General features: G+C 37.3%; 1 protein-coding gene, 1 long non-coding RNA gene and 1 pseudogene across 9 annotated transcripts; 2 read left to right on the forward strand and 1 right to left on the reverse strand.

The window, feature by feature from the left end:
* Window positions 1–12,566: 12,566 nt before the first annotated feature.
* LOC101714814 (G kinase-anchoring protein 1) lies at window positions 12,567–75,095 on the reverse strand. Of its 8 annotated transcripts, none has more exons than XM_087204761.1 (14): window positions 74,720–75,083; window positions 74,309–74,434; window positions 70,789–70,845; window positions 67,970–68,228; window positions 65,181–65,324; window positions 55,160–55,237; window positions 52,726–52,849; window positions 47,305–47,327; window positions 32,320–32,473; window positions 26,074–26,171; window positions 21,763–21,826; window positions 19,274–19,344; window positions 15,357–15,434; window positions 12,567–12,880 (listed from the first exon to the last, which is right to left on the reverse strand). In XM_087204761.1, the coding sequence occupies exons 4-14, from the start codon at window positions 68,183–68,185 to the stop codon at window positions 12,833–12,835; spliced, it is 1,098 nt and encodes a 365-aa protein (XP_087060887.1). In that variant the 5' UTR covers window positions 68,186–68,228; window positions 70,789–70,845; window positions 74,309–74,434; window positions 74,720–75,083; the 3' UTR covers window positions 12,567–12,832. The 8 variants fall into 8 exon arrangements, with proteins under 8 accessions (XP_087060887.1, XP_012934168.1, XP_012934169.1 ...); XM_013078714.3 differs by having other exon boundaries at window positions 26,074–26,175; window positions 32,324–32,473; window positions 74,369–74,434; window positions 74,720–75,082; XM_013078715.3 differs by having other exon boundaries at window positions 26,074–26,175; window positions 32,324–32,473; window positions 74,720–75,082.
* On the forward strand, window positions 32,469–38,066 carry LOC110345372 (small nuclear ribonucleoprotein G pseudogene; annotated as a pseudogene).
* Window positions 75,096–108,612: 33,517 nt separating the features above from the next.
* On the forward strand, window positions 108,613–112,726 carry LOC147829694 (uncharacterized). Its single transcript, XR_015448773.1, has 3 exons — window positions 108,613–108,713; window positions 110,113–110,193; window positions 112,369–112,726. It is a non-coding gene; the product is annotated as an uncharacterized LOC147829694 (long non-coding RNA).
* Window positions 112,727–120,701: the final 7,975 nt, after the last annotated feature.

A 120,701-nucleotide genomic window follows, 5' to 3' on the forward strand; every position in this document is an offset into this window, starting at 1 on the left:
CTATTTCTTTTGTGTTTTCCATTTTATTAGAGTACAGGTTCTCGAAGTAGGTATTGATCATCCTCTGGATTTCTGGTGGATCTGTTGTGACTTCACCTTTTCATTCCTAATTGCATGGATTTGAGCCTTTTATTTCCTTTTTTTGATAAAGTTGGCTAAGGGTTTATCAATTGTATTTGTTCTTTCAGAAAACCAACTCTTCGATTTGTTGATTCATTTTTTTCTATCCTTCTTAGTCTCCATTACATTGATTTCTGCTCTGCTCTTTATAATTTCCTCTCTTGCATGAGCTTTGGGTTTGTGTTTGTCTTCTTTTTCTTGGAGATTGAAGCTCAGCATTAGGTTATTTGAGCTCACTCTTTTTTCCTAGTATGGGCATTCACTGCTATGAATTTTCCTCATAGAACTGTTCTCATTGTGTCCCATGGATTCCTGTATGTTGTATTGGCATTATCATTTAATTGTAGAAACTGAAAAATTTTTACTTTTTCTGTGACTCATTGGTTTTTCAGGAGAGTGTTATTCAATTTCCATGTGTTTGTGGAGTTCTTGCAGTTTCTTATGCTACTGATCTCCAACTTAATTGCACTATGGTCTGATAACATACAGGGGATAACTTCAATTCCTTTGCATTTACTTAAACATGTTCTATGAGATAGCATGTGGTCCATTTTGGAGAATGACCTATGTGTAGCTGAAAAGAATGTATATTCTGATTTTCTGGGGTGGAACACTCTGTAGACATTAAGTCCATTTGTTCAAAAGTTTAGTTCAGTTCTATTATTTCTGTTGATTTTTTTGTCTAGATGATCTATTTGTGACATGGGGTATTGAGGTCCCCCACTATAATTGTATTAGTGCTTTTTTTTTTCATGTCCATTACTATTTCCTTTGTATAGTTGGGGGCATTAGTATTTGGTAAACGTTTATGATTGTCATCTCTTCCTGTTGGATTGTTCCCTTTACAAGGATGTAGTGACCTTCTTTGTCTCTCTTAGTTTTGGTTTGAAATCTATTTTGTCTGCAAATAAGGTAGTTACCCCTGCATTTTTCTGGGTTCCTCTCACATGGAGAACTGTTTTTCATCCTTTTACTTTGTCTATGGATTTCTTTTTGAATTGTGTTTCTTGTATACAGCATATTGTTGGATTTTGCTTCTTAATCCATTAAGCTGGTCTATTTGTTTTGATTGGTGAGTTGAGGCCATTAACATTGATGGTTATAACTGATATGTATTGACTTATCCTTGTCATGTTATTTTCCTGTTGTTGGCTTTTATCCCCCCCCCCCCCCTTAATTTCTTGCCTTGCCTGATGGCTTTGCTCTTTGGGCCTCGTGGAGTTGTGACCTTCATTGTCTTTTTTCTAGGATATTGTTTAGAATTGTTTGGAGTGCTAGTTTGGTACTCATGAAGTTTCACAGGTGTTCTTTGTCATGAAAGTATTTTATTTCCTCATCAATTTTGAAAGATAGTTTTGCAGGATATAAAAAGGGAGAGAGATGAAGATCAAGTGAGGGTGGGGGAGAGAGAAAAGAAGAAAGGAAAATAAAAATAAAAATAAGAAAAAAACTTTGAAAAAAATAATAAAGAAAAATAAAGGGCCCCCTTCAGGGCATGTCTCTGCTGTCATAATATACAATATGGGGAGCAGTGTGCAGATCTAAGTCAATTAGTCTCAGCAAGCCAGCTGCAGTCCACTGAGATTTAGGCTGATTTCTGGCTGCAAGGCCCATGCTGAGCTCCTGCTGGATTGAACTCTGCAAGGTTCTACCGCGGGTTCAATCTACCCTGCCCCCAAAGCTAGTCCAGGTTCTGATGGGAGGTGCTGATCCCTCCAACTTACCAACTAAGGTGGTCTGGTGTGCCTTTATTACAGAGATCTTTTTTCTTTTTCTTTTTCTTTTTTTTAACAGATTTTCTTCATTTTCCCAGTGGGCTTCACTTTTCACTGAGGAGCCTCAGAGAGGCCCTCTCTCTGTTCTTTACTTCTGCTCTATCTTCTGGAGCTCATAATCATGGACTTTATCCCCCCCATCCCTGGGCGCCTTTGTAATGCGGCATGCTCTGGGGGCATGCTCCCGGGGTATGCTCCAGGGGCGGTATCCCACCTTATTTTGAATTAACTGAATCTCTGCTATGATTCCACTTCATTTTTTAAAATTTTAGTGGTCACTTTGGGGTTTATAGTAATATATAGATCTTTAACTTGTCATAGTCCACCTTCAAGAAATTTTATATTTTTGGGTCTAGAAGAATTTTATAATAGTTATGTTTCTTCACTGAGCTGACTTTTGTGTTGTTGCCATACCCTTCAAATTACAAATGTTATAAACTGCACACAGTACGTTATTTGAAAAAGTGCATTTTTATAGATTTAACAAGAAAAAAATTGAATGTTTACATATGTGATTTATTACCTGTGTTCCCTACTTCTTCTTCCTGATCCACATTTCATCTCTTGTCATTTCTGTCCAAGGACTTCAGCAGTTTTTGTAGTGTATGTCTTGTGGTGATGAATCCTTTGTCTTTTACCTGTCTGAAAAATCCCTACTTTTGCCTTCATTTTCAAAGAATTTTAAAGTTATACAATGCTCAGTTTAAAACTGTTCTCCATTCCTGATGTGAGATGCTTTTTTCATAGTCTACCCCATGTCATGTTAACCATGTAGTTTTCCAGTCTGCCTGGTGGGAAGCGATGCTACTTCCAAACCTATGTGATACCTAATATTATTATTGCTGACCCTTTGGGGAGACTCCTTTCCTTGCCTGATATAGTTTCCTCACATGCACGCACCAGAACTTTCTGAATAATCAAGGTAGAGACCCTAAGATACATGGAGTGCTCTCTGTGTGTTGCTCTCTACTCACTTTGCCCTGTGAACTTTATCAGATGTGGCTCATTAACACATGGAGCACGGCAAGCTCTGCCTGGGTTTCTCGTCTCTGCACTGTGGCCTAGAAGCTCTGACCAGGCAATAAGATGAGGCAAGAGCAGGACTCATCTTGTGTGTTTCCTCTCAGGGATCGCTGTCCTTTGCTGCCTGATGGCCAGTGTTTTACAGACTGCTGTTTCAAACATCTTGTCCATTGTTTGGTTGTCTCATGTGGGTAGAGCAGAGCCCTTGGTGGCCTTGAATATCATTTTAATGAAGTGCTGAATACAGGAGGGATGAGTGAAAAAAGTAAAAAGAAATGTGTAAACATCTCTTGAGAAGTTTTGCTGTTAAAAAAAGATTTATAGCTAGAAGAGAATATGGTTTGAAAGATTTTGTTTTTCTCTTTAAATGAAACAAAGTAGACACATTAGATACTGATGAGAATGATCTAGCTGAAGAAAGACAGGGGTGAACAGAAGAAAGTGTTGAAGGATTGAAGCCTTTGTGAAGACAATGGCTGAGACACAGATAACTACGTAGTAAAGAAATCTGGCAGATACTACCTTAAACCAGTAATCAAGGCTAACAATGCCATGAGTAACACATATTGGTATCATGTACCTCCTCATATGATAAACCAAAAAGGCCACAGTATCAACTCTGTGATATTCTTGCTAAAAATGAATACTGTCAATCTAAAATCATAATAATACTTTATATGAATTTAAGAGCATTATACATAATAACAGCATGTACTCTTCACAAGGGTCAAATTCATGAAAGACAAAGCCTGAAAGAGCACATGACCACTAAATGCTATGCAGAACACTGGACTGGATCCTGTCCAGTTTTAGTTCATGGTATTGTTAATTTCTAATGATTATAATAATTATTTGGTATGATAGCTATATAAGATGTTTACAGGAGAGAAGCTGGGTGAGATATAATGAAACAGAACACTAGTTTGGTAAATTTATTTGTAAGTCTAAAATTACTTAAAAATTAAAAGTTAACAAAAGGTCATAGTAGATTTAGAGGTCTCTATGGAATTAAAGAAATAATGCTGCAGAGTACTACCAAAAGGCCTAAAAAGACAGGTGTTATTCCAAAAGTGGGTGCTTAATGTTAAGCTTTTGGGGATGCTACTGAATATAAGTTGGTATAGGGTATGACTACAAGAATATGTGAAGCAGAACGGAGGGAAGAAGATACTTGAAGGTAAAGTCTGAAAAAGAGGCCACCAACTCAATAATGAAAGACAACCCAATCAAAAATGGTCAAAGGATTTGACTAGATATTTCCCCTGGAGGACATTAGAATGAGCAGTGAGTATATTAAAAGATACCCAACATCATTAATCACTAGGGCAATGAAAATCAAAATCCCATAATACCACTTCATACCCTCTATGGTGGCTACAAGAGACATGATAATAAGTATTGGTGAAGAGGTGGAAACCTCATGTATTGTTGGAAGGAATATAAAATGGTGGGGCTGCTCGGAAAACAGTTTTAGAAATACCTCAAAAAGTTAAATAGTCTGGGTGTGTAGCTCAGTAGTAGAGCACTTGCTTAGCCTAGGTGAGGTCCTTAAATCCCCCAGCAACACCTTCCAAAAAAAAGTTAAACATAATTACCATATGGACCAGCATTCAAGAGAACCAATGGTAGAAGTCCACAGAAAAAGCTGTATTTGAATGTTCCTAGCAGCATTATTCATAATAGCTAAAAAATGTATTCCAGGAATAAAGAACTGATACATGCTGTAACATGGATAAGCCTTGGAAAGATTGTGCTGAACAAAGGAGACCAGTAAAATCTTTGAAAAGGCCTCATATTACATGATCCCATTTATATTAAATATCTAGAATAGGTAAATCCACAGAGACAGAAAGCAGATTAGTGGTTGCCAGGAACTGGGAGGGCAGAATGTGGAGTGACTGATATAGAGATTCTTTTGGGGTGATGAAAATGTTCTGATGTTAGTAGTCATGGGTGCATAACCTTGAGTATACTGAGACCACAGAATACACTTTGTAAGGGTATATTTTATAGTCTATGGATTTTTTTTGTAGTATCGCAGATCGAACTCAGGACCTTGCGCTTGTGAGGCAGGAGGTGGCACCACTGAGCTAAATCCCCAGTCCCGTCTATGAATTTTATATCAATAAAGCTGTATTTATAAAGACCCCAGGGAAATGGATGTCTCTATGTGGATGTTCGAGTTACTGAGAAGGAGGGAAGAAACAATGACAAGGAATCTACTGTTCTTTCAAAGCATGAGAGCAACTTAGGCAGGTATTGGCAGATGGCTGTAACGAGGAGAGCTAGGCTAGTGGTACCAGAGCTCAGCTATGGCAAGTTTCAAAAGAGCTGTGGCTTATAAAAGGAAAAAATTGCCTGGGCAGCAGTGAACGGCAGTAAAGTCACTTCCAGGAAATGTGTGAAAAAGTACCTGCCATTTGAGAGCACGTCAAGGGCACCTGTGTTTTAATAACCAGATTACCAATAATAAATTTATGGCAGAATAAAGATTATATATCACATCAGCTTATATCACAGTTTTATAGAAGGAAAACAGGTTTTTATCCACATTTCAAAGATAAAAATGATATATGCTATAATGAGCCAATATAATCTTTGTTAGTCCATGTTTGCAGTACATCACATTCACCGTGGGGAGTTGGTACAGGTACAAAACACATCCTAATTCTTTTTACTTCCCCTTCTTCTCCTTCCCTCTCCCTTCCTCCATCTCTTGGTCCCCTAATATAATCTTATTCTTTTTTTTCCCCCACAGGACTGGGGATTGAACCCAGGAACACTGCCACTAAGCTACATCCCCAGCCCTTTATTTTTTATTTTGAAATAGGACCTCACTGTGTTGCCTAGTAGTTCAGACTCTGGCAGCAGCTAGAGTTACAACCAATATAGTCCTGTTCCATGTAGACATACAAGATGGAACTGAAAAATAGGGTGAATGTTTAAAAATTTTATTATAGTAAAAGACAAACTGCCATTAATCCCCCTTGCTTTGAACACACTTATTCCATCATTCATGCTACTTTCTGAGAGTTATAGAAGTCCTCTTTTGCGTCTTTATGAGATGTTGATAAAAAATTTGGTGAATGTTATGTGGCATCAAATAGAAAAGCAGCATTTAAAAACATTACAATATGTCCTTATCCACTGGATCTAATACCATGTGACTCTTCTCCAAAGTCAAAATAATCATGAAAAGTAAACGTTTTGAATCGATTCAGGATACTGAGACAGCCACAACAGCATGACTAATGATTCTCATGAAAGAAGACTTCCAGAACTACTTCAGAAAGTGGCAAGGATGATGGGATAAGTGTGTTCAAAGTGAGGAGTGTTTTGGGGTTTTTTTTGTGGAGTTTTTTTGGTACTGGGGATCAAACTCAGTAGTTTGCACTTGTGAGGCAGGTGATGGCACCACTGAGCTAAATCCTGGGCCTGAGGAGGAGTGTTTTAAGGGGTGATCAGAGACAGTATATCTCATACTGCGTAGGGAGACAATGTATCTTTCATTGTAATACAATTTTTAAAAAATTAAACATTCACCCTGTTTTTTGATCATACTGCAAAGGTCTCTTTTGAATGTATTCTGCTAGACTCTCAGTTACTTTGTTAAAATATTCATTTACAAAACTATCATGAATACCATGTATAAATAAAGTAAAATTTCAGCTGGTAAAAGAATCTAGGATTCAAAACTTCTAAACTCAATCGATAAAAACACTGGGTAGGCTTTATATAATTTTATATAGCCATATTCAAGATTTTTATCTTGACATTTTGCTTCATTGGTAGCCCTTTGGTTTGGCCTTTGTCCTAAAGCTACTAATTATTCTGCAACTCTTTCTGGGAAAGACTAGTACTTTGAGTTTTACTTTTGAATCCAGCAATTCCTGACTCCAATTTTTCAAAAACAAGTTTTGTTACTTCATCTTTCCTATATCTTATATTAGCAGTTAAAGAAATCAACTGTAAATTTCTGTATTCCATCTGAAAACCTTTCCAGTCATATCTTCATAGTTTCATTTTCTATGCTATTACAGGCAACAATGTTGTCAAACTTTCTCTCAATCTCTTGAGCTTCCAATAACATTTTTCTCCCTTTCTTTCAATGTTACCAAAAGACTTAAGTTCCTCCTGCCACCTGCCTGAATAAGCTTTGTTGGACATTTCTTCCTTCTCCTTGCCCTGGGTGACAAAAACCAATTATCATTAGCTTTGGGGTTTTCATTATAGCACCACCTTTTTCCAGGTAACAATTTTTGCTTTGGTTATTTGTTGCTGTATAACAAACTACTCCCAAATTTAGTAGCTGAAAATGCTGTTGTCTAAGTGTTGTTTTTTCCAAATTCCTATGGTGAAAACCAATCATCAGTGTGATGGTTTAGGTGGTAGGGTTTTGGGAGGTGAGTAGGTCGTGCAGCACAGCCCTCACAAATGGTCTTCAGATCCTTACAGAAGAGGTCCCAGACAGACGCTTTGACCCTTCCATCACATGAGGACACGACTAGATGGCATGAACCAGAAAGCAGGTCCTCACACAACCCTAAATCTGCCATGCCTTACTCTTGGACTTCTTGGTCTCCATAGCTGTGTGAAATAAACTTGTCTATAAGCTCCCCAGTTGATGGTATTTTGTTATAGTAGACTGAAAGGACTAAAGTGCTAGAGCAGTTCTTACTGGGGATCTTATATGTAGCTGCAGCCAGAATGCAGCTGAGGTCGAGGTCATAGGAAGCCTTGACTGAGACAGATATCCAAGATGGCACACTTACGTGGATTATAGTTCCTGCTAATGACTAAGCTGAGGTCATTAAACCAGGGACCTATACTTCTCAAGGTACTTATCTGTGGTAGTTAGCCTTCCTGAGGAAGCATTCCAAGAGGGTAGAAGTGACAGCTGCCAGTCTCTTGGGGCCCAGGTTTAGAAAGTGTCATTTTTGCTGTATTCTACTGGCCAAAACTGTCACAGAGGCCACCCAGATTCAAGAGAAACAGAGACAGACCCCACTTCTTGAAAGAGTGTCAAAGAATTCATGGTCAAATTACAGGAAAGGGCAGTTAAAAATATTTGTAATGGAGTTTACATAAACTCACATACTCTACTAATGATGTAAATTTGTCCTGAGTCTGTGCATGTCATTCTTCTGTCTTGACTCTTAGCTCAATGGCTTTCAGCCTGACTGGCTAGTTTTTAAAATCATCTAGAAACCTGGTTCACTATGATATTCCAAAATCTTTTGTTTGCTACCATACATCCATAAAATGTGGTTATTACAACATTTGGAAATAAGAAAATAACTGAATCTAAAAAATATTAGCAAAAATACTTGCTATGAAATAAGCCTAGATCTTATCAGCACTATGGTTTGCTGTGTCACCGAAAGGTTCTTCTGCTGCAAGCCTGGTCCCCAACATGGTTATGCTGAGGCGATGCAAGCTTTACGAGGTGAGGCCTAGAGGGAAGGATTAATGTTAAAAAAGTGAGCCTGGCAGCCCCTCAAATCTCTCTTGCTTCCAGTCTCACCATGTCGTGATGCAGCAGAGAGCCCTCTCCAGGACTCTGGCGCTATGCTCTTGCATGTACAGAACTGTGGGCTACATAAGCCTTTCCTTATAAAGTAGTGAGCCTCTGCTGTTACATCAGGGCAACAAAATAGACTAGAGAGTGATATGACTAGTATCGTCCTTTCTAGAAGCCAAAAGGCTTTATTATATAAACTATTTGTTAGTATTTGTATTATCATTGAGTATACAAAACAAATATTATGTTTGGTAAGATTAAAGTTACTGGCTCAAGATAAGCTACAGTGTTGAAGAATAATATCTAGCTGTCAGTTATTTTGCTCCAATAATAGCTGCTTTAATGATAGGGCTTAAATCAGTTTTTTCAAAATGTTGACCCTGTCTCTAAAATCAAACTTTAGTACTATAAGCTGGTGAGGAGACCTCAACTAATATAAAAATAGAAACAATGAATTTTGCTTCTCCTTTTCAAGGGATATGACAGACTGGCTTATTCAGACTAATTCCTGTTTGAAAAGCTGAAGTGCTGGAAGGATTTTTAAAAGCATCAAAGACTGGATGAAAGAGGTGGTCATCAAGTTATGGACTCAAAGAAAATGAGAAAAAGAAACAGAAACAGAGAAAGTTGTCAGAATGGGATTAAAAACAAAAAGCTGTATTATGCCTTTTATAAGAGATCCATTAAAGGGCCGGGGATTTAGCTCAGTGGGTCCGCTGCCTGCCTTGCAAGCACAAGGTCCTGAGTTTGATCCCTGGTACCAAAAAAAAAAAAAAGAGAGAGAGAGAGAGATCCATTAAAAAGTATAAGAACACAAGCCAGGCATGATGGTTCATGCCTATAATCTCACCACTCTGAGAGGCTGAGGCAGGAGAATCAAATTGTGCCCAGGATAGGCAACAGAACAATTTAGGGACACCTTGTCTCAAAATGAAAAAAGGGCTGAGGATGCAGTTCAGTGCAAAAGCTCTGAATACAACTCCTAGTACAAAGAGAAAGAAAAGGTATGTGTGTGGGGGGGAGGAAAACACAGAAAGACTGACAATAAAAGGATGATACCAAATATACCACAAAAACACTAAGTTCAAGGAAGTTTGCACAGCTATGATATTGGATGGAGTAAGGCTTTTAAAGTAAGAAACATACTAGTGAGTCCCTTCAAAGAAATAAAATTTATCTTTCAACATAAAGACAATTTTAAATTTATATATACCTCAAAAACAGACTGACAGTAGACAAATCCACAATCACTGAGATTTTAACATATCTTTCTAAGTAAATGATAGAACAGAAGACAGAAAATCATTAAAGATATATTAGACTTGAAGAAACTTGATCTAATCAAACATATACAGAATACTGCGTTCCATAACTGTACAACACATGTTTTTCAATCCTACACAAAACATTTACTGTGTAGATCACAAATTGGTCCATAAAGCATATCTCAACAGATTTCAAAGAACTGAAATCACAAAGCATGTTTACTAATCCTAATCTACTATATTCAGTTGGAGCTCAAATATATATCAATTAAAATTGTTCTAAAAACTAATTTTATTTAAGATGGTAGAATCTGTATATATCTTTTTTGAGGTATTGGGAAGTAAATTATCTATTCCCAAACAAATTTATAAAGAAAGCAAATTGTATATAATGACAAAAAATCTGTAAAATAATTCACATCTTAGTTTATATGATTTCAAAAAAGTTCATTTTGAACAGTTGTCACCAGAACTCTAAAACATGATTAATGATAGTAAAAGTTCTAAAGTTCTAAAGTTTAAGCAACAGGAAATAAAACAATTGAAACTCTAAGCAAGTTTTCTTGTAGCCACTATCTTACCTACTTCAGTTAAAGGATTCTGGATTAAAAAATAAAACTTCTATCCCCAAGACAAGTCCCATAATAATTAACATTTAATCAGTTGAACATGTAAGTAAACAAGTTGGTGCAGTGTACTTCATAACAGCAAATTACTTAACATAAATCCAACCAAAAGTAGTTTTCTTATATTTTATTGCAAAAAAACAAACCCAGTATGTTAGATAAAATTTTAAGGAGAAAACTTAAATTGACCCATAATTTCTCCCACCCAACCCAAGCAGTTTGATTTCAGAATTAACCACTTTCCAGTTTGTCCAGGTGCAGATGTATTTTTTCACATAGCTGCAATCACTGTATACAAGTTTGTACTTTTTAAACTTGGTTCAGCATACTCCATGTTTTCATTCATTTTAATTACACCTTTTCTGGAGTATACATAATACTACTTCCCACTGAAGTATTTTATTAACCATTCAAGTTAGACATTGGGGTTATTTCCAAGGTTTGGTAATTTGTTACTACTGGCTGAAATTAAAGCACAAGGCCTGTAATAGCACTTGGTAACAACACCAGCAGTGGGTGTTGACTTTTCTAAAAAAGGGAGAAACACTTTAAATTCAATCTAAGAACTTACCCCAGAAAAATTCCTCATGATTTACAGAATCTGGAGAATCTCAGGATTTTTTTCTTACTACAGTGGATGGTAATAGCTACACATCATGAAAATATACTAATGTGTATGTCATAAAATAATTTTATATTTCTTTTCAAAATCCCCATGTTCTGTTTAAACATTCTTAAAATTATCATATTCAAAGGGCCATAATTTCATGAACAGAGAGCAACTTAATTTAGTATTAAACTATGAGTTAGAGGTGGTTAAAAAGCAACCCAATTATATGATGGCAAGTAAACAACTAACTGGTGGGCTTTGAAGTCAATCCTTTATTTCCCTCTTCCAGTCTCTATGTTTTCTTAACTGTTTCCTGTTGTTTGTGAGTATTTTAAAGGTCTATTCTGTTCTACATAAAAATCAACCAAACCTCACTCATTCTGTAGCTCCTTTCAGGGAACCTCAAGATCCCTCTTCCCCTTTTTAGTACTGGGGATGGAATCCAGAGCCTCACACATGCAGGCAAGTACCCTACCACTGAGCTCCAGCCTCAGATTCTTTCTTAAACTGCCAAGTCTTAAAGAATTGTAACTTTTCCTCAATATCTTGCTCTGTGCCACTGAACAAGCCATTCTGAATGCCATCAGTGTTCTGCACCTGTTAAATCCAAGTCATGTTTGTAACCTCAGACCACCATACAACCTTCACAACCTTGCCTCCCACATTTCTGACCACCCTGTGTGTGTGTGTGTGTGTTGTGTTCTGCTTACAAAGTCTGTCCTCAGCAATACTTCTCTTCAAATACTTATCCTTGAGTATGTCAATTATTCATACAGTAACTACAGATGGATCCAAAATCCTTAATTCCTTTAGCTTCTCCTCAAAGGTCTGGATCTCTATTTCCACTCTACTTTTAGATTCTCTAAAAGAAAATCCAACTTAATATGTCAAAAGTCAGTTCTATCCATCTCCCCTACATTAATTCACCCATCATGGAAGAAGACAGACATATAAACAATGATGATAATTTTACAATCTCTTAAATTTTTTTTCTCCAAATATGGTCAACAAGTAAAATCTTTCATAAAATGGTGGTTTTGGAGGCCAAGACCAGTATCTGTGTGTTCATCTTTGTTATTACACAAAGAAAACCTTTCTTTTAATGAATCATAACTGTATTTTAGTGAATATACTAAAAAAACTAAGTCTCATAAGCAACAAGTTATTCTAGTACTTGACTACACTAATGAAAAATCTCTCATTCATTCCTTCTCATACATCAGCACTCTTCCTATTCTAAGTGCGTCAAGTTACTGTCCTCAGGGCAGATTGTTCTTTAAACAAATCTTTCAGACCAGATTTCATTCCTTCTGCCTGTAATGCTTTTCAACAAATTTCCAAAAGTACTTTGTAAAAAATATCTGTTTCTAAACAATATAATACACATGATAATTAGTTTTTTCTCTTGTTTTACTTTACCCTCTTCTATCTTCAATTTTCCCTAAGCATAAGCAGCTACCTGAGGATATCAACCACATTTCACTCATCTGTCCTGTAAGGCATAGTGCACAGAAAATGCTAAATATTCGCTGAACTGAGAGAATCCAATTAATTGACTGAGCTATAAAGCAAAAAATAATGTTTTCACATTGTTTATGGAACTTTAAAAAAAATCAAACACTGGACAAATAGTAAAGTAAATTTATTGAATGATGAAAAACTAAAGTGACAAGAAGTATGGATAGTAAACAATAATCATTAAGTTCTACTGGAATTCTAATTTTTTCTTTTCACTTTTAAGCCAAAAAACATAAATTTATAGACTATTAGCTAGTTGCTTGTTGTTCCTTCAACAAAACTGCATAGTCTAGCAGCTGCACAACATTAAATATCTACATTTTTGAAAAGCCCTGAAAGTTTAATTTTTGTGCTGACTTCAAAGGCTAATGTAATCACCTGCACTGGTCAGATTCAGAGTTTCTTTTTCCTTTTCTGCCACCCTGTAAAGAAAAACAGAGCAAAGTACTTAGGAAACACCATTTTGGGGCCATTTTAATTTAAAGAATATGAAACCAAAGGCATTTTGTAATATGAAAATGAAGCATTTTTTTCTTGAATTCATTATAAATTTGAGTGCACATACAACTAAATTATTCTTATATGGTTATGTTAATAAATGTTAAAAATGTTTTAGAAAACAGTTTTAATAGTTCTACATAAATTTGTCTAGTCTTAATTTGTAAGATCATAAATATCTTAATTTTTAGAACTCATTTTGACTGCCCCAGAGCAAAAAATATAGTTTTTGATCACTATCAAAATAAACCATACATTTAATTTGTTCCATATGAATAGCAAACTTAGGAATTCAGTTCACTACTTTCTGGGTACTTCATAATTCAAGTTCTGTCTAGTATTGTTCATATTAAACAGTGCTAGAAATTTGATTTTGTTCATCAGTAGAATGGAAAGTAGGTTATACTTTTCATACTGTTTTCCTGCATATATAAATCTGTACTTAATGGTTACATATGAAACACCATTTATAGTATTTGACATGAATCAAGAAAAAAGGAAGGTAGCTTAAAAAACAAAAACGTTACATGTATTATTTATAACATAACATTTTCTGCTTTAATTTAAAAAGCAAATACTGTAGTAATTTGGAAAAGATAAAGCTACAAAGAAGAAAATAAAAATCATTCATAACTACATATTCTATCCCTCAATTTAACCATAAGTAATGATTTGATAGATTTATCTACTAGTAGTTGGGAGCTGCTTGTCTGTGGAAATACATTTATAAAAGCGGTGGTCATACCAGGGGCATATCAAGCCCAGACTCATTTGTAACTGATGGCATTCATCTTTATTTCTTTCACCTTTCTCCTACCTATAGTGTCTCTCTTGGGGTCAAAACATTTTTACATCTAAAAAGTAAAAACATCCCAAGTGTAAGAATGTTATTCTTTGTTCCTGATAACAAAAATTCTGCAAAGATTTATTCATAGAAAAATAGGGTTTTGTTTGGGATAAAGGTTTTGTTTGGGACATGAGATATGTAATGACATGGTTTGTTTTTTTGTTTTTTTTAAAAAAGAATTATTTCCTGTTAGCAGAAGATAAAAATGAATTTGGAAAAAAATTTTAACACATTCACAACGGAGCCGTAAATTCCTACGTCTCACTGCTGGGTAGTTTGTGCCGCTGGTGGTACATGCATGACTGTCCCACTTGGCAACCACCAATGGGACTGTTCCCTGCCACCCAATGAATGGGACAGTTATGCATGTACCATCAGTGGTTAAAGATAGAAGGAATGTGTTAAAGTAGGTAACCGATATTTATAGCCACCAGTGTTATGAAGCTTAAAATTTTTACCATGCTTCTCAATGAGATTTTTAAAAAGAACCCCAAAAAAGAAGCATAAAGAACCTTTCCAAAGCTTCCACACAAAGGGAACTCTCCCTCTCCAATTGATTCACAAAGCTAGTGGCATAGAGCTTTTTTGACTATGGTTTCACATTAATTAATGTATTTCATGATTTGGACACATATATCTTTACATACAAATATATTTGTGTATGCACACACAAACACATATTAAAACAAAGTACTTTTTTTAGTGCTTTATTCAGAAAAAATGCTGAATTTGATCTTGTAAATGCAGAAAAAAATGACAGAATTAGAAAATAATTTTATTTACTTTTTTATATTGGGGATTAAACCCAGGGCCTTTTTGCTCAGCTACATTTGAGCCCTTTTTATCTTTTATTTTGAAACAGATTCTTGCTAAGTTGCCTAGGTTGGGCTAGAATATGCAATCCTGTTACCTTAGCTTCCCAGCGTGCTAGGATTATAGGCATGTGACACCATGCCCAGGTAAAACCATTATTTTGCAATCCCTAAAATAATACCTAATACAAATAGTATCTAATACAAATAATAATATCTAATACAACTATCATCAATGGGTAAAATCACTAGGTGAAAGGGATACTCACATAATATGAAAGCATCACCCACATGTTACTTATTAAATATAAAGGGGAGGGGCTGGGGATTTAGCTCAGTGGCAGCATGCCTGCCTTGCAAGCACAAGGTTTTGAGCTCGAAAAAAAAAAAGATATCTTTACAGGGAGATATCTAGGAGACATCACTGTTCTAAGGCATCAAACTTATGATGTAATGGGACAAATGGCATTATGTGCCTTCCCTCAATATGTTTCAATGGCATGTATACCACATCTGCTGTGTAGTTCTAAGGATTTTCCAAAATTATTTTAGTATTGCTGTATGCACCAATATCAAGACTAATCTTTTTCTAAAATGTAAATTTTATGACCAACAACAAAATTATTAATATATTTGGTGGATAAATTTTGGCGTAAGAATGACAGTCCATTTATTCTCACATAGTATGTACTCAAAATGTACTGTTTGTGATGAAAACTCTTTAAAATGGTAAGAGCATACCTGGTACTTGGCTAATTCTGCTTGTAATACTTTCACTTTAGATCTTTCTTGTTCTAATGCAGCATGAAGTGAAGTTACCTAAAACCAAATATTCAATAAGAAAACAATTTTATAAGTATAGTTTTTTTTTTGCAATATAGTAACTCTTAACACTTATTCACAATGATAAAATGTGACAGATAAACTAGTATCTGAGGAGAAATCGTCCCTATAATTTCTATTAGCTATATACTAAAGATAGCTAAGATGAGCTCATTGTAATAAGAGAAAACAGAATAACTGAAGGAGAAAAAATCAAGTCTTATAACAGGGTAAGTTCTGTCTGCTCTTTCTCTATGTTTATAGTCCATCTAAAATACCACTGTATCTTCCTCCATTTTTCAGGATATATCTATCTTCCTTGGTTCAAGTTTAAATAGAATCTTCACTTATTTGCTATTGCACAATAATACAATTTCTATCACCATCTTGCAACGTTGATGCACTGTGTTTCTACTACATTAAATTTACTAACTTAAAGCTAAGAATAGCTTAAGAAAGCGTGTCCAATGCAACCAAGCAGGCCCAGGCTGGAGGCAAGCCCCCTTGCCCCATGCTAGGGCACAACCATCCATGTCCTCCCTTTTGCTTTTCCTTGCCATGAGGCAGCAGAGGCAAGGACTAACTCACATACCTAATCCTGGATGAGGACAAAGTCCAGGGAGAGAAGGGAGCAACCAGAGCCCACCTATCTCAACCATAAGCCCAAAGTCCATTTGGACCGCTGCCCTGCAGTCTATATCCGGCAGAGACAAGAGGGTTGATTGCATTTCCTGTCTACAAAGGGAGCAAGGAATGTGGTTTAGATGGTAGCCACATTCTGGGGTGAATGAACAGAGGGGCCTCTGGTATGGGAAAGGCATCTCAAAAACCCACAAGTCTTACGCTGCTTGGAGAAACTGCGACAGGCAGGATTTCAAGAATGCCAATCTTGGAAAGATGCCACTTATTCGAGAAACACCAGAATCTTTTCTTTGAAGTAGTCTTCTTTTGATTTATGTTTATGCTAATGGGCTGTTACTATTTTTAACATTTTCCATCATCGAGTTCTTTGGAGGTTTGAAGTTTTTACTCCCCTTTTTTTTCCTTTCAGTTTCTTTTCTCTTTTCCCCTTTCAAATTTCCCTTTCTTATCTTTCATTTCCTATATTTTTGTTTATCCTTTTTCTTCTTTGTTCTTTCTTGTCACTGTGCTCTAACACTATCAGTTTCCTTTTACTTCTCAACAGGACTGCCTATCTCACTTTTCTCTCCTCTCATTTTTAAACTATGGCAATGGCACCCCAATTTAGCTGGTCATAAGAATCAACTAGTAATCTTTAAAAAATTCTGATGTCTAGGCTTTGTTCTAAACCTATTTAATTGGATTTTAATCTGCAATCAAAAAGTTTCCCCACAATTTTGATGATCAGCCAAGTTGGGAGTTGCCTGTCTGTGGAAGTACATTTTTAAAAGTCATATTACAAAGCTATAGTAATAAAAACAGCATGATACTGGCCTAAGAATGGACATGAGGATCAATGGAACAGAATAGAGGATGCAGAAACAACCCCAAGCATATGCACCTATTGATCTTTGACAAAGGGACCAAAAACTTCTGCTGGAGGAAAGATAGTCTCTTTAATAAATGGTGCTGGGAAAACTGGCTATCCACATATAGAAGATTGAATCTAGATCCATATTTCTTACCATGTAGTAAACTAAAATCAAAATGGATCAAAGAAGCAAATGTTCAAGCAGAAACAACCTGCTAGAAGAGAAAATAGGTGAAATTCTTGAAGTCATAGGTGTAGGCAAGGACTTCCTGAACAGAAACCTAGTTGCACAGGAAATAGTAGACATTCCTAGTTTGATCAAGTTATGTTCCTGTGACTAGGTCTTTAAGTGAACTGGCGGCTAAATGAAGAACTGTATATAGTATGTACATTACAATATTCAGAACAAAGAAATAGTCAAAGCAACTTGATGACTTTGCTTTTGTTTACATAACTCTTAATTGCAGTACTGTAACATTTAACAACATAAATCTACAGTACTGGATAGTACAATCATGAAAAATTACAGTACTCTATAAGGTGTACTGTATAAAAAAAGACACCGAGGCTCTATAAACAAATGTACAGAACTATACAAAACAAAAAAAGATGGGTCATAAGTCCAAACAGCATGCCTTGGTTATAAGTCCAAAGAGTTGTTACACAGGTAGTTCATGAAATGAGGAATATCTGTACTGAGAATCAACAAATGGGATCATATCAAATTAAAAAGCTTCTGCACAACAAAAGAAACAACCAACAGAGTGAAAAGACAACCTACAGAATGTGAAAAATTGCCCCCAGCTATTCCTCAGACAGAGGTCTAATATCCAGAATATATAAAGAACTCAAAGAAAATTAGATCTCCCCAAATAAAATATCCAGTCAAAAAAATGGGCAAGTGAAATGAATAGACACTTCATAGAAGTACAAATGGCCAGTTAATACATGAAGTAATGCTTACCATTGCTGGCCATTAGAGAAGTGCAAATTAAAAGAACACTAAGAGTCCATTTTACCCCAGAAGAATGAACATCATCAAGAAATCAAGTAATTACAAATGCTGGTGAGGCTGCAGTGAAAAATGAACTTTTCTACACTGTTGCTGGGAATGTAAACTAGTACAATCACTGTGGAATTCAGCATGGAGATTCCTCAAAAAACTAAAAATAGAAATTCTATTTGACCCAGCTATTTTCTTTCTTTTTTTTTTTTTTTTTGCTTAAATTCTTTTATTGGTACATTTTAGGTATACAATACATTTCCATTTATCATTGGGTGCTTGTACCTGAACATGATGTATCTTGGTTCTTATTTTTTTCCCCATTACCTGTGTGCCCTTCACCCGCTCCACCCTTCCCTATTTACATACACTTTGTTTCCTTTTTTTTTTTCTTTTCTCATAATTTTTCCTTTCCATTCTTTCCTTTCCCCATCTCCTCCCACCACCCTACCCCTTTGGATCTTTTCCTATTTCAAAGTATCAATTATTAGTTATTAATCCTTTTAATCCTTATTTACATTCTCAGTTTCTCACACTAGAGAAAAATATTCAGTATTTACACATGTGCGTCCTATTTATTTCACTTAAGAGTATGACCTCAATATGCATCCATTTAGCTATAAATGACTCTAGTTTCTCATTCTTTATGGCTGAGTAGTACTCCATTTTATAAAAAAGCCACATCTTCTTTATCCAGTTTCCAGTTGATGGGCACTTGGGCTGTTTCCAAGCTTTAGCTATTACAAACTGTGCCGCTATAAACATGGGTGCACATATATCTCTGTGGCATGATTCTTTTGACCTAGCTATTAGGTATCTTCTTGAAAGAATCAGAAACATCATTATTACAGTGATATATGCATACACATGTTTATAACAGCACAATTCATAATAGCTAAATCTTGGAAATAGCCTATATGCCAAGCAACAGATGAATGGATAGAAAAAATGAGATAATTACACACAATAGAGTATTACTCTGCCATAAAGAAGTGTAAAGTTGAGCCATCTGTAGGATAATGGATGCACCTTGAGACTCTAATGTTAAATGAGACAAAGGAGTTTAAATATCACATGGTTTCTCTCATATGAGAGCAAAATAAATAAATAAATGAAGAGCAAAATAAAAAGTGAATAAGAAGAAGTAAGGAGACACAGTAGATTTTTCAAAATGCGAAGGGCACCAAGAGACAGAGAAAAGGGGGATAGAGGGGAGGAAAAGGGGATGAAAAACGTAATTTAAATGTGTTATGTATATAAGGAAGGCAAACATGCACTGCAAACATATACTAATACAAATTTAAAAAGGAAACTTGTCATGTGCGTTCTATAGTTCATTACCTGTATAGTTAGCTCATTCTTGATACTTTGTGATTCATCAACTTGCAGAAGTATTTCTGCTTTATCTTTCACTGATAAAAAGGAAAAACAGAATGTGTAGGTCTTATTTTTCACCAGTAAATTCTGATCATTATCACCACCAGCATTTTCTATGAGAATTTTAAAATATCCTGCAGTGTTAAAATATTAATTGCACAGATATAATGAACGTGCAATTTTTCAATCTACATTAACTAGGAAAAGTATACAAGAAAAGTTAAAATTTCACACAGAAAAAGACTTTAAATACTTCGACTAATTTTAAAGTAAGATTTTAAAGAGTACAGAATACTTTTTTTGTTGTTAAACTGTTGAAGTAAGCATACTAAAAAGGCTAATGAAATTATTATTCTCTGACTTTTAATACCAATAAAGCACTGTCTGATGAATGTAGTTCTTCATATCATAACTGAGTATATAACATTTGTGGTCTTTTACAGCTATTCATTTCCCTCCTTTGGAAAGCAAGAGCCCTTTATTTTGGCCCCTATGTTTCCTAAACTTTAGAAATCTTCACAAAGCTAATACATGAAACTAACTCCTCACTTTGAAAACAAGCAAGGGAGAGACTGAAGAGGCAAAATTATAATAAAGTTAGCAAAGGAGAGAATGTTCAAAACACATAAAAGTGGTGCTATCACCCTATCAACTCAGAATATTTCATTTATTCATCATCTTGAACATTACTTGTGATAAGAATATTCAAAATCCTCTCTTTAAGATACTTTTAATTTTATAATACTAGTATTGTTTACTATAATCATCCTTGTGTGTAAAAAAACCCCACAAAAAATAGAACTTATTCTTATTTGGCTGTGACCCTGTACCCTTCTCATCTTTATTTAATGAGTCACTAATAGTTTTTGACAGCTGTGTATTTAACACCATTTTTCTCATGTCTTGTGGCTTTAACTGTGTGACTTTGCAAAGGTAGAGTTTGGGGGAACACATGTTACATTGCAACAGAATTAACTATACTTACATTTAAAGTGCTGGAGTGTTATAGAAATTTTCATGTAATGGTTCTACACAAAACTCTTCTAGTTAGATACAGCGTGGCCAATTGACACATAGTGAATTTGAATTTATTTTTTGTTCAATTGGACACAACTTCTGCTTTTTATTGATGTTGTTTTTGTTTTATTTTGGTGCTAGGATTGAAACCAGGATCTTAAAGATTATATTGTTTTGACAACTGTTGCTTTGTGAACTAATTTAAATTTCAGTTAGTTCTACTACCAATACCTTCACATCTGACAAAAAACTTTGATATCTTATTTTCTTATTCTTCACTGTGGGATTCACAATTTTATAATTTTTTTTTTTTTTTTTTTGGTACTGGGGATTGAACTCGGGTCCTTGTGCTTGCGCAGCAGGTGGTGAAACCACTGAGCTAAATCACCGGCCCTAGAGATTCACAATTTTTAAAGTGCTATACAATACTCAAAGGTACTAGGATTTCCTTACCATTTGTTAAGAAATAAAACTGTAATATTTAATATGTCTGTTCAGGAAATTTTCTTTTATTCACAACTTTTTGTTGTTTTTTGGGGGGGAGAGACAGGGTCTTGCTATGCAGTTCAGGCTGGCCTTGAATTCACTATGTAGCCCAGGATGGCCTTGAACTCCTGGTGATCTTCCTACCTCAGCTTCCCAAGTGTTAGGATTACAGGCATGTGCCACCACACCCAATATTTTTTTCTCATTTATTCACATCTTAATCAACATCTCTTTTGTGATTTTCCTTGCATAAATTTCATATTAAAATTGACACATATTGGGCCGGGGATTTAGCTCAGTGGTTTCGCTGCCTGCTGTGCAAGAGCAAGGACCTGAGTTTGATCCCTAGTCCCCCCCCCACCAAAAAAATTAACACCTATTGTCTTCCCTGTTATGAATGAAGTATTTTCCCAGAACCTTCAAAATAAATCTCATTAGGTACATATTCAGGAATGCACCAATTGGCAGGTTTTCATATGGCACCAACTTTACTAACCATTTGTTGTTTTACTAATCATTTGTTGGACCGATTTTCTTGGCTTCTTGTTGGTGACCTCCTGGCAAAAATTTAGAGTCACAGCAAAAGTGAGAAGAGCAATTGGAGAGGGAGAAGATAGGAAGGAAATAACAAGAAAAACCTAAAGTAATCATAGGCTACCTCCTCCACTAAATAAAAGCCAGAACCTAAGCAAATATTTCAATTGCTTTTCCTCTAAATATAGTCCGGTAATTTACAAGAACTGAAATTTCAAGCGTTTATCCTACCAGAATAGTTGAAAATATATAAAATTAAAGTGAAGTGTAACATAATATTTTCAGCCACTACCCAGATTATATCACTCTGGAAAAACCTTTTTATTTTGTTGCATTGATAAATCATGGATCATGAACAATTATTTTCAGATATTAAGATAAACGTCAATCCTAAAAACACACAGATGAACACTTACTTTCACCTTCCTGAAGCATTTTCAGTAACTGTGCATTTCTTGCCTTTACTTCTTTATACTTTGCCTAACAGTCAAAGAAAAAAGATTTAATTTTTAAAAAGTAAATGATATAATAAATGATCAATATCAATTTATGGATCCATCAATTCTAGGCTTGCTCAAATGAATAAATTACTTTTGGAAGAAACAGAATGGGGGAAATGTAACTGGAATTATCTATTACTTAAATCTGACATCATAGTAGCAAAGAATATTATAGGTGATCAAAAATTAAAGGGTAAAAATAAAGTCAGGATAATACTTAATTTTCCTACACAGTCTTCCTCTTTTACTCCTCAAATAAACCCTTAGCAAATTTAAAATAATTTAGATTCAAACCTAAAGAAAAATGACTGATAGTTCTGCGTCAGTATTGTTCATTAATATACTAGAACTTTCCATCTGTTCTGAATCTGCTACTGCCCTACGTGGCTACTGAACATGAGAAATGTAGCTAGTGTGATTGAGAAAATGAACAGGAGCAGGGATCTACTAGGGATTGAATTCAGTGGTAAGCACTCTACCACTGAGCTACATTCTCAGACCAAGAAAATGAATTTTAAATTTTATTTAACCCTAATTTAAATTTTAAGACACTTGTAGTGTTTTTTGGATTTCTTTCTTTTTTTGCAGTACTGGGGATTGAACCCAAGACCTTTGCACTAAACTATATCCCCAGCCTTTTTTATTTTTGAGACAGGGTCTTGTTAGGTTGCTAAACTGTCCAGGCTGGTCTCAAACTTGCCATCTTTCCTGCCTCAGCTGCCCAGAACGTTGGGATTACAGGCATGTGCCACCACACCTGGCTAGGTTATTAAAGTTTACAGTGTAGTTTTATACTTCCCCAGTTAAGGTTTCACTAATTCCATTATTTTGCCAACTAACCAACTATTGTTATAGTAATTTGGGACTGACATGAATTAGTAATTTACTGAAATATCTTTAAAGTTTCTTTTTCCAAATGGCAGTTTCTTCTTACACAATATAAATGGTAACAATTACACATTTATGAATGAGAGGAATAGTGCTCCCACATTATCATGAATAGTCTAAACAATTTTTTGCCTACACTACCTTTATTCAACATATCTTGCAACAATCTCTGAATCACTGATAGTTAATAAATTAGTACATTAGATAAAACCATACTTTATTATAGAAAAATAAAAGCCTAAAGAAAACACATCAGTGTAACAAACTTGTTATTTCTTCTTTCAACATGTACAAAGATATGTACACAAGTTCCCAGATTTAAAAATTTTTTTTGTGGTATTGGGATTGAATCCAGGGCCTTATGGATGTGAGCTTAGCGCTGTATTACTGGGCTATGCCCAGTTAATAAATTTAATTTTTTTTTCTGTGCTGGGGATTAAACTCAAGGCCTTATGCATGCTAGGCAAATGCTCTACCACTGAGCTATATTCCAGCTACTAAAGGTATTTCAAGTACTATAAAGATAGCTTTTGCCATGCAGTGCTCTATCCATTAAACTGCTGATGATAAATTAATAATGTTTATGGAGTAATATTGCCCTCAATACAGTGAATCAAAGTAAGCACCACAGTAAGTCTAAGAAGAGTGGGACTTTTTTTCTCCCTATGGTCCTGGGGATCAAATTTGGAGTACTCTACAACTGAACTATACCCCTATCTCTTATTACTTTTTATTTTGAGAGAGGGTCTCATTAAGTTGCCCAGCTGGGACTCAAACTTGTGATCCTCCCTACCTCAGCCTCCCAAGTGCTGGGTTCATAGGCCTGCACCATGGCTCCTACCCAGGTAGGCCTTCTGAGAAGCTTAAAAATGATCAAGAAGGGATGGAAGTGTTGGCATATGCCTGTTGTCCCAGCTACTAGAAAGATTAAGGCCAGAGGATCGCTTGAGCCTGTGAATTCAAGGCCAGCCTAGGCATATCAGAAAAAAAAAAAAAAAAAAAGAAGGAAGACAAGTCAGATGGAAACAAATTTATGAGAGGAAAAACATACATTTAACTGCAACTATATTCACTATGAACATGAAACTACACTACTATGAAACTTCCAGTGTCAGAGCTGCAATCTATGCTAATGCTCACCAAACTCTTTGTAGCTCAAGCCTTTTGTCCAAGGTCTAGGTCAATATACATGCAGGCACCTCTTATGAAAGTCTTAGGGTCTAAAATCAGCTCATAAAGCAAACGTGCAAACTTACCTCTGACAATACCCTAAACTACTTATAAAAAATAGCATATACAGTTTTGTATATACAATCCTAAATAGTAAATGTATCTACAAAAACAGAAATATATGAAATACTAGTAACAAGTAGTTTATAACAAACAGCACATATGAAATATACAGTGCCATTACGGGTATTTTGGATTTCATGAAAAAGAGACCATATAAAGTTAAATGTGGATATGTTGTGATTCCACTGTGTCCAACTGTATCCTAAGAATGTATGTTTGCAAGTACCACAGCCACTTAAAATTCAACATGTCCAAAATGAAATTTGTGAGTTCTAGTCTTCAAACCAGTTCAACTTAGTATTTATTCTTTGTTTTACTGGACTATCTTCACTCAGATCTCAGCCATAGGCATTATCAGCCCATAAAACAATTCTCATGTCACCTCACTGCTAAAAATGTTTACTAGTCTCTGTTTAAAATCCAAATGCTTTCTACTTCTTATCCCAAGGAAGATCTCTAATTTTACCTTTTATGGACAGGTTCCCATTTCTCTAAATGTCAGCTAGAATATACTTCTTACCATTCTCATGCCTTTGTACATGCTGTTCTCCCTACCTGGAAAAAATCATTTTTTCTGTGAAATCTTCACCAGTTTTCAGTGGCAGCAGTTTATTTATTCCTTTCTCTGTCCTTCAGGAATACTCTGCCAAATCTCAATTTTAATTCCTACACTGTATTGTAATTATTTTTATAATTTTAATTCCTACATTGTATTTAATTATTTACATGTTTATCTCATCTATATCTCACCTTTGCGTTCCCTGTGTGCAAAAATGAAGGAAAAATAGAAATTAAAAGCTAAAGAAGATGGATACAAGCAGGATTTGGCAGGTAAGGTTATTTTTGTTTTTTTTTTTGGTATCGGGGATCGAACTCAGGACCTTGCACTTGCAAGAGGCAGGCAGTGGCACCACTGAGCTAGATCCCCAGCCTAGAAGGTAAGATTTTTAAAGGCATGTATAGAGGAGGAAGAGGCATTTAAGAACAATCAGGGCTGGAACTTGATTTACTTTTTTCACTTTTACACATTCAGGGCCCAGAAAAGCACCTAGTATACTACGAGCATTCAGTCAGTAATTGCTCCATAAATTAATTATTAGCAAAAAATAATATTTGAGATGTATAAGAGATTTTTCTAAAACCTAAAGGAAGAAATAATAGAATAATAGATTTGTAGTTAAAAATACAGTAAATTATATACATAACAAGTGGTAGTGGGGATGTGGAGAAATTGGAACCCTTGTGTACTGCTGCTGAGAATATAAAATGTACAGCTGCTCTGGAAAAGTTTGGTAGCTCTTCAAGGAGTTAAACAGAATATCACATGATCCAATCATTTACTTTTAAGTATATGCCCCAAGAATTGAAAGCAAGGACTCAAATACTTGTACACTAATTAACAAAATGTGGTATATACATACAGTAGAATATATTGACCTATAAAAAGGACTAAAATTGATATATACTACAATATGGATGGATGACCCTCAAAAACATGAAGTTAAGTGAAACAAGCTAGGCCCAAAAGGACAGATGGTATATGATTTTACCAATATGAGTTACCTAGAATAGGCAGATTCATGATGACAGATTACAAGGGCTAGGGAGTTGTTTAGTGGATACAGAGTTTTTGTTTGGAATGATAAAAGTTCTGGAAATAGTGGTGATGGCACATATTATTGTTAAGATATTTAAGTTACTGAATTATACACTTAAATGCTTATGTTTTATATATAGTTTATGACAATAAAAATTATATTATTCAGAGGGCCAGGAATTTAGCTCAGTGGTGCCACGCCTGCCTTGCAAGCGCAAAGTCCTGAGTTTGATCCCCGGTACCACAAAACAACAACAACAACAACTACAACAACAAAAAACCCCAAACAAACCAAAAATTATATTACTCAGATTTAAAATCAACCAGTTAAAATTACCCAAGTAGTTATTTCTATCAACTGACTATTAAACACACTTACATATAATAAAAACAGAAAATGTGCAAGTTTATGGAGTTATCTCCCTTTATAAGAGTAAGTGGATACACACCTCCCATTGAGTGATCACATTTTTCAGCTTCTGGATTTCCGCATCTTTCCTTTCAAGTTCCAACTTTAGTCTTTCAATTCTTCCATCTTTAAGAACCACTTCCTGAAAAAAACAAAAACACTATTTTAGGATTCAGATTGTTCTGTCAATACTGGTTTATACCATATTCCTTTGTGAAAAGTTTAGGAGAAAAATCTGATTTAAATTAGTTTTTCTAGGCAACCATAAACTACTGACTATACTTCCACTTTGGCTCAATTACACGAGTTTAATTATGTATAGTGTAAGCAAATAAGATTTTTATGATTAATCTCAAACTATAAACACACACTAGAACAATACTAGAATTCTGAAATATTTCTATCCTGAAATAAGCATATTAAAAGTACTCCGTGAGACACTGTTGTTTGGAGTTTGTCTAGAAAATTGCTGTCATCTTGCACCATACCCCCAAATAAATAAATTTAAATGTAAAAAGTCACCCCAAGGACCGGAGATGTATCTCAGTGACAGAGCACTTGCCTAGCATGACTGAGGCCCTATGTTTCATTCCCAGTACTGCACATACACACACACAAACATATACACAAAATCATACTTTTGATGAGTACAAATCGGTTCTATTTACCTAAAGAAGAATGTGGCAATATATTCCACAACCACTCACTGAATATCTAGTTGCTAGGTGAAGACATTTGTAGATTCTTGCCCTCATGGGACTTGTGTAGCAGAAGAGACAGATGTTACATAAACGCTGCAAGAAACCAGGGTTTGAGCTATGAGGAAAAAAAGAAGCTGGTGGTCTGGCGTATAACAAGGAGGAAGATGATACAAGGTGACTTTGCAAAAAGTGGTAGAAACCCGATCTTGGAAAGCTTTGTAAGCCATAAGAACAGTCTGAATATTATTCTGAGTAAAACAAAAAAGTGAAGGATTTTGAACAGGTCTGTTACACTTTCTTACATCAGGCTTATGTTTGCAAAGAACTCCCTTAGAGGCATGGAAAATGGATTGGAGTTGGAATGTGACAGGTAAACACCCTTTAATTCTCACTGCAAGCCCCAGTCAGACAAGATTATGCCTTATATGAATGGAGAGAAGTATATCTGAAAAATAATTTGGAGGCAGGATCAACAGCATTTGGACGTAAGGTTGAATGTAGTGGGTGAGGAAGAAAGACATTCCAATCCAAGTTTCTAGTTTAAAGAATAAGGTGAGTAGATCAAAATAAGAAGTATACTACTACTATGTTCAGGAATCTCACGTTAGAAATTTACCTCAAATAAGACTAGTGGGAATGGAAAGAAAGAACATGTTTACTGTGGGATTTATCACACAAAAAAACCCCATCAATTTAAATCCCTATCAGTAGGACATAGGCTAAATATAGATAGTAAATTCACAAAACTGAAAACTCTAGTCAATAAACTGACACAGAACTGTAAAATATATTCATATATTCAAAAAGTTACAATATATACAAAGAAAAATTCTGGAAGGATATATACCAACATTTTAATTATAACTAAGCTTTGTTTTAAATTTTCCTTTTATTAAAACTGTCTTATACTGAGTGTATAATAATAATATGATTCTACTTTTGAAAAAAACTGATACCATATATGGTAAATAGATTTTTAAATCTCCTGGGCATGGGCCGGGGATTTAGCCCAGTGGTTCCACCGCCTGCCTCGCAAGTGCAAGGTCCCAAGTTTGATTCCTGGTACAAAAAAAAAAATCTCCTGGGTGTGGTGACATAGGCCTGTTATCCCAGCACTCAGGAGGCTGAGGCAGGAGGATCACTGAGCACTGGAGGCCAGCCTGGGCTATGTAGCAAGACCCTAACTCAAACAAAAATCTAGATGAATATGACTATGTATTTAAATAGGGAAATCTGAAACAAAGGGAGGAAACAAAGAATGATAGATTTGTCTTTTTTTTTTTTTTTTTGGTACCAGGGATCGAACTCGGGTCCTTATGTTTGCGCAGCAGGTGGTGAAACCACTGAGCTAAATCCCTGGCCCAAGAATGATAGATAGATTTGTCTTGATAAAAAAAAATCTTTAAAAATCATATAACAAAAATCAGAAGGTAAACAAAGGGCTGGGCACTTAGCTCAGTGGTTCCACCGACTGCTTTGCAAGTGCAGGGTCCTGAGTTCAATCCCCGGCATCAAAAAAAAAAAGAACCAGAAGATAAATGAAAACTGGTAAAACTGGTTGTAATTAGTATAAGACATATAAACAATAAACATGAAAAACTGAGATTTCACTAGTAGGCAATGTTTTATCAATTGGTATGTTTAAAAAATTTTTTCTCAGTGTGGCTTCAGTATAGGCAATTTCCCTATAAATGGAATTATTTAATGTACAAAATTAAAAGTTGGATGTGGCAATGCATGCCTATAATTCCAGCATTCTGGGGGACTAAGGCAGGAGGATTACAAGTTTGAGCTCAGGGCAATTTAGTGATGTAGGGAGACTGTCTCGAAATTCCTTTTTTTTTTTGCACAAAATCCTGAGGCTGTAGCTCAGTGACAAGGCCCTGCATACCACAATCCTCAGTACCATACCCACACCCACACACACACCCACCCACCCACCCACACACACTCTTAATGACCTGAAATCTTTATATCTTCATTTAATTGAAAAAGTAATCCTATCAACTGTTTACATATAGAGAAAATGATATAAGAGAAAATAATATTATACATAGAAAAGTGGAACCACATCAAAAATACCAGTTTCCTCTAGGTGAATGAAATAAAGGTCTTTTTTCTCCACTACATCAGTAAATTGGGTATGATAATGATATCCACCAACTTTGTGGTTAACTGTGAGAATAAAATGATATACTTAGTACAATGCCTGGTACACACATAGTATTTATATGCATATATATATATAAATAGATATCAGATATTTTTGCCTCTACCATTTCTTCATTTTACTCAGTTCATAAACTATCTACAATAAACACACTTTTTAAAACTCAGTCATACTAATGTACACTTTTTCAATGAAGTCTTATATTTTAATAAATAGATTAAAAAATTATCTTATACATAAAATATACTAAAATGATGAGAGAATGTATAAGATAGAATCTATGTGCACAAGGACTTGCAATCCATTAAGAATGGTAAGAGGGCGGGGATTTAGTTCAGTGGTTCTGTCACCTGCCTCACAAGCGCAAGAACCCAAGTTCGATCCCCAGTACCACACACACAAAAAAATAAAGAATAAGAAAAACTGCTGTGTAAATATGCTGTAGGAAAAACAAAACACTATAGGGTATTTTAAAAAAATGTGGCAAGATCATATCCAGGTTTTTTGTTTTTAGTGTCTGGGGCTGGACTCAAGCCATGAAGAGAAAGCTTCAGGGAGGAATACATGCCATACATATACATATATATATATTGTATATGTATACAGAGACACACACAGGAAAAAATTTCATAAAATACAAGTTTCATTTTGACATACTTCCTTGCCCACACATCCCATTCTTTGTTGGTACTGGCTACTGAATCCAGGCCTTTTTTTCTATTTTTTTTATTTTGAGACAGGCTCTCACTAAGTTGCCCAGGCTGGGCTTGAATTTGCAATTTTCTTGTCTATATATCCCTGAATAATATATTAAAATTTCAAATTTTGAAATCATCAATTACGCTCATCATCTTCTACTTTAAAAACTAATGCTAAACTGTCTTCTAAAATGGTTATATAAATTTACATCCCACTACCAGTATGTTACTACTGTACTATTTCCTTTAAATGAACATCCACAGTCTGCACCTTTCTCCAATTTTTCCTAGACACTGTAGTGAAATTATTACTACATAAATTCTGCTCTGCTAAAAAAAAACCTTCAAAAATTCTTTATTGTCGGGGCCAGGGATTTAGCTCAGTGGTTCCGGTGCCTGCCCTGCAAGTGCAAGGTCCTGAGTTCGATCCCCGGTACCAAAAAAAAAAAAATTCTTTATTGTCTACTGACTTATGAACCAGGCTTCTAACTCCTCCACAATCTCTTCCAATCTACTCATCAAACTTATATTACATTCCTCTATGAACGTTCTGTTTTAGTTAAACTGGTTTATATTTCACTGTCTTTATACTTTTATTCTAGGCATTTTAATTTCTTCTTCCTCATCTCTATTTTCTTCTCACAAAGCCATCTCTTTATTTCCACTCCTGTGAATTATCTTTTGGACTTACCATTTTTTATCTGTATAAGAATAATTATCTTTTAAGTTCATATTGTATACAACATGATCTGTAAACATTTTAAATCATAATTTTTAACTTTCCTAATAATAACACAGGGCAGGCAAGTAAATGAATTCCAATGAAACAGTGTAAACTGTATAATAATAAACATTATTATATTTATTTGACTTCTGTTATCTACTATACCACAGTATTACTTTGGTTTTACTACAAATTAGTATCATTTAATCATTTAGTTTATATACCTAACTATTCTACAAAGGGAGTGAGGCACTTAAGTATTTGCTGATATACTTTCTTTCTAAAGATGATCTGAGATGGCTTAAATGTAAGAGGTTATGGACTACCAAGGAGAAAATCATAATCAATAAAATATGCTAAGTATAAATGTTAGCATATAGCTTGGACAGTACATCAAATTTGGCTGTTAAGACAGAAAAACATTAAATTTAATTCAATGCCAGAAAGTTAGAAACTCACAAGGACCTCAAGGCACACAAAGATTTCTTATTACTATGCGGAAAACAGATTTTCATATGAAAGTGTTACTCATAAACCAGTCAACTGCTGCATTAGAATGAAAAGTTCTGAAGGGTTTGACTTCTCTTGTGTACCATACAATAGCAAACAGTAAATATTTCATTTGTTGAATGTCTATAAATTATCAATTTTAGTAAACAAAGAGATAATGCCCACTAAAGTGGATGTTTAATTGGTAGAATTACTGAATTTATTAGTCCTCTTGGTAAATGAAAAGGCAATGTCCACTGAAGACAGTAAAAAGATGGGAATCAGACTTTTAGAATTTGGAGTAGCAATAGGAGAAATTTTCCAAAGTCAAAAGAGATAAAATAAAGGAGTGTTAAGTAGAAATGAGGACATGGCAAAATTGCACAGTGCTGATTATGTGATTAGAACATTAGCACTGCATTAGGAAGTATTTTCTAGGGCCAGGGATTTAGCTCAGTGATTGCACCACCTGCCTCACAAGCACAAGGTCCTGAGTTTGATCCCTGGTACAAAAAAAGAGAAGTATTTTCTAGCTATACATGTTGGTTTAGGAATTACATTCAAATAAAGAAAATACACAGACTGTTGGAATCAATGAGCATAATGTAAACTTTTTCATTAATGGGCTAACTAGTAAATATTCTGGGACTAGTAGAGTCTCTGGCACATGTTATCTTTTCTTTCTTAAAAATACTATTTTAAAATTGTAAAGACCAAATGTAAATACCACTCTTTGCTTGTGAGATTTAGAAGAAAAAAAAGAGAGACCACTGACCAGGATAAAATTCTATCTTAGAAAAAAATTGTAAAACCTAAATCCAATCCACTTCTCTAATCATGTCATCCTACACTCAACTCTAATCACTTGCAGAAGTTTTCAGTTTCCTGAATATTCAGCCTTTTATAACTCAAGGTCTCTGTTTCTGCAGTTGCCTTAGGTTAGTCTTTCTCTATTTCTCAGTTTATTCTTCACTCAAAGTCCATCCCAGATGGGATTTTGGGTTTTTTGGTAGTTCTGGGGACCACACTCAGTACTCTACACAAGCAGTCTGACACTGAGATACATCCCAAGCCCTCAAATGTCATTTTTTAATATACCCATTACAATTCACCCAGAGATCAGTATCACCTTTTCTATTCAAAGCCTCTCTTCTGTTGTTCATATCTCCCTTAGAAGTCTTCGTCCTGCTGAATATTATGATAATGCCTTTACAGGTTTCTCTCTTTGTATCCCCCATGATTCTGAATGTCTAAGAGAAGACAAGTCTTACCCATCTTGGCATTCCCTCTACTCCACACCAATGCCAAACAATGCATAAAAACAGCACATGCTCCATAAACATTCCTCAGCGAGTGAACGATACACTTAACATTTTTTTAATGTAAGTATCTCTGCAGGATAATGACTAAAATCCTAAAACTGTTACTTTATACAATCATAATTGCTTTTTTAAAAGATTTCAATTTAACTTCACTATAATTTTAAGACATTTTTCTATTTTACATGCCTTGTGTTCATGAGCTGTACAGTTATCTGTTCCATTATATTCTGTAAGCTGTTCTCTTCTTTTCTCTCTAATAAGAATTTTATGAACATCATCTTCCAATCTATTGAAGAATCCTCCATCATGTGATAAAGTCTGAGAAGAACTCAATTCCTGTCAAAAATGAATTATGATTATCATTCAACATAAAAATGTATGAATTTATCAAACCTAGTCAGTCACTAGGACAGAGAATAAAAGAAATACAATAGCTAAGAAACCAACACTCAACCTTTCTCTGTCTCTAAAAGATAAACAGCAGAAGACACAAATACAAATGTTCTTTTCTTTATATATTCTAGTTGAGCACTGCTTGATTTTTAAACTTTTGTCATTCATATATAATTCACTCAATGTGCACAAGCCAATAGTTTTTGTACATATTTAGTTGTACATTCATCACCACAATCAATTTAATGTTTTTATCACTCCAAAAAGAAACCCTACCCTCATTAGCAATCACTTCCCATTTCCCCCTAACACTTCCTCCAGTCCCAGGCAACACTAATCTATTTTCTGTTTCTATAAATTTGTTTATTGGGGACACTTCATACAAGTGGAATTTTTTACAAGCTTCTGTGACTTAGCCAAGTATTTTCAAGGTTCATCCATGCTATGGCATGTACCAGTACTTCATTATTTTTTACTGCTATGTAGTATCTCATTCTGTATTTCTACATTGCTCCATCACTGCTCATTTGTTATCACTAGTCAACACATGGACATTTATGTTGTTTCTACTCTTTGGTTATTATGAATAATACTGCTATGAACAGTGATGCATAAGATTTTGTGTGGACATATTTTCAATTCTGATGGATATAAATTTAAGAGTACAATTGCTGGGTGATATGGTAACTTTAATTTTTTTGAGATATTGCCAAATAGCTTTCCAAAAATTCTTACCATTTTACAATCCCATCAGCAGCACGAGTGTTCCAATTTCTCTATATTCTCACTGACACTACAGCCAACCTCATGGGTATGAAATATCTCATTGTGGTTCTGAGTGGCATTTCTCTGACAGCCAATAGTTGTGTCCTTTTATGTGTTTTACTTGTGTATCTTTTTAGAGAAATGTCTACATAAATTCTTTTTTAAGGTAATGGGGAGTAAGCCCATGGCCTCACACATGCTAGGCAAGTACTTCAAAACTGAGCTATATCCCCAGCCCTTTTTTATTTTGAGAAAGGGTTTCACTAAGTTGCCTAGGCTGATCTTGAATTTGTGATCTTCCTGAATGGCTGAGATTACAGGCACGCAACACCATGCCAGGCTTTGTTCAATTTTTAATTGGGTTACATGTATTTTTACTTTTGAGTTATAAGAATTCTTTATGTACTCTAACCATGTATGGCCTGCAAGTATTTTCTATTTGTGAGTTGTTTTGAAAAAATTTCATGGTGTCCTTTACATCATAAAAGTTTGTAATTTGGATTTAGTCCAATTTATCCAAGAAACCACTGCTTAACTCAAGGTCACAAAAATTCACTCCTACATATTCTTCTGAGGGTTTCACAGCATTAGTTATTTTAATATACCTCTCAACCTAACACACACACACACACGCACCCCTGGAGACCCAGGGCCTCATATGTGCTAAGCACTCTCTAACACTGAGCTAAGGGCTGCGCCCAAGCTCCACTGAGACAAGGGTTGCCCTGACTGGTCTCTAATTCCCTGGCTCAAGCAATCCTACCTCAGCCTCCTGAGTAGTTGGGACTACAGGAACATGGCACCATGCTTTGCTTTAGGTCTTGTATTTAGTTCTGGGATCCACTTAAGAGTTAATATTATTTATGTATGGTGTGGAAGAGTTCAACTTGATTCTTTGCATGTAGATATTCAGCATTATTTGAGAAAATTTATTTTTCTCCATTGAATTGTCTTGGCACCCTTGTCCAAAATGAACTGAACATAAATATCAGGGTTTGTTTCGGGACGTTTAATTCTATCAAACCATATGCATTCTTCTGCCAGTACCACACTGTCTTGATTACTATAGCTTTGTACTGCTCAATCTTTCGCATTCCATTTTTTTTGGGAGGGGGTGGGTACCAGGGATTCAATTCAGGACCTTGTGCTTGCCAGGCAAGCGCTGTGCCACTGAGCTGCCTCCTCGGCCCTGCATTCCATTTAAAAGTAATTTTACATCAATTCTACACAGAATAGAATATTTTAAAGAAATACAATTTATCACTAATGCTATAAAACTAGACATTTTATACATTCTCCAGTAAAAGCAGAATTTCTCCTCCAAATTCCTATTATGAACACAGAGATTGCACAAAATGTTCCTCTCATTTTCACTGGTTTCACCTGTTTCCCACATTCTTAGGCTATAATACTCAAAATTTTACCTAATTTTTTTTTTTTTGAGGCAAAGTCTTGCTTTGTAGTTCAGGCTGGCTTTGAACTTACTACGTAGCCCAGACTAGCCCCAAACTTGCAACAATCTCCTTCCTCGGCCTCCTGAGTGCTGGGATTACAAGTATATGCTAACATGTCTGGCTGCCATTTCAACTGTATTTTTGAAAAATTGATACCACAGTTCCATGACTGTTTATCCTTTTCCCTTCGTATTATCTTAGAAATTAAAGTGTTTGAAAGAAAATTTTACTTGTATATCAGTGTTTAATATTCAAATGACATTAAAAATGTTTGTTCCAAAGCACTTAAACATTATTCGAATCTCATCAGCATTATTTGAATCTCATAAATACCACGAAAAGCAGACAAAGCAAGTTATTTCCTCACCAGGAATGCCCATTAGTCACGGCTAAATGGCCTATCTGTAAAGTCTACTGATTCACAAAACACTCCCAGTACATTCTGGTAAGCTTTCATTTTAAAGCACTGAAGACGAAATGCTTAAAAGACTGCTGAACTTCTGTCAGAGGACTAGCATGTTGTTGGCAACTAGTCAGCCTCTAGATTTCATGTCATTGCAATTCCACTGGGCATGGTGATACATGCCAATAATCCTAGCACTCTGGGAGTCTGAAGGGGGAGGATCACAGGTTCAAGTCTAGCCTGGGCAACTTGGTAAAACTCTGTCTCAATTTTTTTTTAAGCTGGGGGTGTAGGAGCTGGGAATGTAGTTTTGTGGGAAGGCCCTGGGTTCAAGTCCCAGTACCACCCCAAAAATAAAACAAAACAAGCCATTTCCCAAGTGTCCCTATATTTTGACAGCAGCTCCCATTACCAGTACGCCTATCCCAAAAGGCACCCTATCTCAAGTACTGTGTGTGTGAGTGTGTTACTAAGGGTTAAACGTGGGGATGGTCTACCACATCTAGCCCTTTTTGAGACAGAGTTGCCCAGGCCGGCCTTGAACTTGTGATCTTCCTGCCTCAGCTTCCTCAGCAGCTGGGATTACAGGCATGTGCTACCACGCTCAGGTTCTTGAGTATTTGTGAATGAGACACAAAATACCTTGTTAGCCTACAGATGAAAATATTCCAACTGTTCCTTGATAAGCTACGGGGTGAAGCCAAAATAACAGCTACAGCTCACCCCACACCTCGGGAGAAAAGTGTGGTGAATTTAACAACACAGATTCTTTAGTAAGCTCAGCCCATTCAATTTCAATTTAATTCAAATTCAGATTGTACAATGTGTACAGTAAGTAGGACAGTACAGTGACTGTGATGTATGGACATAGATCAATGAACAGAACTGAGAATCTAGCACAGAAACCTTCATATTTAGGGTCAATTTACTTTTTAAAAAGGGGTTGAGGCATTTCATTGAAGAAATAAAAAAGTGTTTTCTATGAATGGTTCTGGAAGAATGGGATATGCACAGCCAATGCAATGCATACCATATACAAAAATAACTCGAAAAATGGATCACAGACTTTACGTGAAGAGATAAAACTAGCTAGGTATAGAGGAACACAACTATAATCTCAGTACACTGGGAGGCTGAGGCAGGGGGACTCCAAATTTGAGCCCAGCCCAGACAACTTACTGACTTATGGAGACCATGTCTCAAAATGAAAAAAAAAAAAAACAACGAAACATTTAAAAAGGCTGGGGATATAGCTCAGTCTGAAGGCCTGGATTCAACTCTTGGTACTGAAACAACAACAACAACAATAACAAAAATTAAACCTAAAACTATAATGCCTCTAGAATAATCATGAACTTCAGAAAGGCAATGAGTTACTAAATGAACATGGAAAGTACAATTCATTAAAAAACTGAAAAATCAAAATTTTAAACTTTTGTGCTTTAAAAGGCATTAAAAAATATACAGGCAAAGCACAACCTGGAAGAAAATAACTGGAAATCACAATAAGAAGATAATAGACCTAAAATGGGCACAAGATAGTTACCAAAGCTCTAAAATGTCTGATTAGTACATGAAAAGATGGTCATCAAGAAAATGCAAATTAAAATTACAATGATGTATACTGCACCCTCACTAGAATGGCTATAGTAGAAGTATCAAATGTTGGCAAGGATGTATAGAAACTGGCAGGAAAGATAAATGGTGCTGCTGAAAGGAATAATAAATGGCACATGGACCGGGGATTTAGCTCAGTGGTTTCGCTGCCTGCTGCAAAGCACAAGGACCCTAGTTTGATCCGCGGTACCAAAAAAAAAAAAGGCACAGCCACTTTGAAAACAACTTGACAGACACTTAAAAAGTTAAGTGTACCATACAAGAAAGCAACTTCACTCCTAGGTATCCACCTAAGAGAAATTAAACATATAGCCACATGAAGACACACCAAATGCTCACTAATAGCAAACCCATCAACCGGAGAATAAATATTTGTATAATGGAACACTATTTAGCAATAAAGATGAACTACTGATACATGCTACAACATGGATAAACCTCAGAAACACTATCACAAATGAAAGAAGTCAACCCAAGAGACTACATATTGTATGAATCCATTTATAACAAGTTCCTAGAAAAGGTAAATCTGTAAAGATTAGAAAATAGAACACTTGTTGCCAGATGTTGAAGGTGAGGGTAGGGATTCAGAGCTATGAGGGAACTTTGGGGGATTATGAAAATGTTCTAGAACAAGACTATGGTAATGGCTATACAATTCTTTATATTATAAATGGAGCTAGAGGTGTAGCTCAGTGGTAGAGTGCTGGCCAAGTGTGTGTGAGACCCTGGGTTTGATTCCCAACACCACAAAAATATGTATAAAAACAAAAAAATGAATATACACACAGTGTACACACATGCAATGGTGAATTTTATGATATGCAAGATATGTAACTCAATAAAACTACTTTAAAAAAATACACCCATGACTTTACCAATCCTCTTAAAAACTACAACAAAGATGAGTAAGGCTCACCCTCCCGAGCTGAAAACATTTATGGACAAGAAATTATCACTGAAATTAAATGGTGGCAGACATGTCCAAGGAATATTGTGAGGGTTTGATCCCTTTATGAATCTTGTGATAGATGAATGTGTGGAGATGGCAACTAGTGGACGGCAGAACAATATTGGAACGGTGGTAATGCGAGGAAATAGTATCATGCTGGAAGCCTTGGAATGAGTTTAAAAAACTGTTCAGTTGAGAAATCCATGCCCCTCTTCAAAGTGCTAGTTTCACTATGACCGAAAATTGTGTCATATACATTTTCATATTAAATTTTTTAAACAAACTTTTGTAATAGTAAAAAACCTCCAACAAAGAATCAGAAGTCCAAATTTAGTTTATCACTTCCATTTTTATAGATATATCACTGAACAATATAACTTCATTTTCCTTTTTAGCTTTTTATTATAAAGTTATGCATTCATATACTTTATACCTAGACTTACTAATTGTTAAGGTTTTTTCTATATTTATCCATCCGCATTTTTTCCTTAGACATCATGACATTTCATCTCAAATTCTTTTCCATACAGCTATAAAAATATTTTCCAATTTAATATTATCATACCTAACAAAAATTATATTCCTTAATATCATCCTACACATAGTTCATATTTAAAATATCTTCAATGGTAACAAAATATCTTTTATTACTAATTAGGGTCTGCATGTTCCATTTGGTCATCTCTTTAATCTCCTTTAATCTAGGTCACTCCCTCTTCTCACAGCTAACTCTTCTTCTCAGGAATGCTTTATTCTTGAAGAGACCAGGCCACTTGTACTACAAAGTACCTCTCTTCTATATAAGCCTGATTGCTTCTTTTACATGAACTTGTAATTCTAAACCTGTACCTCCTGCAACATAGAAATTAGATTTTAAGGCCTGATCACAGGTGTGCACCACCATATCCCCCTTCCTATGTACTTTTATAACATTTATAATAGAGGCACAAAGTAGGTCTCATTTCCTCTGCCAGTGCAAGCACTGTGTGTTTTTATTGGTTTTTTTTTTTTTTGGCGGGGGGGGGGGGGTTGGTACCAGGGATCGAACTCAGGTCCTTGTGCTTGCGCAGCAGGCGGCGAAACCACTGAGTTAAATCCTCAGCCCAGCACTGTGTTTTTTATGGGGCTCTGCATTAAAAAGAATTCTGAGGCTATATCCTTGCTTGGCAAGAAAAACATGCCACTATCAATTATGTATGCCATTTGTAAAGGTGGAATTAAGTTGTTGATGTACAGAAGAGTTTTTGTTTTGTTTTGCCAATACTAAGGACTGCATTTAGGACCTTGTCATGCTAGGCAAATGCTCTGCCACTGAGCCACACCCTTATTACGCTGTTAAAATTTTATTTTGGGATAGATTCTTGATAAGTTGCCTGGGTAGCCCTGAACTTGCAATCCTTCTGCCACAGCTTCCTGAGTAGTTGGGATTACAGTTGTGTGCCATGAAGCCAGGATCAGAAGAGTGCGTAATTATTGTGTTTGTTCTATTTCATGAATCAAAGTTTTTTTCTCAGTAGATTATGAGTTCTGTAAGAGTAGCCCATGTGTAACAAAGTACTAATTACATAGTAGAGTGCTTGTAAATGATTATTTCAAGTTAAGTTTAAGATAAGTCTATCAGGGCTTACTCTAGGGAAGAGAAGAACACAGACTTACCCCATATTTAATATCATCTTTAATATCTGATTTGAAGAATACCATTATTTAGATTTCCTCTTGGAATTACTTAAAAATACTCAAGTGGTAAAAAAAAAAGAAAAATAACAGTCCATTTTAGGATCATGTATCACAGTATATTAAGGGATGTTAAAATTGGAAAATTGGAAAATTATCCTGTAAGAGGTAACATGGAGCCCTCGGAAAAATGAAAATATTATAATGAAAGAAACTTTTTCCTTTTTTTGGTACCAGGGATTGAACTCAGGACCTTGTGCTTGCTAGGCAGGTGGCTGTACCACTGAGCTAAATGCTGGCCTGAAAGAAATTTTTTACCAAGTTAATCTGTAATGTTCAGTGAAAATCCTAAAGGGTTTTGTTCAAAACTCAACAAGTCACTAATATGGAAGCACGAAGGCCAAAAAAACCCTGTGAACATCTAAAGAAGCTGCATAAATAATACAGCATCATTCACCAAAAGTCCCTGTATATATGGACAATTTTGAGCTATTTTGGGCCCACAGGTCAGTTTATTCCTGTGTCAATTCTCACACAGCATATCTTACATACGAAAAAGCAAGGGAGAACTGTCATATTAGCTGTATTTGGAAAAAATAAAATTGTATTTCTATCTTTGATTACAAAATAAAATCAATTCCACATATACAAGGCAAACTTTATGGTGGGTGTGGTGGCACACATCTGTAATCCCAGCATGCAGGAGGCTAAGGCAGGAGGATTGCCATGAGTTCAAGATCAGCCTGAACTACACAGTGAGACTCTGTATCAAAAAAAAAAAAATCCCAAAAATCAAAAACTAAAAAGAAAACTTTATAATTTTAGAACTGGAAATATAGGTAAGATATAGGAGGAGACTGAACAGAAGTACTAACCATACTATAATGACTATATGACAAAGGTTGGTATTCAAAATTATAATTTATTTTCCACAAAGTATTAAAAAGGGTATAAAAGGAAACAAAATCCAACAATATGGAGCATATAAAAAATTTAATAAAAAAAGAAATACATAGATTTAAAATCAAAAAATAGAAAACAATATTCTATGCAATGGGTACCCTAAACTAAGCAGGATGAGCTATCCTAATTTTAGACAAAGTGGATTTCAAGCCAAAACTGATCCGAAGAGACAAAGAAGAACATGACATATTGGCTAAAAAAACAATTTAACAGAAAGAGATAGTAAAAATAAACATATATGCTCCAAATACTGACATGCTCAACTTCACAAAACAAACATTAATGAACATAAAAAATACCAACACAATTATAATGCGGAACCTCAATACTCCGTCACAATAGATTAACTGGAAAAAAAAAATTAAAGTTAAAACAAACCTTTAAGCAATAAACTTAATCGACATCTACAGAGTGTTTCACTCAACAACAGAATACATATTCTTCTCAGCAGCACATGTTTTCTCTAAAACAGATCTCTACAGCATGTTTAAGTAAATGCAAAAGAACTGAAATTATCCCATGGATATTACTCAATATCAAAGTGCAATGAAACTATAAATCAATGGTCAAAGAAACTACAGAAATTATGTAAACACATGGAAATTAAATAATGCAATCTGGAATAATCAATGAGACACAGAAGAAATCAAGGAACAAATTAGACAGTTCCCCAAATCAAAAGACAATCCGATACAAAATACCAAAACCTATAGGACACAATGAAAGAGAAAGTTTATAGATGTGGATGCCTACATCAGAAAAAGAGAGCAAGCCAAAATAAATAACCTAATGATGCACCTCAAGGTCTTAGAAAAACAAAGAAAGTCCAAATCCAAAGCTAGTAGGAGGAAAGAAATTATAAAGAACAGAGCAGAAATTAATGAAATTGAGATTGAAAACAATACAATGACTCAGAGATGGTTCTTTGGAAAAATACACAAAATAGACAAACCCCTAGCCAATCTTACAAAAAAAAAGGAATGAAAAATCAGTACAACTGGAAATGAAAAGGTGAAATTACAACACACTCTGCTTAAAACCAAATTATTAGTAACTACTTTAAGGACCTATACTTTAATAAAATGGAAAATTCAGAAAAAAACTGATAGATTCCTAAATAGATATGAACTACCAAAGTTGACCCATGAATAGACAAAAACCCTGAATAATCCAGTATCAGGCAATGAGATTGAAGAAATAATTTAAAAACTACCATGTGAGGAAAGCCCAGGTCTCCATGGATTTCCTGCTGAATTCTACAAAAACTTTAGGGAAGATTTAATGTCAGTATTCTTCAAATTCTTTAATAAAATCAAAAGGAAAGGAGTACTCTCAAATTCATTCCTGTAAGCGATCATTATTTTGATTCCAAAACCAGAAAAGGGCACAATCAAAAAAGATAACTACAGGTCAATCTCTACAATGAACACAGATGTAAAAGATACTAGCTAACAAAATATCAAAAAGATCATACATAAGTAGGCTTCATCCCAGGGATGCAAGGATGGTTCAACACATGCAAATCAGTAAATATATCACATAAACATAAGGAAGAAGAAAAATCACCTGTCATCTTAATAGATGTAGAAAAAGCCTTTGAAAAAATCCAACATCCATTCATGATTTTAAAAAAAACCCTGAAAAAAATAGGTATAGAAAGATCTTATCTCATCCCAATAAAAGCCATTTATAGAAAACCAAAAGCCATCACCATATTAAATGGGGAAAAGCTAAAAGGTTTCTTTTTAAAATAAGGAAGAAGACAAGGATATCCACGATCATAATTCTCAAAACATCAGCCAGAGCAATCAGGCAAGAGAATGATACAAAAGGGATATGTACATATCTTAGTTACTTCTTGTTGCTGGGACAAAATACCTGACACTCACAAGTTAAGGGACAAAAGGTTTATTTCAGCTCACAGTTTGTACAGGTTTCAGTCCATAGTCAGCTGGCTCCATAACAAGGAGGAAGGGCAGCAGGGGAGAGGGTATGTTGGAGGAGAAACAGTCCATGGCAGGGCAGGCAAAAGGCAGGAGCAGTTAAGAAAGCCTCTTTTACCTTTTTATTCTATCCAGACTACAAGCCTTTTGGGTGGTGTCACCCACATGGAAAAGGTGGGCCTTTCCATTAAAGACACCCAGAACTATACTAAACCAATCAGTGGACTAATTCAGTACCACACACCCTTAATCCCATCAACACACACCCTAGGATCCAGCCAGCTCCAAAAAGCCCCATCACCTATGAGTGAATGAGGCTTTAGGGGTACAACTATATACAAGCCATAACATTCAGTCCCTGGACTCATACATATCCAATGCATAAGGCATTTAGTGTATCTCTAAAAGTTGCCAAAGTCCTAACAGTTTCAGCATTGCTGAAAAGTCCAAGTTCAAAGTCTCCTTTGAGATTTAGGGCAAACTCATAGCTGTGAGCCCCTGTAAAAATGAAAAGAAAGTTAAAATACTTCCAACATACAATGGCACAAGATAAACATTCCCATTCCAAGTGTGGGGTAGAAAGAAATGGGACTAAAGCAAGTCCAAAATCCAGCAAGGCAAGTCCATGTCCAGCATTCAGTGCAATCTGTAGCAAGATGTAAATTCAAAAAGGCCTGAGTGGCTCCCACCCTACAGCACTGCTGCTGGTTGTAGCTCCTTGGCTTCTCCCTTGGGGCAGCTTTCCTCAGGCAATCCATGTTCCTCACTTCTCCAACCTTCTGGGGTCTCCACTGCACCTTTGACTCCACACTCATAGCTTCATACACTGCCCTCTCAGGGGCACATTGCCTGGCCTCCCAGGTCTTCTGAAATCTCAGTGGAAGCCTTCCTGACCCCACAACTATTGGATTCTGCGTGCACCTAAAACCAGCACTACGTAGATGATGCCAAGGTCTGCTGCCAGCTGGAGCAGTAGCCAGGCTTCCTTCTCTTGGCTGTAGGGATTGAGTGCCTGGACTGTTCAGCACTATGAACCCAATCCAGAGGAACAAATTGCCTAGGCTGCTGCCACTCTGAAATATGGTCCTCTGGGGCTTTTTTGCAAAGCAAAGTTTTTCACCCTTGCAATTTTGAGGCTGCAAAAGGTGGAGTTTTGCTGGTTCTTGTGATGCCTTCAGGCTCCCTTTTCTATTGTCCAGTTCCAAAGTACTTGGCTTTTTAATGCCAGTCATTTTAGCAATCAAGTTCTCCTCTTTTCCATGCTGTAGTCTTTAACTTTTCTGGAGATTCCTTTCTGGCCAAACTCAAAACTTTTAAATCATTCTGCTGAGCTGTTTGTTCTTGATCCTCAACAAAGATCTGGCTAAAAGCCCCCAAGAGTAGCCACATGACCACCCCAACGTTAGAATGCCTTGAAATTTTTTCTATCAGATTAATTAGTCCACTGTACTTAATCTCAGTCTCAAGCAAAATGTCTGGACAGGAATGAAATGCAGATAAATTTTCAACCAGAGCATAACACACATGATCTGGAGTCCAACTGCCAATGAAGTCCTCAGTTGAAATCTCTTGAGCCTAGTCTTTTCCAGCTGCACTGCAGTCAACATTCTGGTCTTCTGAGCTCCAACTAGAATCTCCCATGAAGCTTGGCTCACAGCATTCTAGGGCTGCTTCTTCAGCCAGCATCTCCAAATCTTTCCAAACACCTTCCACAAGCCTGTTGTTTCTGAACCAAATGATCAGGTAGTGTCAACGGCAGTGATCACACTTCTCTGGTACCAAAATCTGTCTTAGTTACTTTTCGTTGCTGAGACAAAATATGCAATACCCACAAGTTAAAAGAGGCAAGGTTTATTAAAAGGTTTATTAAACGTTTATAGCTCATAGTTTATAGAGGTTTCAGTCTATAGTCAGCTGGCTCCAAGGCAGGGGGACAGGGCAAGGGGCATGGCAGAGGAGAAACAGTCCATGGCAGGGTAGGCAGGAGACAGTAGCAGTGAAGCAAGACTCCCTTTCCCTTTTACCTCATCCAGGCCTTTTGGGTGGTATCATCCACACTCAGAGTGAACCTTTCCATATCCATACCCAGAACGATGCTAAACCAATCAGTGGACTAATTCAGTACCATGTACCCTTAATCTCCGTATCACATACCTTAGATCCAACCAGCTTTGAAAAGCCTCACCTATGAGCGCATGAGGCTTTGGAGAGAGAACTAGATATAAGCCATAATTGGACAGGAAAAGAAGTCAAATTATCATTATTTGTGGATGACTTGATCCTCTACACAGAAGACCTCCCAAATTCCACCAAAGACTCCTAGAATTAAGAGCCAAATTTAGTACTGTAGCAGGCTGTAAAGCAAATGGATAGAAATCAAGTGTTCCTGCACATCAATAATGAGCTCACCAAGAAAGAAATTAGGGAAATGATAACCTTTTACAAGAGCTGCAAGAAAATATAAATACCTAGTAGGAATTAACCTAACCAAGAAAGGCAAAGATCTCTACAATGAAAACTACAGTACTCTGAAAAAGGAGATCAAAGAGGATATCAGGAAAGGGAAAGCTATCCATTGTTCCTGAATAGGCAGAACCAATATATTCAAAATGGCCAGGGGCCGGGGATTTAGCTCAGTGGTTCTACCACCTGCCTCGAAAGCACAAGGTACAGAGTCTGATCCCCAGTACCAAAAAACAACAACAAAATATGTTCAACAGGGCCGGGGATTTAGCTCAGTGGTTTCGTCGCCTGCTGCGCAAGCGCAAGGACCCAAGTTCAATCCCTGGTACCAAAAAAAAAAAAAAAAAAAAATGTTCAACAACTCTGGCCATTAGCGAAATGCAAATTAAAACAATACTGAGATTCCATCTTCCTCCATGTTATGACTTGTATCTAGATATCTCCTCCAAAGCCTCATTCCTTTATAGGTGGGACTTTTCAGAATGGCTAGATCTAGGGCATGTGAATATGGATTAAGGGTATGTGACAATTATATTAGTCCATTGATTGGTTTGGCATATTTCTGGGTATGAATAATAGGAAGGCCTATCCTGGGTGTGGGTGGCACCAACCAATAGGCTTACAACCTCAATGAAACATAAAGGGACAGAAAAAAGGCAGGCTCAGTGCTGCTTCCTGTCTTCTGCCTGCTCTGCCCTGCCCTGCCATCCTGCCTTGAAGCCAGCCAACTGCAGACTAAAATCTCTACTGTGAACTAAAATAAACCTTTCTTCCTATAATTTTCAGGTATTGGGTATTTTGTTCCAGCAGAGGAACAAACTAAAGCAAAGAAAGAAACTAAGACAATCCAGAAAGAAACGTCATTAATAATCAGATAACAACCAATGCTGGCAAGGCTGCGAAGCAGGTGTGGGGAGAGGAATCCTTCATTGTTAGTGGGAATATAAACTAGTACAACTATGGAAATCGGTATGGAAATTCCTCGAAAAACTAAAACAAGAAACCCCATTCAACCTGGCTATTCCCCTCCTAGGTATCTCCCAAAAGAATTAAAGACATATTACAGTGATGCATGCATACCCATTTTTATAAGCAGCATAACACATAATAGCCAAATCTTGGCAATGGCTTGCATGTTCATCAACAGATGAATGGATAAAGAAAATGTATTTATATAAGATGTAGTACTCTGACAGAAAGGATAAACTTCAGTTATCTGTAGGAAAATGGATGCACTCTGAGACCATAATTTTAAGTGAAATAAATCAGACACATGAGCTTAAATATCACATGTTTTCTCTTATATGAGAAACTCAAAATATAAATAAAGAGCAAAATAAAAAATAGAGGAAAAAAGAGATGGAGGGAGGGGGCTAAGAGGGAGACAAAAAATGCACCTAGGAGGGAAGGGAGGGGAGGGATGTGTTATATAGAGGGGGCTGGGGATTTAGCTCAGTGGTTCCAGCACCTGCCTCACAAGCACAAGGTCCTGAGTTTGATAGCCAGTACCAAAAAAAAAAAAAAAAAAAAAAAAAAAGATGTGTTATATACATGTACCAACTCTTCATAATGAATGGAATCATTAGGTACTGCAAACATGTACTAATAAAAAAAACTGTAAGAAAATAAAAAATTTCAATCTAAAAATTAGTTACAGTAGTTTGTAAATACCTTTAGAAGAATTTCTCGTATCAGTTTTAACAATACTTTTGTGTTGATATGCATAAAGACCAAATTTATTAACATAGTGAGACTTATTTAGTTTTCTTAAGAGATGAATTTCATTTCCCAACCTGGCAAACAAATGTCTGAAACTAAAAATATTGTTAGAAACTATATTCAGAATATTCTCAAGCAAAATCAAGGAACATCTATGAAAAATTAATAGAATCACTGACAAGAAAACATATATAAGAAAATAATGAAACTTTAAAGTCATTTCTTAAAGAATCTGTAATATTAGAATCTTCCTCAGTGGTACTGGATATTTTAAAATCGTATCATCTCTCGATTTTAAAGGGTTTATGGAGGCAGCAGTAGAGCCTTAAAAAAAAAAAGAAAAAAGGACCCATAACACAGGGAGGTGTGTAAGCTGTACTATCCTCTAATGATGAAAGGTAAGAGACATATATAAGCTACTCTTACCCACAGGTCTATTTATAGAATCACAATTCACCTCATAATTTTTATGATTCCCAAAATACTGAGACATGCTTTTTAAGGTGTTTTTAATAAGTAAAAATACAGACTTGGAGATTAAATCATTTTTCCCTTGAATTTTAAGCTTGGCATACACATATAAATTTTTGGCTCACACACAAACAATAACAGTAAAGCCAAATCATATATTTCATGCAAATAACTGTATTTTTATTGTATTATATTTTACATCTTTAAAATGCCAGAAATATTAAGGGTTCAATCAAGACAGACATGGGTTTAATGGATATAGGTTACAAAAAACATACTTAACATTAAAAGTATCATTCTTAAAATCATAAGCTTTTTCTAGAACACAAGATGGTTACAATAAAACTTACCTCAGTCTTTTTACTAATGTGATCTGTAAATGAAAAAAAGTGAGACTTTATTGAAGGGAATTACATACAAAAATATTTTATCACGTAAAAATACCAAAGTATTTAAAAAATTATAGTAAGAGTTAAGAAGTCTTTAAAGGTTTTCTAGGACTCACATCTGATTTACTTTTCTAAGCGTAAGATGTTAAAATTGAGCTTGGGGACTAGTGAGCAAGTGGTCCCTACATTGCCTAGCAATGACATCTGTATCAAGGGGTACTATTCAGTTTGAGCACATAGGTTCCATATAATATAGTTATTTGGTTTCACAATTTGGGGCAGAAGGAACAAATGAGAAACACAAATATGTGCAAAATGAAATCAGAGTATTCTGCAAAAATTTCAGATTACTGTTACTGTTGAATGAAACAAAAAATATAACTAATTTGTAGTCTTTAAAATTATTAGCTATTTATTTTTAAAACACATTGGGCCGGGGATTTAGCTCAGTGGTTCTGCTGCCTGCCTCTCAAGCGCCAGGTCCTGAGTTCGATCCCCGGTACCAAAAAACAAACAAACAAACAAACACATTACAGTGATTTGACAGTATTGATGTATATTTATATAATACAAAAATGAACCCATAAATAAATATATTTACATTAAGTAAAGCATTGACTTAGCAACAACATGGCATTTCTAGAAAAGAATGAGAACAGAATAAAGAAAGCAAGACAAAGGAATCTACACAGATGCAAGGTTGAATCTTAAGTACAGAAGGCCTGTATTATTTTAAACTGGAACTGATCATAACATACCACTTAACAATGCTTCTTGTATACACCAGAAATTTTCTAATCTCAAAGAATAAGAATAACTTCATAGAATAGCATTCTAAAGACTAAGAATCTAAAAAAGATGATCCAGTTTTCTAATACATTCATTGATCAGAATAGTATGTAAATACCAAATAAAAAGGTTCACAACAAAATGCCAAATTCTGATAGGATGCAGTTATTCCTCTGTGATGGTCTACTTAACACAAAATGTGATGTCAGAATCTGAGGAAGAATCAAAACTAGTAATTATTATTTGTAAAAACAACCTTCCCTTTAACATCATTACTGAAGTTTTTCACAATGCAGCTAATAAATTTACATCCTACATGAAAAAAATCAAACATGGAAAACTATGTTTTATTAAAAAATTCTTTTCATTGTTCTGTTTAGTGAGATATGTGTGTGTGTTATGGTTTAGAACTAAACTGTCCCCTCAAAGTCTTACAAGTTTGGAAGGTGATCATGGTATTAATACACTGATGAGTTCACAACTATAAATATGCTATGAGGAGGTGAGGCCTGGTCAGAGGAGGTAGGTCACTATGGGCTTGACCTTGAAGGGTGTATTTTTTCCCTGGCTCTTCTCTTTCTGCTTTCTTGTCACCGTAGTATAAGCAGCCTTCCTCTGCCATGGCCATCTGCCACACCATTTCTGCCTTAATGCCAGTCAACCATGGACAGAATGTTATCAAACCGTAGCCAAAATAAACCTTCTTTCCTCTAAGTTTGGGTGTTGGGTATTTTGTCCCAGTGACAGGAAAACTAAGACAGAAAATTGTTACCAGGAGTGAGTCTGTTGCTAGAACTGTACCTTTGCATTTCAGTTTGCAGAAGTTTAGAAAAGTTTAGAGATGCAAAATGGAGAAGACCTAAAATATTGTGAGAGGTACTTGATGTGTGATACTGATCAGAGTTCAGAAGTCTAGAATGCTGATAGGAATGTGGACAGTTAAAGGCCAAGCTCATGAGGTTTCATGAAGGAATGAAGACTACTGGAAACTGGACTAGCGGCTATGCATGTCTTATTCTGGCAAAGAATTTGTCTACCTTTTGTCCATGTTCTAAGAATGTGTGCAAGATTGAACGTAACACATTACCACCAGCTTGACCCACCAGTGGTACCTGCATGATGATCCCATGCTGCCCAATGGGACAGTCATGCATGTACCATCAGCCGCCCAACATTGAGGTTGTGGCATAGGTACTGCTGGCTGCTTTTAGCTGGATCTACAGTGAGAAATCAGGAGAAAATAGCGGAGCTGAATGACTTTGAGCATTTGCAGCTTTGTCAAAAGGATAGTACCTGCAAAGTTAGGACAAAGTAGAACATTATTGCTGAAGATAAGCATAAAAAGGAGCAAGTACTTTGCATCAGAACAGTAAGATGCCTTGAGGGCATTTCAAAAATCAGCCAGTCCTACCCACTGTGGGCTCAAGAGTACAAAATTGTAACCCTTTCATTTGACAAGAGAGTCCATGGGACCTACTCATGAAGGGCCTCCTATGGAACTGGCTCCCAGGATTCATTTCACTGTGCTCAGCCATCCCAGAACTGAAAGGCTGCTGTAGCCATAGTCCAAGGTTTGTGTGCGGTTACAGGGCTACTACCTAAGGCAGTAGACCTTGGTATCACCCACCTGGTTTTCCAGGAATGCAGAATGCAAGAGTTATGAGGACACAGAAGCTCCAACCCAGATTTCAAGAAAGGCCCTGAAGGCCACACAAAAAAGAGTGACAGGGTCACAGTCCCTGTCAGGTCACCCTGATAGGGTAATGCATGATGGTGTGACAGTGAAGCTGAAGGTGTAGGGAAGACCCTAAGAAGTTGCAGATGCCAGGAATGTCAATCATTTGCTGGGGAAAGCTGCAGGCAGTGAGCAGAGCTGGCCCAAGAGTGAGGCCATGTGGGCTGCAACTAGAAATGCTATAGGGGTGGAGCCTCCCAAGCCCTTTAGAACTCACATCTCCTTTCAACCTTCCCCAGATGCTAGATGTAATACATAGCATTTAATGTTTGCCCTTCTGGATTTCAATCTTGCTTTGGCACAATTCCTTTACATCTCCCTATTCCTACACTTCCTACATCCTACATCCTTCTGGAATGAGAATGGTTACCCTGTACCACTGTATGTTGGAGGTACTTAACTTTCCTGTTGATTTATGCAGGTGTTCACAGCTCAGATTTTGCCTGGAGTCTCACAGCAGACTTTGAACTTAAGACTGTTCAGCAATGCTGGAATTGCTAAGACTTTGATAATTCTTAGAGATGACTAATGCATTTTGCAAGAGAGGGACATGAGCCTTTTGAGGGTCAAGAGTGGAATGTTATGGTTTAGATTTTAAAAGTCTCCCAAAAGTCTCATGTTTGAAAGGTGAATGGATCGTGGGAGTGTTATACTCATCTGTGTTATACTCATCCATAGCTGAATGTGCTGTAGAAGGTGGGGCCTGGTCAAAGGAAGGAGCTCAACTGCAGGTGTGACCTGGAAGAGTATATTCTTGTCCCCAGCTCCTCTCCTCTCCTCTCTCTCTCTGCTTCCTGGCCACCAAAGTATGAGCAGCCTTACCATGGCCTTTTTTTTTTGGTACTGGGGATCAAACTCGAGTCCTTGCACTTGCCCAGCAGCCAGCGAAACCAATGAGCTAAATCCCCGGCCCTACAATGGCCTTTTTACCATGCTGTTTCTGCCTTGGAACCAACTTCCCATGGACTAACTGCTCTGAAACTGTAAATGAAAAGAAACCTCTCCTCCATTAAATTGTGTATATGGGATATTTTGTCCCAGTGATGAGTAAGCTGATGACATGTGTATGTATTGGGGAAGGAGGGACTGGAGATTGAACCCAGGGATACCCTACTACTAAACTACATACACCCTCAGCACATTTTTTTATTTTGAGTCACATTCTCACTAAGTTGCCCAAGTTAGCCCCAAACTTGATTCTCCTCAAATGTGTATTTTTTAGTAAAAATACTCTACCTATTGAGTAGCTGGGATTATAGTCATGCACCACTGATCCAAGCTCATGACATATTCCTATATGAAAACTTTCTTACTTAACTTGGAGAGTTCATTTTAACATACATGTATGTTCTTTCATGCCAAGTCAAAGCAACTTACTCAGAGGCAGACTATATGGAGAACTTTTGTTATCCTCAAAGAAATGCAATATAATTCTCGAAATTTATTCTTAATTTCATAGAAAGGCTTCCCTCTAAGTACAGTAGATTTTTTCATTTTTACTTTTTTAAACTTTTCTTGGGGGGGGGGCGGGTACCGGGGATCAAACTCAGGTTCTTGTGCTTTCGCAGCAGGAAGCAAAACCATTGAGCTAAATCCCCGGCCCACTTTTTTAAACTATTGATATGGTATATTTATATTCAGGGAACAATGCCAAAAGTATTTAGTCTAATTTCTTTTGAATCAAATAAATCTGTCAGTGAACAAATAACTAGCATATAGTCAGCAACTATTCTGAGTGGTACACACACAGAGCTGTTCAATAAAATCTTCTGTGATGACGGTAATTTTCTAAGGCTGGAATAATATGAAAGCAATTAGTTACATGTGGCTACTGAGCACCTAAAATGTGGCTAATGTAACTAAGAAACTGTATTTTTTAATAGATATATAGTTAAATTGCCACACATGAATGATGCTGCCATGCTACATAGCACAAGTTAAGGGTTTTTACCATTTCCTATACTAAAAATAAGTCTGCCTTGGGATCTGTCTTCAGAAGGTTAATGGATGGTGAATTTCTTCTATCTTCACTGTTTCATAATGAATACAAATGATATTATAAACAGTTCTTTGATAGTAATTCTCATTCTTAAATTTGTATTATAGTTTTGTATAACCTGAAAAAGTAAACTAGTAATTACTGAAATCTGAGGATACTATCCTTGGCTTAGTGCAAATCAAATCAATTTATATATGGACAATATGTTTTTTTGTTTGTTTGTTTTCTGGTACTGGGGATTGAACTTGGGACCTTGCGCTTGTGAGGCAGGTGGCAGCACCACTGAGCTAAATCCCTGGCCCTGGACAATATGTTTTAAGAGCACTCAGAAACTAAAAATGTCAATTTTTATTTTTGGTAAGTGTTAGAAAAAGTTCTTGCTAAGTTTTATAGGATTTTAATGACTGATTTAAAGTTTTTCAACTACAAGTTTATCTGTAAATAGACTGCTATGGTTTAGACATCTGTCATTTCCAATACTGAAGTTGAAATTTAATTGTCATTGGAACAGTATCAAGAGGGGCGATGCATGCTATAATAAAAAAGTGAATTTAACCTCTTATTACTCTTTTGCCCTTTTGCCTTCCTCCATGTGACAATGAAACAAGTTCTTCATTAGATGATACCCTGACATGAATTTCCCTGCCTCCAGAACTGTAACCCAATGAATTTGTTTGTTGTAAATTATCCAATCTCAAGTATTCTATTATAGCAGTAGCTGGACTAAGACCAAGGCTTACATTTTACATTCTAAATAATATAACATCACAAAACAATTTTTAAATTTTTTTTAAAATTAGAAAGATACTTAACTATTTTAAATGGTCTTCTACCGTAACAGACATTGTATATATATTACCTTCAGATTGGAAATCTTTTAGTGATACTGTGAGAGGTTTATCTCTTCCTTGATGATTCTTTCTTTTATCTTTTTTATGCATAACCTTTGAATGAGTTGAAGCATTTTCAGTATTTTCATACTCCTGAAAAGAATTACCAACAATAATCAAGTTTCATTTATGAACTATAAAACCAACTCACCAATGGGTAGTATGTTTTTTAAAGTTGCACTTACAAAGAGCATTATGCTTTAAATCTAAAATGTCCCCCAAAAGTCTCATGTATTCAGAAGGGGACTCTAGAAAGTGACTGGATAATGAGGGGACTTTACTCATCAGTAGATTAACCCATTCATGATTTTGTGGCTGAATGTACTGTTAGGAGATGAGGCCTGGAGGAGTTTATTCTTGTACCTGGCTCCTCCTTTTTCTCTGCTTCCTAACTGCAAGAAGGTAAACAAGTTTTTCTCTGCCATGCTCTTCCAGTCTTGGAGCCAACCAACCATGGGCTGAAATCCTCTGAAACCATAAGTTAAATAAACCCCTCTTCCTTTAAGTTGTGGATGTCAGGTATTTTGTCCCAGCAAAAGGAAAACGACTAATATAGAAAACTGGTTCCAGGGGTGGGGTTGTCACTGGAACTGTACTTGACCATGTGGTTTAGAAGCCTTTGGAATTGCTTTGCAAGAATTTGGAAAGGTTTGGAGATGCAAGGTAGAGGAGCCCTAGAATGCTGTAAGCAGAGCAAGAAGAGAGATTCTAGTCAGAGCTCAGAATACTAGAATGCTCATAGAAATGTGAATAGTAAAGGTTAGACTCATCAGGTTTCAGTTGGGAATGAAAATTCTACTGAAAACTGAACTAGGGGCCATGGATGCTTCATTCATCCTTGCAATGAATGTGTCTATATTTTGTCCTTACAAGGCTGAATTTAAAGATGTCAGACTAATTGATCCAACAGAAGAAATTTCAAGGTAGCCCAACATTCAGATTGTGGCATAGGTATGGCTGGCTGCTTTTAGCCACATCTACAGTGAGAAATCAGAAGCAAACAGCAGAGCTGAATGATCTTAACAGTTTGCAGTTTTGCCAGAAAGGAAGCACCTGCAAACTTAGGGCAAAGGAGAGCATAGTTGCTAAGAAGATTAGCATCAAAAAGAAGCCAGGGATTTAGCTCAGTGGTTCTGGTGCCTGCCTCCAAAGCACTAAGTCTCAAGTTCAATCCCCAGTAACCCCCCCCCCAGCAAAAAAAGAAGCCAAGTACTCCTCATGAGGACTATGGGAAAGACACCTTGGGAGCATCTCAGGATATGGCCAGACCCCAACCCTGGTGATGTAAAAACATAACACTTTTGAAAGACTTTGCTTTGAAAAGAGTACATCAGGGCTCCCTGCTCATTCAGGGTCACCTAGGGAAGTGTTTTCCCAAGTTAACAACAACCTCTCCAAGAGAGCTATAATACTGTTACGGCCAGCAGCAGACCACGTCTCAGAAAAGCAAAAAACAATATAAATAAATAAAAAATAAGTAAAATAAACCATCTGTTGTGAATTTCATTCCTCTTTCCTTCATCTTTGGTGAAGAAACTCTATAAACATTCTAACTCATCAGGGGGCTGGGGATTTAGCTCAGTGGTTCCACCACCTGCCTGGCAAGCGCAAGGTCCCGAGTTTGATCCCCGGTACAAAAAAAAAATTCTAAATCATCAGACAAATCTTAGTCTACATGTTTCTGTTTTCTCAAAACTTGAAGAGGAATGCTATTACAAAAAGTTCTTGACATAAAGAGTCGCTGATTAGGTTTTTTTTCAGACAGGGTTTCACTATGTACTTCAGGCTGGCCTTGAACTCACTAGGTAGCTAGCAATCGTCTTGCCTCAGCCTTCCAAGTGCTGGGATTATAGGCATGTGCCATCACTCCCAGCATAACAGATATTGGGAAATGGGAAGAAAATGTTCAAATAAAAAGGAGAAGGGGGTGGGGGTAAGGGACAAGAAGAAAAAAAAATGCAAACAAAGCTTTTGTAAATAAGGAGGGGAAGAGGGATTGAAAGGAAGGGTGAGGAATGGAAAAAAAGCAAGATATTATATCATGTACAGGTACAAATTCCCTAAAATAAATGTTATCATTATGTATATCTAAAATGTACCAATAAAAAAAACATGGTAGAGCAGGGGTTGGCCAACTACCTATTTTTTGAAAAAAAAGTTTTATTTAAAAAAAAAGTTCTTGATAATATTTTATAACAATGATGAATTTTTAGGATAAACTTTATTTCATTTTGCAGTGTTGGTGATCAAACCCAGAGCCCTGCACATGCTAGGCAAGTGCTCTACCATTGAGCTACGTCTCTGGCCCTAAAGGATAACTTTTATGTAAAATTCAGAAACATTAGTTCTTGTCTTTTACCACTTAAAACTTTTAAAAGGAAATTAATAAATAAGTAAAAATACCTTTTTGTGCTCTTCATATTCTAATTTACTTAGCAATAATGCCTTCTCAAGATCAGCTTCAAACATTTCAGATGTCAGCTAAAAAAAAAAATTTCACAGTAAACAATAGCAGTAAACCCACTAAAAAGTAACCATGACACATGCCAGTATATACAGGAAAAGAAAACCAGTATGTCCAAAAACATAACCATTTAAAGAAAAAAATCATCATTTCTCCAAATTTATTTAACAATGCCATATTAGGGAACTCTGTATCTTATATAGGATACCAAAGCATAAACTTCCACTTCTGGGATTTCTATTTCTCCCTTCACTGTTGATTACCTGCTGTATATGATATAACACTACCTTTCACTTTAATAAAAATCTTACAAATAAGTCAATACTAAAATAGATGTAAAAGACAGTAACCCAGTTTAGAACAACAAAAATTTTAACACCAATTACTACTGAAAAAATACAATAATAGTGAAAAATAACTGAATAAGCATTATTAAACATAATATACAATTTCCTGAAGATAGAAAAATCCACAGGTACAAAACCTTTAGGTGATCAAATGCCTTGGTATATGCCAGTTATTATAATTACTTATAGTGCAGCCTTTTACTTTCAAAATTATAAACTACATGTTTGCCTTACATTTAAATCAGGTAATGCTTTAATGAAATGATTCCTCTTCCTAATCACTCAGTCCTACCTTAACTTCTTACAACCTATCTTTCAGCACTTTCCAATCTAATTATTCTCCATAACAATTAGTTTTCTTGGGCTGGGGATGTAGCTCAGTGGTGCCACACCTGCCTGGCAAGCGCAAAGTCCTGAGTTCAATTCCTAGTACCAAGAGAAAACAAGCTAACTAGTTTTCTTAAATGCCAGGCAGAACTGCTGCAGTGCATGGATGAGGATTTGGTTGTTCACTATGAGGGATAAGGTCAAGTTTACAGCTGTATGTTTTGAAAAACTTACAATATGACAGGAATATCCTACATTTGAGCAAATGTACATGTCTGTGTGTGCCATGAACATGTCTTATTTTTGTCTTTGAAAATTCCTTCCTTTATTCAAATACCCTTTAATACAGCAGGATAGGCTGCCAACCCCAGGTGACGCCACACAGCCCCGTCGGGCCCACTGCTGCCGCTTCGCAGGTATTTTAATTAATATAGCCAAATTACACGCAGAAAAAAATAAGCAGGATCAGTAAAGTTTTTATTTATCATCAAGGCCTAGGTTATCTCGTTGTGCAGTACTGCTAGAGGCTCCTCACTTCTGTGCCCCTACTGGGCACTTGTTCAGGGCTGCATGGTCAGCCCTTATCCAAGAGCTAGCAGGAACTTGAGACCTTCGCTACCTTTCTGCAGACTCACCAGGAAAACAAAATGGTTGAAGCAGATCACCCAGGAAAGCTCTTCATTGGTGGGATTAATACAGAAACAAATGAGAAAGCCCTTGAAGCAGTATTTGGAAAATATGGACGAATCGTTGAAGTGCTCTTGATGAAAGACCGAAAAACCAATAAATGAAGAGGATTTGCTTTTGTTACATTTGAAAGCCCAGATGTTAAGGATGCAGCTCGGGACATGAATGGAAAGTCCTTAGATGGAAAAACCATCAAGGTGGAACAAGCCACCAAACCATCATTTGAAAGTGGTAGATGTGGGCCACCTCCACCTCCAAGAAGCAGAGGCCCATCTCACTGCTCCTGGACCAGAGGAAGGGGCTTCCCAGATACCATACCTCCTGCTGCTCCCAGCCCACAGGAAAGGGCTTTTGGGCCACCATCTCTACCGCTGCTTCCGGCCCCTGTCCCACCTCTCCCAGCTCAGAGAAGGTAATCTGGGCAGGCACTAACAGCCCCCCCACCCCAGTCAAAATGAGAAAACACATAAATAAGTCTCAAAATCAGACTCCCAGATCACCTACAGCAACCCCAAAGGGAAATGAGATGGAACACTCTGATACTCAACCACCTGGACCCACTGAACTGGCAACAAAAGGGGATCTGGAAAAAATGAAATCAGAAATAATTTCTCAGATAACAGGAGAAATTGTGCCCCTAGTGCAAGACATGATTAATAAATCTAGAGAGGAACTCAGGAACATGATGGAATCCCAACATAGGAAACAAATGGAATCTATAAAACAGATGAAAATAGATTTCCAGGACATGAAAAACTCCACTGGAAGTCTACACAGCAGAATGAGCCAATGTGAGGACAGAATTTCAAATATAGAAGATAAGATTGCAATTAGTGACCAGGAAAAGAAAAATTGCTTCAAGATTATATGGGAACATGAGAAATCAGTCCAGCAGTTGCTAGATGATGCAAAGAAGAATAACATAAGACTGATTGGAGTCAATGAAGAAACAGGAGAGAGTGCAGATGACAGAAAAAAATCTCTTCACAGAAATAATGGCAGAAAACTTCCCAAGCAGGGGAAAAGAGCTTGACATACAGATAAGGGAGGCATATAGGACTCCAAATAGCCTTGATCAAAAAAAATCTACACATAGGCATATAATTGTTAAGATTCCAGAATCTCAACAGAAGAACAAAGTTCGAGAAGCAGTTAGAGAAAAGAAACAAATCACATACAAAGGAAAACCCATCAGAATCACAGCAGACTTCTCAACACAAACCAAGGCAAGAGGATCTTGAAGTGACATATTCCAAGCCCTAAAAGAAAACAGCCTCCAACCCAGATTGATGTACCCTGCAAAACTATCTTTCAAAATTGATGGAGAAATAAGATACTTTCATGACAAAGACCACCTTAGGAACTTCGTGAATATCAAACCAGCGCTCCCAAGAATTTTACACAATATCCTAAGAACAGACATTGAGGATCACAACCCCAGGAAGCAAAGCAGAATGAACGCGTCTGACACAACAAAAAATTAAATGTAAAGGGGGAGAACCCAACAAAAAGAAAAAGTCATGGCAATGACAAGTCAATATGTTTCAGTTATAAACCATCAACGTTAATGGTCTCAATTCACCAATCAAAAGAAATAGACTGGCAGAATGGGTCAAGAAGCAAAATCCAACAATATGCTGCATACAAGAAACACACTTAACTCAAAAGGAAACCCACAGACTGAAAGTTAAAGGGTGGGAAACAATACTCCATGTGACAGGAACCCGAAAAAAAGCAGGAGTAGCTATCCTCTTTGCAGATCAAGTAGATTTCAAATGAACACTGATTAAGAGAGACAAAGAAGGACACTACATCCTTGTAAAGGGATCAATCCAAGAGGAAGAGATGACAATCATAAATATCTATGCACCAAACACTAGTGCACCCAACTATATAAAACAAATACCAACGGACATGAAAAGTCATATATGCACTAATACAATTGGAGTGGGGGATCTCAACACCCCACTGTCACAAATAGATAGATCAACTAGACTAAAAATAAGTAAGGAAATACTAGAACCCAATCGAACTCTTGAACAAATGAACTTAACAGATGTTTACAGAGTCTTCCACCCCACAAAATCAGAATATACGTTCTTCTCAGCTGCACATGGGTCATTCTCCAAAATAGACCACATACTCACACACAGAACATGTTTAAGTAAGTGCAAAGGAACTGAAGTTATCCCCTGTATATTATCAGACCACAGTGTGATGAAATTGGAGATCCATAGCAAAAGAAACTCAAAAAATTTCATAAACACGTGGAAATTGAACAACACACTTCTGAATAACCAATGGTTCACAGAGGAAATTAAAGAAGAAATCAGATAGTTCCTTCAATTAAATGACAATGACAATACAACATATCGGAATCTATGGGACACAATGAAAGCAGTCTTACGAGGGAAATTCATAGCAGTGAATATGCATATCAGGAAAACAGAATGAGCCCCATTAAACAAACTGATGCTGCACCTCAAGTTTCTAGAAAAAGAAGAGCAGGACAACCCCAGAGCTCATACAAGGGAGGGAATAATAAAGATCAGAGAAGGAATCAATGTAATGGAGACTAAGAGAATGATACAAAAAAAAAAAAATCAATGAAGCCAAGAGTTGGTTCTTTGAAAGAATCAACAAAATTGACAAATCCTTAGCCAACCTTGTCAGAAAAAGGAAAGAAAAGGCCCAAATCCATGCAATTAAGAATGAAAAGGGTGAAATTACAACAGATGCAGCAGAAATCCAGATGATCATCAATTCCTACTTCCAGAACCTATATGCCAATAAGATGAACAACACAGAAGAAATGGACAGATTCCTAGACACATATGAATTACCAAAGTTGAATGAAGAAGACCTAAAAATTCTGAACGACCCAATATCAACCAATGAAATTGAAAAATGTAATAAAAAACTTATCAACTAAGAAAAGCCCAGGTCCTGATGGCTTCACTGCTGAATTCTACAAGACATTTAGAGAGGCACTACTGCCACGACTATTTAAACTCTTCAATGAAATTGAAAGGGAAGCAATACTCCCAAATTCATTCCTGGAAGCAAGCATCACCTTGATCCCCAAAGCAGAGAAAGACCCCACTGAAAAGGAGAACTATAGGCCAATCTCACTAATGAACACAGATGCAAAAATCCTTAATAAGATAATGGCAAATAGAATGCAGAAGATCATCAAGAAGATCATACACCCTGATCAAGTGGGATTCATTCCAGGGATGCAGGGATGGTTCAATATACAAAAATCAAACAATGTAATACACGATATCAATAGAGCCAAGGATAAAAACCATATGATTATCTCCATAGATGCAGAAAAAGCATTCGACAAAATCCACCATGCATTTATGATAAAAACCCTACAAAAAATTGGAACAGATGGTCTCTACCTCAATCTGATAGAAGCCATTTATGAAAAACCAACAGCCAATATCATACTAAATGGGCAAAAACTGAAATGCTTCACACTAAAATCAGGAACAAGACAAGGGTGTCCACTATCACCACTCTTGTTCAATATAGTTCTGGAAACATTAGCCACGGCATTCAGACAAGAGAAAGAAACAAAAGGAAGAAAGACAGGAAATTAAGAAGTCAAACTGACATTATTTGCAGATGACATGATACTCTATATAGAAGACCCCAAGAACTCCACCAAAAGTCTTCTAGACTTAATAACCAAATTCAGTCAAGTAGCTGGTTACAAGGTCAACACACAAAAATCAATAGCTTTCCTCTACACCAATGACAGACTCACTGAGAGAGAAATAGGGCAAATAATTCCTTTCACAATAGCATCCAAAAAACTGAAATACCTAGGAATCAACCTAACAAAAGAAATCAAAGACTTCTCTGAAAACTATGGCACTCTGAAAAGAGAGATTGAAGATGATATCAGAAAATGGACAGATATCCCCTGCTCCTGGGTAGGAAGGATTAATATAGTGAAAATGGCCATACTTCCAAAACTGCTATACAGATTTAATGCAATTCCAATTGAGGTCCCAGCAGCATACTTCATGGACCTTGAGAAAACAATCCAAAAATTCATTTGGAACAAGAAGAGACCCAGAATAGCAAAAGCAATTCTAGGTAACAGAGACATGGCAGGGGCTATCCCAATCCCCAACCTGCAACTCTACTACAAAGCTACTGTGATAAAAACAGCATGGTACTGGCAAAGAAACAGACCTGAGGACCAGTGGAACAGAGTAGAAGATGCAGAAACAATGCCAGACACACTCAGCCATCTCATCTTCAATAAAGGAGCCAAACACTCTCACTGGAGGAAAGATAGCCTCTTTAATAAATGGTGCTGGAAAAATTGGGCTTCAACTTGCCAAAGATTAAAACTAGACCTATATCTCTCACCATGCACTAAACTAAAATCAAAATGGATTAAAGATCTAAATATTAAAATAGAAACTCTGAACCAATTGGAACAGAGGTTAGGTAGAACCCTTGAAGACACTGGTCTAGGAAAAGATTTTATGAACAAAACCTCAGTTGCCCGTGAACTAGCACAAACAATCAACAAGTGGGATCTCTTCTTATTAAAAGGCTTCTCACAGCAAGAGAAACCACCAGCAGTGTGAAGAGACCACCCACAATGTGGGAAAAAATCTTCACCTGCTCTTCCTCAGACCAAGGTCTACTATCTCGAATCTATAAAGAACTTAAAAAGATCAGACCTCCCAAATTTAAAGACCCAATCTGAAAATGAGCATCTGAAATGAACAGATATTTCTCAGACAAAGAAGTAGAAATAGCAAATAAATACATGAAAAAATGTTCAACATCACTGGTCATTCGAGAGATGCAAATGAAAACAATGCTGAGATTCCACTTCACTCCAGAAAGAATGGCTGCTCTCATGAAATCAACCAATAGCAAATACTGGCGGGGCTGTGGGGAAAGAGGAACCCTGCTCCACTGCTGGTGGGAGTGTAGACTGGTACAAGCACTGTGGCAATCAGTATGGAGATACCTCAAAGAACTAGGACTGGAAGTCCCATTTGACCCCGCTATTCCACTGCTGGGATCTTTCCCAAAGAATTAAAAGAATTATAGCACAGTGATATATGTGCACCCATGTTCACAGTAGCACAGTTTGTAACAGCTAAAACGCCCATCAACTGGAGACTGGATAAAGAAAATGTGGTTTTTTTAAATAAAATGGAGTACTACTCAGCCATAATAAATGAGAAATTAGAGACATTTATAGCTAAGTGGATGCACATTGAGGTGATATTCTTAAGTGAAATAAATAGGACACACATGTATAAATACCGAATAGTTTCTCTGGTGTGAGAAACAAAGTGTAAATAAGGACTAAAATGTATGATAGGTAATGTGAAATAGGAAGAAAAGGGACAAAGAGGAAGGAAGTGGGAGAGCTAGGGGAAACGAAAGAAGGGAATGGAATTAATATGAGAAAATGGAAAAATAGGAACAAAATCTTTGTAAATAGGGAGAAATGGAGGGGTTGAAGGGAGGGTTGGGCAAGGGTGAAAAATAAGAACCAAGAGAGATCAAGTAAAGGTGCAAATTTCCAATGATGTATGTCATTATATTGTATACCTAAAATGTACCAACGATTAGAATGAATAATCAATAATGCAAAATAGGAGGAAAAGGTCCAAAGGGGTAGGGGTAGTGGGAGGGGCAGGGGAAAGGAAAGAAGGGAAAGGAAAAAATGATGAGAAATGGAAAAAATGGAAATAAAGTCTTTGTAAATAGGGAAGGGTGGAGGGCATGAAGGGAGGGCTAGGAATGGGGAAAAAATAAGAACCAAGATGCATCATGTAAAGGTACAAGTTCCCAATGAGAAATGTAATTGTGTTGTATACCTAAATGTACCAATAAAAAAAGAATTTAAGAAAAAAAAAATAAGTGAAAATTATGATTACAGTCAAATTAAAGCTGTGGCTTCTACATCATTTTAAAAACAGCTTTATTAGGCTATAATCTGCTTAGTTTTATATATTGCATATTATATAAAACTTTTTTTTTTTTTGGTACCGGGGATCAAACTCAGGACCTTGTACTTTTGAGGCAGGTGGCGCCACCACTGAGCTAAATCCCCGGCCCCTAAAACTTACTCATTTAATAAGTGTAAAACATATCTTTTTTTGTTTTTTCAGAGAAATTCTAGACTGGTACTCATTATTAGCTCAGCCTGGCCTCAAACTCACAATCCTCCTTCCTGCCTTGGCATCCTGAGTGCTGGGATTACAGGAGGGCACCATTAGGCCTGGGTTAACCTTTGATATTTACATGTATACAAAGAAGTGGGTAGAGATATAAGACTACTTTTCTGCAATAAAGTATGCTGGAATTGATACAAATTTATGAAATGAAAAATGAGATTAAAATATTGCTTTAGAGATACCAATAGTAAACATCTTCTTTACAATTTCTAGTAGCCTTGGATACAATTTCCAGTATCTCAGCAAAATATAAAATATCTCAAGTAGCCAGAACCTTTTTTTCAGTCTCAATCTATAACAATTTCTAATGACTAAAAGGAAAGACTAAAATTAAGATCAAGGTGTCATTGAGGCAGTTTGTTCCAACTTGTCTTCTCTTCATGGGTAAGTCCAACTATTTGTTTTTATTGATAGAACAACATGTTTGTCTGTTATGCTTTTTAACATCTAATTTTATAGACATCTTTGTAATTTCCTGTCTTTTTGAGACAGGGACTCACTATGCAGTTTATGCTGGCCTTGAACTTATTCTGTAGCCCAGGCTGGCCCTCAAACTCTTGGTGACCCTCCTGCCTCTGCCTCCCAAGTGCTGGGATTACAAGTTTGTGCCACCACACCCGGCTGCTATTTTCTGCTACATAAACCATGTCATTTTTTCTTCAAGTGATTTCAATCTCATAGAGAAAAGAACTCTGTCTAAGTTCTTCTCTTTAACTTTTAAAAATTACACCTGGAACTATATATGTTTTATTGAGATGAAAAATTTTAAATACTTATTTGATTTCTCTACATTCTTGCTATTTTTTGTATTCATAACCAGAGGTCTGATTCCAGACAAATTCTTCAAATGGGTTATATTCCCTTTAATAACTACATTTAGCTGGGCTGGGGATTAGCTCAGTGGTTCCGGCGCCTTCCTCGCAAGCACAAGGTCCCAAGTTCGATCCCCGGTATCCCCCTCCCCTCAGTGAAGACTTCAATTTACCAGTGAAGACACTGGTAAATTCTATAACTATATAAACAGGTAGCTTATCATAACATTCACTTTTGCAAACACAAATTAGTCATAATAAATGTTGTATAAGGAAAAAAAGAATCACTTATCTCCTAGACGTAGCATGAGATGATTTATCCTGTATATTAGTGTTTGAAAATGTCTTTTGGAGATTACGTCATAGCTCTACAGTAATAATTTGTACTCATAATGATGAGTCTGAGACAATACAGTAAAAATCCTAAAGAAAATGTTATAATTAAAAGAGCTCATATTGGGCCTGGGATTTAGCTCAGTGGTTCCACTGCCTGCCTCACAAGCGCAAGGACCCAAGTTCGATAACGAGTACCACAAAAAAAAAAAAAAAAAAAAAGAGCTCATATTAAGAGGATACTATAGTATTATCTACTTCTTTTAAAACTGATAGCCCAAGAATGATAGGAATATTCACTCTAATAGACTAAACATCTACTAGAACAACTCTCTCTCTCTACAAATTCTACAATAGTTTAACAGATAAGCAAATAAATGTTTCATTTCTTACACATATACATCTCCTAAAGTATACTCCAGGTTTATTTTCCCAGACATGACAACAACAAAAAAATTGGTTTTAGTAGAGTGTTTACGTGGCTATTAATATGATAGAAATACAGAAAAATTACATATCATATAAATAGATTAAAGAAACAATTTGTCATTAATATTATGTCAAGGTTAAAAAGGAAATTTCTCTTCAAAATCTTAATTTTTAGGATCTTTTTAAAATAAGAGACCTCTAGTCCTACAAATATAATTTTTAAAATTTGAAATAATTTAATCCTGTTCACTTACCTTCTCCTTCTTTCAATTGTAAAAAAGATGAATTTAAAAACACAACACAAGGTTGGGCTTGGTGGGTGGCACATGCCTGTAATCCCAGCACTTGGGAGGCCAAGGCAGGAGGATCACTGCCAGTTTGAAGCCAGCCTGGGCTACATACATAATGAGCTCGAGGTCAGCCTGAACTGCATAGCGAGACCCTGTCTCAAAAAAACAAAAAAACAAAAAACCACAACACAGGGCTAGGGGTGTAGCTCAGGCGTAGAGTGTGTGCTCAGCACACTCAAGGCCCTGGTTCAATCCCTAGCAACAAAATAAACCTCCAAAAATCAAAAACAGAAAAGTTTCCACAATATACTACTTTGAATTGTCAAAACATTAAAAAATAGAGAGAGAGAGAGAGAAATTCTTATTGAAAGCAGCAAACATATGTGAATTAATCCAGTACAAACTGTTCCTTAGAAAAGTGGTGGCACGAATTCAGATGTACTGCCATGATGAAATGCTGAACATCACTGAAAAATAAAGCAAAGCGATTTTATTTACTTAGCTGTACCTGTTCATCTCTTTGTCTCCATTCTTGCCAGTTTTCTTCTCGTGAATCCTTCTGCATGGGGTTTGACAATGGAAGGTCCTGATGAGCATTACAAATGGCATGAGAGGATTTCTGGGGAATCTTCTTAAAAGCAAGATTCCTAAGCTATAAAGCAAAACAAAACAAAACATATTAAATTTAGTTCACAATCTTGATCAATAATTGTTTGGAATTTTAAAAACATACAGCACTTTTATACTTTACTCCAAATACTCATGTTAACTCACACAACTAAAATAGTTATTTGTGGTTTTATTTTTTATTTTTGTGGGACTGGGGACTGAACAAAGGGCTATTGCACTGAGCTACATGCCCAGCCCATTTTTTGTTTTTTATTTTGAGACAGGTCTCGCTAAATTGTCCAGGCTGGCTTCAAACTCCTGGGCTCAAGTGATCTTCCTGACTCAGCTTCTGGAGTTTCTGGGACTACTGATGTATTACACCACAAGGGACTAATTTAAGGTAGTTTACTTCTGTAGTTTTATTTTTTTCAGGGCAGGGGATTTAAGCCAGAGCCTTTCACATGCTGGGCAAGTGCTCTACTACTGAACTACCCTCCCAGCCCTTATTTGTGTTTTTTATAATCTTTGCAGAATATTACCTTTGCCATCACTTCAGATGTTGGTAGAGGTACAGATGAAATGATTAAGCAAAAATTGGTTTACTCTATAGATTTTAATGATTTCTCTTTACTACAAGAGTTTACAAAAGTAGAGAATAGGTTTTTAAAAATAAATTTTATTTTATTTTATCCCCTTCCCACTCAAGCCCTCGCCCTTCCCTACGTACAAAAGCTTTCTTTCCATTTCCCCCTCTATTTTCACTTTTCATGTCCCTTCCATTCTACTTCCCTCTTCCCTTGTTCCCCTTCCCATATGAACACTTTCTTCCCATTTCCCAACATCCACCATACATTTCAGTCCTTATTTCCACTTTCCATTTCTCACACCACAGAAACAATGTGGTATTTAAATATGTGTATTGGATTTATGGTAATCAGGAGTATGGCCTCAAGGTTCATCCATTTAGCTATAAATATCTGATGCTCATCCTTCTTTATGGCAGAGTAGGACTCTATTGAATTTTAAAAAACTCCACATCTTTATCCACTCATCAATTGATGGGTATCTGGGCTGTTTCCAAGATTTAGGTATTACAAACTATGCTGCTATAAACATAGGTGTGCATATATTGCTGTGGTATGATGCTTTTAATTCTTTCGGGAAGATACCAAGAAGAAGTATAGGTAGGTTGAATGGAACCTCTAGTTTTAGTTTCGGAGAAATCACTACACTGATTTCCACAGTGGATGCACCATTCTACACTCCCATCAACAGTGGAAAAGGGTTCCTTTTTCTCCACTGCCCCTCCAGCATTTGAGAACAGTTTTTTTTCAATGTGCTTTTAAAATGCAAAACAATACAGTTTAAAAAGCTTACAAAATTAAAAATTTTAGGTGTGCCCGGTGCGGAAGCAGATGCACAGTCAACCTGCACCGTGGGGAGGTTTCTTTTGTAACTATTCATCTAAAAGACTACAGCAAGATGGTGCTTCGTATGTGAATTCATCAACAAGTGTGGGTTGAGCCCAGCAGAAGGGGCTTCCAGGATGCCATTCCACTGCTCCCAGCCCAGAGGAAGGGGCTTCTGGGCCCCCGTTCCACCACTCCCAGCACAGAGGGCCTTGCGGGCTGCTGATCCACTGCTCCTAGGCAAGAGGTAGGCACTTCCAGTCCACTGTTCCACCGCTCGCAGCCCAACCCCAATAGCACTGCCCGACCCCCCGTGGAGAAGACACATAAACAAGTCTCAAAACCAGGCTTCCAGATCACCTAAAGCAACCCCAAAAGGAAATGAGATGGAATACTCTGATACTCAATGACCTGGACTCTGTGAACTGGCAACAAAAGGGGATCTGGAAAAAATGAAATCAGAAATAATTTCACAGATAACAGCAGAGATTGAGCTCGTAGTGCAAGACATGATTAATAAATCTAGAGAGGAGCTGAGGAACATGATGGAATCCCAACAAAAGAAGTGAATGGAATCCATAAAACAGATGCAAACAGGTTTCCTGGTGATTAAAAACTCCATTGAAAGTCTATGCAGTCCCCGCCTCCATCCCAGGCTCCTAGGGCAGAGAAGCTCAGCCAGTCCCAGTGCCCGGAAGGAAGCTCCCCACCTCCATCCCAGGATCCTAGGGCAGTGAAGCTCAGCCAGTCCCAGCACCCGGAAGGAAGCTCCCCTGCCGCCATCCCAAGCTCCTAAGGCAGAGAAGCTGAGCTGGACCCAGCACCCGGAAGGAAGCTCCCCCGCTGCCATCCCAAGCTCCTAGGGCAGAGAAGGTGAGCCGCGTGGGCGCCAGAAGCACTGTGAGGCACTGAGATGGCACCTCGCTACATTGCCCCGGCTGGTCTTAAACTTGCTAAAACAATCTTCTCTCCTCAGTCTCCCAAGGGCTACAACTACAGGCACACCACTGAACCTGGCTTGCTTCCTTTAAAAGACTTTCCCGTTTTAAACTTTTGGGAATGAACACATGCACTTCTACAGGCAAAAAAGGCATTTTAAAAAATGCTCCTACATTTGACTTTAAATACACATAAACTGACATCCATCCATTCAAGTAAAATTTAAATATTGGATACTATGAACTAGGTACTATGACTCTACAAATGAACAAATTACTTCGTGTCCTCATGATGCTTACAGTCCATGGGGAAAACAGAGAACAGAATAACTAATTATTACCTCATTTGCTTCACTCTGTTGCTGTTCTTTCTTTTTTCTTCTTTTTTCTCTTTTTTTCTCATTTGTAGTTGATTTGCTTCCCATAGTTTGAGACTTTCCAGTATTCCGGCCTTTCCCTTTTCCAGGGTCAGAATCAGAACCACTGCCACTATCTACTTGTAAAAGGGCAAAACGAGAGGCTGTAGTGGGAACAGAACTAAGTACTGCGGAGGCCATGGTACAGATTTTTCTTTTCAAATGCTTCTGTCAAGAATAATTCCTGTGGGGAGAAGAAAAAAAATGAGAAAATGTACTTAGTAAAATCTGTTCTAAATTTTAAAACAACCATAAATGTACAACATTTTTCTTGACATCAGATTTAGTAGTACTGTATTTGGATCCACTCTCAAGAGTCTCATTGACTATACAAATTTACTCAGGAAAAAAGTTTTTCACAGATAATTACTGCAAGAACACCATCGATATAATGTGTTTGTTTTTTCATTTATGAATTTCAAAAAAATCATGATTTTCCTCTCCTTAAAATACCTCTAACATACACTATAATATTTATGAAAAACATCCAATATCAATATGGTTTATAATAGAAAAGAAGGAATACCATTTTTCATTGTACACAGTTTCATTAGTCCTACATGTTTACACCTAGCTTCCAAAAATAAATGGAAAAGAATATTCTCATATATGTCAAAAATGCTTTAATTTGATTTGAGATTGTGGCTTAGAATTGACAGCAAAAGACCTTAAATTCCCTCAACCAAAGGAAACTTTCTACATTAGCTTTTAGTTTACTAGTCTCTGTGCACCATACCATTCCAAGCATTTGAAATCTTACCACATACTATAGTTTGTCTTCAGGAAAGAAAATGAAAAATATGTATTAAAATTTTCATCATTAGAATCCAGAAAAATATTTGGAAATCTTTCAATTTGTCTATTATACAATGAAGAAATACCATGAGTTGATATTAAAAGATGTCACTGAGCAGTCACTAGATCAAAGTGTTTTTATTATAATACTATGTTAATACTTAATGTTCTTGTATCCAAAAACATGCACATCAAGATAAAATACAACATACACTGATGACATCACACTGATATATTGACATTTTAAAGCTTAAATCTTTCCTGAAAGCCTAAGGGCACCATAAATTAGTGTAAGGGAGAAAACATTACAAAAGTAAAAAGAAATTACAGACTTGAAAAATAATGTGGAAAACAGTAATTCTGTTTCAATTTCAGTAGCTTCCTAAAATAATCTTATTAAAGTTTTAGTTGTTTTGAGCACTTTAGGTACAATGATTCTATACAGCTGTTTAACAACTACCGCTAGATATAAATGTGGGGCTATAAAATTCAAGTGGTTGCTCTTATACTCTCACAAATAGTCACTGCTCCTCTCTGAAGGAGAATTATGTATCACTTCCCTGTTGAATACTGGCATGACTTACTTTACTTACTCAAAAAGCTTTAAAAGTCAGTGGTTCACCAAATTTTCTGTGTCTTTGATTATGAAAGGATATGCTGAAATGGAGTCTCCATTGGTCAAATCTGTTAAGAGTCTGAAACTATACTGATCAAAGTCCCTTACTAACTTGAGAAAACAATTTTGCTGCTTTAAGCTTCTGGAATTTTCAGGTTATTGCATTACAACCTAGCTTTACCATAACTTACATAAATTTCCTTTCCATTCTACATCTGATATCAAAACCATGAACTTTGTATTTGAGTTGCAGAACTCATAAAATGTTCCTAATTTCTATTCTAACACATTCCTCCAAAGCTCACAGAAATTTTTGTTCTGCGGTATAAGGCAGAGCTTCCATAACCAGCGTATCCTAAAAGTTTTTTCCAGGCCTTTGAACAGCCAGGAAAACCCTGGAGAAGTCATGGCCTCTGGGCTAGTCACCCTCAGATGCTAGGAACCTCATCTGGTATATAGCTCCTGCACATGCTGCTCAGATTGTTTTGTCAACTGTGACAAAGGAAGCACTCAACCTCCTAAAAATCTACTCCATCAGACAACTGCTGCCATTATGGTAGGAAGTCTCACAGAACTATTGGAAGAATTTATGTTCCAGGTGCCCAAAGGGTGCAGTACATGATACAGGAAACACCAGGTCAGGAGTGGAGTCCATCATCTCCTACTGACCAAGGTTCCAACGGCCTTAAATCTCAACATTGATATTTTTCCTTATTTGCCAGGGATATGCCCTATTAACAGCATAAAATCTAGCTGCAATGCAGACTGGTCAAACAATGAATATACTTTTTACCAATTATAGCCTTGTCACTATTTTAAAACACTTGAAGTTAAAAAATTCAAATGAACATGAAATTCACTTTATCACAGGAAATTTTGTACTATTTATATTATTTTGTATTAAAGAGCTGTTAAGAGTCTATAAATTGCTGAATACCCGGACAACAAAAATTATTTTTTTTTATTACTAATACAATTTTATTGTGGACTCAGAAGAAATAATCACTTAAAAGTCCAGATCAGGAACTGAACATTTTCATTTAATGATATAGTATAGTACATTAAAATTTATATTCATAGATGCAAGCATAATTTTCTAATAATCTTGAAAAGATTTTGAAGATTTAAAACTGTGACTGAGAACGTCTGACTCTACTGCAAAACATACTCTAAAACTCAAACCAGTATGTGCCCCATCTAGAAACTAAGGTTTTAATCTCTGAAATGAAAAGGTGTTTAGTCATGAAGTAGTCGTTGAACAGTCAGGCACTGCCACAAGTCAGAGACCTAAAGATTATACCTAAGATACTACAGGAGGAAAACATCAATTTACCTTAACTCCAAGAATCACAGCTGTCCTAAACTGCAGACACCCAGTAGACAGTATTTCCTAAATGAGTGAAAAGAAATACCAAAAGAAAAAGCAAAAAGAAATCATTAGAATAAATGCTGTGAACTGAGGAGAGACCCAATGATAAATACTTGAAAAACAAAATCATTTTTCTGGGAAGGCTCAACAACCACTGTGCCAAATACTTCAATCCTGAAAAGGCAGAATGTAAAGAAGGATCTATAGTTATCCCTTGTTTGATCTGGGTAAGGGTGCAAAAAAGAACAGGAGAGTGGCAGCCACTTGTGTTATATTTTACATAACAGTAAATATTAAAGAAAAAATATCGCTCTTAGTCTGCAGCTAAAGGGTTAGGAAATGAGACAACCAAAGGGCTCAATCTATACTTCATGCTGTTCTTTAAAAAAAAAAAGACAAATCACCTATTCAAAAACCACTAGCAAAATCTGCATGCCATGTCAAAGGACACACTAACCAGTATTTCCAAGTGGTAGATGGGAAATGTAAACTTTAAATAAAAGATGGAAATATAACATATATAAGTCATACTCAATTTGAAAATATGCACATTGTCTACCTACCAAAAAGAAAGACATGTATGAGACTACTTACTACACTTCGTCTTTACAAAAATGATTTTTACAATTTTCCCAAATAGTCTACAATGACAATACACTTCTACAAGGAAAAAATTCACCTTGAAAAGGGAAAATTATTGTGTATATTCAAACTTAAAATGTTAAGCATAATGTAATCAAAATTAGATTACATTTCAAAATTTAGAAAGGGTAACTACAGGTCACAAGTGACAATGAGACACTTTAGTGCTTTATGTTAGTGATGCAGAAGTCAAATGACAATGAACAACTGTCAAGGACTAATTGTGTTGCATGCTTTTAGGAGAACATTACATTCATTAATTTTTAAGAATTTAAAGAGATGATCACGTCATATAATCCAACAATTCCTTTATAATTCTTTTTTAAACCTTAGAGACCATGAAGACGAGAGGCTTTTAAAAGACACTATTTCAGGGCTTGGATGAGGTTAGTATTCCTCCAGTCTTGGGTCATACACTTCTGCCTCTCCACTTTCAGCCATATCTGAGGTATATTAGGATTAATGATCCAAATATAGCTCTTCTCTCGCCTCTATTTTCCTTTTCTTTCTTTTTAAAACACATTTGGTCTTTAAAATTTAGATATTTACATGTTCATTCATATATTCCTATGTGATATAGTAAGACATACAATGCAAATGAAAGCATGGTGGACCTTTACTAAGATACTTGTGTTAGTATGAATATGATGCCTAATGCATGTTAGGCAAGAAATCTAATAATTATTTTGTATTTCCCTTCTTTTCCCTTTGAATTTCCTTTTAAAAACTTCAAGGCAGTAGGTATCAATCACTGTTAAAGCACTTGTTTAACATGCAGAAAGGCCCTGAGTTTGCTCCTTATCACTGCAAAAAAATAGTCAAAATAAAACAAACCTTTCCTCTAAAAAAGAAGAAAATTAGTACTGTATAAGAAGTTGAAGACAAAAGAAATTTACAAGATAATTAAAAAAACAGAAATGTTTTAAGTGAAAATTTAAGATACAAATAAGTTCACAATTATAAATATACAAGAAACTCACAAATGTATTCATTATTCTATTATCTTTTATAATTTAATAACTACCATAATTAAAAACCATTCATTCCTGTATACTTGAGATTACAGTGATGTCAAAAGTATATGAAATTTTCATTTTATACTCAATATCCAAAAAGCCAATTATTTGACTTACTGAATATTATGGCATATGTTAGGGTTATTTGAACTCCAGGAAAACCAACTACTTAGAATTTCCTGAACACAATAGTCAACCTGTTCTTATCTTTATGCTATTATTCCTTTTGCCTGCGATGCCCTCTATCTCTTGTACTTAAAATTTCTAATTCACCCCTCAATAGCCATATCATTTTCCATATTTCTTATTTATTTCTACTAATAAAGGAACTCCATAAAAATAATCTTTTTATTATTATGCTTAGCCCCCCAGGGTCCTGATTTCAAGATCAGGCCTCTTCTTCCTATTCCTGACAAGTACTACAGAAGACAAGTTTATTGAACTTAGTGGGGTTTTTGCATGTTATGTTTATACCCCCCAAGTATACAGCTACCTATGCACTCAAAGATATCCTCTTGGGGGTGGGAGGGATGACTCAGTAGATGAGGGGCATTCATGAGGCCCTAAGTTCATTCCCCAACACTCACGATAAAAACCCAAACAAAATTAAACTTCCCCCCAAAATTAAAATTAATTTGTAACACAGTGGTACAGCAATTGTGTGGCACACCCTGAGGTCCTGGATTCAATTCCCAGCAACAATCTCCCATGTACCAGGGAAGCTGAGACAGGACTGCAAGATCAAGGCCAGCCTGGGTGATTCAGCTAGACCTTGTCTCAAAAAAGGGGGGGAGGGGCTGGGTATGTGGCTCAGGGTCCCTGTGTTTAATCACCAGTGTCCAATCACCCTACCCCCCAGCTAGGCATACAGGACAAACAGGTACTGAGAAAGGATGTAAGGATTTCCCTCGTGAATAAAGTGAATGTATTTTTATTTGCTCACAATATTTTTGAAGGGTAGTATTGGGAATTGAACCCAGGACCTTTACACTAACCTACATCTCCAGCTATCTGGATTTTTTGAGACAGAATCTTGCTAAGTTAGGCAAGGTCAGCTCAAACTAGTGATCCTCCTGGGATTATAGCTCTGGACCACTTTCCCAGGTACACTGTTCTTTTGATCAACTAGGTTCTTGCTCTTAAGTCTATGGAATTGAGGGCACCAACTGCATCATATAGCTAAGTTTTTAATGATCCTATATGACAAGAACATCTCATTGAACAGGATATAACCACTACCACCCTCAGTTGTATAAAGTTGTTAAGAAAAAAAACTAGATTTCTATAGTTTTTTTTGGGGGGGGGGTTAACCTGGGATCGAACTCAGGACCTTCCGCTTTCGAGGCAGGTGGCAGCACCACTGAGCTAAATCCCTGGGCCTCTATAAAGATTTTTAATATAGTGTTCTAATTTGTCATAAGGTTTCGCAAATATTTTTATGGCTACAAGTCAAATTTATTAACCGGACGATTCTGGTTGCAATCATATTTACTATATAATGATGCAATGGCAAATGGTGTAGAAAAAAGTCACTGACTTTTCACTATAAGAAAAACGATCTTCAGTGCTTGTAGCGAAAGCATTACTCCTTAACTGAAAAATCTCATTAAGGTAACAGGAGAAAAAGGGTTGCAGAGAAATGGCAGGCTGTGTAATAAACTATTTTATCACTTCGGTTCAGTATTTATTAAACATCCTAAATGCTAAAGATCTCCCCAAATTTTGAAAGAACTTCCAAACAACAACGGCAAAAAACCCCCCAAAAAACAATGCTGCTCGTTTACTTTTCAGTAGCTGGTCCCACATCTGAGAGTAATTCATTGTACCTCATTCCCAAAAGACAGCCCAATTCAACTGCAGGATGTGACCGATGCTCCAAAACTTACTCGCAACTACACACAGGAAGACCGGGGGCCGGGCGATACCCAGCTCAGGCAGCAGCTGCTTCAAACCTGAAAAGCAAAAAACAGCGAGTCAGTCGTCGCTCCAGAAATTTCGAGCGGAGGCTCGGGCGACGGCCGCGGCGGCGGGGGCAGCAGCACCTGTCACTCGCGGCCCCGGGCTCGGCCGGGCCTGGGTCCCTGTCTCCCGCCCAGCACCGCCGCGGCCCTGCCCGAGAGCGGCCCTCCGCCGCCCCGCGCTCGGGCCAGCGGGCCCAGCGCCCGCCCGAGGCCGAGTCGCCGCCCTGCGAGCCCGGCCCCCGGAGCGCACCCCTGAGCGGGCCGCCGCGTACTCACTGGGCCTTCGCTCGGCCTCGTCCTCCCCAGCAGGCGGCCACTCCGGGCGTTGAGACTCGGCGGATCTGGAGGGGGCCGGGGGCTCGCGGGGGCGCCGGGCGCGGCGAGGACGTTGGCGAGCGCAGCGGAGGCTGCGGGGAGGGCGGGCAGAGCGCGGCGGGAGCGAGCCAGAGGCGAGGCGGAGGCAGGAGGGGGCCGCGGAGGGCGGAGGGGCCGCGGGCGGAGGCGGGGCGGGGCCTGGCGCGCCCTCGCCGCGCGGGGTTTGTTTATTTTCCCAGTGGGTCGCGGCGCCGGCTGCGTGGAGGCTCGCGGGCTACGTGCCCCCCGGAGTTGGTGAGAGGACCAGAACCACCTGCTGGAGACGGGAGCTACGGGGGCCTGGCAGGGTCCAAACGGCTCACGTAGGCGTCGCCGCGGGCCTCGGGGTCACGGGAAGAGAAGGGCTCTCTCCCAGAGTGCGTGGAAGGAGGGAAGCCTGGCGGGAGACTAGGGCTCCAGGCCACTCCCCCGCGGCTCCTGGGGTCTCGGAGAGCCCTTGGCTCTGGTGTGAAGTGGGGATGGTGCTTCCCTAGATCTCCTAGGGAAAGCAACGCTGCTCAGTTCTCTGTACAGTCCCGCGGTGGTGTCCCGTTGTCTACCTAGATACTCCGTCGGTAGCGCTAGTTCATTTTACAAGCAAGGTGAAGTGACTAACCCAAAGCCCTCCAGCAAATGGCAATTGATGACAGAGCTGGTTCCCACCTGTACTGGCTTCCACTTCTGGTTCCACTACACGGCATCGTCTCCGTAAATCACTTTGATCCATCTCATAGAACACCTCACGTAGGTAAAGTGCGGGAGGTTTACAGAGGGGAGTTGACTTTATCTGTTCTCCTAGAGTAAAAAATAAAACAAAGATAAAATAGCTTTATGGTAAAGGCCAAGATAGGTCCCATACAAAATACCAAGATCTGCAGAGAAGGTCAAGGAACCTCTGGTGTCCATCCGAGGGATCAGAAAAGAAAGGCAGCATGAAGACGGCAGGGGGATTGACTCTGAAGGAGGTGGGGAGGTAGGGTTTTACAGCAAGAGCATGAGGACACACCTGAAGGCCAAGGAGAGCTGTGTTCCAGGAAGAGCAAAGACTATAGAGTATGTTGAGAAGCAGCAGAGACAAAGGAGAGTGATCCACAGATGGCAAGTGGGTGAATCTGTATTTAATTCAGTGTTTTAAGTTTTCAAGGTTTAAAAGTTTGAGAGAAGTAAAGGAAAGCCTTTTCTTTATGATTGGTGAATTTAAAGGACATAGTTGAGAGATAGTGTGCAGGCAGAATCTACAGAATTTGTCAACTGCTGTAATTGATTAATTGGGGGTAGAAAGAGAAATAACAAATAGAAGTTTTGAGTTTGTAGATAATTATAAGAAATAGAAAGGAGGAGCTACTTTTTGAGAAGATGGTAGTTTAGATTTGGACATTTTAAGAGTTTGAAAGGTTTTCAAGGCAGCCACATAGATGTGAACACTGAGAAGTCAGAAATAAAGGTTTTGAAATTTAGGAGAGAGCATTGAGCAAGAAAATAGATGGGAGCCGGGAATTTAGCGCAGTTGGCACCGCAACTGCCTCCCAAGGGCAAGATCCTGAGTTCAATCTCTGCTACCAAAAAAAAAAAAGAAACAAAGAAAATAGATGGGAAAGTATCAGCCCCCCAGTGATATCATTGTGACAGAGAAGGGCAGACTCTTGGAAAATACCTTCTTCTCGAGTCTTGCTGAAGTGTCATCATTGGCCCAGGAGCATTGGCAGCACCAGGAGATTTGTTAGAAATGCTGATCTCAGACCCCAACCCAGACCTGCTACATCCACATTGTTATGATTTATATGTAGATGTCCCCCCAAAGTCTCATGTGCACAGAGGTGGGGCTTTTTGTAGGTGGCTGGATTAGGGTATGTGATGCTGGGATTAAGGGTGTCTGATATCTGGATTAGTCTGCTGATTGGATTAGCATAGTTCTGGGTGTGGCTGAATGAATTTACTGAAGACAGAAGAGCCACCTTGGGAGTAAGTGGCACCAACCAATAGGCTTATAGCTGGATGGAATAAAAATGAAATGCAAGAAGGAAGGCTGCTACTTGCTGCTTCTTGCCTCCCATGCCATGGACCTTTCTCTTCTGCCACATCCCTATGCCATACGGCTCTGCCTTGGAGCCAGACAACCATGGACTGAAACCTCTACAAACTGTGAACTAAAATAAACCTTTACTCTTTTAACTTGTGGGTGTTGGATATTGTGTCTCAGTGATGAGAAAAGTAACTATGGCATGCATCTTCAATTTAACAAGAATGCCCAAGAAATTTGACCACAAATTTGAGAAGCTCTGATCTGGATGAGAAAGGCCATCAGAGAAGGGGAGTAAGAAGTGGGAGGAAACCCTGGGTCATGCAAAGTCATCAAAGCAAGGTAAATTGAAGTTTCACAAAAGCATGCCAGGAAGGAGTGTTGATCAACAATATCCAAAACCACAGAGGTTGGTTGAAAGGTTCGAAGAAAGAATGTTTGCATTTTGGAATTAAGTGATAGGATCATTATGACTGCATTATTCTAATTGAAAGCTTGGAAACATCCACTTTCTATTTGGGGCTACCTAGGGACCCAGTCCTCCTAGTTCCCACTTATATGGGACCTGTTGGGTAGGTTTGATAGCAGGGGAGAATGGAGGGTCTCTTTTAGTTGATGCTAAAAATAAGAAGCAAGGTTATTTCAGTAGATGGCTAATTGGCCATCACAATTTATTTCTCCTCTCTCCCTAAACCCAGAGTACTCTTCACGGCCTCTCTTTCAGCTAATATGGTCAGGCACAGTCATTGCAAGAGAATGTGAGCAGGAATTCTGTCTGCCCCTGCCAAGCCAGGGCCTTTACCTTGAGAATATGTATGCCTCCTTCATTAGTGTCTTAGTCACTTGGACAAAATACCCACCACCTGCAACTTAAAGTAGGAGACATTTATTTTGGCTCACAGTCTATGGTCACCTGGCTCCAAGGCAGAAATGGCACGGCAGAGAGTCTTGGTAGAGGAAAGCTGCTCACTTCCTGGTGGCCAGAAAGCAGAGAGAAAAGGGGGAAGTGAGGGAGGGAGATACATCCTTCCAAGTCACACTTCCAGTGACCTGCCTCTTCTGACTGTATCCCATCTCCTAACAGCACATTCAGCTATGGCACCCCCATGATCCAAACCGAAAGCCAAACCTCTGGGTGCATGAGAGTTTGGGGGTCATTCTTGAACTAAACCATAACAATTGGTTTACTCTTTCTGCCACCTGGACCCTGGACAAGGCACCTGTGCTTTAATTATACAGATGAGTACAAGCCCTTAGGGTTAGCAGAGCCACAAGGAAGAAGGTGCTGGATAAAGGGCACCAGGCACTGGGAACACTCCATTATGTGAGCAGCATATACATTTCTGTTGAGTTGGAACTATAACCTTTTGAGGTGCATTTGTTGTAGCAGGTTAGCCTACTCTAGCTATCTTAGTCATTAACTAAAAATAAAAAGAGAAGACAGGTTAAAATAGGAGCTATGAGTGATGGGGAGTGAACTGACTAGGGATCAAAGTAAGGTTTCTAGGCACTATAAGGACACCTTTCAGTGAGTGGTCATGAATTTGTAGAGACTAGTTAGTTGTGCCTTATTCATTGTTCATCTCCGGGCACTAAGCAAGCAGTTTTAGCACTCAGTAGGACTGAGATTTGGCCAGGCAAATATAATGGAGAGGAAAGGGCAAAATAGTTGAGGGTAGAAGCAAAGGAGGCATTATAATCTCAGGTGTGGTAAGAAGTCAGATTAAGGGTCTGGTGGTATAGCTCAGTGGTAGAGTGCTTGCCTAGCATGCACAAGGCCCTAGGTTCAATCCTCATTACCGCACATACAGAAAAAGTAAGGGGGTGAGAATCAGTGAAAAGATGATAGTGTATCTAGATTGGTGTCTCTGATGAGGTTGAATAATTGTTGGAGTTTGGAGTTTCCTATAGGAAATAACCTAGAAAGAGAAAAAACCAATTGAAGAGTGGGAGTCTTGAAATTGTAAAATTAGAGGAGGGGCTATAGTTACCAGTTAAATGAGAATGTAGAGAATGATCCTCAAAATGAGTAACAGAATTCTATGGTTTTCGTATTAAGGGGTCCTCCACAGGTTCTCGTGCTAAAGGCTTGGTCCCTACCATGGAGATATTGAGAGCTGCTAGGAACCTTAAGAGGTGTGGCCTAATGAGAGGCCTTTAGGTCACTGGGGCATGCCCTTGAGGGAGAAACTCGTGGACAGTGGAACTCCAGCCCCCTGCTCAAGTCCTGTTTCACTTCCCAGCAGTGAGGTGAATAGTTTCAGGTTTTGCCCCCTATCATGATGTGCTCCCTCACCATAGCCAAAAAAGCAGTGGAGCCAATCAGTCATGAACAGGTCTCTCCAAAAACTGTGATCCAAAGTAAACTTTTTTTTAAGGCAAAGCGTTTATTGATACATTTTAGATATACATAATGATAACATTCATCATAGGGAATTTGCAACTGTACATGATATATCTTGCTGTTTCTTTTTTCCCATTCCCCCTTTCCTTCGACCCCTCTTCGTCTCTTTATTTACAACACCTTCATTTTCATTTTTTCTTTTTTTTTCTTGTCCCTTCTTTCCTTTCCTGCTACCCCCGCCCTGTTCCTCTTCTCATTTGAACATTTTCTTTCCATTTGCCAATATCTATTACACATTTTGGTACTTATTTCCACTTTTGGTTTTTCACACCAGATAAAAAATGTGGTATTTTAAAATGTGTGTCCAATTTATTTCACTTAAGAGTATGGTCTCAAGGTGCATTCATTTAGCTAGAAATGTCTCAAGCTTATCCTTCTTTATGGCAGAGCAGTACTTCATTGTATAAAAAACCACATCATCTTTATACACTCATCAGTTGATGGACATTTGGGCTCTTTCCAAGATTTAGCTATTACAAACTGTGCCACTAAAACATGAATGTGCATATATCACTGTGGTACAATGCTTTTAATTCTTTCAGGAAGATTCTCAGAAGGGGAATAGCTGGATCAAATGGAACCCGTAGTTTTTTATTTTTTTGAGGAATCTCCACACTGATTTCCACAGTGGTTGCACCAGTCTGCATTTCTACCAGCAGTCAAGAAGGGTTCCTTTTTCCCCACAGCCCCTCCAGCTTTTGTTATTCATTGATTTCTGGAATGAGATGGAATCTCAGCATTGTTTTAAGTTGCATCTGTTGAATGACCAGTGATCTTGAGCGTTTTTTCATATGTGTATTTGCTGTTTCTACTTCATCTGAGAAGTGTCTATTCATTTCAGATGTCCATTTTTGGATTGGGTCTTTAAATTTGGCAGGTCTAATTTTTTTTTTGAGTTCTTTATATATTTAGATAGTAGTCCTTTGTCTGAGGAACAGCTGGCAAAAATTTTTTCCCACTCTGTGGGTTGTCTTTTCACTCTGTTGGTGCAAAAGCTTTTTAAGGTAAGATTCCAATTGTTGATTCTTTGTGATAGTTCCTGTGTGATTGAGGTTTTGTTCATAAAGTCTTTGCCTACACCAGTGTCTCCTAGAGTTCTACCTAGTCTATCTTCCAGTAGATTTAGTGTTTCTGTTTTAATATTTAGGTCTTTAATATTTTGATTTTAGTTTCATCCCTGATGAAAGATACAGGTTTAGTTTTAATCTTCGGCAAGTGAAAAGCCACTTTTTCCTGCACCATTTTTTTTCTGTGTTCCCTATTTATTCTTAAGTTCTTTTATTGGTACATTTTAGGTATACAAAACGTTTACATTTGTCATTGGGTGCTGGTACCTGTACATAATGGATCTCGGTTCTTATTTTTTCCACACTACCTGTGTGCGCTTCACCCCCTCCACCCTTCCCTATTTACATGGACTTCATTTCCTTTTTTTTCTTTTCTCATAATTTTTCCTTACCCTTCTTTCCTTTCCCCTTCCCCTCCCATCACCCCTACCCCTTTGGACTTTTCTTCCTATTTCAAATTATCAATTATTCATTTTAATCATTTTAACCCTTATTTACACTTTCAGTTTCTCATACTAGAGAAACTATTTGGTATTTACACTTGTGTCCTATTTATTTCACTTAAGAGGATGGCCTCAATATACATCTATTTAGCTGTAAATGACTCTAGTTTCTCATTCTTTATGGCTGAGTAGTACTCCATTTTATAAAAAAAAACCACATCTTTATCCAGTTTCCAGTTGATGGGCACTTGGGCTGTTTCCAAGCTTTAGCTATTACAAACTGTGCCACTATAAACATAGGTGGGCATGTATTGCTGTGGTATGATTCTTTTAATTCTTTTGGGAAGATACCCAGCAGGAGAATAGCTGGGTCATATGGGACCTCTAGTCCTAGTTCTTTGAGGTATCTCCATACTGATTTCCCTAGTGGTTGCACCAGTCTGCACTCCCACCAACAATGGAGAAGGGTTCCTTTCTCCCCATACCCCTGGCAGCATTTGTTGTTGGTTGATTTTTTGATAACAGCCATTCTGTCTGGGGTGAGGTGGAATCTCAGTGTTGTTTTCATCTGCATCTCTCCAATGACGAGTGATGTTGAACATTTTTTCATATATTTATTTGTTGCTTTTACTTCTTGTTCTGAGAAATGTCTGTTCATTTCAGATGCCCATTTTTGAATTGGGTCTTTGAATTTGTAGGGTCTGATTTTTTTCAGTTCTTTATATATTCCAGATAGTAGTCCTTTGTCTGATGTACAGCTGCTAAAATTTTTTCCCACATTGTAGGTTGTCTCAGCTCTGTTGGTGGTTTCTTTTGCAGTGCAGAAGCTTTTTAATAAGATGAGATCCCAGTTGTTGATTCTTTCTGCTAGTTCCTGTGCTACTGAGGTTTTGTTCATAAAGTCTTTTCCTATGCCCATGTCTTCAAGAGTTCTACCTAACTTATCTTCCATCAAGTTTAGTGTTTCTGTTTTAATATTTAGATCTTTAATCCACTTTGATCTTAGTTTAGTGCATAGTGATAGTTATGGGTCTAGTTTTAATCTTTGGCAGGTTGAAATCCAGTTTTTCCAACACCATTTATTAAATAGGGTATCTTTCCTCCAATGATGCTGGTTGGCTCCTTTGTCAAAGGTGAGGATGTTGAGTATGTCTGGAGTTGTTTCTGCATCTTCTATTCTATTCCACTGATCCTCAGGTCTATTCTTTTGCCAGTACCATTCCAGCACCATTTATTGAAGAGGCTATTTTTCTTCCAGTGAAGGTGTTTGGCTTCTTTGTCAAAGATAAGTGACTGAGTATGTCTGGAGTTGTTTCTGCATCTTCTAATCTGTTCCACTGATACTCGGGTCTGTATTTTTGCCAATACCATGCTGTTTTTATCACTGTACCTTTGTTGTATAATTTTAAGTCAGAGATTATGATGCCCCCTGCCTTGCCTTTGTTGCCCAGAATTGCCTTTGCTATTCTAGATCTCTTCTGGTTCCAAATGAATTTTAGGGTTGTTTTCTCTATTTCTGTAAGATATGCTGTTGGAATTTTTATTGGGATTTCATTAAACCTATATAACAATTTTGGAAGTATGGCCGTTTTCACTATTTTGGTTCTTCACACCCAAGAACAAGGGATATCTTTCCATTTTCTGATATCCCCTTTGATCTCCTTTTTCACAGTACTGTAGTATTCAATGTAAAGATCTTTTACTTCCTTCATTTGATTGATTCCTAAGTATTTCATTTTTTTGGATGCTACTGTGAAAGGTGTTGTTTCCCTAATTTCCCTCTCAGTGAATTTGTTATTCATGTACAGAAGGCTGATTTCTGAGTGTTGACTTTGTATCCAGCTATGCTGAATTTGGTTATTAAATCTACAAGTCTTTTGGTGGTGGTTTTAGGGTCTTCTATGTAGAGTATCATGTCATCCACAAATAATGATGATTTAACCTCTTCCTTTCCTATCCTTATTCCTTGTATTTCTTTCTCTTGTCTAATTGCTCTGGCTAATGTTTCCAGAACTATATTTAGCAGGAGTAATGATAGTGTGCTGCAGGAGACTGCAAATTGATTATGCCCAAAGCAGGCTGTAAGCATTGCAGGCTGTAAAGAATGAACACCACAACTGGCTTATTTTGAAAATTGAGTCTGGCCGAAGCCTATGTGCTGAGGTCAGAGCAACTCACACTCAAATTCCATTCCCATAACTAAAACCTTAAATAGGACAATGTTCTAATTACAACCATATATTTTGTCTATTCTGTTTTTAATTTGAGAATGCTTTGTCTTGTCTTTTATGAGCCTTGCTTACATTAATTTCCAGAGAAACTCCACAACTATGCATCTTTGCACATAGTACTGGCCTTCCATGTAGCTCATCTTTACTGCAATAAATTATCAATAAAAATAACTTTCAAGCCCTACAAGAAAATCACTTTGCTCAAAGCTCTCCTCAACTTGAGGGTTTGTGTTGAGAGGTCTGCTGTGATTCTCATAGGCTTTCCTTTATAAGTGATTTGTTTCTTTTCTCTAGCAGCTTTTAATATTCTGTTCTTGTGTTGGATCTGGAATCTTGACTATTATATACCTGGGGGAAGTTTGTTTTTCTTGATCATAGCTAATTGGAGTTCAATATGCTTCACTTATCAGTATGTCAAATTCTTTTTCCCTGTTTAGGAAGTTTTCTGCTGTTACTTCTGTGAATAGGATTTTTATGTCACTTATACTATCTCTGTTTTTTCATTGACTCTGATCAATCTTATACTTCTTTGCATCATCTAGCAGCTGCTGGATTGATTTCTCATGGACCCTTGTTATTTTTTTTTTTGGTACAGGGGATCAAACTTGGGTCCTTGCAGTTGTGGGGCAGGCAGCAGAACCACTGAGCTAAGTCCCTGGCCCCTGTCCCTTGCTATTTTTAAGAAATCTTTATTTTCATTGCTATCTGCAATCCCATCTTCTATATCTGATATTCTGTCCTTGCATTGGCTCATTCTCTGCATATTCTTTCAATGGAATTTTTAATGTCTTGGGTAGCTGTTTGAATATGTTTTGTAGATTCTATTTCTTTCCTATGCTGGGCATTCATGGTTTCCATCATTTTCCTGAGCTCCTCTATTTTTTTCTGTATCTGCTCTAGAGTCCCTAAGCATGTCTTTCATTCTGGTCACCATCTATGTAATTACCTGAGAAATTATTTTGATTTTATTTTTTCTAGAGCCTCATTCATCTGCTTTGTTTCTTCCACTGTTATCACTTCAAAGAGTCCAGGTGAGTGGCTTTCAAATTGTTCCACCTCATTGTCCTCTGAGTTTGCTTTTGGTGAGCTGAAACTCTGGGGGGTTGCATCTTCTTTAAGTGTCTTTTCGTTTTCAAGTTTAATTCCTGGGATGATACTTGTGAATTGCTTATGGTGAGTAGCTTTATTGCTAGTATTTAGAACCTTTAAGAAATGAGTACTTCTCAGAAGTGTCTTCCAGGTGTAAGCTGGCTTTTGAGTCTGTTGCAAGATCCTACATCATCAATTTGTTGAGGATGAGAAGTCTCTCCCTACTTGGCTCAATGTCTGGTTCTTTGGCACTGGCCTATAGTATTTTTTAAGACCCTTAGGTAATCTCAATATTGGTATACCAGGAAGAACAACTGTTTAGCACTGTTATGTCACCTTTGCTAAAGTAGAACAATCAGCAATAACAGAAGCATGAAACACAGTCTAGAAAATGACTGTGGTAACTGTTTATTCACCACCTTTAACTGTATAAACTATATTAGTGGTTATATAGCAAAATCGAAAACTAACCAGAAAATTGTGTGCAGTAAATAAACTCTCAATATGATGATTTTACCCTTAGGGGAAAATATTTTAAAGGGGTTAGGGGGGAAAATAGAGAAATAGAAGAGGAAGAAATTAGAAGCAAGGCTGGAGGGTAAAGGAAGATCACACAAACTTTGGGAAACTGGTGAAGAAGACAGGAAGGAAAGAGAGAAGGAAGAATTAATAAGAGCAGAACGGAACAACCACAAAAAAAACTAAAAACTGTGTTCAGTTGCATATAAAAACAAGAACAAACAATTAGAAAAAAAAACCTGAAAAGAGAAAAAAATACGAAAAAGAAGGAAAAAAAGGTCCAATTCAAGGCAGGTCTGTACTATCACTTATAGACAATGCAGGGAGAAAGAGTCCAGATCTGAGTTGATTAATGTTGGCAAGCCAGCTGTAGCTTTACAGTGGAGTAGTAGATGATCTCAGCCAGCCTGCACCTTTAGTCCCATTGAAGTTCAGGCTGATTTCTGGCTGTGAGGATGCAACTGGATTTGTTGAGCCTGCAACAGTCTGTATGCCTCATGCCAGCTTGAACTTGGCTCCCTCCCAGTTTGAGCTCTGCAGCCTCAACACAGCACTGGGAGCCACTAGATGGAGCCTGCTGCTGTTCTGAGTTTTGAGCTCAGTCAGCCCCTCTCCAAGATGGCTACCGGCCAATCGTTCCCTCCTGGGGGGGCATGTGAACCCAAATATCTCACTAGCCACTGCAGTCTGCTGCATCCACTGCTCCATTCCACTGGTGCATTTCTCCGTGGAGGCTTCAAGGGTTGCCATAGTTGCCACGCATCTGCAGATTCAAGTTCCCCTTCTCATTGATCTGGGTTCAGGCAGCAAACACTGCCTGCCTCCTCCCTTGTCTTCATTGATATCTTGGTCTTTGCCCTCTCCATGGGCCTCAGTGCTCACTTCAGGTCCTTCCTGGGTCCTAGAGGCCCACTTCCCTCCTTCTCCTCCTCATACTACTATATTCCAGTGTCACGACACCAAATCTCAGAAAGGCTCTTTCTCTGCTGCTCAACACTCTGCCATCTTCCCAGAAGTCTGATCCAAAGTACACTTTTTCTAAGTTGAGTATCTCAGGCATTTGGTACAGTGATGAGAAGCTGACAATGATTAAGGTAGCAGATGGTAAGGATCTTGTCCTTTAAAGAAGTCAAGGATTTGAGAGTCATTAAGGGGCTGGGAATGGTAGTGCACACACCTGTAATCCCAGCTACTCAGGAGACTGAGGCGAGAGGATCAAAGCTAGCCTGAGCCACATAATGAGACCCCCCATTTCAAAAAAAAAAAAAAAAAAAGGTAGGGTTTTAAAAGGAACAGTAGTTTTGTATACTGTTTATAGAGTCACAAAACATCTTGATCAAAAATGAACTACACAAGTATAAAAGTGTTCTCATGAGATTGTATGCCCACTAACATTATAGCTTAGTTTGTGTAAGGACACTTTATGATGTGTGTACAATGGCTGAATCACCTAATGATGCATTTCTCAGAACATACCCCTGTCATTAAGCAATACAGGGCTATCTATCTATACATAACCGAGGTTTGTACACATACATATACACCTCACAAGGAATTACCACCGGTGTGATTTCATAGTATTGTAGGAGCAGTGATAATCTTGGAGAGAATGATCTTGGTACCAAACCTTTAGTGAGGAGTTGAATTACTAGAATTCGGATGTTCAGGCCCATCAGTGGTTTAATATGATAAACTCTTGAGGTTACATTTCATTTTAACAGGTGCTTTAGGTTTTATGTTGCTAGTGTGAGATTTCTAAGTGCTTCTGACCTCTCAAATTACAGAAAGTGACTGCTTTCTTTCACAGGAAATGCCTATCTGTCTGTATTATAAATCCAACCTATGCCAGGCCTCATAGTTTGAATGACCATGCTTTAAAATTTGTTATAGATTAAAAAAAAATTTGTTATAGATTATTCTATCTTCAATGTGTGTCTCAAATAGATATGTCTACAGTGATGCTAGTTTTGCCACATCAAATATACATAATAATCTACATTAAAGATTTGCTTTAGTAACTTAAGTTAACAATAAACCAGGAATGGGGCCGGGGATTTAGCTCAGTGGTTCCACTGCTTGCCTCACAAGTACAAGGACCTGAGTTCAATCCCCGGTACCAAAAAACAAAACAAAAACAGGAATGGTTCCACAACTCCCAGCCCAGAGGGAGGGGCTTCTGGGCCACTGTTCCACTGCTCCCAGCCCAGAGGTAGGGGCTTCTGGGTCACCTTTCCACCACTCCCAGCCAGGAGGAAGGGGCTTCTGGGCTGCTGTTCCACCACTCCCAGCCCAGGGGAAGGGGCTTCCAGGAAATCTTTCCACCACTCCCAGCAAGGAGGAAGGGGCTTCTGGGCTGCTGTTCCACCACTCCCAGCCCAGAGGAAGGGGCTTCTGGGGAACCTTTCCACTGCTCCCAGCTAGGAGGAAGGGGCTTTCAGGCTGCCATTCCACTGCTAAAAGCCCAGAGGTAGGGGATTCTGGGATGATGTTCCACCACTCACAGCCCAAAGGAGGTGAGCCATGTGGGCGCAAATAGCAACCCATCCCCATCAAAAATGAGAAGACACATAAACAAGTCTCAAAACCAGATTCCAGATCACCTAAAGCAACCCCAAAGAGAAACAAGATGGAACAGTCTGATACTCAACCACCTGGACTCCCTGAACTGGCAACAAAAGAGGATCTGGAAGAAATGAAATCAGAAATAATTTCTCACATAACAGCAGAGATTGTGTGCATAGTGCAAGACATGATTAATAAATCTATAGAGGACACAGATTAAAAGATAGAGGAGCTGAGGAACATGATGGAATCCCAACATAGGAAATGAATGGAATCCATAAAACAGATACAAACAGATTTCCAGGAGATTAAAAATGCCATTAAAAGTCTACTCAGCAGAATGAGCCAGCATGAGGAGAGAATTTCAGATATAAAAGATAAGATTGCAATTAGTGATGAGGAAAAGAAAAATTGCTTCAAAATTGTAAGGGACCATGAGAAATCAATCCAGCAGCTGCTAGATGATGCAAAGAAGAATAACATAAGACTGATTGGAGTCAATGAAGAAACAGGAGAGAGCAAAGATGACATAAAAAACTGTTCACAGAAGTGATGGCAGAAAACTTCCCAAGCAGGGGAAAAGAACTTGACATACAAATAAGTGAGGCATACAGGACTCCAACTAGCCTTCATTGAAAAAAAATCTACACATAGGCATATAATAGTTAAGATTCCAGAAACCCAACAGAAGAACAAAATTCTCCAAACAGTTAGAGAAAAGAAACAAATCACATACAAAGGAAAGCCCATCACAATCACACCTGACTTTTCAGTGCAAACCATCAAGGCAAGAAGAGCTTGGAGTGACACATTCCAAGCCCTAAAGGAAAACAGCCTCCAACCCAGATTGATGTACCCTGCAAAACTATCTTTCAAAATTGATGGAGAAATGAGATACTTTCATGACAAAGAGCACCTTAGGAACTTCATGAATATGAAACCAGCAATCCAAAAACTTTTAGACAATATCCTAGGAAAAGACAGTGAGGATCACAACCCCAGAAAGCCCAGAAGAATGAATCCGTGGGGCATGACAAGAAAATAAATGCAAAGGGGGAGAATCCAACAAAAGGAAAAAGTCATAACAATGATAAGTCAATACATATCAGTTATAACCTTCAATGTTGATGGTCTCAATTCACCAATCAAAAGAAATAGACTGGCAGAATGGGTCAAGAAGCAAAATCCAACAATATGCTGCATATAAGAAACACACTTAATTCAAAAAGAAACTCATAGACTCAAAGTTAGAGGGTAGAAAACAATATTCCTTGCAACAGAAACCTGAAAAAAAGCAGGAGTAGCTATCCTCTTTGCAGGTCAAGTGGATTTCAAACCAACATTGATTAAGAGAGACAAAGAAGGACACTACATCCTTGTAAAGGGATCAATCCAACAGGAAGAGATGACAATCATAAATATCTATGCACCAAATACTAGTGCCCCCAACTATATAAAACAAATACTAATGGACATGAAAAGTCATATATGCACTAATACAATTGTAGTAGGGGACCTCAATACCCCACTGTCACAAATAGATAGATCAACTAGACAAAAAATAAGTAATGAAATACTAGAACTCAATCAAACTCTTGAATAAATGAACTTAACAGATGTTTACAGAGTGATCCACGCAACAAAGTCATAATACATATTTCTTTCTTTTCAGCTGCACACGGATCATTCTCCAAAACAGACCACATACTCGTATATAGAACATGTTTAAGTAAATCCAAAGGAATTTCAGTTATCCCCTGTATATAATCAGACCATAGTGTGATAAAATTGGAGATCAATAGCAAAGGAAACTGCAAAAATTTCATAAACACATAGAAATTGAACAACACTCCTAAATAACCAATGGGTCAGAGAGGAAATTAAAGAAGAAATCATACAGTTCTTTCAATTAAATGACAGTGACAACACAACATATTGGAATCTATAGGACACAATGAAAGCAGTCTTACGAGGAAAATTCATAGCAGAGAATACACATATTAGGAAAACAGAGCTAGCCCAATTAAACAACCTGATGCTGAACCTCAAGCTTCTAGAAAAAGAAGAATGGGACAAACCCAAAGCTCATAGAAGGGAGGAAATTATAAAGGTCAGAGCAGAAATCAATTCAATGGAAACTAAGCGAACGATACAAAAAAATCAATGAAGAGCCAGGGATTTAGCTCAATGGTTTTGCCACTTGCTGTACAAGTGCAAAGAACCAAATTCGATCCCCAGTACCAAAAAAAGAAAAAAGAAAAAAATCAGTGAAGCCAAAAGTTGGATCTTTGAAAGAATAAACAAAATTGACAGGCCCTTAGGCAACCTTACGAGAAAAATGAACAAGGGCCGGGAATTTAGCTCAGTGGTTCTGTCGCCTGTCTCGCAAGCACAAGATCCCGAGTTCAATCCCTGGTACCAAAACAAAAACAAAACAAAACAAAAAAAGAAAAATGAACAAAAAGGCCCAAATCCATACAATTTGGAATCCAAAGGATAAAATTACAACACACCCAGCAGAAATCCAGAGACTCAATACCTACTTCCAGAACCTATATGCCAATAAGATGGAAAACACAGAAGAAATGGACAGATTCCTAGACATGTATGAATTACCAAAGTTGAACAAAGAAGACCTAAAAGTTCTAAACAACACAATATCAACCAATGAAATTGAAAACATAATTAAAACTTATCAACTAAGAAAAGCCCGGGCCCTGATGGCTTCACTGCTGAATTCTACAAGACATTTAGAGAGGAACTACTGCCACTACTGTTTAAACTCTTCAATGAAATTGAAAGGGAAGGAATACTCCCAAATTCATTCCTGGAAGCAAGCATCACCTTGATCCCCAAAGCAGAGAAAGACCCAACCAATCTCACTAAAAAATATAAATGCAAAAATCCTGAATAAGACACTGCCAAATAGAATGCAGAAGATCATCAAGAAGATCATACACCCTGACCAAGTAGGATTCATCCCAGGGATGTAGGGATGGTTCAACATATGCAAATCAATCAATGTAATACACTATATCAATAGGGCCAAGGATGAAACCATATGATTATCTCCATAGATGCAGAAAGAGCATTTGACAAAATCCAACATGCATTTATGATAAAAACCCTATAAAAATTGGAATAGATGGTCTCTACCTCAATCTGATAAAAGCCATCTATGAAAAACCAACAGCCAATATCATACTAAATGGTCAAAAACTGAAATCCTTCACACTAAAATCAGGAACAAGACAAGGGTGTCCACTATCACCCCTCTTTTTCAATATAGTTTTGGAAACTTTAGGCACAGCAATTAGACAAGAGAAAGAAATAAAAGGAATAAAGACAGGAAATGAGGAAGTCAAATTGTCATTATTTGCAGATGACATGATACTCTATATAGAAGACCCCAAGAACTCCACCAAAAGTCTTCTAGACTCAATAACCAAATTCAGTCAAGTAGCTGGTTACAAGGTCAACACACAAAAATCAGTAGCTTTCCTCTACACCAATGACAGACTCACTGAGAGAGAAATAGGGCAAATAATTTCTTTCACAATAGCATCTAAAAAACTGAAATGCCTAGGAAACAACCTAATGAAAGAAATCAAACACTTCTTCTCTGAAAACTATAGCACTCTGAAAAGAGAGATTGAGGATGACATCAGAAAATGGAAAGACATCCCCTGCTCCTGGGTAGGAAGGATCAATATAGTGAAAATGGCCATACTTCCAAAACTGCTATATAGATTCAATGCAATCCCTATTGAAATCCCAGCAGCATTCTTCACAGACCTTGAGAAAACCATCCAAAAATTCATTTGGAACAAGAAAAGATCCAGAAGAGCAAAAGCAATTCTAGGTAACAGAGACATGGCAGGGGTATCACAATCCCCAACTTGAAACTATACTACAAAGCTACTGTGATAAAAACAGCCTGGTCCCGGCAAAGAAACAGATCTGAGGACCAGTGGAACAGATTAGAAGATGCCAAAACATCTCCAGACACACGCAGCCATCTCATCTTCGATAAAGGAGCCAAACACCCTCACTGGAGGAAAGATAGCCTCTTTAATAAATGGTGCTGGAAAAATTGGGTTTCAACTTGCCAGAGATTAAAACTTGACCTATATCTCTCACCATGCACTAAACTAAAATTGAAATGGATTAAAGATCTAAATATTAAAACAGAAACCCTGAACTGGTGGAACAGAGGTTAGGTAGAACTCTTGAAGACACTGGTGTAGAAAAGATTTTATGAACAAAACCTCAGTTGCCCGTTAACCAGCAAGAGAAACCACCAGCAGTGTGAAGAAAGAACCCACGATCTAGGAAAAAAATCTTCACCTGCTGTTCCTCAGACAAAGGTCCACTATGTAGAATCTATAAAGAACTTTAAAAAATCAGACCTCCCAAATTTAAAGACCCAATCCAAAAATGGGCATCTGAAATGAACAGACATTTCTCAAAGAAGTAGAAATAGCAAATAAACATATGAAAAAATGTTGAACATCATTGGTCATTTGAGAGATGCAAATGAAAACAATGCTGAGATTCCACTTCACTCCAGAAAGAATGGCTGCTATCATGAAATCAGTCAATAACAAATGCTGGTGGGGCTGTGGGGAAAGAGGAACCCTGCTCCACTGCTGGTGGGAGTGTAGACTGGTGCAAGCACTGTGGGAAATCAGTATGGAGATACCTCAAAGAACTAGGACTGGAAGTCCCATTTGACCCAGCTATTCCCCTGCTGGGGATCTTCCCCAAAGAATTAAAAGAATCATACCACAGTGATATATGTGTACCCATGTTCATAGCAGCACAAGTTTTAATAGCTAAAACTTGGAAGCAGCCCAAATGCCCATCAACTGGAGACTGGGCAAAGAAAATGTGGTTTTTTAAAATAAAATGGAGTACTACTCAGCCATAAAAAATGAAAAATTAGAGACATTTATAGCTAAATGGATGCACATTGAGACAATACTCTTAAGTGAAATATACAGGACACACGTGTGTAAATACCACATAGTTTCTCTAGTGTGAGAAACTGAAAGTGTAAATAAGGGCTAAAAGGTATAATAGATAATGTGAAATAGGAAGAAAAGGGGCAAAGGGGAAAGGTAAGTGGGAGGGGTAGGGAAAAGTAAAGAAGGGAATGGAATTAATATGAGAAAATGAAAAAATGGAAACAAAGTATTTGTAAATAGGGAGGGATGGAGGGGTTCAAGGGAGGGCAGGGGAGGGGAGAAAAATAAGAACCAAGAGAGATTAAGTAAAGGTGCAAATTTCCAATGATGACTGTCATTATATTCTATACCTGAAATGTAGCAATAAAATAATATTTAAAAAATAAGTTAATATACGAAATCTTTTTTTCCTATATACCATAATAGCAATTGGAATTTGAAATTAAAAACATAATATCACATATTAGCACACAAAATGTAACACTTAAGTATATAAATCTAACAAAATATACACAAGGTATATATGAGGCAAATTATAAATCTGTGATGAAAGAAATCAAAGAATTAAATATATAGATATTTCATGTACATGAATTAGAACAGCTAACATTGTCAAATCTCAGTTTTTCCAAGCTTGATATAAAGATTCAATGTAATCCCAATCAGCATCCTGGAAAATTATTTTGTAGATATGAATGAATTTTTTAAAAAACAATAAACCAGGAATAATTAAAGCTTGACAAAGTGAAATTAGAAGATCACCTGTACCTTAGAAAATGATGCATTATGTTCCACAGCATGAAGCCTCTGGAGTCAGACTACCAAGGATTCAATCTTAGTACTCCCCCATGTTTATGGTGAGAATAACACATGTACTCTGTATAATACAGATAATCATTTTAAAGACTGCCTTTTAATTAGGTATCGTTTTTCTGTTGCTGTATGTTTTGCCTTATATTTCTCAGCAGCAAGAAAAGAAACTAAGACACTGTATTTGTATCTAATTTTAATGAAATTACCTATAACTACAACACTTGATTTTTTTCCTTCTTACCAAATCTTCCTTTCCTTCTTAGAAAATGTTCATTATATCCATACTTGTGAGGGCCTAATGCTAACAAGACTTCTGCTTAAACATGGTGCATTGAACACACAGGTTTTTCTGTTTACTCAAGATAACTTATTAAAATGACAGTGATGGGATAAAAAGATATAAACTTATAAAGCCTTGCTGAAGAAGGATGTCATAAAACTAAGGAACATAGAAAGCAAATGGATGAAGAAATTTTTAAAATTTTTTTTAAAAGAAACCTGGGCCTGGGATTTAGCTCAGTGGTTCCACCACCTGCCTCGCAAGTGCAAGAACCTGAGTTTGATCTCCGGTACCAAAAAAAAAAAAAAGCAGATGGATGAGTTTAACTGACTTATTAGAGCCGAGAAAGTTAATACCTATGCTTTTCTAGGAGGCAGAGCCAGCCAGAAAGGGAATCTACTGAGACCCTGGAAAGGCTCTGAAAATGGACCCACCATGTCTCTGAAAACAGAGGTAGGGTGAGGATAAAAATGGTAATCTGTTGTGAAAGTTATTAAAAGAGAAGTGAGATTCTTCCCCCTCTATATTCTCTGCTTCATTCCATGCTGCCCAACCAAAAGATAGATGGTTTACTTCATGGAGAGGCAGCCTCAGAGATCCTCTAGATACTCAGGCAGAGCAGAGGACAGGGATGGCCTACTGCACAGAAAAGCAGAATTTAGCAACATTGTGCCTACTGAATTATGAGACAGACTTCACCAGCTTCATTCCTAAATTCAGATTTTAGAGGAGATTGTAATCTTTCTCTGAGGGGTAATACAGCTGGTCCAAGAGAAGAGACCTGCAAATACTGAGGTTTTGGGTCTTACAATGAAGAATGCGTCTTGTTGTTTGTCTTTTAAGAGTGAGACCCAACAGTTGACAAACCTTGCCCTGCTCACACTAACATAGGCTCTAATCTACTTTTTAATAACTTTCCTTTTTGCAACAGAGTCTTGCTGTGTTGCCCAGGCTGCCTCAGTCTCCTGAGTAGCACCTCATTCTTAAATGTAGATGAATAGTTGAGGCTCTCCATTCATTTGAAGAAACCCTTTTACATAAAAGACCAGCATAAAATGACAAACAGAAAAACAGGAAAGGGGAACTAGAGAGAAATAAAACCAATGAACCAATAGGAGTAGCTGGAAAAGATGTGTTTAAAAGCCCTCAAAAATTTTAACTCCCATCTGTTTTTCTTGGGAAACTATTAGAGGGAATTACTCCACCCCAATAAAGGCATAAATAAAAAAATAGAGAAACATGGGCTCTGATAAGAATGCCAACAAAGGAGGAAGAGAATTCCCTAGCTGAAGGTGAAGGGAGGTTCCACCATGACAGCTGTGTAGCAAGCCTGGAGAGTTACCATCCATCCTGACACAGAGGACAGAGGGCTTCAGAGGGGACATCTCCAAGAAAACACATTGGAAGTGATGGATTATCTAACGTGATTGAACTTTACAAACACAATTTGACAGGTCCAGTGGGATATACAAAGATGAAATGCTGGTAGATATACAGAAAGCCAGGCAACCTAAGGAGGAAGTAAGTATAAACTCCAAGGAAAACAAAATATTTCCAGTGGACTGGCTGCTTAAGAATGTTTGATGTTTCTCCCTGGATAAGAATTATACTTCCCTGCCCCTTTGATGTCAGATTTGGCATTGTGAATTATGCTGGCCAATGAACTCAAGGCAAATGGGAATCTGTCACTTGCAGGCAAGGCTTTGAGAGCCAGCTCATGGTTCCTGTCTCTGACCCTGCCTCAGATCAGCATATGCAAACAGGAGCTATGATAGCTGAGTCTTGAGTAAAAATGACCCAGAGCAGGACTGCAGCTGTTCTACTGCTGGACATATGGATGAAGGAGGAAACTTTGATTGCTGTTAGCCAACACCCCAAGAAAGGGGGTGTAGGGTTTCTGGGGTCATTTATTAATGTGGCTTGATTAGAGTCTCCTGATTGATACAACATGAACTGTATTTATTTAATAGTCATTAAAATATATAAATAGGGCACGGGTTTAGCTTAGTGACAGAGCACTTACCCAGCATCCATGAGGTCCTAAGCTAAATCCTCAGCACCAAAAAATAATTACTTAAAATTTAAATCTAAAAAACCATAATATGAAAATATGATCTAACCCTTACACCATGTACCTAATCACTTTGAAAAAAATTATTTTTCTCTTGAAAAGGAAAATGAATGATGAGAAGAGGGGAAAGTTGTATTATTATTTTATTTTTAGTCAGTTTAGTAGACTGTTAATCTCACACTAAAATTGTAAATAGAGTCAGGTGTGGTGATGCAAACTTATGATCCCAGTGCATGGGTGGGTGAGGCAGAAGTGTCTCTGAGAGTTTGAGGCCAACCTGAATTATAGAGTGAGACTCTATCTCAAAATAAAATAAAATAAAATAAAATAAAAGATTGTAAGTAGAACTCCTTCCTAGTTAGTACTTTGAAAGTACCTAGTTAAAGAAAATTGAGGGTGGTGAGGCAAGATAGCAGTAACCAAAAGGGAAAAAACAGTGTGGGATTGCTGGTTCAGGTAAAGAAGCCAAAAAGAAAGGAAAAAGATGCCATGAATTGGACAAGACCACAAAACTGTAAACCCCAGAAGATAACCACAGGCTTCAAATCACAGAGAAATCTTTTTTTTTCTTTTTCATCGATTTGAGTTTTTTCCCTTAATTGTTTGTTTGTTCATCAATGTGAACATTGTTTTTAGTTGTTTTGTTTTTGTTTTTTCCTCCTTTCCCTCCTGTCATCTTCACCAGGTTCCCAAAGATTGGGTAATTGTCCTCTATCCTTCAGCCTTGCTTCTCATCTCTTTCTCTTCTTTTACTTCTCTGTTTTTTTCTTTTATTCCTTTCAAATTTTCTCCCCTGAGGGTAAAATTGCTCTATTGAGTGGATATTTACTGTGTATAATTTTCTGATTTGTTTTAGATTTTGTTATATAACTATGAATCGTACCTATGGTTAAAGATGGCAAATCATCAGTTATCAAAGTTCATCATTTTCTAGACTGTGCTTGATATTATTATTACTACTGATTGTACTACCTTAGCCAAGGTGACATAGTTGTTGTGATCAGTTGTTCTTTCTTGTATGCCAATACCATGATTGTCTGAGGATCATAGACAATGCCATAGTCCAGTACCAAAGAACTGGATGTCAGGCCAAACAACCAGCAACCTCTCATTAATTGAAGAGGCAGGATCTTGGAAGACAATCAAAAGCCAGAAGCCAGGTACACCTAGAAGACATCCCTGAAAAGTAGTTATTTTTAAAAGAGGTCTCAATATTAGTAATAAACCTACCTATCATAAATAATTTACAAGCATCAATGCAGAAAACACATTTTAAAATATGAGAAAAGATGGAAGCAAGATGCAGCCCCAGAGCTCTAGCTCACTCAAGGCAAATCCAGAGGGCATTGCAGTGGAGGAAATAAAAAAACACCCAGCTGAACTTTTTGAACTGGTAGGAGTATCAGTAACAAGGCAGATGAATGAGTCTCTAGACAAGATTGAGTGTATTTGGGGTGATATGGCCATAGATGTATGAGTCTCTAGAAAAACAAAAAACATGTCAGAAATAATTACACATATAACTAAAGAGATTAAGAACAAAATGAAGAACACGGTTACTGAATAGACACAGATAAAAAATACAGGAGCTTGGGAAAGTGATGGAAACTATGAATGCCCAACATAGGAAAGAACTAGAATCTATGAAACAGATTCAGAGATCCAGGAGGTTAAAAATTCTATCAAAAGTATACTCAGAAGAATTAATTAATGTGAAGGTAGAATATCAGATCTAGAAGACAGGTTTGCAGTTAGTGATCATCAAATGAAAGACTTTTTAAAAATAGAAGAAATTATGAAAAATCAATCCAACAACTGCTAGGTAGTGCAAAGAAGAATAACAAAAGATTAATCAGAATCAAAGAAAAATCAGAAGACAGTACAAAGGACATAAAAAACCTGTTCACAGAAGTAATAGCAGAAAACTTACCAAGAATGGAAAAAGAATTTGACATATAGATAAAACTTGAATTAGCCACACTCAGAAAAAATCTACACTAAGGCATCTAACAGGCAAGATTCCAGAAATTCAACACAAGAGCAGAGTATTAAAAGCTGGTAGTGAAAAGAAACAAATCACCTATAAAGGAAAACCCATCAGAACACAACAGACTCCTCAATACAAACTTCTGTCAGGGAGAGTTTCAAACCCTTACATCAAGGAGAACTTGGAGTAAAGTATTTCAAGCCCTAAAAGAAAACAACCTCCAACACAGATTGATGTAACCCTCAAAATTATGTTTCAAAATTGGTGGAGAAATAAGATACTGCTATGCTAAAGAACACCTCAAGAAATTCATAACCACAAAACCAGCACTCCAAAAAGTTCTGAAAGATATTCTAGAAAAAGACAACAAAGACAGCAATTCCATGAATCCCAATAGAATGAATCCACCAGGCAAGGCAAGCAATTAAACAGAGGGAAAAGGAAGAAAACCAACAACAGAAAAATAATATAATGACAAGGAAAAGTCAATACATATTAGTTATAACTATCAAAGTAAATGGTCCCAATTCACCAATCATAGAAACAAATTGGCAGAATGGATCAAGAAACAAGTACCAACAATATGCTGCATACAAGAAACACATTAAACTCCAAAAGAAATTCATAGACTGAAAGTCAAAGGATAGAAAACAATACCCCATGTGTTAGGAACTTGGAAAAAAGCAAAGTAGCTGTTCTGTTTGCAGATAAAGTGAATTTCAAATCAAAACTGATCAGAAGACACAAAGAAGGTCACTACATACTTGTTAAGGGAACAGTCCAAAAGGGAGAAACAACAATCATAAATATATATGCAACAAATCCTGGTACACCAATTTATATAAAACAAACACTAATGGATATGAAAAATCAGATAAGTGCTAATATAGTTGTAATGGGGGACCTCAATACCCCATTGTAACAAATAGATCAACTAGACAAAAATCACAAAGAAATATCACAGCTGAAGCAAACCTTTGAACAAATGGACTTAGTAGATATCTATAGAGTGTTCTAATCCACAACACTAGAATACACATTCTTCTCAGCTGCACATGGGACTTTCTCCAAATTAGATCTCTTACCTCTCATATTACATGCTTATGTAAGTGCAAAAAGACTGGAAACTATAATACACATATTATCAGACTATAGAGCAATGAAATTGGAAATCAACAGCAAAAGAAACCACAAGAACTACATAAATACAAGGAAATTAAATAACACCCTCCTGAGCAACCAATGGGTTCCAGATGAAGTTAAAGAAAATAGACAGTTTCTACAATGAAATGATAATGCTAATACAACATACTTGGACTTACGAGATGCAGTGAAAGCAGTCCTACTAGGGAAATTTATAGTGGTGAATTGCCACATCAGAAAAAGAGTAAGTTCAAATAATCTAATGTTGAACTTTAAGCTTCTAGAAAAAGAAGAGTAAGTTCAACCCAAACCAGGTACAAGGGAGGAAATTATGAAAATCTGAGGAGAAATTAAAGCATTTGAGACTAAAAAAAAATACAGAGAATCAATGAAGTGTTGGTTCTTTGAAAGATTAAATAAAATAGACAAATCCTTAGTGCATCTTATCAAAAAAGGAAAGAAAACCCTCAAACCCATGCAATTAGAAATAAAAAAGATGAAATAACAATGGATCCTGCAGAAATCCAGAAGATCATCAATACCTACTTTGAGAACCTGTACTCTAATAAGATGGAAAACTCAGAATAAATGGAAACAAAGTTTTTGTAAATAGGGAAGGGTGGAGGGGGTGAAGGAAGCACAGGGAATGGGGAAAAAAATAAGAACCAAGATAAATCTTGTACAGGTACAAGTACCCAATGATAAATGTAAATGTATTGTATACCTAAAAAGTACTAATAAAAGAATTTAAGAAAAAAATGGATAGATTCCTAGATGCATATGAATTAACAAAGCTGAATCAAGAAATAAAAATTTGAAATAACCCAATATCAGTCAATGAAATTGATGAAGTAATTTAAAAGCTACCAACAAAGAAAAGCCCAGGCCCTGACAAAGTCACTGCTGAATTCTGCAAAAACTTTAGAAAATACTAATGCCACTACTCCTCAAATTCTTGCATTACCCTGATACCAAAACTAGAGAAGGGTTCAACCAATAAAGAGAACTACAGGTCAATCTCCCTAATGAACACAGATGTGAAAATCCTCAATAAGATACTGGCAAACAATCTATGAATTTTGGTGTTTTTTTTTTTTTTTGGTACCAGGGATCAAACTCAAGACCTTGCACTTGTGAGGCAGGCGGCGGAACCACTGAACTAAATCCCTGGCTATGAATTTCTTTTTCAGTTAAATCTGTTTCCTATATGTAGCAATTGTTGGTTCTTGTTTCTTGACCCATTCTACCACTGTTTCTTTTGATTGCTGAGTTCAGCCCATTTACATTGATGGTTATAACTGAAATGTATTGGCTTATCGTTGTCATGGTTTTTTCCTGCTGTTGGTTCCTTGTCTTTCCCCTCTGTTTAATTTCTTGCCCTGCCTGGTGGCTTCTTTCCATTGGTGTTCTTGGAGTTGTGGTCTTCATAATCTCTTTCTACAATATCCCTCAGGGTATTTTGTAGAGCTGGTTTAGTGGTCATGAATTTCTTCAGTTGTTGTCATGGAAGCATCTTATTTCTCCATTGAATTTGAAAGATAGTTTTTCTGGGTGTATCAATCTGGGTTGGAGATTGTTTTCTTTCAGAACCTGGAATAATTTGCTCCAAGTTCTCCTTGACTTAAGTGTTTGCATTGAGAAGTCTGCTGTGATTCTAATGGGCTTTCCTTTGTAGGTGATTTGTTTCTTTTCTGTAACAGCTTTTAACATTTTGTTCTTGGGCTGAATTTCTGAGATTTTGATAATTATATGCTTTAGTATAGATTTATTTTGGTCATGGCTCATTGGAGTTCTATATGAATCACTTATTTATATGTCAAATTCTTTTTTCATGTTTGGGAAGTTTTCTGCCAATATTTCTGTGAACAGGCTTTGTATGACATTTGCACTATCTCCAACTCATAGACCCCAATCAATCTAATATTGTTCTTCTTTGCCTCATCTTGCAATTGTTGGATTGATTTTTCATGTTCCTTTCTCATTTTTAAAATATCTTTCTTTTCATGGTCATTAACTGCACTCCTGTCTTCTAGTTCAGAAATTCTGTCCTCACCTTTATTTATCTATTGTGTATGCTTTGTTTTTTGGGGTGTTTTTGGTACTGGGGATCAAACTCAGGACCTTGAGCTTGTAAGGGAGGCGGCAGAACCACTGAGCTAAATCCCCAGCCCTGTACTGGGTATACTTTCAATGGAATTTTTAATCTCCTGGATATCTGTTTGAAACTATTTCATGAATTCCATTTCTTTCCTATGTTGGACATTCATGGTTTCCATCATTTTCCTAAGCTCTTCTATTTTTTAAAAATCTGTATCTACTCTAAATTCATAGAGCATGTCTTTCATTTTGATCATTATTTTTTCTTTACCTGAGAGATTTTCTGTGTAACCTCATATATCAGTTTTCTTACTTCTGCTTCTATCATCTTAGAAAAATCAGGTGAGTGACTTCTGATTTTCTCTATCTCATTATCTCATGGTCTTGTTCTAGGTGGGCTGGAGGTGTGGGAATGCATTTTGCTTCTGCATCATGACATTTTCTATTTTTAAATTTTATTTTATTTTTTTCTGTGTCGATGCTTGTAAATTTCTTATGGCAGATAGCTTCATCACTAATATCAAGGATTCTCTAGGAAATAAATGTCTTTTTTTCAGAGATGTTTCCTAAATGTATGTGATTCTTGGTCTTTGTGTCTGCACTAAGATCCTACCTTCCCAATTTATTAAGGATCAGAATTTGCTATTTATTTGGCTCAGCACCTAGTCCTTTGATACTGGACTGTGGTGATGGTTATGGCCCCAGACAATCTTAGTGCTGTTAGCAAGTCATCAAGAATATTATACAGCTTGACCAAGTAGGATTCATCCCAGGGATACAGGGATGGTTCAACATATGCAAATCAATAAGTGTAAAACACCACATTAACAGAACCAAAGACAAAAACCACATGATCATCTCAATAGACACATAAAAAACATTTGACAAAGTCAAACACACATTTATGGGGGAAAAACCCTACAGAAAATTGGAATGGAAGGTCTTTATTTCAATCTGATAAAAGCTACCTATAACAAACTAATAGTCAACATCACACTACATGGTAAAAAACTGAATGCTTTTTCTCTAAAATGAGGAAGAAGACAAGTATGCCCACTATCACCACTCCTGTTCAATGTAGTTCTGGAAACATTAGCCAAAGCAATTAGACAAGAGAAAGAAATAAAAGGAATATGGATATGGAAGGAAGAAGTTAAATTTGCTGATTACATGATACTCTATATTGAAGATCCCCAAAAGTACACTAAAAAGACTTCTAGAATTTAAAATACTGTAGCAAAATCCAAAGTCAACACTAAAAAATCAGTAGCATCTCTGTACATAACTCACTGAGAGAGAAATTAGGGAAATAACACCTTTTACAGTAGCACCAAGAAAAATGAAAGACTTAGGAATTATTCTAACAAAGGAAGTAAAAGACTTTTACATTGAAAACTAAACTACTCTAAAAAAGAGATCAAAGATGATATCAGAAAATGGAAAGACATTCCTTGTTCTATAGGCAGAACCAATATAGTGAAAATGGCCATACTTCCAAAACTGTTATATAGATTTAATGCAATCCCAATCAAAATACTAATAGCATACCCCACAGAGCTAGAGAAATTAATACTCAAGTTTATATGGAACCAGAAGAGATCTAGAATAGCAAAAGCAATTCTGGGCAACAAAGGAAAGGTAGGGGCATCACAACCCCTGACTTATACTACAAAATTATACTACAAAGGTACCATGATTAAAATTGCATGGTACTTCCAAAACAAATCAAAACAAAAAACAAACAAAGAAGAAAAACCAGACCCAAGAATCAGTGGAACATAAGAGAAGACACAGAAACAACTCCAAGCACCCTCAGCTACCTTAACACAGCTACCTAAAAAGAATGGCTACCATCAAGAAATAAACCAACAACAAATGCTGCTGAAGCTGTTAGGGAAAAGGAACCCTTCCTCATGATTGTTGGGAGTGTAAATTGGTACAACCAACATAGAAATCAGTATGAAGATTTCTCAAAAAATTAAGACTAGAGGTTCCATTTGACCCAGCTATTGCCCTTCTTGGTATCTTTTACAAAGAGTTAAAAGTATCGGGCCGGGGATTTAGCTCAGTGGTTTTGCTGCCTGCTTTACAAGCACAAGGACCCAAGTTCAATCCCCGGTACCAAAAAAAAAAAAAAAAAAAGAGTTAAAAGCATCATATCACAGTAATACAAGCACATCTATGTTTATAGCAGCACAATTTGTAATAGCTAAAACTTGGAAACAGCCCAGCTGCCCATTGGCAGATGAATAGATTAAAAAACTTGTGGTTTTTATATACAACGGAGTACTACACTGCCATAAAGGATAAACTTGAGACATTTTTAGATAAATGGAACATAATATTAAGTGAAGTAAATTAGATACATATGTTTAAATATCACACTAATTATCTTGTGTGAGAAACCAAAAGGGTAAATAAGGACCAAAATGGATGATAAACATGGGGAAATAGGAAGAAAATATTCAGATGGGAAGGAGAACAAGAGAGGGGCTGGTGGAAAGTAGGAAATAGGGATAAAAAACAAAAAGGAATGGAAGGAAATCAATAGAAACAAAGTTTTATAAAGAGAAAGGAGTAAGAGGATTGAAGGGAAGACACAGAAGTGGGGGAAAAAAATTAAAATATGTTATAGAGACAGGCAAGTCTGCGGAGGCCATAGCAAGGTCCCCAGCCACATGGAACACGCCGATCCAGCCTGTGACCCAACATCAATCCACTCGACACTGCCCTGCCTGCTCCTCTGGGCTCTTGGCTATACTGCCACCTGGTTCCACACTACAAAGACACAGAGGAGACCAGACCACCAGACCACTGTACTGGGTAAGTTGGAGTCATCATCACCTCCCATCAGAACCAGGACTATCTCCAGGGGAAGGGCAGCTGGAACCTGCAGTACAACCCTGGAGAATTCAACCCTACAAGAAGACAGGGAGCTCAACTTGGGACTTGCACCCAGAAATCTCCCTGAATCTCACAGGTCTGTGACTGGCTTGCTGAGACTCATTGACTTATAGCTGCACACTGCTACCCAAGTTGTCTATTGTTGACAACAAGACACACCCTGAAAGAGGCCCTTCATTTTCATTTTTATTTTTTATTTCCAAAATTAGTATTATTGGTTTGTTTTTTCTGTTTTCTTTTCTTTTTCTCCTCTTACCTTTAATTTTTTTCCTACTCCTTGCAAATATTAGTTTTTCTCTTCTTTTTTTTCTTTTCTTCTTCTTTCTTTTCTCTTTCCTTTCTCTCTCCCTTACACTCACTCTCTTGCTTTCCCACATTGTTCATCTCCCTTTTTATTCCTGTTCTGGCCCTCATTCAGAGTACTTCTTTATTTTTCAATTATTCTCTTTTTCCTTCTCACTTGTGTCCTCTGGCCTCACTGCTAACCTTCCCCTATCCTTCTACCTATCTATCCCTCCCTCCCCAACTGATTCTAACTCCCCATCCTGAAGGGTAAATTTGTTATATTGAAGAGTTTATTCACTATATGTTGGTTTGGTCCTCGATCTTGATTTAATTCACACAGCTAAAGGTGATAAATCAATAACTACCACAAAATGTCATTTTCTAAGATATACTTGATGCAATGGTGTTGTTGATTGTATCACATGGGCTAAGGTGTAGTAATTGATCTAGTCAGTGATCCTTCCTGGTATAATGAAAATGAGATAGCCTTAGAGTCATTAGAGACTCAAAACTTAAAGACCAGATATATCTGGAAGACACCTCTGAGAAGCAATCATTCCATAAGGGTTCTAATTACAAGCAACAAAGATACTTACAATAAGCAATTTCAAAGTATCAACCCAGGAGTTAAACTAAGGACAGTACCAAAAACAAAAATGAGAAGACATTTAAGCAAGGGACAAACTCAGACTTCCACCCCACCAAGGGTAAACCCCACGGGAAATAAGCTGGAAAAGTCCAATAACCAACCACCTGGACACCCTGAACTGATAGCACAGGAAGTAACAAAACAGATGAATGAGGCTCTAGAAAAATTCAAAGCAGAAATAATCTAGATATCTACAGAGATGGTGAGCAGAGTGAAAGACATGATTAGGGGATCTAGAACAGAAATAGATAAAAAAATAGATGAGCTCAGAAACATGCTGGAAGCCATGAATACCCAGCATAAGAAAGAAATGGAAACAATGATCACCCAACATAAGAAAGAAATGGAATCCATGAAATAGATTCAAACAGATATCCAGGAGATTAAAAACTCCATTGAAAGTATCCACAGTAGATTAAGGGAATCTGCAGATAGAATATCAGATATAGAAGACAGGATGGTGGTTAAAGACCATGAAAACAGAGATTTCTTAAAAATAGTAAGAGACCATGAGAAATCAATTCAACAGCTGCTAGATAATGCAAAGAAGAATAACAAGACTGATAGGAGTCCATGAAAAAACAGGAGGAAGCACAATTGACATAAAAAAACTGTTCACAGAAATAATAGTGGAAAACTTCCCAGACAGAGGTAGAGAATTGGACACACAGATAAGTGAGGAATATAGAACTCCAACTAGTCATGATCAAAAAAAAAAATCTACATCTAGACATTTAATAGTCAAGATCCCAGAAACCCAACAGAAAATCAAAATCCTACAAGCAGTTAAAGAAAAGAAACAGATCACCTACAAAGGAAAGACCATCAGAATCACAGCAGGCTAACCCTACCAAGGTCCCCAGTCGCGCCGAACACATGCCGAATCAGTGCGCTACAGACAGGCAGGTCTGCCCATGCCCTACCGAGGTCCTGAGTCGCACAGAACATGCAGAATCAGCCCGCTGCAGACAGGCAGGTCTGTGCATGCCCTACCGAGGTCCTGAGTCCTGCGGAAGACACCGAATCACCCCGCTGCAGACAGGCAGCCACCTGATTCCACACTACAAAGACGCAGAGGACACCGGACCACCAGACCAAGGCACTGAGTCCCAACGTTCCCGGCCCAGAGGTAGGGGCTTCTGAGCCATCATCCCACTGCTCCTGGTCCAGAGGAAGGGGCTTCCCGGTCACCATCCCTCCCGCTGCTCCCAGCCCAGAGGAAAGGGCTTTTGGGTCACTTTCTGTCCCGCTGCTCCTGGCCCAGAGGAAGGGGTTTCCCGGCCACCATCCCTCCGGCTGCTCCGAGCCCACAGGAAAGGGCTTTTGGGTCACCATTCCTACCACTGCTCCCGGTCCCTGTCCTACCTCACCCAGCTCAGAGGTGGTAATCTGTGCAGGTGCTAACAGCCCCCCACCCCAGTCAAAATGAGAAAATACGTAAATAAGTCTCAAAACCAGACTTCCAGATCACCTACAGCAACCCCAAAGGGAAATGAGATGGAACACTCTGATACTCAACCACCTGGACCCACTGAACTGGCAACAAAAGGGGATCTGGAAAAAATGAAATCAGAAATAATTTCTCAGATAACAGGAGAAATTGTGCCCCTAGTGCAAGACATGATTAATAAATCTAGAGAGGAGCTAAGGAACATGAAGGAATCCCAACATAAGAAACAAATGGAATCCATAAAACAGATGCAAATAGATTTCCAGGACATGAAAAACTCCATTGAAAGTCTACACAGCAGAATGAGCCAGTGTGAGGACAGAATTTCAGATATAGAAGATAAGCTTGCAATTAGTGAACAGGAAAAGAAAAATTGCTTCAAAATTATAAGGGAACATGAGAAATCAATCCAGCAGCTGCTAGATGATGCAAAAAAGAATAACATAAGACTGATTGGGCTCAATGAAGAAACAGGAGAGAGTGCAGATGACATAAAAAATCTCTTCACAGAAATAATGGCAGAAAACTTCCCAAGCAGGGGAAAAGAGCTTGACACACAGATAAGTGAGGCATATAGGACTCCAAATAGTCTTGATCAAAAAAACCCTACACATAGGCATATAATTGTTAAGGTTCCAGAAACTCAACAGAAGAACAAAGTTCTCCAAGCAGTCAGAGAAAAGAAACAAATCACATACAAAGGAAAGCACATCAGAATCACACCAGACTTCTCAACACAAACCACCAAGGCACGAAGAGCTTGGAGTGACATATTCCAAGCCCTAAAAGAAAACAGCTTCCAACCCAGATTGATGTACCCTGCAAAACTATCTTTCAAAATGGATGGAGAAATAAGATACTTTCATGACAAAGAGCACCTTAGGAACTTTGTGAATACCAAACCAGCACTCCAAAGAATTTTACACAATAGCCTAGGAACAGACATTGAGGATCACAACCCCAGGGAGCAAAGCAGAATGAACCCATCTGACATGACAAGAAACTAAATGTAAAGGGGGAGAACCCAACAAAAAGAAAAAGTCATGGCAATGACAAGTCAATACGTTTCAGTTATAACTATCAACATTAATGGTCTCTATTCACCAATCAAAAGAAATAGACTGGCAGAATGGGTCAAGAAGCAAAATCCAACAATATGCTGCATACAAGAAACACACTTAACTCAAAAGGAAACTCATAGACTGAAAGTTAAAGGGTGGAAAACAATACTGCTTGCCACCAGAACTCCCAAAAAAGCAGGAGTAGCTATCCTCTTTGCAGATCGAGTAGATTTCAAACCAACACTGATTAAGAGAGATGAAGAAGGACACTACATCCTTGTAAAGGGATCAATCCAAGAGGAAGAGATGACAATCATAAATATCTATGCACCAAACACTAGTGCACCCAACTATATAAAACAAATACTAACGGACATAAAAAGTCATATATGCACTAATACAATTGTAGTGGGGGACCTCAACACCCCACTGTCACAAATAGATAGATCAACTAGACTAAAAATAAGTAAGGAAATACTAGAACTCAATCGAACTCTTGAACAAATGAACTTAACAGATGTTTACAGAGTCTTCCACCCCACAAAATCAGAATACACATTCTTCTCAGCTGCACATGGGTCATTCTCCAAAAATAGACCACATACTCACACACAGAACATGTTTAAGTAAGTGCAAAGGAATTGAAGTTATCCCCTGTATATTATCAGACCATAGTGTGATGAAATTGGAGATCCATAGCAAAAGAAACTCAAAAAATTTCATAAACACGTGGAAATTGAACAACACACTTCTGAATAACCAATGGTTCACAGAGGAAATTAAAGAAGAAATCAGACAGTTCCTTCAATTAAATGACAATGACAGTACAACATATCGGAATCTATGGGACACAATGAAAGCAGTCTTATGAGGGAAATTCATAGCAGTGAATACTCATATCAGGAAAACAGAACAAGTCCAATTAAACAACCTGCCTAAGAGAACGATACAAAAAATCAATGAAGCCAAGAGTTGGTTCTTTGAAAGAATCAACAAAATTGACAAACCCTTAGCCAACCTTATCAGAAAAAGGAAAGAAAAGGCCCAAATCCATGCAATTAGGAATGAAAAGGGTGAAATTACAACAGACCCAGCAGAAATCCAGAGGATCATCAATACCTACTTAGAGTTCTTGCCTTGATGACAAGGCCCTGGGTTCAATTCCCAGCACCACAAAAAGAAAAAAAAAGAAAAGAAAAATAAGAATAAATAAAAATAAGGTACCTCATATCAATAAATATTTACTTCTTTGGACATGAAATACTTTGTTACACACTGTTATATACTTATATACTTTGTTTTGTGTATACTGTAATAAGCTTGAAAATACAATAGGCTAGTTCAAAATCATTTTCTTTTTAAATTTTAATTATACAAGTATTCTCAGGTATACTTAAGAATCATTGGTATAAGTTTTTAAAAGATTTAACTTTCTGCTCCTGCCTGTTGTGAATGGTTTTGTTCCTTGAGCTTATAGGGATCCTGCTCATTATAACAAAACCTAGATTGTTCTGTTTTTCTCTTAAAGTACTATCAGAGATAATTCAACAGAACTGTGTATTATAATTAGCCAGTAGAACAGTAAACCTAAGTCTAATTCAGTATTTTGGGGTTCTAATTATACTGCTACAATTTCAAATAGTGGTACTTTAATTGTCCTTGAGCTTTCCTAGAATAAAAAAATGTAAAAATAGATAAGTAAGAATAATGTAAAATATCAAAAACAACACTGAAACATCAAAGATTTCTGATTTTTTATAATTCCCTTGTTCTAGTTACCACCATGATGGGTTCAACATGAAGACCACTATAACAACCACACATCACTCCAGTGCCTGGTACCCTGTATGCAGTACATTCCAGGAGCAAGAAATGTAAGCATTGAGCCCTGGTGTAGGCAATAAGGGATTCAGTGATGGTAGAGAATTAAAAACAAGGAAACCTGTGAAAAAGTCAGTCTGCTTTTCTACTTTCAACAGCAATGTTAATGATAAATACTCCTTATTGGTGAGAGGCTTCCACTACCCCACTGTTGGAAAACTACTGCTCCTTTAAGGCTCAGAAAGACCACATCCAAAGTATTTGAAATGTTTATTGCAGAAAGACCTCATTCTCACCTTTCTTTTTAATTTTTGAAAATATAAAAGTTTTATCAGTCTTAATGAAAGCAGCCCACTTGTTAAAACTTTAAGTGCAAAATATACATAATACACGTTTCATATTCCAGTGAAGTTGAAAGAGGAGTTGTGGACATGACTCTGTACTTAGAACTTCAGATGCTACTGCCCTCGTGTTTCTATGTACCTAAGGAAATAACTGAAAGATCAAAGCATGTCTTGCTTACTTTTAATATCCAACAACATGCGTTGAACACAGAACTCAACCCCTACTAAGGATTTGAGTCCTTTATAATTCATCCTAAGACTTAATGTAAGACTTTATCTTTTTCAAGTAAGGCAACTTACTTGAAATGTTTTAAAACAGCATTCATAATTGTATGGCCCACATTAATATAAATAAGGCAATGGCTATTGACAATATAGTTCACATAACTGGAGATCATGTGTGTTTTTGCTGATGCCCGAGTTCATGAAGCTGTGAAGAATTTAGGGTATATACACACACTAACAAAAGAAAACAAACATTAAAGTACAAAGTGGGCTGGGAGTATAGCTCAGAGAGCTTGCCTAACATGCCTGAGGCCCTGGGTTCATTCCCCAGCACTGAAAAAAGAAGAAAAAAAAAAGAAGAAGAAAGAAAGAAAACAAGAAAGAAAAAAAAAGTAAAAACTAATTCTGTCAATGTTCTCACCATCTATATGTACAGAATTCTCCCAACTCTGTTATTTATAACATGCTGGGATTAGGGAAGAAAATACTATTTTACAGAGCCAGATATGCTCTATTAAATGCTGCTATAGGCAGACAATAAAAGAACATGATGAACAAAAAAGGAAAACCACATTTTTTATACATACAAAAAGGCAAACACAATGACAAAATGTTTGCAAGAAAAGCATGTAAAGAGTAAAATTTATTATTAGTATATTTTTAAACATAATTTTATTTGTCCACAGGAAGTTGCTTAGTTTTTATTTTCTAGACTAAACCAAAATGACCAGTTCACTTCTAGAATATATTTTTCGGGATATTCTTATTTATCTACTTCTACAATACCGGGACCAAACCAGGGGGGCTCTCTACCACTGGGCTACATCCCAGGCCCTTTTTATTATTTCTTTATTTTGTTTGTTTGTTTGTTTTTTTGAGACAGGGTCTCACTATGTACACCTGAGGCTGGATTTGAACTCGTGGGGATCCTCCTGCCTCAGCCTCTTGAGTGCTGGAATTACAGGTGTGTGCCACCATGCCCAGCTCTTTATTTCTTATTTTGAGACAAGGTTTTTGCTAAGTTGCCCAAGCTGGCCTCAAAGTTGTGATTCTCCTTCCTCAGCTTCCTGAGTAGCTGAAATTACAGGTGAGTGCCACTGTACCTGGCCAGGAGATATTCTTTATGTGTGTTTGTAGATACACATAAAATCTACCATAGCACATATAGAATATAAATTTAATCAAAAGCAGGGGGAAATCATACCTTTGTTACTTAGCAGTCAATTCACATTTGCATTATCAAATCACTGTTAGCTTGGTATAACTTTTTCGGCTTTGTTAGTAAGAAAATGTGTTGATATTTCAGTAGCTAAAACAAATATATATTAATTTCTTGGGCAAGGAGGATTCCAGTATTAGAATGCATTCTTATATAAATTATTTATAATGAAGGCATACACATTACTTAATCTTACAAGAAATTTATGATTGAGTTCTGTTATGGCTTGTGTCTGGATGTTCCCCCCCCAGAGCTGCATATGGTCATAGGTAATAGGCTTTTCAGAAGTGGCTGAATCCAGGGAATGTAATGCTGAGATTAAGAATGTGATACTAGGATAAGGGTGTGTGATTACTAAATTAGTCCACTGATTGGTTTGGCTTAGTTCTGGGTGTGCAAATGAGAAGGGCCACACTGGGTGTGGGTGGCACCACCTGAAGAGTGGGGAGTCTGGAAGGGAGAAAAGGGAAACAGAGGTTGTTGCCTTCCTGCCTTCTGCCCTCCATGAACTGTTTCTCCTCTGTGATGCCCCTCTGCCATGCTACCCTTCCTTAGAGCCATCCAACTATGAACTGATACCTCTGAAAACTGTGAGCCAAAATAAACCTTTCCTCTTTTAACTTTGAGTGTCAGGTATTTTGTCTCAGAAACAAGAAAGGTAACCAAGATGGGATCTTCATCAATATTTTACTAATAAAAGGATAATTGCTATGGGCTTTTGCCATAAAATATATATATTTTAATATATATATTTTTTTCATCTATCTATCTATCTATCTATCTATCTATCTATCTATCTATTCTGTCATCCAAACCAAAGGCAGTTTCTCATTAGGCCAATGTTATAAATTGTTCAGTTCCCAGGTTTATTCCACAGAAATCTAGTTAAACCATAATTTTAAATAAAATTTAAATTTTAGTACCATGCTTAAGAGATAAACCATTCACCCATTTAGAAATGCTTCTCTTTTCCTGTAAGGGCTGGTTTTTAGTGGGCCGGAGATATAGCTCAGTGGTTCCGCTGCCTGCCTCAAAAGCACAAGATCCCAAGTTTGATCCCTGGTACCAAAAAACCCCCCAAAAAACCAAACTCAGAACTGGTTTTGAGCAACAGGACAAGGAATGCTATTCCCTAGGGGCTAGCAACTAGAGAAAGGGAGAACCCTTAAGTATGTGTGGGAGCACAAGGTGACAGTCTGGGTCTTGGTAGAGTGGGTCAGGTCAACAACAGCAGAGGAAAGTACAAAAGAAAAGCCCACAGCAGCATCAGATAAGAAAAGATGGATTCAGGAAGAAATGGGTGACTCTCACTGGGTAGCCATCCATAAGAAGTCAGGGTGGTTTTGCTGCTGCCCCCATTCAATTAGTCTGAGAAACTCCACTCTAGTTTAAAAAAAAATGGAAAATGAAAAGTAACAAAATATGTTGGGTCATTATGATGAAATATTGCCTGTGATAGAAAAATATAGTGAAAAAGAACCAATGGGAAATTGTTCAGTTCTTAATTCTGAACATTATATAGTAAGATTTTGGCTAAAAGAACTTAGGAAAAAATTCATTTACATATTTGCAGTCCCAGAGTAGTTCTGCCTGCCTGTATAAAAAAACTGAAAAAGCAGATTATAGAAGAGAATGAAACCCATCAGATTATTAGCTAACGATCCTCTGGGTAGACTTCAAGCTTTACAGCATCTTCCATGTGACCAGGTACTGCATATAAGTGTGTTCTTCCTGGGAATGCTGGAATGCTTTAGTATTATTCTATCACTGCTTCCTTGTTCCATGAAACTGTGTCCATATCTCCCAATTTTGGTAGCATAATGAGATATGTTGAAAGTACAGGGCAGGGGAAAGATGAAAACTTACATCGCATTATATTAGCAAACCTAACATAACGTTATACATTTTAAAACATTCTAGAAAAAGATCAGAGAGCAGAGTCAAGATTGACCACCCAACTTCTTTGGACCTAGAACTGCAAATCAACCTGAGACAACGAACCTGGCAAGATATCTTAGCCTAAGACTTCATTTTGGCACACAAAATTTCAGCTGTGCTGAACCATATGCAGCATGTGATTCTCTCTCCAACCTAAGTAATATTTAGCTGGACCTTTAACAAAAGCAATATACTAGTATTTTAGAATAACAATAATGTACTTAATGTATTAAACTATATTTTTATAATATAACATACTTTTATATTATATAGTAATATACATTTGAAGGATATTTTAATATACTAGTTTTGTTCTTCAAATATGTCTGAAAAATAAAAAACAAAACAAACATGCCTTAAAATTTTTACACATATTTATAAATGAAAATATTTAAATACTATCAAGTATTGGAAAACTTGTTTATTATGGAAATGTAAACTAAAACTCATAAAATATACTACAGAAGATATATATCTCTTATAAAGTATGTAAAAAGATTCATTCAGTCCCTTCTTCCTTTATCCTGATGGAAGAGCTGGTGAGCATGGGCTTTAATTTTTTTTAACAAGTTAGAAAATGGAACCTTTTTACATTATCTATTAAATTAGAAGCTCTATTGTTTGTCTATTGTCTATGTTTTCAAGTCACTAGGTTCCCTAGATATTTGAATGGGATTGGCAGGCATTGGTCCAACCCCAACTCCAAGACTAGAACGTAGCAGTGATAGTTCCGAGGCAGAAATCTGGCGCAATTCTTTGCGACACAGCTTTACAGGTGTGACCGCGTGAAGCTGTCCCATGTCTCCTACTGGCTGAATTTGGTGTGGTGGTCGACTGTGAGATTTTATAAGCTGGTTTTCATCTATTTCTGTTTTATCTTCATTGCTTAACAAGTGTCCACTGGAGGGTGGTAAAGAGCTACAAACTGGAGGTAACTCTGAGACATCTTCCCAACACTTCTGAGAATTTGGTTGTGTTCTTAAACTGCTTGAAGAAGTGTCTACTTCTCTTTCTCTTCCCCTTAATCTCATACTTTCAGTTCTGGATGCCCATTTTAATTCTTCGGAAAGCACAGGTGCCTCTTTTGGGTATGGAACTCCATCCGCAGCATCATGATCTAAAAATAAGCCCAAAATTTAAAATTCAGAGATTATTTTCTCAAAATCAGACATTTTAATCATAATACCCTAATGTAACAATATTACTATTACTCAATATACATATTTTCCAGATTTTTTGTTAAACAGATGTGTGAATATGAATTATTTCACTTACAGGCATCTTGTTTGTGAATAACTCAGAATTTTAATTCATGGGACAAAGTTGAAGTTTTGGTACTAGGGATTTTGTTTGGTACTTCCAGGAATCCCAGGGGCACTCTGGGTGTAGCTGGTGGCTTTCCATACCTGCCCACTCCGTGGTTTATTGCCGGTGAATTCCAAATACTGGCCAACTGAAGCTAGCTCTGGAGAATACTGGCTCTGCCCTAGTATCTCCAGATATGCTTCAGATATTTGCCATGATATGTATGCAAATCTGGTCTTGCATGGACTTCCAGCATGATAGTGGGTCTCTGCCATCAAATACACTCTGGGATGTGTGCCCTAACTTCCACCATCAAAACAGAGTTGAGACAGAGACCCCACTGCAATGAGTGAGTGAGTGCGTGAAGACATCAAAGCTTGGACATCCTTAAATCATACCTAATATCATAGATAAAACCTGGCTTAATAAAAATCCATATAGGTACTAGATGTAAATTGATGAAAAATACCAATTTAAATATATGTTGATGCATGCTTATTATACTTTTAGTCCTGTGAAGACAAAATTTAAAAACAGGTTGTACACAGGTAGCCCCTAAGTGAAATCTGGCTCACAGACATGTTTTAGTTGGCCTCCAATGTTAATAATATATGACTCAAAATTTAAAACTTAGAACATTTTAGGGCTGGGGATTTAGCTCAGTGGTTCCACCACCTGCCTCACAAGCGCAAGGACCTGAGTTCGATCCCCAGAACCAAAATAAAACAACAACAAAAAAACTTAGAACATTTCATATAAAAATACAGATTTTGGGCCAGGGATTTAGCTCAGTGGTTCCGCCACCTGCCTTGCAAGTGCAAGGACCTGAATTTGATCCCTGGTACCAAAAAAAAAATAAACAGATTTCTAGGTTTTATAGAAAAATAAGTAAAGCTAATAGTTTCTGCATAGCAACAGCAGCTGGTTCAGAGTTGACACTATTCATTTAGATGACTCTGCAGGCCCAACTGCCCACTTTGACTTTAAAACATAACTGATATTCTAGTTTTTAAAATCCTTCAAAAACAAAACACCTGAACTAACAAATGACATAGATCCTGACATGGAACCACACCAGATTCAAAGCTGCCTATAGATGATAGTTCCCAAACTTTGCTACCCATTAGTCACCAGGAAGCTTTAAAAAAATTCTGCTGTGCAGAGGTCACAGTGTCTAGTGCCAGAATTAGGCATTTGATTTCTAGAGATCATATGTGGAGGAGCAGAGATGGGCTCACTGCTGAGACTAACCCCAAGCCCTCTTGGAGTCTTCATAATCTAAGTTTCCTTCTTCTATGATTTTACAACTTAGGTAGCAAATGAAGGAAATATTAATTTGTCTGAGGTCACATACCTAGTAAAAGAAGTTAGGATTTCAGAGCTAGCCATGTAGCTTAAGGGTAGAGCACTTCCTTAGCACGGGTGAGCCCTGGTATCTGATCTTCATCATTGCAAAAAAAAAAAAGATTCCAACTCAGAAACCTATATCTGACTCTAGCAACCTTATAGTTTGAGATAGTGATTTAAATTGATACAAGAATAGTTTTAAATACTTAAGCAGAGAAACAGCATGTCCATATAAATTGACTTTATCTTTACAAAATATATTAGAAAACAGATAACCTATAACAGAGATATGACCACCAAAGGACTAAGGTATTATAATTAAAAGACTAATTTTTCTGCTATTTTAAAATGCCAAAAATAAGATAAATACAAGTCTTGTAGGGAGACAATAAGAAGATTACTATCAAAACCTAGGGAAATAAAATCTGGGCATGACAGTGTGTGCCTATGGTCCAGTTACAGCAGAGATTAAGGTCAAAGGGTCACTTGAGCCCATGAGTTGGCCAGTGTGGGCAACATAGTGAGACTACATCTCAGAGTATACACATACAGGGCCGGGAATTTAGCTCAGAGGCACAGCACCTGCCTGGCAAGTGTGAGGTCCTGAGTTTGATCCCCAGTACCAAAAAAAAAAAGTACATACATACAGAAATCCCAATGAACTGAATACCAAGACAGTTTTATAGTAATTAGGACACTGATTTTTAAGGATAGTGCACATTTTAGGGAACTCAGAATTTGATATAAATTATTTTATAATTCAAATAAGCTTTGCTTAATGTCATTATATTAAAGTTGCTTGTTTGGCCCAGCCCAGAGGAACGGGCTTCCGGGCTGCCATCCATCCTATCACTCCCAGCCCAGAGGTAGGGGCTTCTGAGCTGCTGTCCCACTGCTCCTGGTCCAGAGGAAGGGGCTTCCCGGCCACCATCCCTCCTGCTGCGCCCAGCCCAGAGGAAAGGGCTTCCCAGCCACCATCCCTACCGCTGCTCCAGGCCCCTGTCCCACCTCTCCCAGCTCAGAGGAGGTGATCTGCGCAGGCGCCAACAGCACCCCCACCCCCACCCCAGTTGAAATGAGAAGACATGTAAAGAAGTCTCAAAACCAGACTTCCAGATCACCTACAGCAACCCCAAAGGGAAATGAGATGGAACACTCTGATACTCAACCACTTGGACCCACTGAACTGGCAACAAAAGGGGATCTGGAAAAAATGAAATCAGAAATAATTTCTCAGATAACAGGAGAAATTGTGCCCCTAGTGCAAGACATAATTAATAAATCTAGAGAGGAGCTCAGGAACATGATGGAATCCCAACATAGGAAACAAATGGAATCCATAAAACAGATGCAAATAGATTTCCAGGAGATGAAAAACTCCATTGAAAGTCTACACAGCAGAATGAGCCAGTGTGAGGACAGAATTTCAGATATAGAAGATAAGATTGCAATTAGTGAACAGGAAAAGAAAAATTGCTTCAAAATTATAAGGGAACATGAGAAATCAATCCAGCAGCTGCTAGATGATGCAAAGAAGAATAACATAAGACTGATTGGAGTCAATGAAGAAACAGGAGAGAGTGCAGATGACATAAAAAATCTCTTCACAGAAATAATGGCAGAAAACTTCCCAAGCAGGGGAAAAGAGCTTGACATATAGATAAGTGAGGCATATAGGACTCCAACTAGCTGTGATAAAAAAATCAACACCTAGGCATAAAATAGTTAAGATTTCAGAAACCCAATTAAAGAACAAAGTTCTCCAAGCAGTCAGAGAAAAGAAAGAAATCACATACAAAGAAAAGCACATCAGAATCACAGCAGACTTCTCAACACAAACCATCAAGGCAAGAAGAGCTTGGAGTGAAATATTCCAAGCCCTAAAAGAAAACAGCCTCCAACCCAGATTGATGTACCCTGCAAAACTATCTTTCAAAATTCATGGAGAAATAAGATACTTTCATGACAAAGAGCACCTTAGGAACTTTGTGAATACCAAACCAGCACTCCAAAGAATTTTACACAATAACCTAGGAACAGACATTGAGGATCACAACCCCAGGGAGCAAAGCAGAATGAACCCATCTGACATGACAAGAAACTAAATGTAAAGGGGGAGAACCCAACAAAAAGAAAAAGTCATGGCAATGACAAGTCAATACGTTTCAGTTATAACCATCAATGTTAATGGTCTCAATTCACCAATCAAAAGAAATAGACTGGCAGAATGGGTCAAGAAGCAAAATCCAACAATATGCTGCATACAAGAAACACATTTAATTCAAAATGAAACTCATAGACTGAAAATTAAAGGGTGGAAAACAATACTCCATGTGACGGGAACCTGAAAAAAAACAGGAGTAGCTATCCTCTTTGCAGATCAAGTAGATTTCAAACCAACACTGATTAAGAGAGATGAAGAAGGACACTACATCCTTGTAAAGGGAACAATCCAAGAGGAAGAGATGACAATCATAAATATCTATGCACCAAACACTAGTGCACCCAACTATATAAAACTAATACTAACGGACATGAAAAGTCATATATGCACTAATACAATTGTAGTGGGGGACCTCAACACCCCACTGTCACAAATAGATAGATTAGATCAACTAGACTAAAAATAAGTAAGGAAATACTAGAACTCAATCGAACTCTTGAACAAATGAACTTAACAGATGTTTACAGAGTCTTCCACCCCACAAAATCAGAATACACATTCTTCTCAGCTGCACATGGGTCATTCTCCAAAATAGACCACATACTCACACACAGAACATGTTTAAGTAAGTGCAAAGGAATTGAAGTTATCCCCTGTATATTATCAGACCATAGTGTGATGAAATTGGAGATCCATAGCAAAAGAAACTCAAAAAATTTCATAAACATATGGAAATTGAACAACACACTTCTGAATAACCAATGGGTCACAGAGGAAATTAAAGAAGAAATCAGACAATTCCTTCAATTAAATGACAATGACAGTACAACATATGGGAATCTATGGGACACAATGAAAGCAGTCTTATGAGGGAAATTCATAGCAGTGAATATGCATATCAGGAAAACAGAATGAGCCCAATTAAACAACCTGATGCTGAACCTCAAGCTTCTAGAAAAAGAAGAGCAGGACAACCCCAAAGCTCATACAAGGGAGGAAATTATAAAGATCAGAGGAGAAATCAATGCAATGGAGACTAAGAGAATGATACAAAAAACTCAATGAAGCCAAGCATTGGTTCTTCAAAAGAATCAACAAAATTGACAAACCCTCAGCCAACCTTGTCAGAAAAAGGAAAGAAAAGGCCCAAATCCATGCAATTAGAAATGAAAAAGGTGAAATTACAAAAGACCCAGCAGAAATCCAGAGTATCATCAGTATCTACTTCCAGAATCTATACGCCAGTGAGATGGACAACACAGGAGAAATGGACAGATTCCTAGATACATATGAACAACAAAGTTGAACGAAGAAGACCTAAAAATTCTGAACAACCCAATATCAACCAATGAAATTGAAAATGTAATTAAAAACTTATCAACTAAGAAAAGCCCGGGCCCTGACGGCTTCACTGCTGAATTCTACAAGACATTTAGAGAAGAACTGCTGCCACTACTGTTCAAACTCTTCAATGAATTGAAAGGGAAGCAATACCCCCAAGTTCATTCCTGGAAGCAAGCCTCACCTTGATCCCCAAAGCAGAGAAAGACCCAACTAAAAAGGAGAACTATAGGCCAATCTCACTAATGAACATAGATGCAAAAATCTTAATAAGATAATGGCAAACAGAGTGCAGATCATCAAGAAGATCATATACCCTGATCAAGTGGGATTCATCCCAGGGATGCAGGGATGGTTCAATATACACAAATCAATCAATGTAATACACTATATCAATAAAGCCAAGGACAAAAACCATATGATTATCTCCATAGATGCAGAAAAAGCATTTGACAAAATCCAACATGGGTTTATGATAAAAACCCTACAAAAATTGGAATAAATGGTCTCTACCTCAAACTGATAGAAGCCATCTATGAAAAACCAACAGCCAGTATCATACTAAATGGTCAAAAACTGAAATCCTTCACACTAAAATCAGGAACAAGACAAGGGTGTCCACTATCACCACTCTTGTTCAATATAGTTCTGGAAACGTTAGCCATGGCAATTAGACAAGAGAAAGAAATAAAAGGAATAAAGATAGGAAATGAAGAAGTCAAATTGTCATTATTTGCAGATGACATGATACTCTATATAGAAGACCCCAAGAACTCCACCAAAAGTCTTCTAGACTTAATAACCAAATTCAGTCAAGTAGCTGGTTACAAGGCCAACACACAAAAATCAATAGCTTTCCTCTACACAAATGACAGACTCACTGAGAGAGAAATAGGGCAAATAATTCCTTTCACAGTAGCATCCAAAAAACTGAAATGCCTAGCAATCAACCTAATGAAAGAAATCAAAGACCTCTTCTCTGAAAACTATGGCACTTTGAAAAGAGAGATTGAAGATGATATCAGAAAATGGACAGACATCCCCTGCTCCTGGGTAGGAAGGATTAAAATAGTGAAAATGGCCATACTTCCAAAACTGCTATTTAGATTTAATGCAATTCTAATTGAGGTCCCAGCAGCATACTTCATGGACCTTGAGAAAACAATCCAAAAATTCATTTGGAGCAAGAAGAGACCCAGAATAGCAAAAGCAATTCTAGGTAACAGAGACATGGCAGGGGGTATCACAATCCCCAACCTGCAACTCTACTACAAAGCTACTGTGATAAAAACAGCATGGTACTGGCAAAGGAACAGACTTGAGGACCAGTGGAACAGATTAGAAGATGCAGAAACAACAGCAGACACACTCAGCCATCTCATCTTCAATAAAGGAGCCAAACACTCTCACTGGAGGAAAGATAGTCTCTTTAATAAATGGTGCTGGAAAAATTGGGCTTCAACTTGCCAAAGATTAAAACTAGACCTATATCTCTCACCATGCACTAAACTAAAATCAAAATGGATTAAAGATCTAAATATTAAAATAGAAACTCTGAACCAGTTGGAACAAAGGTTAGGTAGAACCCTTGAAGACACTGGTCTAGGAAAAGATTTTATGAACAAAACCTCAGTTGCCCATGAACTAGCATAAACAATCAACAAGTGGGATCTCTTCTTATTAAAAGGCTTCTCACAGCAAGAGAAACCACCAGCAGTGTGAAGAGACAACCCACAATGTGGGAAAAAATCTTCACCTGCTCTTCCTCAGACCAAGGTCTACTATCTTGAATCTATAAAGAACTTAAAAAGATCAGACCTCCCAAATTTAAAGACCCAATCTGAAAATGAGCATCTGAAATGAACAGACATTTCTCAGACAAAGAAGTAGAAATAGCAAATAAATACATGAAAAAATGTTCAACATCACTGGTCATTCGAGAGATGCAAATGAAAACAATGCTGAGATTCCACTTCACTCCAGAAAGAATGGCTGCTCTCATGAAATCAACCAATAACAAATGCTGGTGGGGCTGTGGGGAAAGAGGAACCTTGCTCCACTGCTGGTGGGAGTGTAGACTGGTGCAACCACTGTGGAAATCAGTATGGAGATACCTCAAAGAACTAGGACTGGAAGTCCCATTTGACCCCACTATTCC

This window comes from Heterocephalus glaber, unplaced genomic scaffold (assembly GCF_053883595.1).
Source record: "Heterocephalus glaber isolate CG9 unplaced genomic scaffold, H.glaber_assembly_v1.0 deba00000546, whole genome shotgun sequence".
NCBI lineage: Eukaryota > Metazoa > Chordata > Mammalia > Rodentia > Bathyergidae > Heterocephalus > Heterocephalus glaber.

Coding starts and splice junctions, on each gene's coding strand:
- LOC101714814 (XM_087204761.1), bottom strand. CDS start 68,185: ATGGCCTCCGCAGTACTTAGTTCTGTTCCCACTACAGCCTCTCGTTTT. Junction 32,474..47,304: donor ACATTAGTAAAAAGACTGAG/GTAAGTTTTATT, acceptor CATTTTTGACAG/GAATTGAGTTCTTCTCAGAC. Junction 19,345..21,762: donor AATGCTTCAGGAAGGTGAAA/GTAAGTGTTCAT, acceptor CCTTTTTATCAG/TGAAAGATAAAGCAGAAATA.